Source organism: Euleptes europaea, chromosome 2 (assembly GCF_029931775.1).
Source record: "Euleptes europaea isolate rEulEur1 chromosome 2, rEulEur1.hap1, whole genome shotgun sequence".
In the NCBI taxonomy this organism is placed as follows: Eukaryota; Metazoa; Chordata; class Lepidosauria; order Squamata; family Sphaerodactylidae; genus Euleptes; species Euleptes europaea.
This window is the reverse complement of record NC_079313.1, coordinates 87,253,200-87,396,997: the sequence shown is the minus strand read 5'-3', so window position 1 is coordinate 87,396,997 and position 143,798 is coordinate 87,253,200. Positions and strand designations below refer to the sequence as shown.

At 43.9% G+C, this 143,798-nt stretch overlaps 4 protein-coding genes across 4 annotated transcripts; all 4 read left to right on the top strand.

The window, feature by feature from the left end:
• Positions 1-707: 707 nt before the first annotated feature.
• LOC130474023 (gastricsin-like) lies at positions 708-8,445 on the top strand. Its single transcript, XM_056845699.1, has 8 exons — positions 708-857; positions 1,675-1,792; positions 1,990-2,108; positions 3,593-3,792; positions 4,898-5,020; positions 5,801-5,948; positions 6,855-6,953; positions 8,098-8,445. The coding sequence occupies exons 1-8, from the start codon at positions 732-734 to the stop codon at positions 8,251-8,253; spliced, it is 1,089 nt and encodes a 362-aa protein (XP_056701677.1). The 5' UTR covers positions 708-731; the 3' UTR covers positions 8,254-8,445.
• An 8,326-nt stretch (positions 8,446-16,771) lies between these two features.
• Positions 16,772-23,400, top strand: LOC130474021 (pepsin B-like). Its single transcript, XM_056845697.1, has 9 exons — positions 16,772-16,817; positions 18,346-18,518; positions 18,637-18,754; positions 19,286-19,404; positions 20,194-20,390; positions 21,640-21,762; positions 21,866-22,010; positions 22,519-22,617; positions 23,231-23,400. Exons 1-9 carry the CDS (start codon positions 16,772-16,774, stop codon positions 23,381-23,383), a joined length of 1,173 nt encoding a protein of 390 aa, XP_056701675.1. The 3' UTR covers positions 23,384-23,400.
• Positions 23,401-30,943: 7,543 nt separating this feature from the next.
• Positions 30,944-40,219, top strand: LOC130474022 (gastricsin-like). The gene is made up of 9 exons (XM_056845698.1): positions 30,944-30,999; positions 32,638-32,788; positions 33,012-33,129; positions 33,981-34,099; positions 34,976-35,175; positions 36,807-36,929; positions 38,639-38,786; positions 39,773-39,871; positions 40,067-40,219. The coding sequence occupies exons 1-9, from the start codon at positions 30,944-30,946 to the stop codon at positions 40,217-40,219; spliced, it is 1,167 nt and encodes a 388-aa protein (XP_056701676.1).
• Positions 40,220-45,526: 5,307 nt separating this feature from the next.
• TFEB (transcription factor EB) lies at positions 45,527-125,971 on the top strand. The gene is made up of 9 exons (XM_056867723.1): positions 45,527-45,546; positions 112,647-112,889; positions 113,151-113,399; positions 114,754-114,834; positions 117,987-118,107; positions 118,241-118,297; positions 120,706-120,781; positions 123,081-123,228; positions 125,467-125,971. Exons 2-9 carry the CDS (start codon positions 112,686-112,688, stop codon positions 125,914-125,916), a joined length of 1,386 nt encoding a protein of 461 aa, XP_056723701.1. The 5' UTR covers positions 45,527-45,546; positions 112,647-112,685; the 3' UTR covers positions 125,917-125,971.
• The last annotated feature ends 17,827 nt before the right edge of the window (positions 125,972-143,798 follow it).

The window sequence follows — 143,798 nt, the reverse complement described above, 5'->3', positions numbered from 1 at the left end:
GAGTTATGCTGTGAATATGAAGATTCCATTCTCAGTTCCCTTTCTAGTGGTCAGTCATCTATCTTCCTACCATTCACACTGGGAGCCCTTTCTTTCCCTTAGAGATCAAAATATAAATAGCCAAATATACAAAGGAACTCCAGAAGACCCAAAGTCTGGATTATACCTTATATTGGATCAAAAAGAGTTATAGATGCACAGGGCATTTCTTCAAAACAAACAAGGAAAGAAGTCGACTTTCAAGCTCTGGGAAAGATGGCTGTTGACGGAGGAACTCTTGTTTCTGTCTATCCTGCCTTTCTTCTGGGGAGCTCAGTGGTGTATATGTTTCTCCTGTCCTCCATTTATGCTTACAACAAAACAGGAGGAAGGTTAGGCTGAGAAAATTCAAGGTAATTCCAACGGGTTTTGTAGCAGAGTGGGGATTTAAAACAAGATTCCCTAGTCCAACATTGTGACCTCTACACCATACTGGCTCCATAAGTGCTAACCTCTGATTTTCAGTGCTGGACACCGTCTGACAGTATGAGAATAAGACTTGTCCTACATGCTTAGAAAAGTATCAGGTTATGGTGTCCTGATGGAATCAGATATAAGTCACTATAATTGCCTGACTTAAGAGGATATTAGCCAAAAGACATTTCACGTAAAACTCAGTGTAGGAAGAGTTTCTAGCTTCTTATGTTTAACTCTCCATCTCCTACAGAGTTCCATTGAAAAAATTCAAGTCCATGCGGGAGGTCATGAAGGAGAAGGGTGTTCTTCAGGATTTCCTTAAAAAAAATCATTTTGACCCAGCCAGCAAGTACCTGAACAATTTTGCCACTGGCTATGAACCCCTTGCTAACTACATGGATGTGAGTAACAAGCTGGTGGAAGAAAACTACCAAATACCATGAGAGGATGGGAAACTAGAAAAGAAAGGCGGGCTGTGGCTCAGTGGTAGACCATCTGCTTGGTTTGCAGAGGGTCCCAGGTTCAACACGCAGCATCTACAGTTAAAGGGATCAGGTAACAGGTGATTTGAAAGACCTCTACCTAAGACCTCAGAGATCTGCTGCCAGCCTGAGTAGACAATACTGATCTTGATAGGGGGAAAGGTCCGATTCAATATAAGGCAGCTTCATGTGTTTAAATGTCTGGAATTTCAACAACTGCTTGTGGGAATCCAAAGTCAGGTCCTAAATGAAATTCAGATCTTGTCTTTATTTGGAATTATTAAAAATGGGTTTTAAAATATAATGAGTATAGAATCGTGGTCCTTGATATATATCTTAATTAAAAGAGATGGGGTAGGTTGTAAACTCATGGCAGGGGAGTGCAGTATATAAAGTGGAAATTTTATAGGCAGCATGGGTATAGTTACTAATACTGAGCTCATATACACTTTATATTGTATATGTTGATGGTGATGTGGTATTGTTGAAACCCTTACAGCTTTTTCAAACCACCAAGTACGGTTGCAGTGTTCTAAATTTCCTGGATCTTAACTATTTCTTTATTAAATGTTGGTATCTGTGGTCACTGATACATTCAAGAATATTTTTTGCCAAATGATGATGGAGAGCTTTTGCTTCCTTTTTGTTGAAAAATGCTGAGTTGAATGTGCTGGGAAATTATGGAGATGACAATGGTAGGAGGCCGCAGGTGACAACAGAGTTGTCCTTTCTCTAGATGTCCTATTATGGCCAGATCAGCATTGGAACTCCACCCCAGAGCTTCTTGGTTCTCTTTGACACTGGGTCATCCAACCTCTGGGTAGCATCCACCTATTGCCAGAGTCAAGCTTGCAGTGAGTATCCTCAGCCCATGACCCCATAAGAGGCTAAAAGGAACACGGCATGAATGAAGATGAACTCCTTTTGCCACTAAAAATCTGTATGCAGATTCAGATACAGTGGTGGGAGGAGGAGACACATACTTCATGAAAATGTTGTTGTGGTTGGTGAGCTCAAAAGTAACACTTTTCTTTCCCCTCCCCACTACTAGCAAACCATCCATTATTTAACCCCAGCCAGTCTTCCACTTATTCCACCAATGGCCAAAGCTTCTCTCTGCAATATGGAACTGGAAGTCTCACTGGGCTCTTTGGCTATGACACAGTAACAGTAAGTAATAGTGTTCCAAAAGAGGAAGGTGTTGTGGGTAAAGGTTGGGTTTCAGCAGGGACTGTTGCTATCTGAACAAATAATAGTGGTCAAGAAGGAGTTCACTCTTAACAACCCGATGCAATGCACTGAGATCACACAGGTGATCATTAAATTATCTTGGCTCTATCCAAAGCTGTAGATGTAGAAAGCTGTGAGTAGAGCACCAGCATAGAGTAGTGGTTAAGAGTGGTGGACTCTAATCTGGAGAACTGGGTTGGTTTCCCCACTTCTCCATGTGAAGCCTGTTGGGTGACCTTGGGCTAATCACAGTTCTCTCAGAACTCCCTCAGCCCCACCTAGCTCACAAGGTGTCTGTTGTGGAGAAAGGACGGGAAGGAGATTATAAACTGGTTTGATTCTCCTTAAAAAGTAGAGAAAGTCGGCATATAAAAACCAACTCTTCTCCTCCTTCTTCTTCTGAGTTGTATAAAGGGACTATGAGATTTATTACAGAAGATCTGAGTCATGGGTTTTAAATTTTATTTATTTGAAAATCTTTTCCAATAACATGTTCCGGTTGGCCTCCAAGGACAGTTTTCTATGGATGCTACTAAAGGGCAGCAGCCCCAAGAAAATTTACTGACATTTACTAAGGTCATCTGAGAACTCTCTGCTAAAGCACTGCATCTCTGAAAACCAAATTTTGTAAAGAAAATGGATTTGGGGAATACTGAGTGACATTAGGGCTAAAGGCCAGATATACAATGAGATACATGTATGCTGAACCTCAACATTCGCATAGCCATGTTAGCACTCGGATTGACAAGAAAGTGGTCATAGCAGTGTTTTGTGCAAGACAAGTCTGTTTTGAAATCTTGTACATCAGGTTAACCTGGATGAATCATCCTGAGACTTGGAAGTCATTTTATCTCCAGCATTCCCCTTTGTTTACCAGTTCCAATGACACCTAGTTTGCACAATGCCATTAGGTTGCATCTATTATCTCATTCATAGTCCTTCCATAGTCTCAGTTGCACCAGCAGATGATCGATCGTGAATGCTGGAAAACAGAGCTAGGAATCATGTTTTTTCAGTGCAGTGGTCATTATGCACCATTCAAAATATTAACTAGGTGATCAGAGGATTATTATTTTTATGACGATAATGCAGCACAGCTAATTGCTGCCTGTATTGTTCAGTAATCCTTCAAGGCCAAATGGATAGAAAATCAAGAGAGGAACTCTAGGAGGACAAACTGTCTTGTTTTCTTGACTGTGTCCAGATAGAGTTTCTGCTCTGTGATGTCTTGAATGACTCAAGAATCTTCAGATCACTGTATGTATAAAAAGAGGCTAATGATTCATCTTTCAGTTTACTGTATTTGTGAAATTTTGTTAGGCTGTCAATATGACCAACTAATACCCTGCTCCACTCTCCTTGTAAATTATGTTTTTAGCCATGTGCTTTCCCTACTTGTGATGATTCTTTCTGTCCTCTTCTAGATCCAGGGCATTTCCATCACTAACCAGGAGTTTGGCCTGAGTGAGACTGAGCCTGGCACTAATTTTGTCTATGCCCAGTTTGATGGCATCCTGGGTCTTGCTTACCCTGCCATTGCTGCTGGTGGTGCCACCACTGTAGTTCAGGGGATGCTACAGGAGAACCTTCTGGATTCCCCTGTTTTCAGCTTCTATCTGAGTGGGTAAGTATGGAGACTTCCCCCCTCCCTTTTGGCATTTGCTTTGTTCCAATCTGTCCTTATATATCATATAATTGGTTTTTCAGGTCTATTTTCACCACTGTAAAGTTCAATAACACAAGAAGCCAAAACGAATAGCATGTTTGCAGGCACTTAAAAGATTATCAGATTTTTTATTTCCGCATAGAGCCCCCTCCATCATGTGTATGTCGCAAGAAGCCAGTCTCTTATTTTGTTACTGTTGTTTGAACCTTGAGATTCTTTCATTTACACTTCACTGAAGATAATGTTACAAGGAGTTATTATCCCTGATCTTTGACACAATCTCATTCTTTTATGTATGACAGTGGCTAATCAACTTCTGTCTAAAATTGTAGAGGAGGGTTCTTTCTAGGCCAGAATTCTCAAGTGCAGCATAAATTTTCAGTACAAGAATATAATTAAGTTCCCCCCTCCTCCAGAAATACTGTGTAAGATGTCTGAAATTGTACTATTGAGAATGGATATTAATATATTTAAGTGCTCCCTTATGTAAGAAACACCTTGCATGTGAAAAGCTAGCATGTTAGGAAGATGGCTGGACCACAGCTCTTCCCCCTGACATTTTGTGTCTTGTATGGGCAGTGGGACATTCTTTCTTTCTTTCTTTCTTTCTTTCTTTCTTTCTTTCTTTCTTTCTTTCTTTCTTTCTTTCTTTCTTTCTTTCTTTCTTTCTTTCTTTCTTTCTTTCTTTCTTTCTTTCTTTCGAGAAAAATTGAGTTCTTAAAGATCATAAACACGAGCTACTGGTTAGCAAATCTGGCACTCAGCTTGTCAGAACAAAGGAGGCTAAGAACTCTGCAGATATGTGAACGTTATGCTCAATTCAGGGCTGCTTGTCCATTATATTTATCTGTTGATTTTTGCAGTCCGAATACCCCATTATTACTGGTACGTGTTTGGGTTCTGAACATCAGTAGAACTCCTGATAGAGCAGAGCCCACCATCTACTTAGGAATCTTTGCCACTGTCATGGTTTTGTGCTGTCCTGAAACTTCTAGTAACGCGGTAGTCTCTGTGAAAAGCTATAACACAAAGTGCTTTTTCTGCTGTGTCTTTGTGCTGCTAGGCAACAGAGCTCCCAGAATGGTGGGGAACTTGTCTTGGGAGGAGTTGACTCCAACCTGTACTCTGGTCAAATTGTCTGGACTCCAGTCACCCAAGAAGCTTACTGGCAAATTGGAATCCAAAGGTAAAAGTATTCTAATTGATGGAGGGCCCTGTGCTCCAAAGCCATAAAGACACTGACATATTTGGAAGATGGGGCTGTGGTTTTTGCCAGTTTCCCACTCCCATTTTAGACCCCCCTCCACTTTGTCCCCAATGCTATTACTGAGGGTCCACTGACCCCTCCCCTGGAAATTTTTTGAGGAGGTTCAGTGAGCTGCAGAAGGAGGGGGGAATTGGCAGGTATTACTGCCCCCTCTTCCACAACTTAAATGCCTTTAAGTCTTCGGAACTGTTTGTTTAGATACAGGCTAGTGTCTACTAGGAGCTAAGAGCCTGATCGGAACTCAGTGCATGTCTTGTGGTTGAGCATTATAGATTTTAGACTCTTTGGATCTATTTCTCCTGGATCAGTTCCAAGTGCACTGCACCATACGTAGCAGCTCAATTTGGATATTGTGTAAGAAGATCCAAAGGACATGCACTTTGCTTACACAACTCCTCTGAAAATGATACTTAAATTAAATATAAACATGTATCATTTATTTTTGGCTTTGGGAATTTTTGACTAAGGATATTGGGCCAAGCAACGTGACCCTTATAGCCCCATTACAAAAAATAAAGAGAATAACCCTGCTTTCTTTGGAATTAATCATTTTAAATGAAGGGGGAAACATGGCTACTCTGTTGAGTCCAAGAAAAGCCCAAATTCAAGCAAGCATGACATCTTTGGTGACACACCCTTACTGTATCATCTAACAAAAATGTGTATGTGGGCTGCTAACCCTTAAAATTTTTTTTCTAGCTTCTATATTGGTAACCAGATTACTGACTGGTGCAGCCAGGGATGCCAGGCAATTGTAGATACCGGAACGTCCCTCCTCACTGCTCCACAGCAGGTCTTTGGAGAGCTGATGCAGTACATCGGAGCTCAGCAAGACGGCAATGGACAGGTAGGGAAAGGCAGCTGTACTTAGCAAAGATAGAAACTGGTAAGAAGAGAACATTGGTAAGAAGAGAACACTACATATCAATGTCCATGAAACTTAGCATGTTTGTGTAATTTGAGTCCCCATGTGGTGTAGTAGAGAGCCAGCAATGCGCAGTGGTTAAAGAGCGGTAGACTCTAATCTGGAGAACTGGGTTTGATTCCCCACTCCTCCACATGAGTGGCGGACTCTTATCTGGTGAACGGGGTTGGTTTCCCCACTCCTACACATGGAGCCTGCTAGGTGACCATGGGCCAGTCACAGTTCTCTCAAAACTCACCTACCTCACAAGGTGTCTGTTGTGGTGCGAGGAAGGGAAGGAGATTGCAAGCTGGTTTGTTTCTCCTTTAAAAAGGTAGAGAAAATCGGCATATAAAAGCCAACTCTTCTTCTTCTTGGATGTGTATTGCAGTGCCTGAAGGCTCTTGGCAATTCATTTCTCACATGGGGAGGGGAAGTATTATCCAGCAGTCAGAGGACTCTGAAATTAACTTCCTGCCCCTAGATCTCAGCTTGGCTTTGGATAGATCACAGAACATCACCACCTACTTTAATTGTCAGGACAAGGTGCCTTTAAAGTCAGAAGGATTATAAAGCCTTTTTCAGATGTTGCATTTGCAGGTATGCACATGAAACTCGTTTTTTTTAAGGGTTTTGTGTAGCATGTACCGAACCTGAAAATACATATGGTGCCCTATTCAGACAAAATGGCAAATGCATGTATTGGGAGCATTGTGAGTAGTGCATGCTCCCGTTGGTGGGTTCTCTGTGGTTATAAAATCTGGGGGGGAAAGGCTTAAGGATGTATGGAGTTCAACAGTGATTGAAATAAATGGCATCTTTGATTTTACCTTACTCCTTCTTCCGCAGTATGTGGTCAGCTGCAGCAACATTCAGAGCATGCCCACCATCACTTTTGTCATCAGTGGGAACAGTTTCCCCCTGAGTCCTTCTGCCTACATCCTTGAGGTACGTAATTCCATAAAACAACTCTGACTCAGCTACTCAGGTCACATGCAGCCTGTCTTGGTGGCATGTTTGTTTATTGTTTTATTGCTTGGCCTTAAGAGCTAGTTGCCCGATCCCATGTACTTGCCGTCAGCAAAATAAATTTTCATGGTATACTTTATAGATAATGGCATGATGGCTTTTCCTATAGGACACGCAAGGCAAAAATGTAATGCACAGAGCAGTCCTTGTCAGTTATTTGGGAAACACAGCAGTTTTTACACTTTCCTTCTCAAGGAATACTTACTCAGAGGTGGAACAGACAGAATATCAATAGTGGACATTATGAATGCACCATTGATGTTGGGCTGTTCTTTGAAGGCTCCATCTGATAGCCACAAATCAAAGTGTTTGTACGAGGGATGTAGCACTGTTCCATGCAAAATGTGCTGGTATAGATGCACCCTAAGGTACCCCATGAATTCTTTAAAAATCAGAGTTTAAAACCCAAAACAGTATTAAAATGCCATTATCTCATAATGTTTAAATATTAGAATATTGTGTTCCTTCTATGGTTATGCAAGGCAGAATTCTGAACATACCATACCCAGAAAGGACCTGTCCTTGCTCTTTTGGGTCTATTGATTCATTAGCCCTTTTGGAATGCCACTTTTATGAGGAACTTAGATCACGTTATATCTCTCCCTTTTTAATATATAAATCTAATGCCTCTGTGTCTGACATAATGCCTTTTTTTTTTTACTAAGTGACAGGGATCCCAAGGCTACATTGTCAGTGGCAAGATTTAGTTGTCCTTATATCCCTCAAACATTCGATTTAAAATTATGCTGCTCAAGATCAATGGATCAAGGAGCTTCTAAGGGAGAAACGAAAGGAAAGAATATAGTGTTCAAAATGTGCCCATGACTCTGGAGTACCATATTCATTCCACAGATAGTTTCAGAGGGTAGCCTGTTGGTCTATGGTAGAACAGCTAGATTCGAGTCAGATATCTGAAGAAGGGAGCTTTGACTCTTGAAAGCTCATACCCCCAAAAATCTTGTTGGTCTCTAAGGTGCTGCTGGACTCGAACCTAGATATCATTCCATAGCTTTGATGAGGACTCCAAAGCCAAACTCATGTCTGTTTTCCCCCCTCTTCTCAGAACAATAATGGCTACTGCTCCGTTGGCATCATGCCCACTTACCTGCCATCCCAGAATGGGCAACCTTTGTGGATCCTTGGCGATGTCTTCCTCAGGTCCTACTACTCTGTTTATGATGTGGGCAACAACCAGGTGGGCTTCGCAGCAGCAGCATAAACACTTCCAGTCATCGTCTTCATCATTCCAGGCTACTTCTCGCTTCTTTACAATTATTCTTCATGCCGCTACAGACAAAGCCCACTGGCCTTCCTTTTTAAGGACCGGACTGCTTCTTTTCCTGCGATGCCTGAAATCTTTCTTGTTCAAACTGACTCGAGTGCTGGTCCTCATTTAAAGTAACTGCAAGCAAATAAAGTTATTACACTAACAGCAATTAGAGCTACATGGATTTTTGGGGGGCATGGGAGAAAATTGCTTAAGAGTGTTTAGGAGAGAAATGTGAAATTGCAAGCTTTTCTTAAAGGGCAAACTTTAATTATATTTAATGATTTAAATGCCCACCTCTTCCTAGGGCTCAGAAGGGGATACAACATATCCTTTATATAATTAATCCTCAAAATTACCCATAAACTATGTTCTTCTAAGAACTAGTCTAAGAGTACACTGTGAATTTCACAGCAGAATGGAGATTTCAACCTGGATTGCCCATGAAGACTCCAGGACAGAGGGATTAATACGACTGAGGCATAGATTTTTTTGAATGTTGTTGGTCCAACAAGGATCTTAGACATTTCCTTTAAAAGCCATGGGAACAAACGTTTACCATCGCAGGACTTCTTCAGCAATAAGATGCATTTATTCAATACATCTGTATTGACTGATTGACACGTTGCCGGCTAAGCTGACTAGAAACAGGCCACAGGATTGATGGATTGTGCAGGCATCTCAGAGAAATCCTCCCAAGTATCTAGTTTGGGGGTTGGATGCAGCAGAAGCTTTCTGTTAATGGATAGGAGTTTTGCCAACAACTCCCCTGCCTATGCCAGATCTTTGGCTTTTCCTTCATGGCGCTAGTGAGTTCCCCTGTCCCTCAGGAACAGAATTCATGGGGCATTTTGGGCTGCAGGAGGTGAGGGGAGTCATGCTCCACTAACAAAAATCTCTGCCACCAGTGGAGATTCTCCTTGGGATCCAAGCCTTGGTTTGGAATTGTCATAAAATCATGGTTCGATTTCTTATATTGCTTTAGGGTTAGAGTATGTCACAACGCTCTGGAAAGTACAGGCACAGCTGCTGTATCATTTGTTTAGAAGGAGCTGAGGTATAGGTGGATTAAGAGGAGCTCTGCCACTTAAATTGCCCTTCACATGATGACTTCTTCATTGCCACCCTGGTATTGTGTAGCATATGTTTTTCCACATTGTCACATTAGCACCAGCTGCGATAAAATGTATAACTCTAGGCTGCTTCCATATGGAGATTTTTCCTCAGGTGAAACACAGCATGCCTCCACCTTTTTGGGGGTGGGGGAGGGAGCTTCCACATGATATCATGCTCTTTCTGAGCACAAGACATGAAGCTGCCAGGGCTTTCCCCTTTAAGGCAACTCAGCTGTGAAGTGGTGGTGGTTGTGGGGTTGCAACTTGCCAGGCCATGGGGAGGCAGCAAGATTCTCCTCTGCAGCATTCTGTGCCAACACAACAAAGGGGCAGGGCGAGCATTAAGCAGCATAGAGGCAGGGTGTATGGGTGCCATTCCGTCTCACCTCCACCCTGTTTGCTGTTCCTTCCAGAGGAGGGATGGCTTTTCCCATCCCCTTGAGGAAACAGCCCTGGTGTGGAACCATTCCATGTGACAATCTCTGCTATCTGTTAGGGCAGTGTTGGAAGTTGAGACCATTTCAGGTGGCATCTGCATGAAAACATGACTAAGAGCAGAGGTGTACCTTCATAGTTTATCTTGATTCTCAGGATTCCCAGTACACTTAAAACAGTATTCTTAAAACACTGAATACAGTTTGGGCTCTGGAATGGGCGAAAATGTGTTTGCATGCACACATAATCCAGCACAACCCTGGCTAGGTAGATACATCTTTTAAATTATATTTTCCAATTGAACAGTGTGTGTGTGTGGGGGGGGGGGTCGTCAATAAATGACAGCACCCTTGTGGATTGGCAAACAAATGTGAAATTCCTTCCAAAAAAAACATTCAAGGTGTCATAGTTTTCAAGGTAACAAACATTTATCATAAACCCAACAACAACTGGAGGTAAAACTGAATTATTTGCAGAGACAGGATCTTGTGCCCTTCAGAAAAAGGCACTCTGAACAAAGGCAAGTCCGACAAATTATGCCCAGTAACACAGAGAAAACACCAAGTCCAAAACGTTATTTTAAACAAGCGCAGGGATACTTCTGTGTGCTGTTCAGCAATTCATGTTGCTGTTCTTGATGCTTTGGTTCTCTGTCTTGGGCCTGCAAAGAATTTAGCAGTTCCCTCAGTCAAGCTCTAGGCCTAGGGTTGCCAACCTCCAGGTACTAGCTGGAGATCTCCTGCTATTACAACTGATCTCCAGCCAATAGAGATCAGTTCACCTGGAGAAAATGGCTGCTTTGGCAATTGGAGACTATGGCATTGATGTCCCTCCCCAAACCACGCCCTCCTCAGGCTCCACCCCAAAAACCTCCCGCCGGTGGTGAAGAGGGACCTGGCAACCCTATATAGGCCTTCTTTTCCTGCTGCAAGCCAGAATAACACAGTGAAAGACTTTTAAGCAATATATTAACTAACAGCTTGACAAATTCTTCCGTTATAATATATCTTGAAAGGGAACTTCTAATATGCAGTGGTCGGGCCCATTACATACCTGCAAAGTAAGGTTGCCAACCTACAGGTAGAGGCTGGATACCTCCTGGAATTATAACAGACCTCCAGGTGACAGAGATCAGTTCAACTTAGGGTTGCTAGCTCCAGGTTGGGAAACACCTGGAGATTTTGGGGGCGAAGCCTGAAGAGGGAGGGGTTTGTAGAGGGGAAGAACTTCAATGCCATAAAGTCCAATTGCCAAAGCGGCCATTTTCTCCAGGGGAACTGAGCTCTAACAGCTGGAGATCAGTTGTAATAGTGGGCGATCTCCAGCCACCACCTGGAGGTTAGGTAACAAAAATTCACCAATACTGTAAATAGAAGTACTTGCAAAATAACAGTAACAGGCTCACACAACGTATCAAAAATGCAATATAATAGTGAAATACAAAACAAGTGCAAATGGTACCAGTGACAATGATACATAATGACAATATACAAACAAGCATACATCAACAACAGCCTCACAATAACAGCCTAGCAATAGCTGATGCTAGGATCACGTTCTGATAATACAGAAAATTCTGCAGTAACAAAAATTAGCATAGTGATAATCCTGGAGTTTGTTACTGCAGAATTTTCTGTATTATCAGCTATTGCTAGGCTGTTATTATGAGGCTGTTGTTGTTGTATGTTTGTTTGTATATTGTTATTGTGTTATCATTGTGTATCATTGTCACTAGTACCATTTGCACTTGTTTTGTATTTCACTATTATATTGCATTTTTGATGCGCTGTGTGAGCCTGTTACGGTTATTTTGCAAGTACCACCTGGAGGTTGGCATCCCTAGTTCAACTGGATAAAACATTTCAGTGCAATTCTGAGAGCAGAGGCCTTACTGTAAATACATGTACCATCCTATGTACTGCAACTTTCCCAGCTATCTTGCCCAAAGTTATAAGAACAGCCTATATGGAACAGACCGATATTTGTCTAGTCTAGCCATTTGTATCCAAAGGCTGTCCAACGGTTATGGAGGAGACGTCAAAATAAGATGATCTCATGTCTCCCGAATTCAGCCTGCTTGTCTGGCCATTATCTTTGATGTGACTTCACTCTGCTCAATAATATTTATCTAATTCAAGTATTTATATCCCACTTCATATAAATATCTGTGAGGTGGTTTATAACACTAAACATTTTTAAAAACAGAAAGCAACAAGATAAAAGGGTACAAGTAGCAACGAAAACAGAGAAAATACAATAAAACAATTGAAAACTGCCCAGGATAAAATGAGAAAAAGACATTTCAAAAGCACCATGGGATACGGTAAAAGCAGGACAATCTAATAACAGAAACAGGGGAGGATGGTCTAAAAAGCCTGAGATAATTTTTTAAAAATTACCTCACAGCTTAACACGGTTTAAAAGTGGCTAGCATTAGTTGGATCACATCTTTAGTACCCTGGAAGTGATGCAGTCTTCCTTTCCAGTATCCAGACTAGTTGTCTTCCCCAACCCTACTTTAAAATGTCAAAAAGAAACAGCACTACACCCTTCTATTGCAAACTTTTTTTTTATAATCTGAAAAGAGAAATACCAATAAACGTTCAAAGCACAGATAGAATGGGAATTGTGACTCTCGCTTACTTCTCAATACCAATCAGTCAGTAAACCTCGCGGGTGACAGGTGCCCAGGAAATTTGCCCAGAGAAGAGCAGTGTCAACACCTCCCAAGATTAATTCCCCTCCATACCAAACAGTCAGTTGGCTGGGTAAAGAAAGTCAAAACAATGGTTAGTTATTCATCTTTTAACCTACTGAAGGTCTATATGTGTAGATATGACTGCAGAGAGGAGCATCTGTCCATTCAGAAACCTGACAAATGCCCTTTTAGAACATCCTTTCTAGTCTTCCCACATGTATGCCAATAGCAGAAGAAGGACTGAAGCCCATTTTCAATAACCTGTCAGAATTCAGTTTTGTTTGTTGTATATTAAATTAACCCATCTGGATTTAAAGCATGATTTTTTAATATCCTCTAAATTTTTTAAAGTATTTCACTACGAGAAGCAGAAGTTGAAGATTGGTTCAACTTCCTTCCCTCCACATCTACTGCATGGCAGTGTAGCCTCTTACAGCCATGGCTGGTTAAGTCATCCCCAAAATCCCATCAAAACTGAAGAAGAGTTGGTTTTTATACCCTGCTTTTTTCTACCGTAAGGAGTCCACTGACTTCAATAGACTTAGAAGGGTGTAACGCAGGGGTGGGGAACCTTTTTTCCGCCAAGGGCCATTTGGATATTTATAATATCATTCGTGGGCCATACAAAATTATCAACTTAAAAATTAGCCGACCAAGCCCCATGCAGGCAGCTGCCCCAGATGACACTCCCCCCAGCATGGGCAAGCAGGTAGGCATCCAGCCGGTGGCACACTCACCCACCTGGTGGCACAGGATAGTCTGTTGCACCAGCCGGGTGTAGCCATCCAGCCGCACGCCGGAGTTGCTCCTGCTCCACATGGTCGGGGCCGGATTCTACAGCCAGCTCCTGCTACCTCCATCTGCAGGGATGAAATGAGGACACACTGGCTAAGAACTCGCCCCCACACATTCAGATATTTGAAGAAGTGAGCTGTGGCTCACGAAAGCTCATACCCTGCCAGAAAATATTTTTGTTAGTCTTTAAGGTGCTACTGGACTCTTGCTCTTTTCTACTACTGCAGACAGACTAACACGGCTACCCATTGTGAATTACCCTGGTGTAACAGTTTGGGAGTACACAGTTAATCTGGTAAAATATGTGCATTTTTCTTCACTGTATTTAAAACTCTGACAATAATGTAATTTTAAATATAAATATTACAAAACTTCACCTGCTCCAGGATACAGTGATGAAGATGGTAACTGGGGATTTCTACAGTGAACATATTTCAACTGTATTAAAAATATTCACTGGCTTCCAACTTGTTACCAAGAACAATCCAATCCGCAGGTTTTATTTACGAAGACCTAACTGGTGTAGGACTCACATTGTTAGAAAGGGATACCTATTTCCCAGATGACCATGTAAACAATCCTAAAGAGGTAATAAAAGGGGATTAGACAAATTAATGGGAGATGGCGCATAGGCCAAACCACACAATACTTTTTTAAAACAAATCAGGTTCGGATTCTTACCTTCCCTGCAGCCACACTGCAGTTGCTGGGAATATCGCTTTAAAAGTCTGTGGGGCCTTGATTCAGTCTGGAAGTGCATCAAAGAGGAGGGCTTCCACTTCCCCCTGGACCCATTTTCCCAAGTGGAGATAGTCCTGGTATGTGTGGGGGAGTTATTTGCCCCATTTTGGAGCCATACATGCATGGAATACTGCACATAGAGCTCCAAGATGGTGGAATAACTCCCCCCAGGGCCATTTTGAATCATGGTAAGGGGGGGAACATGGTAAGGGGGGAACAAGTCTCTGTGTACCATGGTGTAGAGCTGAATTGGCCCCCACAGACTTTTAAAGAGACATTTCCCCACATCTGCTGTGTGACTGCTCATTAAAAAATAATTCCTAGGTAGCTTGGCCCTTAGCTGTGATGGATAAATGGAACCTCCACGTTCAGAGGCAATATACTCCAGACTCCTGAAAACCTGTTGCTGGGAAACAACAGTGGAAGAGCCATTCCTTTCATTTCATGCCCAGCTTGAGGGCATCTGATTTGCTGCTCTGGGAAACAGCATGCTACATTAAACGGACCTTTGGTCTGATCCAGCTGTTCTTATGCCCTTATGATGAATTTTGCATTTTGAACATGAATTCTGTGTTGCAGCCCCCACCTAGTTGGATGGCCTGGGGGAGGAGGTCAAGAATGCTCCCACACTTTTATCACTCTGCACACTATGTAAAACAGCATTGTTCAGGAGGACACTTTTATAAAGGGAACATGATTATAGTTCAGTGGTGGCGAACCTATGGCACGCATGCCAGAGGTAGCACTCAGAGCCCTCTTTGTGAGCACGCACACCGTCGCCCCAGCACAGAGTTCACCTGAGTTCATTACTAGAAAGCCAGAGGGACCCGGGGCCGGGCTGCTCCCCTCCCCCTCTCCACGAGCACCTGAGAGCATTTCTCACATCACTCGCCCCTCTGCCCAGCAGCCCAATGGGAGCGCTTCCTCCCTCCCCTGTCACATGCGGCAGGGCGGCTCACATGCCGGGTGGCTCACATGTGGCATGAGGGTGCGGTGCGGACGGCAGCCTGTTGAGTCTGTGGCAAAGGGGATTCCCGTAGTGGGGTTGGAGAGGAGCTAGGTTGGAGGGGAGCATAGCTCACAGCGTGACATAGCTGGAGGGGAGCAGAGTGCTCGGGCCACAGCGCGGGCTTTGCAGCGCTTCCCACCTTTCAGTGAAATCCCCTACTAAAAGAGGAACACCCACTTACCCAGCATGTAATTAACATGTTCAAAAGCATGCCAAATGCAAACTTTACCTTTCAATAAAAAGTTGTTTGTATCATTGAAAGCTCTGTTATTGTGTTTTTCTTTTAAGACAAAATATGTGAATGTATGAGTTGTTTTTTCTAAACTAAAACCTCAGTATTCAGGTTAGATTGCCGTGTTGGCACTTTGCGATAAATAAATGGGTTTTGGGTTGCAGTTTGGGCACTCGGTTTCTAAAAGGTTCGCCATCACTGTTATAGTTTATTCCACTTATTATTGTATTATCTTTCTCTTACTGCATCATCTTCTACTTTTGTAGTTCCCTTTTCAGTACTGTCTATCATCTTTGATACTTAGGGGGGCATTGTTTTCTACTTTTGTGATCCTAGTCCTTTTGTATTGTTTAAACTCTTAATGAGAAATATGGGTTCACACCTTGGTATGCTGTGAGAAGCATTTCTATAGTATTCTATAATACTGTATTAGGATTAATGACTAAACTGAGGCTATTGTATTTTGGTCACATTATGAGAAGACAAGAGTCACTGGAAAAGTCACTAGGAAAAGTTGAGGGTAGCAGGAAAAGAGGAAGACCCAACAAGAGGATGGATTGACTCAATAAAGGAAGCCACAGCCCTCAATTTGCAAGATCTGAGCAAGGCTGTCAAAGGTAGGACATTTTGGAGGACTTTGATTCATAGGGTCGCCATGAGTCGGAAGCGGCTTGACGGCACTTAACACACACACAGACATATTAGGATTGCAGAATAAGATATTGCAGTATTCTATAAACACAAGTCTAACATTTTAAAAAACTGTTTCTGCATTGTTTGATCTGTTGTTATGGAAATTATGTTAATTGTTAATTTTTCTTGAAAAAGAGATGTGCAAATTTTAACAACAGAAGCAGCTTTCCATCAGCTTTGACACAGTGGCTGTAGTTGACTATAGTTTTGCTTCAGAACCTTGTTGAAGGTAAATGGCACAACATTTCAAGGTCATGGTCTAATATGGCCCAAAACTGTGACAAACAGAAATATGGAGATGCTCAAGATTTTATGCAGGACTTAGTGAAATAAGACCAACATAAATACTCAACACAGCAAGTTATATTTCATTTATCTTCTTATTACTTCTGAAAAGAAGTTATTTTCAAGCAAAGTATACGGGTTTGGATTATTGACATTTTACCACTAGTTTTATTTGCTATTAGCAAAGTTTTGTGGCCAAGCCAATTTGCATTCCTCCTTTAAAAAAATCAAGGGCACAGATTACATTTTAAAAAATTTTGAACAAAAGAAATTGACTTTCTATGATCTATAAGAAAACAGAAAGTGTAGATATTGAGTGTACATAATGATATGGAGAATTAAGAGCAAACAGATATGGCAGCAGATAAGAGTTGTCCTCATTATAAAAGCAAGAACACAACAGTCATAACTGTGGACTGAATTTGTGGATTCGCTTGAAGATCACATCACCGCTGACACCAACCATCATGAAGTGGCTTGTCCTAATGTTGGTTTTTCTCCATCTGTCTGAGGGTGTAGAGAGGTGAGTATTAACATTATAGTTATGAATGAGGCGGAAGTACCTCTGGTAGGTAGCTCAGGGTGCACATTTTCAGCCAATATTTCATGGTAAAATGATGTTATAGTAGTTCTTAGACTCTCTATATTATGTAGTCCTTTACTCAAAGGGGGACAATTTGTTCCCAGTTTAACTGGTTGGCCACTGTGTGAGATGGGATGCTGGACTAGATGGACCACCGGTCTGATGCAGCAAATCTCTTTAAGTTCTTATGTTTTTATGACTGAATGACCTCTTTTAAATATCTAGGCACACATTTTTGCATAAAGAAGAGTTGTGTGGCCAAAATCAGTATGTCAAGTTCATGATTGCCATCACTTCTAGAGCAATCCTCCACTTCCTTAGAAGCAGAGGAAGAAAACTCTGACACATACCACTTTACAACTCTTTCCTTACCAATATTTTGTTTTGTTTTTAAATGGAGATGGATGCTGAAAATTGTCAACAATTTAAATGGTTCAAAATAATTGTGGCCTGCTTGGATCCAGAAAATGTTGGAGGGTTTTCTGGCTAAAGGGATTTTGAGAGCTAAAGCTCTTCTAAAAATTAAATAATCTAGAATTTCATGTTTTCATGGCAAATGAAAGTTTCTGGTTTTTATTTTACATTTATACAGCAATATTATCAGATAAACTATCTTGCAAATCCTCCAGAGAGCATTAGTATAGACTGGCTTCAGAATAAGTTTGTCTGATACAGTATTCTACTAATGAAAAAATTCTAGTATTCTAGTAATGTAAAAATCTGGCCTTCCATTTCTAGCAATATGGAAGGTCATTAGTCATATATGCGTTTTTGTGCCCTCTACAGATCTTTTAGGGAGGCGTGTTTACAGTATTTCTAACAAACATGATTGATTGGCTTCCACAATATGAACTTATAAGTAATTGGTCACAGAAAAATTCATAACCAACAGCTTTATACATTACGCAGACTGCGCTGCTAGAGTTTGTTCTCTCTTTGTTTTATCAGTTAAGGGTTTATTGCTCAATCAATTAGGTTATTACAAAACATCATCACATTGTTCCTAAGTAAAACATACTAAAACTGCACCAAAACCCCAAACAAAATAGACAGGAGTGCTTACAGACACTCACAAAAGATTAAGTATAAACCAACATTTTTAAAAAATCAATAGCCATTCATTAAAAGCAATATTGATCTCAGTTTATCAGTTTGTTCATAACAGGAAGCTGAATTGCAGAGCTGATTAGAACAATATGTTGCTTTCTTTTATAAGACAGTTATTATACCATAAGTCACCATTTCTATATACAATATATTGATTGACTAACCCATATATTAAAGCTTTGTTAAGTTATTCCTGCTTGGTTAGACACTTCTTTGCCTTGAACAGAAAGTGATGTGCTGGGTTATTAGCAGTTCTCAAAAACAAACAAACAAACCTCAGGATAGGCAGAGAATAAGATAGACATACGCGACAGATGGAAAAGGCAACAATGATTCTTCTCATATCCTGAGCTCTGTTCATCTTGTGCAGAATCATTCTGAGAAAAGGGAAATCCATTCGGGAGAAGATGAAAGAGGAAGGTGTACTAGAAGAATTCCTGAAGAGTCACCATGTAGATCCGGCAGCAAAATACCACTTCAATGAATATAATGTTGCTTATGAACCAATAACGAATCACTTGAATGTGAGTATTAAAACATTAAAAATACTGAAACAGGTAAACCAATAGTCTAATTAGATTTAAAGAAATTTCATGTGTTCATGTGAAATTGTCCATCTTACCAAAGCCTTTAATTTGCCAGTCATTCTACTATGGATCGATCAGTATTGGAACCCCACCACAGAGCTTCCTCGTTCTCATGGACACTGGCTCTTCTAATCTCTGGGTACCATCAGTATATTGTAATACTCAGGCTTGTGGTGAGTACTCTTCCTTCCTGCTGAAGGGTTTTTTTATTTTAGGGATCAAATCAATTGATTTTGTTTAGAAAAAGGTAAACTTCTGCACAAACTCAGCATTCCAGAACTACTGGCAAACCACCCTGCAAACAAAGTCTGCCTTGGAAATGTCGGGATGTGATGTCACCCCATGGGTCAGGAATGACCCGGTGCTTGCACAGGGGACCTTTACCTTTACCTTCTTTAAACCATGTTAGAACTCTGAAGGTTCTCTTGTTATCCAACAGTGACTACCTCCTGATGTAAATACTGTAAAAAGGACACTTGTTTAGTTTTTGTGTGTATCTTGATGCAAGGTGTACCATCTCTGCTTTTTTCTATCCCTCTGTCACTTCAAAGGGTTCAAGGCTTTGTAAAATGTGAGAAGTCTGGACTGCAGCAAAATCAGACCTGCTGTGAACTGAACATTTCAGTAGAGGGAAATACACTGCACATTGTCTTTCATTGCCACATGGAGACCAATCTGTGGTATTTGTTTCTGTTTTACTCTAGGTAACCACAACAGGTTCAACCCTAGTCAATCCTCTACATATACCAACATTGGACAGACGTACACTTTGTCATATGGGAGTGGTAGCTTGACAGTTGTACTAGGCTATGACACAGTGCAGGTAAGTGATCAATGTACCACACAAGTCACTCATTTTTAAATGTGCTGCATTCTGGAAATCTTCAAAATTATGATCAAGTTAAGTGTATCAAGAATGTTTGTAGGATAAGAAGGCTTCTGTTTACAGTCCAATATTGTCCAATATTGTAGTTTGATCTTACTTAGAGGTGCATAACCTAGATATATTACATAGAGATTGGTGTATTCCCTACCCCCCACCCCCAATACAGGTGGAAGGAAAAGGAGAACCCATATATGAGTTGAAAAGCAGCTTGGTGAAAGTGATTTTGTTTTGCTGAACAGTAACAAAAGCGGAAATTATTAAAAAGGCTTTCTCCATCTGCCCTTCTTCAAACTTGCTCATAGCCTCCTAAAGATGATTTTGGTGTAAAAAAAGAGAAAAATAAGCAGAATTCTGTATCAAGTATAGTTTGAACCTGAGACAAGCTGCTCAGAATAAATTTTCCCAGCGCATTCCTTTAGGAATCTGTCACACTTATAAATCTCAAGTAGGGCTCTACACAAGTATTTCACTATGGGTGAGAGGACAATCCGTACAATGATTTCAGACAAACCCCATACATGCCTGATGATTGTGAAGACTGGCCTCTAACCTTTGGGGAGCTGAAGTGGCATAGCTGTTCTGTAAACTCAAACTTGTCCTATGTTTTCAGTCCATTCAGCTGAGTCACAATGTCAATGTTGTTTCTCAGGTGATGTGTTCTTGCTGATGATACATTATCAGGCTTCAGACTACAGGCGAAATCCATGTTCTTCTTCTCTTTCCCAGGTCCAGAATATCGTTGTTCAGAACCAGGAATTAGGCCTGAGTGAGAGTGAGCCCACCAGTCCATTCTACTATGCTAGTTTTGATGGAATTTTGGGGATGGCTTATCCTGCCATGTCTATGGGGGGCTACACTGTCATGCAGCAGATGCTGAGACAAGGGCAGCTTTCTGAACCAATCTTCAGCTTCTTCTTCTCCCGGTAAGACACAACAATCCATATTTTTGTCCTTGGGTATATTCAAAAGCATCTGAACTATTACTTTGTGGGAGTGGCTGTGACTCAGTGGTAGAACATCTGTTCGGTATGTAGAAGGTCCAGCTAAAAGGATCAAGTGGTAGATGATGTGAAAGACCTCTCCTGAGACCGTGGAGAGTGTTATCTGAGTTGACAATAACCAACCTTGATGGGTCAAGTCAAGTCAGTATAAGACTAATATGTTTAGTAGTGTAGTGATTAAGAGCAGTGGTTTGGAGTGGTGGACTCTGATCTGGAGAACTGGGGTTTGATTCCCCACTCTTCTACTTGAGCTGCGGAGGCTAATCTGGTGAACTGGATTTGTTTCCCTGCTCCTGCATATGAAGCCAGCTGGGTGACCTTGGGATAGTCACACTCTCTCAGCCCTACCTAATTTGGGATAGTCACACTCTCTCAGCCCCACCTACCTCACAGGGTGTCTGTTGAGGGGAGGGGAACGTGATTGTAAGCCGTTTGATTCTTCCTTAAGTGGTCGAGAAAGTCGGCATATAAAAACCAACTCCTCCTCCTCCTCCTCCTCCTCTTCTTCTTCTAACAAAGACATGAGCAGCAGGGCCAATTAAATACAACAGATACAGTGTGTGACATTTCTATGCAATGTATACAAGATAAGCTTAGTATCCATTTACAATAGCTGGTAATTGCTAATAAAACAATGTTCTCAGTATAGCTAAGGGGTAAGAAAACTTGGTCTGAATTGCCGAATAACTTGTTTAGGTCAGGGGGCTGTCTGTAAGTGTGGAAAGGCCTGCCATTCAATGACAGAGAAGTGTCATTGACCAGGATGAGCTGAAGATCCTTGATGATACCTCGGAGCAGACTGAGATAAGATCTGTAATAGACAACAAGTGGTCTTCAGTCATTTTTTATTTTGGGCCTTGTACTGTAGTACGCTACTCCTGAGTACCAATATGGACATGTCAATCTATCTCTTCAATTTATTGGTTTGGAATTGTAGTTTTAAGAATGTCTAATGTAAATCTTTCAACTGTGAATCTCTCTGTCCAAGAAACTGGAACAAGAGTGCTCAGTTTATTCCCTTGTGTAAACTACCCCCTCTTCTGCTCTCCTGTCTTTCTCTGACCAACTCTGTGTGTTCACTGATCCAGACAATGTGCTCCAGTTAATAAGACTTCCAATAAACAAGAAGTTGAATAAATAACCTTGTCTGATTTTGACATTGTCTCCCCAGCCAACCCTCTATTCAGTATGGAGGGGAACTAATCTTGGGAGGTGTTGACACTCAACTGTTCTCTGGGCAAATTTCCTGGGCACCTGTCACCCACGAGGTTTACTGGCAGATTGGCATCGAGGAGTAAGTGATATCAAAATTCCCATCTTATCTATACTGGACTGTGCTTTTTAGAGTTTGTCTCTTGTTGCTTGGTGACAGACATTCTTTGCTCTTGTTTCTATAGGTTTGCCATTGGAAACCAGGCTACTGGCTGGTGTAGCCAGGGCTGCCAGGCAATTGTGGACACCGGCACTTTTCAGCTTGCTGTCCCAAGGCAGTACATGGGGAATTTCCTGCAAGCTGTGGGAGCTCAAGAATACAATGGGGAGGTAGGTGGCAGAAAGAATCCTGGAGAATTGCCGAGGACACCTCTAAACAGCTTGGGTCCAAAGTGGCACAAGCAGAGCTCAGCCAAAGGAAGCGGACTTCCCCTCTGCTGCTGCACCTCCTCCCTACAATGCTGCTGTCAATGGATTCTCAGGATCACTGCTGGGTGTGACGTGGGGGTCTATAGTGGGAAATGAACGTTGGCACTCCCCCCTGCTGGTGGAAAATAAGGTCTGGATCCAAGCCTCTGTTTTTGCAATTCAGGTCAGGGAGAAAACATCACATGCACACTTGCCTGAGTGAAGTTATACCAAAGACAGAGGCAGGTACTAATGTTCTATATCTGTGGACAGGGAGAAACAATAAGGCTCCTGATCTCAGAACGCCACCGAAAAGAACTGAAAATGTGTTATCAATCTGTTTTCTGCTGAATATATGATCTGGTTAACTTCTCCTCTAGCCTGCTCACAGAGCTAACCTCCTTTTTATATTTCTTTTTCCCCCCAATAGTATGTCGTTAACTGCAACAATGTCCAGAACATGCCCACCATCACCTTTGTCATTAATGGATCCCAGTTCCCACTGCCTCCTTCTGCCTATGTAGCCAATGTACGTATACCATATCGGTTAATATTATTTGCCCAATGCATGTTTTATGCCAGGTTGCTGGAGGATTCAAACATAGATTATGGCAACTTTACTTACCTACCTTGTTCCATGACTGTGAATGTCTTTCTTGAATCTGAATCGTTTGCCTAGATCAGCAGGTGCAGAAGTTTTCTAGACACTTCTGCTCCAGCTTTCATCAATAGTACATCAAAACACTTCATCAAGTGTTTCAGTATTAATAACCACAAAGTCAGGAATAGTGGAGCAAAGAAGAATCCCACAATATTATCACCTCTCAAGGTGGAGATTCTGTTCAGTAGACTGGCATCCTATATGTAGTGCACCAGGTTCTGGACATGCACAGGCTGAAGATGAGTATCAAAGGGGCTTGTCGGATGCACACTAATACAGGTATAACTCCAACAAATATGTCCTTTCAGAGAAATCCTGGGCAGCTATAGTCACAGGCTATGGTGTTAGGAGAACTACAGATCAACGGCTGCATTTCTGTCAAATGATTTAATCAGAACCTGCTCCCAGACTTCTTATAAAAACCTTTGTGTTATTTCCACCAGTAGAACTGCAACTGAAGCTGTTTTCTTTTCTTCCACAGAACAATGGCTATTGCTCAGTTCAGATCGAGGCTACATATTTGCCTTCCCCAACAGGGCAGCCTCTATGGATCCTGGGTGATGTCTTCCTGAAGGAGTATTATTCTGTCTATGACATGGCCAATAATAGGGTGGGCTTTGCACCATCAGCCTAGACAAAACAAAGCCCAGTTTTTTTCACCTTCCAATGCCTCTGTTCTTTTGGACTCTGATAGAATCGTTCAAAATTCACCTTTTAAAACGAAAGCAATTTTTCAAAATTATTCCTATACTGCCTGCCTAGACTTATATGTAGGGCTGTCGATTCGGTTCCATCCAACAAGAAAAACAGCCGAATTTTCCTTGATATCAGCTTCCAGTGTGGTGTAGTGTGGTGTTAAGAGCGGTGGACTCTAATCTGGAGAACCGGGTTTGATTCCCCACTCCTCCACATGAAGCTTGCTGGGTGACCTTGGGCCAGTCACAGTTCTCTCAGAACTCTCTCAGCCCCACCTACCCCACAAGGTGCCTGTTGAACAGAGAGGAAGGAAATGTAATTGTCAGCTGCTTAGGGACTCCTTAAGGTAGAGAAAAATGGGGTATAGAAACCAACTCTTCTTCTTCTACTTCTTCTACTGCTACAGATTAATAAAGTCTAATATGCCAAAGTAGCTTGTGTGTTGACACTGGTTGCATAAAGACATTGAGATTCGTTTTAGGAAGTGACTAGGATTGACTGAGTTGTGTGGTTTTATTCTGTTTCTTCAGTGTTTTCTCTAATTGTACCATCATTAAATTTGAGCCAAAAGTATGAAAGTCTGTGACGAAATTTGAGGAGCAATGATAGCTGGGCACTGTGTCTAATATGAAAAATTCAGTGAGAGAAATTTCTCTCATGGAACTAACTGATCCTATATGCATATTGACTTTGAGACTTCTAGCCCTTAAAACAGCAGAGAGCTTAAATTATGAATAAATATATGTAGGCAATGTACATAAACCTTTGACAGTGCTCAAATTATGATTTTGCAGAAACTCATTACTTTGGCAGCCATGATTGCTGAACATTTCAAGGTTGTACACTCTGACTTTTGGTTATCATTTGAATACATAAAGCTGCCTTAGACTGAGTCTGATTTTCGGTCTATTGCACTCAGTAGTGTTTACTTGGACTGGCAGTAGCTCTCCATGGTCTCAAAAAGTTAGTCAAGAAAGAAGAAGACCACGAGGAGACATGATACCAAATTATTAATAACATGTGAACAGTGTGAAGAGTGACTAATGGCTCTCTCAAATCCCTGAACATGATAATTGACAATATGCTGGGGACAGGCAAAAAGAAGCATTTCTTCACACAACATACAATGCATGCATGGGATTCATGGAGACAAGGGATGATGCTGGCAATTATTTTAGATGGTTTAGGATTGGAGAAATGGGTGATTACTAATAACCAGTAAGAGACTATGACAGCTAGAAATTGAGCTTCCATTTTCAAAGACATCATTCCTGTGATGACTGTAGCAGATGGCCTACCCCCGCAAGCTCCCACTGGCATTTGGCAGGCTCCAGCAGCACAGTGAGAAGTAAACAAGGCAGGGCCGGATAGGGTTGCCAGGTCCCTCTTCCCCATCAGTGGGAGGTTTTGGGGGCAGAGCCTGAGGAGGCCAGGGGTTGGGGAGGGGAGGGATTTCAATGCCATAAAGTCCAATTGCCAAAGCGGCCATTTTCTCCAGGAGAACTGATCTCTATCAGCTGGAGATCAGTTGTAATAGAAGGAGATCTCCAGCTAGTACCTGGAGGCTGGCAATCCTAGACCCAGAAGAGGCAGATTAATGACAGAAGAAGGGTGGGAAGAGGGCAGAGGAGCCCAAATTTTAAAAGGGGAATGGGAGAAAGAGGAAGTGGGCTTGAAAAAGAGAGGTGAGGTAGCAGCCAGGGAGAGGGGGGAGACAAGAGGCAGCTGGAGCAGCTAAAGACACCCATGCAGGAGCAGGACAGGAGTGTCTGGAGGCTGCAGAAGCGGCTGCCGGGGGAAGGACTGAGAGAGCTGTGGCCTGTCCAAGGCAAGTGGTGACAAACAACTGTGGAAAATAGCAGATGAGGCTGGGAGGCCTGAGAGAAGACAGTGAGATACTCTGACAATAAAGCTGAGGAGAGCAAACAGTTACAGCAGCAGGGAAGAGCAAGGCCAGCTCCCAGAGGGCCATATAACCAAGGGAAGACCACAGTAAGGGAAGGGATGTGGGCAGAGAGTTCTTGAGACTGTCTAGGGTGCACTAGGGTGCTGACTGAAAATAAAGCAAAGCACTTTAGGCTCTGGCCAATGAGGAACCTGGGAGGGAGACTCCTGCTAGCTAGTTCATAGGGGTACCCCTGGTCTGAAGCGGCCAGTTGAACCATAACAATGACCAGATGCTGAGGGCAAGCAGGAGAAGGCTACATTATTATGCCCTGCCCTTGTCAGGAGCACTTGATGGGTGACAATGCTGGACCAGATGGACCTTTTGCCTGATCCCACAAAACAATTCTTATGTTCTTATTAATAACTAAGAAATGTATCAAGTAACTACCAATTGCGGTGTTTTCATGCATAGCCAGTGTTGTTTTGTATTGGGCCCTTATTTTGTCCCACAAAACAGGAAAGAAGCAAACATGTGATTTCAATTTCAATGCACAAAGGGAGGTATGTGCTAATGGGCTTTCTGGGTCACTACCTTTCTCTCAACCAGCATCCTCTGTGTGTAGATAAAGTTTCATCCCATGTATGCCTGAATAGCCCTCTCTCCTCAGAGCTTGGAGTGTAAACAGGGTCCACCACAGTTAGTGCTTGGACTCCCTTGGAGACCACCAAGGAAGACTGGGGTTGCTAGGCAAAGGAAGGCAAGGGAAAACCACCTCTGCTCATCTCTAGCATTGAAAACCCTATAGTCCTGGGTTTGCAATAAGTCAGTGATGACTTGAGGGCATACAATTATTATTATGCCTTAGTTAACTAACTGCATGCTGCCATACCTCCAAGGACACTAGATGCATTACCAAGTGTTGGAATCATCTTTCCCACTGCACAAGTCTATGAAAGCACAAGGTGGAGAAAACTCTGTAGGAGTCGGGAAGAAAGCACAGGTTGGTGCATGCTCATACCTAGGGTAACAGAGCATCCCCACATGGCTCTACACATTCTAACAACCATAGCAACAAGACATGTGAGGTCTCAGGGGTTTCACTGACTATTGTTCAGTGTTCTTCATTATCACTTTATGGTTCATTATCACATCTGATTTTCCTTTGGGTATACATAGGGATGCCCAGTTTATTTCCTATAACAATTCTGGGAGTTAGCTTAGGTCAAGAAGCAGCAACTTGCCAAGAATATTCCAGTGAGAGTTATGTCTAAGCTACAGTATGAACTAGGGTTGCCAAACTCCAGGTGGTGGTTGGAGATCTCCCACTATTACAACTGATCTCCAGGTGACAGAGATCAGTTTACCTGGAGAAAATGGCCACATTGGCAATTGGACTCTATGGCATTGAAGTCCCTCCCCTCTCCAAACCCCACCCTCCTCAGGCTCCACCCCCAAATCTCCAGGTATTTCCCAAATGGAACTGGCGACCCTAGTGTGAATCCAGGTTTTCTTTCTTTTTCTACTACACTATACTGAATATGCATAACATGAAAGAACCTAAAAACCTGCACAGTTGATTTGGGGTTGCAGAACCTTTTTCTCTAGCATGGAAATGTGATGGTTGCGGTGGAAATTTAGGAACCTTAACATTTAAAAATTAAATGCCCTCATTTATGGCTAGCTATGAAACTGTTTAGGGGTAAGACAGAACACTAATTAATTAATCATCCTAATTAATCCAATTTTTTCCATGGTGAGCACATAGCCATCCTGAAATGGTGGGTTATAGATGCTTTTTCCCTTTTGGGAGCCTGTATATACAACGGACATATTTGAAGCAATCCTAAAATAATAATGGTATGAGCAGAGGATTTGTATAAAAGGCTATGCAGGCACCCAAGTCCTGGCCGCTCTGTTATAGTAGGAACAGCAGTTAACCTGATAATTAATTTGTGCCTTACACAAGAAGCATATTCATTAAAATATTTGGAAGAGGTGGCGGATGACATGCAGCGGCTCCAATTCGAACCCAGTGCTGTGTGTTCTGCTGAAAAAGGCTGCTGTGGGGAATGACAGCAACCAAGTCGGAGCTGCGGCTTCTGATCTCACCATGGGGAAAAGTAGAAGAAAGCCCTGCCTTTGACCCAATCTCCAGTTTTAAGGACAACACAACTTATTTCACCTTAAATATATTGCTGTGGGTTTGGTGTCTGGTCAATGTGAACAGATTTGGCTTAAAAGAACCAGAGACTGACAAAAGAATGTTAATATTTTTTAACAACTGTAGATGTTTCCTCAATGGGGGATAATTGTTAGGAGATAGCTCCCCAATAGCTCTCTTCAGTAGCTGAAGGGCGGAGGCCAGTATCTGCAGGCATGCATATGTGTGAAGTAACAGCAGTTTGAGTTACAGAGAGAGAGAGAGAGAGAGAGAGAGAGAGAATGCTGACAGATGGCTGAACCACCTGGGGTGCTGGATCTTTCTGAGGATCTGATGTAGGAGAATGGATCTGCTGTCCTATAGGATTGCCTCTTTGCCTCCATCAGTGCTCCATTTGTATATCTGTAAATAAAACAAGTATTTAAAATTCCTTAAGACTCCAGTGCTCACTTTGCTAAATTTGTATATCTGTAAATATACAGTGCTCCATTTGTATATCTGTAAATAAAACAAGTATTTAAAATTCCTTAAGACTCCAGTGCTCACTTTGCTAAAGGGAACCAATCTAGATAGGGCTGTACTGGCCCTCGGGGCTGTGGAGAATGTGTAACAGCATGTATTATGGTTGTTAACCTGTAAAACAATGTTAGTTGATTGATTAATTGATTAAAGAAATATTGATTGATTAGCAGGAGCCAGTGGAGGTGAAACAACACTGGAGTGATGTGGTCCCTATGACCCACTCCTGTGAACATTTTGGTTTCAGTATCTGCATCATTTGTAGCTTCTGGACACTCTTCAAAAGCAACCTCGCGCAGAGCAAAATGCAGTAGTTTAATCTAGATATTCTCAGGGCATGTACCACAGTGGAAAGAACTTTTTTGCCCAGGAAGGCTGAAATTAGTGAAATGTGCTCCTGGCCATGCTGCCACATAGGGTTGCCAGCTCCAGGTTGGGAAATATCTGTAGATTTTGGGGGATGGCCTGTGAGGAGGGTGGGGTTTGGGGAGGGGAGGGACTTCAGTGGGTATAATGACATACAGTCCACCACTGGGCTAGTCACAACTCTAGGTATAATGACATGCAGTCCACCACTGGGCTAGTCACTTTGTTTGGCCCCTTTAGCTGTGAAGACATCTTCCAACCATTTATTAGCTGTGGTATCCAAAAACCCTTTTAAAGCGATGTTTTTTGTAACATTTTCAAACTCTTAATACATCGCTGGGAATACAAAGTGCGGTAACCCCCTTGTTGACCTAGGAACAGAAATGGGGAATGTATTATGTGTCGTTAAGCCCTCAGTTTCCCATTTGCAAGAATTTGAATCTTTGTCTTCTGTATTCAAGCAAGAGTCAATTGGTGAAGTGGGAGAATGAATTTTAATTCACTCTGAGACCCCTATGCATTTTGCACACAGTTTTGTCAAAGACTATTATATTCTGAACACTTCCCACAGCAACAGTGTTTGAGCCAGTGGTCGCTATTTTACAGATCCTCCTGATGAAGCGTATGTGAAATGCATAGGGGTCTCAGAGTGAATTAAAATTAATTCTTCTGCTATACCAACTGTCTATTTTATTTTATTTTTGGCTCCATTCTTGGTGCTGTGTTCCTTTTCTCGCTTCCATATTCAAACCTAGCACTTGCGCAATGGTGCTTTACGGGTGGAAAAATCAACAGAAGCTTTTTGCACGAGTAACAGATGACCTTGAAGGAAGCAAAACAGAACCCTTTTGGGCAGGCTTTTCTTTGAAAATCACAGGGAGGTCTTTCCTTTGTTTATCCAGCTGCTGACCGATAGTGTTCATTGCTTACTTCGATGGATATTTCCCCCCTCTCTCCTTGGTTCTGTGTGACACTGAGCTTGATAAGGAAAATTTGCCAGACTTGATACTCCATAATTATATAACAGTATAAATGGTGCCAGCTTTTCTATGAAGGACTTATCATGATGTTTTCCTGCAGCACATACTTCTTAAAAGCCTTTCTCTAATGTATGTCATGGCTAAAAGCCATTAAAAGATATAGCCTACATTAATTGGTCCAACTTTTTGGAAAGGTATCTAAAATTTGCTTGGCTATCACCACTGCAGTAGTTAATTTCATAAATTAAATATGCATTGTGTTAAATAACCTTTCCTTTTGTCTCTTCTGAACCTACTGCTGATCAGTTTAATTTGGTGACCCTTCAGTTCTAGTGTTTTGAATGAGGAGGGAAACCTATTGAATCTACAACATTCATTATTGTATGATTAATGTCAATTTTAATCTTCTTTTCTAAAATTTCAAGATACAAAACTTTTAGCTTTTTCTCATTGGAAGTTGCTCCAACTCCTTTTTCCAAGTACCACACTATTGTTTTTTGTGTTGACTACAGTTGTATTCCAAATGCTTTTGTATTATATATTTTATATTACAACACTATTACACTGACATTTTGTTCCAATCTCTGTCCTGATAATTTAAATTCCAGGTTTGCATTTTCACTAATGGTGCACACAGATGTGAACAGTGAGATGTCCATCACCACTCCAAGATCTCTTTCTTGGGTAGCCACAGTCAGTCTGAACTAACCCTATCAGTATAAATATGAAATCAGGGATGTTTATTCCAATGTGGTTCATGTTACACTTATATTGTATCTTATTTGCTATTCTGATACTCATTCTCCCAGTCTGGAATGATCCTTCTGGAGTCTGTCTGATCCATAAACATGGCTACTTTTCTCTTCATTCCTGATGCCAGATCATTTATGAATAAATAAAATATAATGGATCCCTATACAAATCCTTGAGAGATCCCACTACTTATTCCCCTCCATTATGAAATCTGTCCATTTCATTCCTACACTGTTTTCCATTTTTTAACCATAAGGGGACCTGATTTGAGAATGATTCCTGCCAAGAATCCATGACTTCACATTGAATAAATATCCCCCACACTGATTATCTGTTATTTATCTGTTATTTAGACTGGTACTAGTAGACAGCAATAGCATGAAAAATCTGCTGCAATATAGCTTGTGGATACCACCCTTTTTGTTTAATTGTTAAACAAAGCAGTGGGTTAATAGGTTTTTGTTCACTTGATTTTTTTGGGGTGGAGGGAGGAAATAACTTTGGGGCTGAGGTGAAGAACAGTGTATCTTTCTATATCCTGATAACCCCAATATAAGTACATTTATTGCTCCTTATCATATCTTAATAATCTCATATAAATAGATTTTAATAAAAGGTTAGTGGAATGATAAAACCTTTCTTAGTATACTTAAGAGCACTGATAATGGCTGAGTACCAGCCTAAAGGAAATAGCAATGTAAATTGATAAGGATTGGGCTGCTGGCTTCTCAGGTATAAAAAGCAGGAGTTCCAAAACTAAGACTTCAGCCCAGTTTCTGCTGTGGTACACAAAGCTCATTCAGGTGTTGTATGCAGGAGAAGCTAAGAACCATGCAGTGGCTGATATTGGTGTTGGCTTGCTTCCAGCTTTCAGAGGGCCTAATAACGTGAGTAGCCTTGCTCAACTTCAACAATACAATACCATTGCATTTCAAGCAGATTAGCAACATGCAGCTATTTTAGTTACTGGGAAATCAGGATACTTCCTGACCTGCTCAGGCAGGCCATTCCACTAGGTGGAAGCCACAACAGAGAATGCACATGTACGGGCAGTTGCTGGTCTTACCTGTTTGCAGGATGGCCCCCTCAGAAGTCTTTGTACTTACTTAAAGAATACTTCTTAAACTGCCAAAAGGCCACAAGCAGCATCACCCATATAATCCCCCAAATTAACCCTTTTTACATTTAATTACCACCCTAAAAATATTAACCACTAACAATGTAATACTTTTATTTGTGCTGACCATTGAATTAAGCTTTGGGAGGGAGAGATAAAATTTATAAAGTAAAAGTTGCCCTAAATATTTCCACCTCAAATCATCCCAACGACAGCAGTGCTGCAAAACATGTTCCAGGGTCTCTTTATGGGTCATCCCTACATACGCAGCTTCAGAAGGCTTTGTAAGTGACTTTTTCAGCATTAACAGAGAGAGTCTGGAATAGAGAAAGAACCCAGAGTAGGATTAAGAAGGTTCATGGGAGCCCCGGAGTCAACGGAGATGTGGGGGTGGTGTTTGCAAGGAAATGGAGACACACCCCATTTCTGTTTCTGGCTGATCCCTCTAGGATTTGCAGGGGTACAGTCACAGTCTCACATGTAGCATTAAGTGTTCAGATTACTAAATGGTAGTTTGACTGTAATGCACTTTGCGATAACATAATTCATATTAAACAGAAATTGCAGGTTTTGGTTGATTTCAACATTAATTAAGACTGACTGTAGGAGCTGTTGAGGATTCATCTGCAACTCGTGGTGTTGTTGTTTCCAGCCCAGTCATGATGCTCCAAAGCTAACATAAAACTACAGAACTTGATTTCCTAGCTTTCATGCAGCAAATGTGTGTTGCTTATGAACAATTTGTGGTTTAACATGTTCATTTAAATCTCAGTGCAGGACAGATAATGGTAGAGGTGCAGACAGATAACAAAAACAAAAGCACATGAAGTAGCCTTATCCTGAGTCAGGCCATTGATCTGTCGAGGCCAGTATCATCTAATTTGACTGGCAGCAGAGACAACATTTAGGGTTGTCTTCCTTCCAAGTCAATACAGGTATCTGAATTATCAGATATCAGCAGGATTGCCAACCTCCAGGTAATAGCTGGAGATCTCCCGCTATTACAACTGATCTCCAGCCAATAGAGATCAGTTCACCTAGAGAAAATGGCCACTTTGGCAATTGGACTCTATGGCATTGAAGCCCCTCCCCAAACCCCTCACTTCTCAGGCTTCGCCCCAAAAATCTCCCGCTGGTGGCGGAGAGGGATCTGGCAACCCTAGGTATCAGTGATATACTAGTATCAGTTTTGGAGAAAACAGCTAGTGTAGGAGCAACCTCAATTCTTCCTTTGCAAATTACAAAAAAGAAAAGAAAAAGAGTTGACCCTCAATCATGAACCGGTGAGTGCAAACATTAAAACGATTAGTTGGCATCCCATTTGTGTGGCACTTGTTATTAATCAAAAAATGTTTAAATGCTACCCTCTTTATAATTTGCACTCTGCTTCCCCCCACCCCCTCCATAGCTTGCCTCTGAAGAAGGGAAAGTCCATTCGAGAGGTGATGAAGGAGAAAGGTGTGCTGGAAGATTACCTGAAGCACCACAAGTACGACCCAGCCATGAAGTATCACTTAAATGAATACAATGTTGCTTTTGAACCAATGGCATACATGGATGTGAGGCTCTCTTCTTTTTTTTCCCTTTCCCTACAAGGTTGGGTTTTCTCTACTTTTTCTTTGCCCTGTGTGAAGTCTTAAAAGTCAGGAAATCGATGTGGTTTGGGTCTTTCTATGTCTCCTATATCCTCCTGTCCTCATTCTTTAAGTCCTTTTGGGGCCACTAGACCCAGCTTACACTAGCATCCTTCTAAAATTCAGATTGTAACATACTTTTCCCTAGGCATCCTACTATGGCGAAATCAGCATTGGAACGCCACCTCAGAATTTTTTGGTGCTGTTTGATACTGGCTCTTCCAACTTGTGGGTGCCGTCTGTCTACTGCCAGAGCCAGGCTTGCAGTGAGTAGTTCCTCTTCAAGTGTTCAAAACTAGTTTAATTGGCAACTGTGATGGAGTCTGCTGTGATTAGATGGAGACTGTGCTCCAAGAGAACCCTGCTACAAAGAAACTGCATTTCTCTGCACTTTGCTGGTTGCTGCTTTAGAACAAGACAGGAAGTGCTGGAAAACCCATATAGCGCAGGGCAGAAGTTTTGCATGATGAAAGAGCTCCATTTCCCACATGACTTGCATCTCCTGCACAATTCTTCCTGTCTCTTCACATGGACAAGCTTCTACGTTATCTAGGTCCCTTCTGGACACTGGTGAGGGCTGGTGGGTAGGGTTGCCAGATCCAGGTTGGGAAACTCTTGGAGATTTGGGGATTAGGGTTGCCAACCTCCAGGTACTAGCTGGTGATCTCCTGCTATTGCAACTGATCTCCAGCCAATAGAGATCAATTCACCGGGAGAAAATGGCAGCTTTGGCAATTGGACTCTATGGCATTGAAGTCCCTCCCCTCCCCAAACCCCGCCCTCCTCAGGCTCCGCCCCAAAAACCTCCCACTGGTAGCGAAAAGGTACCTGGCAACCCTATTGGGGATGGGGCCTGGGGAGGACAGGGACCTCAGTGGAGTACAATGGCATCATGTCCACCCTCCAAAACATCCAGTTTCTCTAGGGGAACTCATCTCTGTAGTCTGGAGATGAGCTGTTGTTCTGGGGCATCCCCAGGTCCCACCTGGAGGCTGGCACCTCTAGCATTACCTTACAACTGCACTGTGACTTGCAGGGGTCAATTGCACTAAGTGAGTGAACCTGAAATATCTGTGCAGACTTCACTTTATTTGATATTGGTTTCCACCACCCCCAGGCAACCATGCAAGATTCAACCCCAGCCAATCCTCTACCTACTCAACCAATGGGCAGACATTCAGCCTGCAATACGGAAGTGGCAGCCTCACTGGATTTTTCGGCTATGACACTATGACAGTAAGGGCTGCTATGGTTTATCTTGAGAATGTATTAATGTTCCCAACTGATCATCACCAAGATTTTATTGTCAGAAATTCATAATGAACAGCCCTTGGCTGGAACCCAACTTGCTGGCTCCTCTTGATTGTTTGGCAGGCACAAAATATGGAATCACATAAGCTGTCATCTGTCAAAAGTTGTCAAATAATAAATGCCATTAAGTATTTAACAGATACCAAACAGTGTTGATTGCCAGATATTAAATACCATTACATACCAAATGTCAAACACCACATACCATTACATGTCATAACTAAATGCTGCCTACTAAGGCTGCTTTCCTAAGCCCCCTTGCTTGGGTGTAAGTCCAACTGAAATCTGTTGGATTCACTTTGGAGTAAACACAGATAGGAATGGATTGTAAATAGCATTGCTTATCCACTATCCAGAATAGCCATACACTGAATTCTATGCCTGCCATCTATCAAAGGCAATCAGATGTTAAACGCCATTTCATGTCAGCTTTATATGCAAACTTTCCAATGGTACAACATGCCAATAATCAGATATTGTCATATATCACATATTAAAATCAAGACGTGAAACACACACACAAACACACATACATATCAAAAATTCAGCAAACATTCATGCATTTAGAGAATATCTGGCAACAACATTTGCAACTTTGAAGAGAATTTGGAGGATCAAGATTGTTTCAATGCTAGGCGGGTCCAGCGTTCTGTTTATAACAGCAGCTGCGTTTGGAAGTTCACAAGCAAGGCATGAAGCTGGTGGCAGGCTGTTGCCTGGATTCCGCATCTGTTATCATTCTGTTCTTTTGTATCCTATGTCCATTTCTATGTGACATATTTTCCTCTTGGCCTCCTTTAGCTCCAGAACATTGTTGTCACAAACCAAGAGTTTGGCCTAAGTGAAAATGAGCCTGGCACCAACTTCATTTACGCCCAGTTCGACGGCATTCTGGGAATGGCCTACCCTTCTCTGGCAGTAGGGGGTGCTACCACTGCTTTGCAGGCAATGTTGCAGGAGAGCTTGCTAACCCAGCCAGTCTTCAGCTTCTATCTGAGCAAGTAAGGGGATTTCACTATGCTTTCCTCCAGCTTTATTATTTTCCCCATTGTTTTTCTGATATTATATGGAGAAAGTGTCAGAAACATGTTAATTTTCTAATATACTGTTTTCTATTTTACTTATTCATTTAAAACATTTATTAGCTGCCTTTCTACCTTATGGAACTCCAGGTGGCTTACAATGTAAATGAGCAATAATCACAAAAAATACATTTTAAAATAATTTAAAATCACTATTTAAGAACCTAGTAGATCATTGTAAAATCAAAGATGTGACTATCCCAAACTAAGAACAAGCAAGATAATTTTGTTTACTGTCATGGGGGGAGGGGTGTAATTAATACATGTGGTTCTTTGCACCTGTGCTTACATCTACAAAATAACTATTCCATTCCCATGCAATTGAAAAGTTGCAGCATTGCTAGGACCACAGAGAGATATTACTACTAACTAGCAGTAACTGATAACAGCTGGAGATCCTGCTTCGCTATTTCCTTTCCCAGCCCCTGTAACAGCCTTGTGTAGGGGCATACACACAGTCCTGGGGTACACCACCAACAATGGCTACTGATTTGCAGAAATTGAGAAAAGGGATGAGATCCTATGCCCAAGGGCCTCCATATAAATAATTGGGGTGGGGGGCAAGATCATCCAGATCACTTTAGAACTCTTCGTGACTAGTATGTCTGTGTCATCCAAAAATCAGTATGGACCCCCATGCCTGTGCTTTATTGGGTTGTGCAGCCCAGCCCAGCACTGGACAGCTATTTCTCTTGACAAATACATTTGTTGTAATTTATTTGACTTCAGTTTTATAAAGCATTCAGTTGATGAAGCAGGAATGACCTAGATGATGTGGAAATGGCTGCACTAACCTAATTCTGACTGTGTTAAAAAAAACAGATGAACTTTTGGTTCTTGTAGGTTATCCGGGCTGTGTGACCATGGTCTTGGTATTTTCTTTCCTGACGTTTCGCCAGCAGCTGTGGCAGGCATCTTCAGAGGAGTAACACAGTGCTACTCCTCTGAAGATGCCTGCCACAGCTGCTGGCGAAACGTCAGGAAAGAAAATACCAAGACCATGGTCACACAGCCCGGATAACCTACAAGAACCAATGAACTCTGACCGTGAAAGCCTTCGACAAGATTAACTTTTATTAAATCAACTCATATGAAAGTTTTACTCTACTGCTTTTTGTGTTAGATCAGTAAGAAAACAGGCAATAAATTTCATTACTATCAAAGTAAACTGTGAATAGCAAAATACAACGGTGTATCAAACTGCATTTTAATATGTATGGGACACAAATTCAGAACAGTCAATTTTTGTGAACATATGAAATCGATCAAGACTTGACATCCTTAAAAGACTGAGATGTATTTACTTCCCAATGGGAACCCAAAGTGGTTGACAATATTCACCCCTTCTCCTCACAATACCCCTGTGAAGTAGATTAGGCTGAGATTTGTGGTGGCTTAAAGTCACCCAACAAGCTTCCATGGCAGAATGGGGATCTGAACCAGATTGTCCCAGATCCAAGTTCAACACTACTGCACACATTGGCATTGTTTTAGCAATCCCATGACAATTAGTAAATTATGAAACTGAATCCTTTCTCTTGTGTTTGCAGCCAACCAAGCTCTCAATATGGTGGTGAGGTTGTCTTTGGAGGAGTAGACAGTCGCCTTTATTCTGGACAGATCTATTGGGCTCCTGTTACCCAAGAACTTTACTGGCAGATTGGAATTCAAGAGTAAGCTGCATTTTTGATAAATGATTTTTATGGAAACTCATAAAAACTGCTGAAGAATTTCCCAATCCACTGACAAGCCCTGAATGTCTAAACAAGGGCTCTGCTTCACTTTTTTTGGGGGGGGGGGGGTTTGAGTGATTCCCTTCTAGGCAGTTTGAGCAGAATGAAGCCATTAAGTCAAGTGTCTTCTAAATTATTCCATTGGTTTCTTTGCAATTTTTCCAAAGTAAGTGATCATACTGGGACTTTGGGGTATGGAGGCCAGTTAATGTGTACTTCCACTCCGTGTGCTGAGAATTACTGAGAGTAATGGAGTGTATTAAAAGCAAAGCGAGGTGCAGCCACTAGGAACATACATCACACATATTCTGCCCTCTGTACATCTGGTGTTACTATGCTGAGGACATAAGGTCCTTCTTCTGCAAGGGCGGGAGGCTAGTCAGGTTGGTCCACTTGCCACTCTTTGCATAGTATGCCAATATAAAAAATAAACATCTTGGCTACCACCATGCTTCTTGGCTTGGTTTAAAGTCATGGCTCTTACGTTTAAAGCCCTTCATGGCCTGGGCCTCCAAGGATATCTCTGTATGAATCCAGTTGCCAGTTCTACTTGGCCTGGCCATCAGTAAGGACTGCTGCCATCCACTTGGATGCTTCTTCTGTGGTTGCCCCAGCCCTTGGAATGGAATTCCAGGGGCTGTGTGGAAGATTCCATCCCTTCCAGTCTTTTGGAAAGTATGTAAGGCTGTGTTTTCTGAGAAGCTTTCACTGAGATGCTCCAATTGGTTTGTTGAAGTGATCTAAAACTGGTGTCTTTGGATTTGTACTGTGTACTGTTTAGGATTTATGATATGAATTATGGATATGCATACATATTGTAGGCCAATATATTTAACCTTTGTATTTGTAGATTTTCCTGTGTCAAGTTATCTATTGTTGTCAGCTGTTCCAAAGATAGAAGAGTTTTAAATAAATAAATAAAATACCATCTTCAGTCTATACAGATGGGTGTCCCTCAGAAAAGCACTTCTGAGTGTAGGTATGTAAGATCAGATTGTAAAACCAAGATGACAAAGCCACAAACTCCACAGACACAGGCTATAGGGCCCCAAGCTCCTCTGTTTCCATGGCTTCTTGATCTCATGGTGGTATTGCTGTGAGAATTAATAGGGCCAAGATGATGTGTGACTCATATACAGTGCCACTGAGGATTAGATCATTTAGAAAATGATGTGTATATTTTCTTGCATTCAGCTCAGTGAGAATAAAATAGATGTTGCCATTGTGCCGATGTTCTTACAGTGTTAGTTGTATTCCCATGTTAGTTGTATTCTGGCTCCATACTCACACACATTTGAATGATGTAATCTCTATTGCACTGTACTACTAGTTAGTGACTGAATACTGATGTGCAAGAAAACTATGATATTCAAATGGCAAACTGAGAAAATCATGAGTGTAACAGGTTTGCTTGAGTCAGTACTAAGTTTAAATAGGTGTCCATTTAATCATCTCATATTTTACGAGATACAATATCTATGTATGTATCTATTTACTACTGCCTGCATCACAATGGAAGGCAGTGAGATGGAGACGTCTTCAAAGAGATGAATCCTTAAAAAGAGCATTTGAAACCACTAGGTACCATGTCTTGTTGCATAAGGGTCAGTCAAAACCTTCACAAAGGGATTTTATATTTTCCCCCTCAGGTTCTCTATTGGGGGACAAGGTACTGGATGGTGCAGCCAAGGCTGCCAGGCTATAGTGGACACTGGAACATCCCTTCTCACTGTTCCTCAGCAGTTCATGGGGAGTTTCCTGAATGCTGTGGGTGCTCAGCAAAATCAGTATGGTGAGGTAAGTGGGATTTGATGTTGTAAAAGCAGAGATACCAAATCTTGTTGAGTATGTGTGCACTTCTGGATTTAGAGAACAGGTAGTGGGCAGCACCATAAAATGGCTGCCAAGTTGTTGTGAGGGACTGATCTTTTTAAGGATCAATCCCAAAATGGCTGTCAGGAGTGCATAAGATGTTGGGAGGCCCTAAGCCAAGTGTTCTTCTGTGATGGAGGCAGCTTCTTCCAAAGGCAGACACAAAGCATCCCCTGCTTAAATGATGTAGAGGAAAGCCAGGTTTGGTACTTTGCTTTGGGAAGAGATGCTTCAGGGAAGATGAAACTGGGCACCAGGAAACACACCAGGGTGTGCCAAGATGCCCATGAGTGCCACATTGGGGATGACTGTTTAAAGGACAGCGTAGTGAGCAAGGTGAGACTGATACAGAAGTGTATGTAGCAGTGTGTATGGCTGTTCACAGAAGTGAGTGTGGCACTGTGTATGGCTGGTCACAGAACCATGAAGAACCCTGGAATTGAGGACTGCTAAATTAACTGTTGTGTCCAAATAATTCAATTAGATCTATACAGTCCCAGCTGTCTACCGCTACAAAATATAACTGCACCCTGCCTAGGGTTGCCAGCTCCAGGTTGGGAAATTCCTGGAAAATTGGGAGGGAGTAGCTTGGGGAAGGAGGGAGGGAGGGAGCTCAGCAGGCATGTCATGCCATTGAGTCCACTCTCCAAAGCTGCCATTTTCTCCAGAAGAACTGATCCCTGCAGTCTAGAGATCAGTTTGCAGTAGTCAAAAAGGGCAAGAGTCCAGTAGCACCTTAAAGACTAACAAAAATATATTTTCTGGTAGGGTATGAGCTTTTGTGAGCCACAGCTCACTTCTTCTGAAGAAGTGAGCTGTGGCTCTAGAGATCAGTTGTAATTCTGGGAGAACTCCAGAGCCCACCAGGAGGTTGGCAACCCCTAATCCTGCCTTCTTCTTTTTTTTTACAGTATGCAGTTGACTGCAGCTCTGTCCAGAATCTGCCCACCATCTCCTTCACCATCAATGGAATTTCCTTCCCTCTGCCTCCCACTGCCTACATCCTCAATGTACGTATTATGGCTTTGAATATCACTCATCTGTATTCTTTCAGCATAAGAACTGTAGAGGGGAGAGCTAGAGTTATGGGGGCTTGGGGGAGAAAGAGATAGCATCATCCACATACAAGTTTCACCCTGGTTTTTACCTCACTGTGTTTCCATCTTTCTGAGTACCACTCAACAGTCTTCTTTATTGTTTCACAGAACAATGGCTATTGCACAGTTGGGATTGAGCCCACCTATCTGCCCTCCCAAAATGGACAGCCCCTCTGGATCCTGGGAGATGTCTTCCTCAGGCAATACTACTCCGTCTATGACATGGGCAACAACAGAATTGGCTTTGCTACTGCTGCTTAAGCATCTATGTTATTACAGGAGCTGAAAGGGTTAGTTCAGTGCCTTCCCATGTCCCCATTACAGTTCCTTCCCCCTTTCTTTTAAGATTTTTGTGTACCATTGATTTTGAACTATCTGGTCTCTGGGCCATGCCTTTTCTTCTCTAATTATTGGCTAGTGTAAAAATGATTCTTGCAGTGGGTTGGATAATAAATACTTAAAACTATTTTGAAGTCTCCTCAGTTGTTTTGCTATCAAAACAGGACATTAAAGATTTGTTGTTGGAATTTGTGCTCTTTAGGTTAAACAATAGTTTCTGACTATTTGATTTTTTACAATCCTTTCTATTCTCCAGGCCAGGGAGCTCAAAGCAGTGCACATAATTTGCTGTCTACCATGTTATCCTCCCAAGAACTCTGTCAAATAAGTGGCTAGGAGAATGACTGGCCCATGTGACCCAGCAAGTTTCATGGCAGAGATTGGAATCCAGGTGTCTCAGATCCTAGGCCAGCACTAACTTCTACACAATACCAGCAGTGTCTTTCATGATGGCTCAGATCAATATTGTGTTCATATTTATTCCCCATTTTATTCTCAAAACATGTGAGGTAGGTAGGCTGAGAGAGACTAGTCCAATATAACCTAGTGTGGATTTGTACTCTGCTCTCCATTTTTTTGTAGTCCAACCCACGAAATCCAGATTACAATAATGTCACAAAGGAGAGAGCACATGCACTGCAAGACATGCAGACAGAGCAATAAGGGTCTGGACATCTCATGCAAATGACCCACATTATATGGTGCAGATGACTGCATACACACACATACACACACTGGATCACCAGACAACCTGGCCTATTGTATTCATGCTTTCCCCCCTCTGAAAATTCACCATTCAGGCATCTGGAGACTTAAAGACATGTGCACTTACTTCTGTGCAATTCATACATGTTTTAAGAACAGAAAAACATAATGCTGTTTTTCAACCAAGAACACTGTGATGTGAAGATATTTCAGATTTTTCGTTTCTTGGATCAGCTCACCAAAGTGTAAGCAGGTGTGGCCACAGTTGCCCTGGGAAGGAGAAGCATATTTTCTAGCAGTATTTTCACAGGCAATGAAAAGGTTTGAGGGTGTTAGCTCACTTCAATTTACATCCACATTCTGGATGGGCTTGCACATTTGAAGGGAAAGAAGAATGTGCACCTCATTTAAAGCAGTGCAGATTGATAGCACATGAACATTACGTTTGTGGAATCATGATCTAGCAAGGGATGCGTTCACCGGCTTGGGTGTGCAAATCTGCTGAGCGGCACTGTGAGGGGGAGGGGAGCAATTCGTAATCTGAACTCAAAGAGAAAGACAACATGATGATCTGCACCGTAATATTGCCACCTAGTGGGTCTTGGTCTATTTTCCTGCCCAGAAATGGGCATACATTCTAAAGATGGCGCTGATACAAAGTCCAACAAGTCATGTCTGGTTATCTGGAAACTGTGGCCTGATCCCAAATGCATTTGTTTCTTATCATGGCAAGCAGCCAATTCAGACTTTTGTAATGGTTGGAGTGTGTGTGTGTGTGTGTATGTGCCGTTTATGATTATGAGGTGTGGAGAAAAAGGCATTCTCCTGACACTGAGAGGCACACCCTTTACTTCTTTATTAGTACGCATATTCCACAGCTGGACTCAGGACCTGCATTGACAGCATTCAAAAGAGAATCACAAGCCTTAAGATTTATAATACCAGTCTCAAATTACCCACATTTGGCATATATAGTCCGTCCCCTACAATTTCTGCTACCATTTTGTCACCAGTTCCTACACATGGCAGGCTTCCATGAACATTCTTGTGCATTCTACCATTTGGGACTTATGGATTTAAACAATGCCCACATTTATACCTTGCCTCTCAGGTGAAGGGTCTTCTGCGGTTTCAGTAAGCGGTACTGAAGGTTTATAACACTCTTGGAATTTACAACAGGATGCTTGCCCACATCAAATAATTGTAAGTAGTGAAGGAATCCAATATGAACTGGCTGAACTGAGATCCTGGTTTATTGAGTTTCTGGGCTTTTTACTGAGACGTAGCTTGATCATATGTCAATACTCTATTTTTAAGCAATGTAACATATTTTTATATACTTTCATCAGCTACTACTTTCCTCAGGTCTGCAGAAAAATCTAAATATATATAGTGGGGAAAACCCCCCAAAATAATAGAAGCAGTGCCTGCAGTTTTAAGAAATGGATGCCCTCTGAGATGTGGCTATTCATTGCTAGGCAACCAAAATAATACTGTGAGCTTCAAGCTTTGGTTTCTGCCAGTAAAAAGCAGGGCCCTTTTCAGGGCTGTTCTGGCCCTTGGGGGGGACCCACTGAGGCCAGGCCCAGCAACAACCCCCATGTGACTTGCTACAACTAGGGCTGCCAAGACCCCCACTGGGGGTGGGGGATCCCATGCTTTGGGGGCTCTCTCCCAGTGCTATTCAGCTGGCTGGTGGGTGTCTTACTGGGTTTAAAATGAGGGCTAGGCCTCAATGTCGCTGGCATGATGACATCATTTCTACCATAGAGTTTTTGCCCAAATACCAGAATGTCTCCCTCGATGGCACCCCCCTTCCGTGCCAGTTGCCAGGGGGTACATGGCAACTCTAGCTACAACCCAACTTGCATGACTCACCCAGGCCTGGTCGCTTGCTACTGTTCAACGGCAGCCACCCCATGAAAGCCAGCATGGCTGTAGTGGTTAGAGTTTCAGACTAGGATCTGGGGGATCCTGGATCAGATCCCCATTCTGCTGTGGATAGGATTGCCAGCTCTGGGTTGGGAAATACCTGGAGATTTTGGAGGTGGAGCCTGAGGAGGGTGGGGTTTGAGGATTTTCTCCAGGTGAACTGATCTCTATCACCTGGAGATCAGATGTAATAGTGGGAGATCTCCAGCCACAACCTGGAGGCTGGCAACCCTAGCTGTGGAAGCTCACCAGGTTACCTTCAGACATTCACACATTCGTTGTTTGGATAAAATAGAGGTGATCAGAATGATGTAAGCTGCTTTGGGTCCCTGCTGGGGAGGAAGGCGGGATATAATAAATAATACAATAAAATAAATTAAGCTAAAGATGGGGGCAGATTAATGGTAGGTTGGCTGGTAGGTGGGAAGGAGAGAAGGAAGGGGGGAAAGGGAAGAAGCTATTAGGGGCTTTCAGGGAAGAGAAAGAGAAAAATGGGACCCATCAAGTCCTCATTTTCTTTTTTATTTTAAAGACAAGCAACATGCTTTGATTTGTCACTTTCTAAGGAGTTAAGAAAAGTATGGGATCATAGGGTTGCCAGCTGGAGATTTGGGGGTGGAGCCAGGGGAAGGTGAGTTTTGGGGACCTTTGCAGGTAGTGTTGCCAGGTCCCCCCTGACCACCGGTGGGGGATGGGGGCATAGGGTTGCCAGATGCAGGCTGGGAAACTCCTGGAGATCTGAGAATGTATCCTGGGGGTGGACAGGGACCTCAATGCGGTACAATGCCATTGAATCTGCCCTCCAAAGCATGCATTTTCTCCAGGGGAACTGATCTCTGTCATCTAGGGATGAACTGTCATTCCAGGGGATCCCCAGGTCCTACCTGGAGTCTGGCATCCCTGTTTGCAGGTATAATACCATAGAGTCCACCCTCCAAATCAGCCATTTTCACCGGGGAATAGGGTTGCCAGATCCCTTTTCGCCACTATCAGGAGGTTTTTGGGGTGCAGCATGAGGAGGGTGGTGTTTGGGGAGGGACTTCAGTGCCATAGAGTCCAGTTGCCAAAGCGGCCATTTTCTCCAGGTGAACTGATCTCTATTGGCTGGAGATCAGTTGTAACAGCAGGAGATCTCCAGCTACTACCTGGAAGTTGTGCAACCCTAAGGAGAAAAACTCAGTACACAGCCACTAATATCACATAAGTGTAGTTTTTTTCAAAATATTTTCTTTATCTAGCACTTAGCTTATCATAAACACGTGTACAACAACAAAGTTATAAGTTCTGAATATACTCAAGATTTACCGTGAAGCTTCACTACATAATATAACTAATCAGAACCTTTTAACAATAATGAGCACCCCCCGGGGGAGGGACTTCAATGCCATAGAATCCAATTGCCAAAGAGGCCATTTTCTCCAGGTGAACTGATCTCTATCGGCTGGAGATCAGTTGTAATAACAGGAGTTCTCCTGCTAGTACCTGAAGGTTGGAAGAGATCCAAACAGCACTCACAGAATTATATAAATGAAAACTTAATTTATAAAGGTGCAGGTAGGTGCAAGAAGTGAGCATTTATACAAATATAATAAGATACACGTACAGAATTTCACAATACAAAATTGCAGTATCAATCCAGCATAGTACAAAATTCAAATAGAAGATATAAATTGGTTGTTGTAGGTTATCCGGGCTGGGTAACCGTGGTCTTGGTATTTTCTTTCCTGACGTTTCGCCAGCAGCTGCGGCCTGCATCTTCAGAGGAGTAACACTGAAGGACAGTGTCTCCCAGTGTCAAGTGTGTAGGAAGAGTAATATATAGTCAGAAAGGGGTTGGGTTTGAGCTGAATCATTGTCCTGCAAAGATATAAATGTCCTGTAAGTCAGGTACATCAATATATACTGTCCGCGATAGACTGTCTTGTGCTTTATAAATTAATTTTTCATTTATATAATTCTGTGAGTGCTGTTTGGATCGCTTCCATTATCCGTACAGCACCGAGCCTTCATTTTTTTCCAGCACCTGAGGTTGGCACATCTCTGTTGTCTGGGCATCGGGCCCCCCTTGGAGGCCGGTAACCCTCCGTGGATGCTGCAATCTTTAAAACAGAGTGAGATAAAGGGAAAGATAAAGATCAGCGCACAAAATGTGGAAAAGGCGGAGGAACGGAGAAAAGTGCAGCGCCCGGTACAAAACCGTGCCCGGTCCCAGGATCACCAGCTTCCCACCTGCCCAGAGAAGAGCCACGCCCTAAAGGAGACCCACGAGACTCTCGGAACTACGTTTCCCAGCAGACTCCGCAGGCAAAGGCGAAGGGGGCGTGGCTTGAAATAGTGGCGTGCTGCCCTCTTTTGGGTACACCGAGGAAGTGGAGGAGGGAGCAGGTGACAGTCAATGAGGGGCAGGCAGAGCCGCTGTCGCGTGCGGGGGGGCCGGGGGGACAGGAGGACCCCGGGCGGCGGGCAGGGCGGCGAGACCCCGGCGGCCAGAGGCAGCGCGGCGGGGAAGGGCGAGGCCCAGGGAGGCCGCCGCAGTTGAGCCAAGTTGGCCAAGTGGCTTTGGTGGTTTCCCCCCCCCCCCCGCCGCTAAGTGGTCTGACCTTCACGGGAGGGTAAGTACGGAAGGATCGGGGACGCGGACCTTTCCACGCGCCCAGGGGGAACGGCGCTGCCTCGAGACCCACGCGTAGGGCTGGGGGGGTGGGGGGGGGTCTTTCCTACCGAGAGCAGCAACTCCAGTGTCGCGGGTTGTAGAAGGGCGAGAAAGGCCGGCGAGCGAAACCCCGTTTCACCTTAAAGGCGCGCAGGAGCCTCTGAACGAAACAGGTGGAGGAGGAGGAGGAGAGGAGCGAAGGCGTCGCGGGCGGGCGGGCGGCGGCCCCCCCCATTAGGCCGGGGGGCACCGCGGGGTTAGTGGACCAGGGGGAGGAAAGACGCCCGGCGGGGTGGTGGGGAGGAAGAGGAGTTTGTTTGCAGAACTTTTGTTGGCTTGCAGGCGACGCCCGTGGTTCGGGTTGATGTTGGACCGTGGGGAGGGATGGAAGGAGGGAAACGCTGGCTCGTGGTTTAAACCTCGCTGCGGTCGTCGGGGAGAGGAAGGGGCGCCGCGCCTTTTCTCCCCAACCCGCCCCGTCGCTTCGCCGCCCGGCTGCTGCCTCCGCAACGCTCCCCGCCCTCCGAGGCGCTGCCGAACCAGCCGCCGGGCGGCAAAGCAACGGGGCGGGTTGCGGAGAAAAGTGTCGCGGAGGGGCGAACGGGGGGGGGGGCTTCCTTGCCTCGCCTTGCCTCCCCTCCCTCTGCCGCCCGGCAGTGACGCTCGGCGATTAGAGGGGGGGGGAGTCCACGAGGGATCTTATGTAACTGTTGCTGCAGAGAGCGGGGAGGTCGGGCCGGGGAGCTGCCGGGTCGAGCGGGGTTGCGCCGGGGTCGGCTGGCGTTTGCGGGTTTGGTTTTGGTTTTGCACCCGGCGGGGAGGGGTGTTGAGTCTTGTTTGTAATTGGGTCGCCGTGTTGGTCTGTCTGCAGTAGTAGAAAAGGGCGAGGGTCCAGGAGCGCCTGAAAGACGAACAAGAATATTTTCTGGCAGGGTGGGAGCTTTCGTGAGCCGCAGCTCACTTCTTCTGAAGAAGAAGTTAGTCTGTCTGCAGTAGCAGAAAAGGGCCAGAGTCCAGTAGCGCCTTAAAGACTAACAAGAATATTTTCTGATAGGGTAGGAGCTTTCTCGTGAGCCACAGCTCACTTCTTCAGATACAGCTAGAATGTGAATCCATCTGTCTTTAAGAAGAGGAGAGTGAATTCAGACAAGCATTAGTATGTAAATGTTCTGTCCTTTTTTTATAGACATAAGATCCATATAGAAAATTTTGTAGTATGTAAAAAAGGTCTCCGATAAACCTTTCGGAGACTACTACTTCTCTGTTCCAAATGCAGTTCTGATGAAGCCTAGAAAAAGCAGATGTATGTAAATGGTAGGTTCTTATTTGTAGGGTTGTAGGTGCTACTTCAGGTGCTCCTGGACCCTTGCCCTTTTCCAGTCTTGTTCATGATGCCCTCCGTCCTCACGTGCAGTGCACGAGCCGGGCCACCCGCAAGGAGTGGGGCTCGCCCGCCGCAGGACGGACGTTCCTGGTGACAAGCGGGGCAAAGATCCTCATTACTTTTAATGGGCGATGAGTCGCCTTGTTGTGGACGGGAGTCTCGGGGCGCTCCCGCGTGCGCGGCGTGGGAAGAGGGCGGGAAGGGATGCCGGCCGCGTTACCCGACGGGCCCGCGGCGCTGTTTGGCAGCCGGGGGTTGCCATTCAGCCGCGAGCGCGGGCTGGGTGACGTCACGTGTCAATCTTGGAGCCGCCCCCCCCCCTCCCCGGCTGCTGGCTCGGAGGCCGGAGGTGAGGATGGGGCCGGACGCTTGCCTTGACAGAAGAAAAGTCAGGTAGTCGGCTGTTGGGTTTTTCCTGGCCCACGTTTCAGTCGACGATGCTTTGGTTCGCATGACGTTCCCCAATTATGGAAAGTACACCTGTAGGCCGATCATTTCCTGGACAATGTGGGTTTCCTTTTTTAAAGATCGGGATTGTTATGGAATTCAGTCCTGAATCTGGTAAAATGATCAATTAGACAGGGGTGGGGAACGTCAGGCCCGGGGGACGTATAAGGCCCGCGGAATCATTTGGTCTGGCCCTTGGTGAGTCCTGGCAGATCTGTAGCTCAGAAGGATCTAAGACTGGCGATCCGCCCCCTCGCGCAGACAGGAATAGCCTCCATTCAAGGCGGGTGTGAGTTTGTTTTGAAAAGGAACCTTTTCCCCCCTTGCAGAAGAGTCATTAGCTATGGAGCTGCTAGGACCGCCCTTTCCCACCGGGGCCATGAGGAAACATATTCCCTCTGTACTACAAGAGGGCTGGGGGCGGAAGTGGCGACAACGGAGGGGTGAAAGAGGGCAGGGCCAGAAAGTGCGGGGGGGGGGAGTTTTTAGCCAGTGTGTCCCCATTTCACTCCTGCAGGCGGCGGTAGCAAGAACCGGCTGTAGAATCCGGCCACGCGGAGCAGGAGCAACTCCGGCGTGTGGCTGGACGGCTACGCCCGGCTGGTGCAACAGACCATCCTGTGCCACCAGGTGGGCAAGTGCACCACCGGTTGGATGCCTGCCTGCTCACCCATACCAGGGTGGGGGGTCATCTGGGGCAGCTGCCTGCTTGGGGCTTGAACAGCTAATTTTTACGTTGATAATTTTGGCATGGCCAGCATAAATTTTGGCATGGCCAGTTATAAATATCCAAATGGCCCTTGGTGGAAAAAAAGTTCCCCACCCCTGAATTAGAGTAAAAAGCCGTGCCAAGGGGCCTGACCACCAGTCTTTGTTACATTTCAAAAGTTCTGCCGGTAGGCCATCAGGACCCGGAGCTTTTCCCAATTTAAGACTAACAATAAGATCACGTATCTCCTTTTGCGTAACTGGTGGCCATTCTGGAATCTCGAGGACAGTGATTGCCTATCAAATTCGATTGAAAGTGAATCATTAAAAAGTGTAGTGGAGAGCCCATTTCTGGGCAGAGATTGAGGAAGAAAAAGCTCCTCCTAGCTGGCAACCTATGCCAGCTACCAGGGACCAGAAATCTTTGTTAGTTTTGAGAAGCTTTGGTTATTGTAGACAAAGTGGCTGTCAAAGTGTCACTCGCAGGTTTCGTTTCTGTACATCAGGCAGACACACAAGCGTAGGGGCAGTGCCAGTGAAAAAGAATCTGAGAAGGTGCAACTTTTCTCACCTCTGCAATACTATGAAGCAACAAGTTGCATCTCTTGAGATTCTGTGTAACTATTAAATGTATGCAGGCTTACGCAACACAAATGCTTCTGCTGTCAACCAGAGTTGCTATAGTTTAGGATTCAGCAGACATGTCTTGATTTTAGGAATTCCATCTTTATATTTGGCCCTGCTATTGTTCCTTTAACAGCCTGAGAGCCAGCGTGTTGTAGAGGTTAGTGTTGGGACTAAGATCGGGGACACAGGTTTGAATCCCCAGTTTGTCAGGGAAGCGAACTGGGTGACCTTGGGCCAGTCACAATTACCCTAACCTACTTCACAGGGTGGTGGTTGCTGTGAGAATAAAGAGGAGGAAGGGAGCTGATGTAAGCTCCTTTGGGCTCCCATTAGGGAGTAAAGTGAGGTATGACTATACAAATTTTAAAATACAGGTGCCACATCACTGGTACAGGTAAAGGAGGCACTACCAGGGTTAAGACTTAAGAGTTACAAAGAAACTGAAACCCTGGATGAAGAGAAGATGTGTGTGTGTTTATGACAGAGAGAGTATATAAGTGAGATTGTACCTTATTGTTTGTTAAACTACATTAAATAAGTGTTCTTTTTATCAGTTGTCACAGTTGTTAGTGACACTGCTGTTATTGGCTGTACTTTTCTCCAAAAGAATTTTACCTCTGTTGTTGAATCATATTACCTGTCAAGTTCTTACAATGGGAGATTTTCCAGCGTGATTGAGGCTGCCTTTCTCCCCCTTCAACCTGGCTCTGTGCCGTTAACTGCAGCCCAGCAGGCAGAAGTTAAGCCAATGAAACTTTTCTTGTGATGGATATGAGAGGGAAAGCTGTACCTGTTCAATTTCTGCTTTTTAGGATGCGGTTGAAGGCACAGAAGGAAGTCTAGTACAAAGGTAGAATTCCTAACCTTAAAACGTGTTTACTGAATAAACCATACCATAATTGTTTGAAGTGATTTTGGAGGACTTTTTTTTAAAGTTGCTTTATCATTCTGAGTCCTGGTAATTTTCTGGTAGAAAATGGAACAGATGGCAGATGTGTGGACATTCCTCTTCATGCTGTTCATTTTCTGTATGATATTTGTTTGACTTCATGCATGGCTGCCTTCCATCTCCAGCAAGGGGGAAGCCTGAGTGGGGCTGTGCAGACAGGCCCCTGCCTGCTTTTTCTTGGCCTTCTCTCTGTTTACAGTTGCTAGATATACTATTACAGGTGACTAGCAAGCCGATCTTGTAAATAATGAGAGCACTCTGCCCTTTGTTCATAGCCTTTCTTCGCTAGACATGAACTCAAGCAGAGCTTTCCCCTTGAATTAGAAATTACGCTGACCTGGATCTGTTGTATAGACTAGAAGGATCTAAGTGCAAGCTTAGGGATTTTTTAGGTCTGGCTATCGAAAGTGGGGGGCTTATTTTTATTTTTTATTTACCTCATTTATACCAGGTCTTTCTACTCAATGGGACCCAAAGCAAGCTTACATTGTTTCCTGTGCTCCATTTTATGCTAACAACAACCCTGTGAGGTAGGTTAGCCTGAAAGTGTGTGACTGGCCCAATGTGACCCAGTAATCTTCTATGGCAGAGTGGGCCTACCAGATCCTACTCTGGTACTCTAACCACTATACCACACTGACTCTCATATAAAGCTTATATATCAAATATATATTATATAAATCATAAATATATGGGTTTTCTGGTGGAGAATCTGCAAAAGCTTCAAATAACACAACAATAGTCTTACTGGATAAAATAAAGACCCATGTTCTAGTTCATCCAACATATTGTTTCCCACTGTAGACAACCAGATGTTTCCAGGAAGCCTGCAAGCATGAAGGCAACAGCTCTCTCCTGTAGTTGCCCTCAAAATTGGTATTTACAGATATACTGCTTCTGAATATGGAGGTTCTGTTTAGAAATTCTAGCCTGAAGTCCTTGATAGGCCCTAGAGTTCACCTTCCCCTTTTAAAGCTCTCATAAGAACATAAGAAAGGCCCTGCTGGATCAGACCAAGGCCCATCAAGTCCAGCAGTCTGTTCACACAGTGGCCAACCAGGTGCCTCTAGGAAGCCACAAACAAGACGACTGCAGCAGCACCATCCTGCCTGTGTTCCACCGCACCCAAAATAATAGGCATGTTCCTCTGATACTAGAGAGAATAGGTATGCAGCATGACTAGTATCCATTCTAACTAATAGCCATGAATACCCCTCTCCTCCATGAATATATCCACTCCCCTCTTAATATGTCCACTCTCCTAGCTGGTAGCTATTACCCCCATCTTGTGTCAGTGAGTTTCATACACTAATGATGTGTATTGTGTGAAGAAATTCTCTCTCTTGTCTGCTCTGAATCTGTTAGCCATGAATTTCAGTTCCACAAGTTTAAGGATTGCACAGAAATGAAGTGTCATCAGGTTCGGCTTTCCGCATGATTGTGCTGCAGTGGCCAGAGAAGCTGCTTTAGATGGCCCGTCCTTTCACCTTCACAACAGCCAGGAAGAATCCCAAAATAAGGTGGCTTGCACCAAACGTACAAACTCATGTGCCTTTGAAGCAACCAGGAAGTGCAGTGCATACAGGCAGGTTGTTGTATGAAATTTTAAACTGTGACCCTTCCTTGAATGAAGATCTGCAGAAGTCTCATGAAATACTCCTGGTGTGAATGGTACTTTAGGGAGTTTTCATACATGCTTTTAAAAGAACGCTCCAGATTTCGTTCATTCTTAAAGAGAATGCAAAAGACAGTCTGTAAGATATTGTCGAAGGCTTTCACGGTCAGTGTTCATTGGTTCTTGTAGGTTATCCGGGCTGTGTGACCGTGGTCTTGGTATTTTCTTTCCTGACGTTTCGCCAGCAGCTGTGGCAGGCATCTTCAGAGGAGTAACACTGAAGGACAGTGTCTCTCCTGTAAGATGTTTGTAAGATGTTTAAAAGGGCCACACAGGCAATATTCTCGTGTGTGTGTACACAGTGCACGAGTGGTTCATAGGCGCCGTTAAAGTCATGTGACCTCATGTCCGAATGGTACAGGAGCCCCATCGGTGATGGGGCTGCCAGTGCTAGAAATCTTGATGCATCTTGTACCCGCGAAAAGCAGCTGTTGCAAACACATCTTATTGAGGTGTCGGTCCATTCTCTCTTGTTGGCAGGAGGCAAGGAAAAAAACATGTATATGAGGTGACTAATTATCAGAAAACATGTGACTGAGGCTACCATTCATTCCAAGCTACTACTGGGGGAGGGCGGGGGAGAGACTGTAGATGCTGAGTCATTCAGTTAAGCATGATTGTTAGAGCCTCAGTTGATATTGTAAAAACCCAGGATAGGGTTCTCAACTCAGGGCTGGAAATAACTGGACATTCTGGGGGTGAAGACTGGGGAGGATGCTCAGTGGAGAATAATGCCATTGAGTCCAGCCTTAAAAGCAGCCATTTTCTCCAGAGAAACTGATTGTGTTTCCAGAGAAACTGATGGAGTTCGGGGAGTGAATTGCAGCCGAGCATACCAGCACTCAAGCTGGTTTTTAGAAGTTTTGCAATAACCACTGGAACATCCCCCCCACGTCAGATCATGTATTTCAAGTGTATTAAAACAATGCCTTTTATCTCAGAAGATCCCAGTTCCATAAAAGACAGCGGGGAGTCTTTCATTTCAGAGTTTCCCAGGTTCGTGGCATCTAAAACAGGCAGTTTCACGGTATCTGCAGATTTGATAGGCAGTCCTCGTACGTGCAGATAATTAACTGCTCCACTGTATCTGGGATGCTGGCTCCTTCAGTGTGGTAATACTTTGGAATTCTGGGATATGACTGGGGACTGACAAGCAACTTGTGGGCATGGCAATCTCATTCCACCCACCTTTGATTAGTCTCCTCTCCCCCTACTTCTCTCAGTGTGTCTTTCTTACTCCCCTCCCCTTACTTTGTCTCTCTCTATTGGTCTCTTTCCCCCATGTCTACTGTCACTCCTTATCTCTTTCTTTCTGCCTCCCTCATCTGATCATTCCTTCTCTCTCCTTCTGCCTCCCCCACCTCATCACTCTCCCTTTTTTCGTTAGTGGCGGTGGTTCACCTGGCCATCCTTCCCCTTCGCTGCCGCTGTGGCTCCCCCAGCGCCCCCCCCCCCCAGCAGGTTCACTTCCTTTGTGGTGGCAGCACCCCACCTAGACCAGCAGCTTAGCCGTCTCAGCTGGTAGCTAGCATGCGCAGGCAATGGTATTGTTTGGGGGGATTTAAACCCCCCAATGTAATTTTTTAAAACTATTTCAAATATTTCAGCAAACCTGGTGGGGAAGTGCCCCAAGTTTGGTGAAACATCTCCTTTCTCTCAGTGTGAGCCTGACCCGCAGATATAGATATCTACACATCTGCCCACACTTGAGAAATATAGAGATATCATGGATGCTGTTTTAAGGAATGCATGAGAGTCCCTTGTGACTGGGGTTGCCAGATCCAGGTTGGGAAATACCTGGATATTTTGGGGGTTGAGCCTGAGGAGGGCGGGGTTTGGAGAAGGGAGGGACTTCAATGCCGTAGAGTCCAATTGCCGAAGCAGCCCTTTTCTCCAGGGGGACTGATCTCTGTCGCCCGGAGATCAGCTGTAATAGCAGGAGATCTCCAGCCGCCACCTGGAGGCTGGCAATCCTACTTGTGATAGATGGATGACGAATGGGGAATTATTGTGTGTCACACACAGACGCACATTTGATCAACTGGAAAGGTTGTTGACATACTTTTATGGGTAAATATAGTTGTTTTAAAAACTGCATACGACAGCAGAGAGATGCAGCAGTTTCACCTACCGCGTATAGAGCGCTGTCTTGCCGGTGTGATACTATTGCAGTGATTCAGACGCGAAGCCCTGCTGGAGGCTGCTGCTGTGGCCTCTGTGGTGCTGCAGTTACACAAACTGTGAACCTTAAATAACCGATGTTGTGCAGGCTTTGGTGCAGCTTTTCCTGGCCTTTGTTCATCGCTTTAATGGCATTAGCTGAGTTTTCCAGAGTTGCCTAGCAGCTACGGCTGTGTGGAGTATGTTTGGCAAGAAGCCTATTAGGTAAACTGCTGACTGAGACATGAGCGCTGTGTTTTGAAGTAAGTGACTCTAAGCCCTGTTGTAAGGTGCTGCAACAGTAGCACAAGGCACACAGGCTGTGGCAGGACCAGCTTTCTCTGAGGTGAGGCTTTTCGATTGTTTACGAATACAGTTGTCGAGGCACCGCTGGTACATGTCACTGTTGACAAAGCGGGTGTATGGTAGCAATGAACTGGAGTATCCACGCTAGGAGCTCCATCTCAGTTGAGCCTCGGACGAGCCGCTAAAATGCTTGATCATGCAATCAAGATGTGGAGGTTATCGCAGGACTTTTATCCTGAGATGACAAAACTCTGTTTACCTGTGGAAGGAATTTCAGGGTGTGTTAGGCACACCTCCCGGCTGATGATCTTATATCCTAACAGGCCACTGAGGGCCTCTTCACCTGTTTTAAGAGGCAGTGGCAAGCATCTTTGCCATTCTGCTTTCCGCTTCTGCTTGTAATTTGTAAAAAGGGAACTTTCACAGCTCCCCTGTGAGGAAATCCGTTGGCCCCAGATGCATGTGGGGCATAGTCATCTCCCCAGTGGGGAACTGTAATTTGGCTTTCCCCAATGATGAAAGAGAGATGAGCAAAATATCTTTGATGACTAAGATGCTAGATCGTAGGTGTATGTAATGGCCTCCCAACTATTAAATGAAAAGCAGCCATGAGGGACTGGTCATTTGATCACGGTGAGTGATGCTTAACCCTTCCACTGTATACCATTTTGCTGAACCTGTAAAAGGTTTTTGGGTGAGTGGTTTTGATTGGGAAATGGTCCATGGAGAAAAGGCTAAGCATTCCCCCCTGCTGCTCTCCAAAACCAAACTGTAAGTCTGAGGTATGCGCCATGTGTAAGCTTGCCAAACTCCAGGTGGGGCCTGGAGATTTTCCAGAATCACAGCTGATTTTCAGACTGTGAAGCTCAGTTCCCCTAGAGAAAATGGCTGCTTTGGAGGGTGGACATTACCCTGATGAGGACTCTCCCCTCCCCAAATTCTGCCCTCCCCAGGTTTCACCCCCAAACCTTGAGGAATTTCCCAACCTGGAGTTGACAGCCTTAGCCACATGACAATCTAGTATGGCCTTTAGCTTTCCAGTGGTTGATTTTTATTTTGTTACATTTTCAACATGTTCAGTGTTTTACAACATCCCAGTGAGGCAGGATGGTTAAAGAGACTAACTGGCCAGAGTCCACCCATTGATTTAGGCTTTTGAACATGGGCTTCTCACATTCAGTCCATTGGTATAGTTACTGTACTGGCTCCCAAAATGGAGGGCATCCATATCCCCTCTCCTGTGACAATGAGGTGCAGAACAGAGCAATAACTTGTGACCTGCTCTACAAGGAAGATTCCCAAGGAGCCCCCTTTGTAATAAAAAAAATTCTCTGCATCTCCTTTCAGACTTAGAAACAAATCCAAGGGGTGGGTGTCCCATTACAACTGACTGTGTTGACTGCCCCAACCTTGCCTGACTCCTCTCTGACTTACCCTCTGCAGAAATGGAGGGTGTTTGCAAACATTCAATGGCAGCCACTTTAATCAGCCTTACAGAGTTACTAGATCTTTGTTCTGTTCTTCCTTCAAGGAGCCCAGGGTCACAGGGTGGCAGATATAGATCATTTTTAAAATTCAGGCCTGTTGGATGAAGGCAGGGATCAGAACAATAAATTATCATTGATATACTTTTTTTTAATCTTAAGGCACTATCCAAAAGATTTACAGTACCATCATAAGCAGACTTACACCCTTCCTTGTCCACTGAAGGCTTAGAAGAGTGTAACTCTGCTTAGAATGACTCCTAGTTAAGGCATTTGCCTGAATTTCTATATAGCAGCACTGAAGTCCCTCCCCTCCCCAAACCCCGCCCTCCTCAGGCTCTACCCCAAAAACCTCCTGCCGGTGGCTAAGAGAGACCTGGCAACTCTATTGAACGAACCGGGGATTTCTAGTAAGGCTCCTTAACCCAGAAAGTGCAAGAGATCTGGTTGGCTGGCGGTGATTTCCTGAGCATGAGTCATTGAGTTTTGGTGGCTGCTTCTAGATAAGATCCCAGTGTGTTTTATTTCTGTGTTGGGAAATTCAAGGGGAACTTTACCGCTTTACAGTGCATTTTAGTGTCCTATAAGATTTTTTGTTAAAAAATGGCTCTGAAACAAAAATACACACTTGCAGGGGAGCAAGTCAGCTGAGCTCTCTGAACTGGGGTGGAGGGAAATTTAGGCAGGCAGCATTATTGTACATAGAAGAAGACTAATCTTCACCTGCTTAAAAAAACACCCTATTTCATCCCTAGTACCTGTGTCGTCAGATTATAACAATCCACATGCTTGATTGTTTTAGTAAACAATCCTGTGTCGGTCTGGAAAATGTTAGTAAAACAATCCAGACCGGCTCCAGGGGAAATGATGTGTGTACGTGCTATAGACACACAAGTTTATGAGATGGTTGGACCTGGATGAAAAATTATTCTTGAGAAAATATATATGGTGATAGGCTAGACTCTGAAGGCAGAGTTCCACAGAACAAAGACAAGGAAAAACCTTCTATTTCCGACTTCTACACTTACAAGTATCTCTGATTGGGGGTGGGGAGTGGAAACTTGGGAAGGTCAGAATAGTTTATTTCATTCTTTACTTCGTTTATGCCTCACCTTTCTCTCCAATGGGGTTCCAAAGAGGCTTACATTGTTCTCTCCTGTATTTTATCCGTACAACAAATCCTGTGCGGTGGGTTAGGCTGAGAGTCTGTGACTTGCCCAAAGCCACCCAGCAAGCTTCCATGGCGGAATGGGGATTAGAAACCTGGGTCTCTCAGAGCCTAGTCTGACATTCTAAGCACTGCGCCGTGCTGGTCCAAAATGCTGCATCCAGCTTATTGTTGGGGGCCTGGACACCAGGATTGTATCATTTCTGTGCTGAAAGATCTGCACTGGCTGCCCAAATCAGTATGAGAGTTTCAACCTTTTAAAGAACTAAAGGTTCACACCGTCTATCCCACCAGTTAAGACCCTCTTCCCAATTCCTGCACTCTTTGGCCCTGTCTGCAAAGGTGAAGTGAGTGGTGACCACAGATAGGGTCAGCGGTGGCCCTTGGCTGTTGGGATGCTTTCCTCCTTGAGACTCTCCTGATACCTGCTTTAGACTCCAGGCCAAAACCTTTATCTTATACAGGCTTTTAATTGAAGGATTCCAGCTGTTTTTGTGGCTTGCTTCTAGCTTAAATGCTATTTTGTTGATGACAATTTTAGGCTGCTTCTGTAATATTGATAAGTTTGTGGTTTTTAAAAATGATTTTACTGTATTCTCTTTGTGGGTGGCTTCAAACAGTTCTCTAGGGAAGGCTGCATGTGGGTTTTTTAAATAAAAGGATTCACACCATTTATTCTTACTTGATACACAGATAAAAGAGTTTGTTCCACTTGGAGACTTCCAAAGGGCTCAGCATTCCCATGTGTGCCATATCGGTGCAGAAACATAAATTGTCTCCTACACCCCCTGTTCCAAATCAATAGCATTTTAAGGTTGGGTTTTTTTTTTAGTGCAAGATGGCATTAGCTTGTTTCTTGGAGAAAAGCATTTCTGTCGTGTGTACAGCACTGGGTTCTGTAACCAACTCTTCAAACTCATCACATAGATGCCATTTGAGAAATGCAGTAAAGGTGGTCAATCAATCAAGTTTTATTTCGATACAATATCAGCTCTTTCTTGCTTTAAGCAGCACAAACAATAGCAAAGGTTAAAAAAATAAATAAGAGATGGTCTGACTTTCCTCCTACCTCTTTTAAGCTGTAAAGAGATTAGGCTGCTTCTCTTTCCTTGGTGATATTTGAGCCTCTGAAGATTTTACTGCAGCTAAGGAAATTGCTAGCATCTTGTGTAGTGTTTGTCACCTTGGAATATATCAAAAATGTTTTAGTGGGAATTCAACCCCCCCTCCTCCCCCCACCCCAGTTTTGGCCCCTGTCTGACTCTTGCAATGTTATTGTGTTGTAGCCACATTTGCTGTTCAAAATCAGGTTTGCTTGGAGACTCTCCTGTGCTCTGCCTGGGCCTTGCTCGTTCTGTGTATACTGGAATAACAGTGCCTACTTTACTGTAAACATGACTGAACAGATGAAGGGATGCAACATCACATGGTAGTCAGGGGGATGTCAGTCTACTTGTGCCTATGTGATTTAGAGGGGATTTCCCCTTTCCGTGCAGTGGTTTCCCCTTCAGACCTTACAGTTGAATATTGAAGTATGGTAGGAGCAGATGCACAATACAGCTTTGTGCTGTATGTGGTGTAAAGGAGTTGTAACACTGTGCAATGGGAAATGATATCCATAATGGGAAAGGTCATTCTGCACATGGGCTGCGGCACTTATAAGCCTGAAGCCTTTTCCTGAAACCATTCTAGTGGGTTAATTTAAAGTTCGCCCAGCAACATGGGAAGGAAGGTCAACAGACACACTGTTCAGTGTAAAGGTTTCTTCCCTCTATAGAAGGTTTCATGATTAACAGTACAAACCTATGCAGGTTTTTTCCAGTCCAAGCCCACTGTGGGCCGAGACTGGAGTATTTCTGCATAGGATTGCACTGTGAGTATACTGGTCCATGTTACATTTTTTATTGTACATCTTTATACTGTAGGGGTCCTTCAAATAAGTGTGAAGTGATTAACAGGTGTTTCCATGTATTGTACAGGTTGGCTATTGGTCAGGTCCAGAGAAGCCCAGGCCATTTCCAGCTGTTGAAGCCCACTGGCTATCATAAACATTTAAAACATCTTTATTATTGTTATTGTTATTATTAATATTTTGACTGTTTAAAATCTATATCAGTTAATTAAGCAATTATGCCTTTTTCTAAATCCTGTCTCCAATTTGCAGTTGTAAAAGCGGAGTGTGTGACATTGTGTTCTGATAGAGATGCACATAAAAACAAGTTGTGAAACTTATCAAATCCAAAAACAACAACAACAAAACCTGCACAAATTTTTAAGTTTGAGGCCCCTTTTGAGATTGAAGCCCAGGACAAATGGCCTCCTGTCCCCTCCCTCTGGTTGGTCCTGGCTGTACGTTCTTGTTTACATTTGGTAGCAAGCTGGGGTTGCCAACTTCCAGGTAGTAGCTGGAGATCTCCTGCTATTACAACTGATCTCCAGCTGATAGAGTTCACCTGGAGACAATGGCCACTTTGGCAATTAGACTCTATGGCATTGAAGTCCCTCCCAAAACCCTCCCCTCCTCAGGCTTTGCCAGTGACGAAGAGGAACCTGGCAACCCTCTAGCAAGCTCGGATTTGTACTGTGTGGAAGAATCTCTAGGACTTCTCAAAAGCTAGGATACAATGACTACTATTCTTAATGAATGAAACATATAAATGACCTTGGGGGCAGGGTTCAGTTTTGATTATAGGAGCCTGTGGGATTAACCATACCTGGTTAAGAATTTACAAATATCCTTTATGTGCTTTACAGAAGCCCCTGACTGTTCATGTAAACTCTTAAGAGAGATTACTGAAAAGCATAGATTACTGAAAGGCATAGATTAGTGTAAACAGTGTTTTAAATATCATGCAGCATTTAAATAGGTTAATTCTCTGTTTCTTGGAATTTGAGATCACTGGCCTGAATTCCCAGGAGTGGACCACAGACCTCATTGTGAAAGATTTACGGAAAGCTACTTCATAATGCAATCCTTTGCTGTCTCCCACAGATGTTAGTGGGAGTTGTTCTAATGCAACAAGGGTGGGGTTTTGTCACCAGAACAGAAGTTCCATATAGGAATTTGCGATATGATCTTTGAAAGGAGAAAAAAAAACCTGGTTATAAAACTAGTTCTCATTCCTTTACGTTAGAAAATGAGATTGACGCTCAGAACTGTAACTTGCAGTCTGAATTTCCTGTAGCGATTAGGCATGTTCAGCCAGTCCAAGAACGCTGATTAATTTTTTAGTTCCTAATATTATGGTGCAAGAGGAGACCCACAAGAATTCTCTGGGGAAGGGAAATCCATTTTCCTTGCTACCTCGGCTCTGCCTTTCCCACCTTTCCTCCCCTTCCTTCAGGTGCCGCCTGCCACAATTTTTTGCATGCTGCTTTGGATTAATATGCCTACCCAACATGTTGACAAAGGGTTGCTATTAAAATAAAATTTAAAATGACTTTACCCCCTGCAAATATGGTTTGCAGAACCTCAAATTGCTGTTGTGACTGGCCTTTTTGTGTGTGTGGATTTATTTATTTCGTCATTCTTATAGCCCGCCCTCCCCAGCAGAAGCTGGGCTGAAAACATTATTTGCATGAGTCCCATCCCATCCCAAATCATCTCTTTGTGGTAATGCTTTAATGTTTTGAGGCATGTTGAGGTTCAGATCCCCGTTCTGCCATGGAAACTCACTGGGCGACCTTGGGCTAGTTACATACTCTCAGCCTAACCTATCTCACAGGGGTGTTGCAAGGATAAAACAGAGGAGAGGAGAATTATGTAGGCTGCTTTGGGTTCCCATTGGACAGGAAGGCAGAGTATAAATGGAATAAATAAATATCCACATCTGAGCAATTGTTTGTCTCTGTACTTGCCAGATTTTTTTATTGACCGGATTATTATCACTGTTCGGTTAGCCAAGTTACTGCATAGCCAAACATTAGGCCATGGTAGAGATTAGAAAACATATAGAGTAAATCTTCAAACTAAATCCACAGCACATTACTTCAGAATTGTAAACTTAATATCAGGTTATGGATGCCACTCCATAGGTTTAAAAAGGGTTGATGTGGATTGCTGTAGAGCCCCCAGCTCCATCTTGCCAAAGAAGTCTACCTTCTCTCTTTCCTTGCCTCCAGGATCTGGCTCCCCTGTTGACAGCCGGCACTATGAATAGTGTTGAGAAGGCATGCAGCTAAAATCATAACAATAATAGCCATATCTCACACAAGATAGGAGAAGAAGGAAAGGAGATCCTGTAAGCAAATCTAGGCTACAGATTTTAACAGACCAGATAACATTGCTGAGAATTAACACGCTTGAGGCCCCATGTTAGGGTGGGGGGACCTTCAGACATGTCATTCTCCTGTCCAGAGGTTCTGTGGAACTAAAGCTTGCCTTTTATTATCACTCAAAACAATGTAGTCAATGCTAACTCCCAGTCTACAATGGTTTGTTTGGTTTTTCTGGGCCAGCTTCTCCTGAGCACTGGAAAAGAAGCTAGGTCAAGTTTGCTATATTCGGAGAGAGAATTCTCCAGCTTCCTAAATAAACAAAAATCATATAAGCGCTACTCTTTCCTCCCATGACACAGGTACTTTGTTTAACTGTTTGGTTCAGGAAGACATTTGACACAGGATGGGTGAAACTGTTTTTTTGACACTGCGGGTGGTAAAAGGAAGCCCTTCCCTGTTCTTCCCTGCAGTTGATTTTGGTTTTCCAGTGAAAATGGGAATGCCAATTTAAATGTTAGTATTTAAATTACTATAAACAATAGTATTGTGAAAAAATTGCTGTTTCATTGATAAATAAGTGTAAACTGGAAGCAGGTTTGTTTTGAGGATGTGATAAAGTAATTTGTGAGGATTTGAAATGTCTGGGGCAGCTTCATTCTGAGATTTTTCTCTTTGCCTCTAGGAATTATTCTGGTCCTTAAGGAATTTGGTGATCGTGTTGATTCTCTTTTAACAGTTGGCTGTTGGGCCTCTTGGACGGGGTGGACTGGATATTAAACATACTGGGAAAGTTTGTTGTGGGCCACGGCCCAGGGCTGCTGGTGGCCAGGCATAAGCACACATAAGCCCCATCAGTTCTGCCTGTGCTTCAGGGGCTGCCTCCCTCTGACCTTTTATCAGCAACGATGATGGTTGTTGGTTTGCTCATTGGCTGCGCCTGCACTGCCAACTTTTGGTGGGTGACAGCGATGCGTGAGCTGATGCCAGCCTCCAGGTGGGACCTGGGGATCCCTGGAATTACACCTCATCTCCAGGCTACAGAGGACAGTTCCCCTGGAGAAAATGGACTCTTTGGAGGGTGGACTAAATGGCACTTTACCCCACTGAGGTCTGTATTCTCCCCAGGCTCCATCCTCAGATCTCTAGAAGTTTCTCAACCTGGATCTGGCAACCCTACCCCTCCATCCCCTGCTGGTGGTAGGGGTGCCAGGTCTCTCTTTGCCACCAGTGGGAGGTTTTTGGGGAGGGGTTTGGGGAGGGGAGGGACTTCAATGCCATAGAGACCAATGGCCAAAGAGGCCATTTTCTTCAGGTGAGCTGATCTGTGTTGGCAGGAGGTCAGTCGTAATAGTGGGAGATCTCCAGCTAGTACTTGGAGGTTGGCAATCCTAGTCAGTGGCCAGGGGGGGACCTGTCAACCCTAGCTGATGGCTCACACCACTGCAGGGTCTGCACGGCTTGGCTTTCTCCTGGAACATTTAAGCATCCCAGTCCATCCTTGCTCTTGGTTTTTTTTCCCTTCTGTTTGTGAACCAACACTAGTACAGTTGCTTTGATGATAATGTTCTTGCTTTAATCTTGCCTTTCTAGATTAAGCAAAGTTCCGTGTAGCCCAACATTCTGTTTTGAAGTCATTCCAATCAGATTCCCCGGGAAATTTACCTCATTTGTAAAGCCATGTTAACTAAGCGGCCATGGTCACATCTTACAACGGTGGATTACTATGTTTTGTGCAAAGGAGTCGTTTCTTCGGTCTGACCTGAGCTTCCTGTAAATGCACTTCATTGTGTGACCTTGAGCTCTGATATTAGGACTCGAAGAGGGCTCTTTTTCTGTTAGTTTGCTTATTTCTCCTTTGGTGGGTATTTGAGGAAAATGAAGGTGTGGAAGATGGCAACTTGATCCTTGATGATGAAATTTGTGGATTGCAGCACGACTAAAAGTTGCCACCAGCCAGCTGCGATTACATTGCCTGAAAGGGAGGATTAGAATCTAGGTCTCTAGCATCAGGAATACAAATGGTTACCGACCAGCTGCGGTGCTAACATTCCTGGGCTGCAACGGTCACTTCACACGATATTTGATGTGACAGCCAGCTTGATGTGATTTAGACTTGGCAATATGTTTCAAACGAATACACCCTTTTCCTCTCCCCAAACAAGGCCTTGGGTGTAAATATTTGTGCTGAAACCTGATCTGTGCATTGCCGCTGGGAGGGAGTGAGGGACACGTGCCGGGTTAACTTTGTTTTCAAGGATGACGTTGACAAGCGCCAGTAAGTTGGGTTGCTCCAGAAGGGTTAACTGTGCCCAAGATGTCCTGCAGAGTTATCACTGTATTGTTTGTGTGAACTGACATGTTGTTAATTTTATAGCACTGAGGAGAGGGCCTAGGGATAAGACAAATGTGGTTGTGATGAGAGCAACAGTCGAGGTCTTCTTGAGAAGTCAAGTCACAGCCTGTCCTTTTCACTTGTTTATTATTGGGCCAGAAGGACAGCTGCAGCCCCTGTACACAAGAGAGGGTAATACAACCTCGGTATAATTACGAATTGGTAGTCCTCCCAGCTACGAACTGCACATTTATAAATATTCTCCTGCCTAGGACTGTGTTATGTACCTTCCAAATAATGGGGGGTGGGGGGAAGCAAAGCAGGTTACAATTTCAGGGGGGCAGATTTTACCTGAGTGAGGGTTTTTTGAATGAATGAGATTCATATACATGATTTTGTATTTCGTACTAAAGGCCATTGTGGGTGTTCTTTGAAGAGGCGTGGTTTGTTTTCAGCTTTTGTAAGCAAACAAAGATTCAGCTGCACTACATAATGCTTAAGAGGTCACACAATGATAAAACGTGTAATTAATCATTTTGGTGAGCCTAGATTACTTGTCTGATATGAAATTGTTATCATCACACAAGTTTGAAAATAAAACACAGGAGTTTGAAGCCTGCAGTCATTACATGTACAGTTCTCCATGTCATTTCAACACTGACCATAACTACTTTAGGGGGGTGGGGGTAGAGAATAGCATGAAACCCATGAAAGATTGTCATGGATAGGGCATTCTTGCACATTCCTTTTGTGCCATGAGCACATTCTGGAAAACTGTTCGGCGGCAACCTGATGATTAATGAGTTGCATGCTATTTCCTGTACAGAAGTTCTTCCTGTAGGAATTTGTATTACGTTGGAAGTAGTCCTGTGGTCAGAATCTTGTAGTTTAGGATAAGGAATGCCCATCTGCTTTCCGTATTAAAATTATTTTGAATGTGGGCATACAAACATCAGTCCTAACCACTTGGCCTTTGAGTTTCCTTTGTTCCTTCCCCTCTCCCCTTCTATAGTGGCAGAATTGAGGTATTCAATTTATGGTGGGTGGAGTTCATTACTGTTAGGCCGCCTAGGAGGAGTTCAGGAAAATTTTATTGCTGTTTTGTAATGAGAAACGAGGTACCGTATATTTCCATTACTCTGAGCTTTAGGTGCAGAAACGGGATTCTGCTGCTGAACAGAAGAGCAAGTGGTGCTAGTGCTTCCTAGTGGAGTTTCATGTTATCTTTCCATCATGTTCGTATCCAGAATCCATTCCAGAAACTTCTCCACTGGAGGGCTCTGGGAGGAGATAATACTGCACATGTTGTTTTCTGACCAGCTAAAAGTGAGTGTTTGTGTTGTGTGCCTGTGCACCATAAAAACACTAAAGGCAATAGTACTTAATAAACAATTCCTGCTAACTAATGATAAACATCTCATGTAGGGTTGCCAACCGCCAGGTACTAGCTGGAGATCTCCTGCTATTACAACTGATCTCCAGCCGATAAAGATCAGTTCACCTGGAGAAAATGGCTGCTTTGGCAGTTGGACTCTATGAGGTGGGACTCTAAGTCTCACCCCTCCCCAGACCCCGCCCTCCTCAGGCTCCGCCCCCAAAACCTGATGGTGGCGAAGAAGGACCTGGCAACCCTAATCTCATGACAATGAAATGCAATATGTGTTAATAATGTTGCCTAATGAAGCATGACTGAAATGTCTAGGGATCTTTCTGTCAAGTACTATTACATCTTAAGTGTTTGTCTTCAGTTTTTATTTTGAATGTTTTCTGGCATTGTGACGGTTCAGGAAGCTGAGACAGGATGTGGGTGGAATAAAAGTATCGATTTTCCCACTCCCGTTGCATGGTGCAGTCTCCTTCAGTAGGTGATAAGGACTGACTTTGATGCCTAGTTGATCATTGAACTTTCTGCCCTGAGTTTTCCTCCCCCTGCATCCCTGCCTTCAGTGTGTTTGATGGATTTGGAAAGCTGGGATCCAGGAGCAAGAGCCACAGCAGTTCTAATTAGATGGAAGGCAGTGTTAATGCTGAACTTGCCCTGTGGGTGGAGGCAGTAGCAATCTCCTCTTGCTCAGATCTGCTGTGGAACCATAAACCTTTGAGTGGCTACTGTGCAGTGAAAGGTGTTTTTTTAAAACTGTCAATTTGCAAAGGTAGTCGGAAGTCCCGAGATCGCAACTAATACAGTGGCTTTCATCCTACTTCTGTTTTTCGGTAGGTGATTTCCACCAATCCTCTCCTCCCACTGCAGGCATCTACTTTAACTAGGGTTTCCAGGTCCCTCTTCGCCAAGGGTGGGAGGTTTTTGGGGCAGAGACTGGGGAGGGCGGGGTTTGGGGAGGAGAGGGACTTCCATGCCATAGAGTCCAATTGCCAAAGTGGCCATTTTCTCCAGGTGAACTGATCTGTAGCAGCTGGAGATCAGTTGTAATAGCAGGAGATCCCCAGCAAGTACCTGGAAGTTGGCAACCCTAGCTTTAACTCCTTGTGCTGTTTGTGATGGTCCTCTGGCCCCTAGGAGAAGCGTTTTGGAGGGCTCATTGGACTGCAGAGGAAAGGGAGGGGGGAAGTCCCATTCTGCAAACTTTGTGGTTTTGTAGTTTGTTAGATATAAGCCAATATATTTATTGTAGAGTGAGAAGATCTTTTGTGATATATCAGTGAAACTCAATCATATGTTTATGGCCACATGGGTGGTTAATAAAAGCTGAGATTTCACTATGGGACTGGGTTGGTCCATGAGGACTATAGAGAAAGTGCTTCATCTTGGTCTTTGTCAATTTTCCACAAAGATAGAAAAATCATTGAGGCTATGGCGAGAGAGACTGGGCTCGGGGCGCAGGCCACCTTGTTTGAAAGTGTGGCCTCAGTCCTAAAAAGAGACATTTTTTTCACTTCCAAGGCTACAATATTTTGCCAGCTTTAACTTTATTCATGTGGCTGCTTTAGCTGTCATGGCGTGAATGACGGCCGATGCCACCTATGCCAATTTCTGCCAGATATGGGCCTATTAATATGGCTGTCATGGATTGCAGCTGGCACTGTTGGGAACTGGGCCATCCTTTTGTTGAGGAAGCTGCTGAATAATTTGCTGAGGCTGCTGTTGTCCAAGAAACATCTGCACCCACACTACTAGAGCTTGTCTGTCAATTTGTACCAATAAAGTAATCTAGTCTCAAGAATACATTGTAATGATTTCCTAAATGTCTTTCAGATAACCTTTGTGTTGTGTTCCCAGTGTTTCACTTGTTGTCTACACCAGAGTGTGACTTGATTTATATTTCATATAGGAGCTACGTGTTTTAAAGGAGTAGTCAAAGATGTTTGATGGTTTTGGTGATATTTTCTAGAGTTAGAAATGCAAACCCAAGAGATTTGATGTTGTCTAGCAATTATATTTACCACGTTGCTTGAAATTGTTTATAGTTTTAGCTCTTGAGAAAATTAAGCTTGCCAGAGTTAAATATACACCTATGCTAATTAAATATAATCCTTTTTTACAAAGTCATTAAAATGTGGCTTTAGTTTATTTAAGCTAAAAATAGCATTCTGATTAACTTTAAAAAATACTTCGCTGATATACTGCATCTTGACCTAAATAGCCCAGGCTAGCCCAGTCTCGTCAGATCTCAGAAGCTAAGCAGGGTCAGCTGTGGTCAGTATTTGGAAGGGACAGCACCAAGGAATTCCAGGATTGTACATGGAGGCAGGCAATGGCAACCCACCTCTGAACGTCTCTTGCCTTGAAACCCGCATGGACTGACCATAAGTCAGCTGTGACGTGACAGCACACACACACACACACACACACACACAAAAGAGTACTGCGTAGTGATAAGGAGTTAAGTAACTACAAGTGTTAATGTTCATGTTTGTAGTATTTTTGGGAATTTTAAATAACCCTATAATTATCCTGAATTTACTACTTGATAATCTGGATGGCCCAGGCTAGCCTGATCTCGTCAGATCTCAGAAGCTAAGCAGGGTCAGCCCTGGTTAGTATTTCGATGGGAGACCACCAAGGAATACCAGGGTTGCTGTGCAGAGGAAGGCACTGGCAAACCACCTCTGTAAGTCTCTTGCCATGAAAACCCCAAAAAGGGGTCGCCATAAGTCGGCTGTGACTTGATGGCACTTTACACACACCCACAATCTGGAGGGGTAGCTGTGGTACCCTGTGGTACCAGAATTAAACAGGAGTTGAGAGGCACCACAAGGACTAACATTATTCCAACCTAAACTTTCATGGTCTAGAGCCCACTTCAGATTGCGTTACATTCCACAAAGCTTAGATGTTGTCGTCGTAATTGGTGCTTAAATCAGTGCTGCATTTTCTTTTCCATAGATGACCGCTGTCGCTTTCAGCATCAAGCTGTACTCTTTTGGGTTCCTTGAAGTCTTTTATACAGAGGGTTAGGATGAAGGCCAGTGATGGCAAACAAGCTTCTTAGATGGCGAAACCCACTACCAAGCTTCCCTTCCCAATACGGAACTTCAGAAGAGAATTGGGTGTGCTTTGGGTTGCCGCTTAGTTAACATGGGGATACTGGGTGGGCCAAGAGCTAATACTCCACACAAACCCAGGGAGGGTTGTCAACTCCTGCTTTAAAAAGGCTGCTTCTCTGCCCCACCCTCCAGGCCATGATCTATAAATGTCATCAGTAAAATACTCTGGTGCTTGGGTATGGCAAGGAGTGGGTTGGGCCACACAGGGAACATTGGTGAAAGCAATCCCTCCACTACAATGACACACTGTTGCTTGGTCACTGCCCGCCTTTCTTCCCTTGGATACATAGGTCTTGTAAAGGTGCCTGTGCAGACTCCTGACATGTACAGCAATGTGTAATAGAGTCCTCCAACATTTTGCAGATGAAAATAGAGTCCATCTTGTTCAGAAGAGCTGAATCTGAATCCCAGGAGAGCTGAATCTGAATCCCGGGGAGGGATGTGGCTGGACAATGGGTGGCAGAGTCAGAGGGAAGGGCCTGGTGAGTCAAGGCTAACACAATCCAGGCTATAAATATGCTCTGTGTATCTGGCTTACTAGAAGTGCCTGTAGAGCAGATAGAGGAAGAAAGCTATAACGAAGGCTGCGGGAGGAAAGTCACGCTCACACATCAGATGCAATCCTAAGAACACTTTCTTGGAAATAAGTCCCAATGAATAAAATGGGACTTGCTTCTGAGCATACCTGTTTGTTTATTTAGGAAATGTTTTATGCCATAATAAAAACGCTGGAAGTTATTAATTAAAATCCAGAATTAAAAACCAAGCCATAAAAAATAGATAATTGAGCAGTTTAAAATAAGTTTTCAGACTAAAAGCAAATTAGAAAATTGTGTTCGAAGATCAACCCCTGTAGCTTAAAGGCTGGGCGTTTTGGCCTGGTGTCTAAAAGACAGCAACGTAGGCGCCAGGAGAGACTCAAGGGGAAAGGCATGCTTCATTCCTTAACACGCTGTGGAAGCAGGTCTTTCCCCTTTGTCATGCGGGAGGGAGGGTGCAGGTTTAGAGAAGGCTCTTGGAAGAAATCCCTGGCTCGCAGGGCCAAGCACCTCCACCTGCAGAAAGAGTTCCTTGCTCTTGCCCAGCTGTTCCGAATCCTCCTGGCTGGTGGTGGCACGCACGATTCCCACTTGGGGATCAAACCTTTTGCCCCTTAGTGTGCGTGCACTTTGGTTGCAGTTGAAAAAGAAGTCAGGGTGAAGGTGGTGAAGGGAGCTGAACCCCTTCATTTGGATTTTGGTCGGGCAGTGAATATATATGCAATTTTATTTTTTAAAGTGTGTATAAAGATCGGGATTTTCCAATGATGTGATGAACCCATGACAGCATTCAGGAAATCATGGGTGTCCCTGGCATATTGGGGAGCATGAGCTAATGTGTATATGCTGGCTACACAGTTTTAATCATGCCTATTAAGAGAAAATAGTGCTGCTGGCTTTTATTCAATGTGGAGGCAACTAGGACAAATGCCTGAGTTTTACACAGAAAAGTTGGGCAGCTGGCCCAGTGGTAACTTATTACCACCACCCCCTACACACACACACACACACACACACATATACAAACGCTGGGTCAGGTTTCTTTTCTTCATCAATCCTAACACATACTTTACAATTCTTTATAGCATGCTTAGATTTTGGGGCAGATTTATTTATGTATTATTTCTTTGTTTTAAAACATTTATTAGCCAGCTTTCTACCTTATAGGAATTTAGGGCAGCTTACAGTGTAAATAATGAAATACACAAAAACCACTAGTTAAAATCAATAATTTAAAACTTCTGGTAGGCAGAAGAACTAATCAAATGCCATCATGAATAAAACTGTCTTCAGCTGCCTCCTAAAGATCAATAGTGAGGGGGCCAGTGTTTCATAACCACAGGGCTGCCACTGATAAGGCCCTGTCTTGTGTAACCACCAGATAAGCTTTTTTGGTCAGTGGGACAGTCAAGAGGGCCTCTCCCAGTGATCTTAGTTCCCAGACAAGAATTTATGGAAGAAGATGGTCCTTCAATACCCCAGACCCAAGTCATGTAGGGCTTTAAAGGTTAAAACCAGCACCTTGAATTGGGATTGGCTCAGAAGCCAGTGTAATTGCTGTAGGATTGGGGTCACATGCTCCTGATATCTGGTCCCAACCAGCAGCCTAACCACAGCATTCTTCACTAGTGGTAACCTTGGAACTCTTTGAGGGTGGCCCCAAGTATAGCTCATTGCAGTAGTCCACTCTAGATGTAACTAAGACATGGATCATTATGGGTAGATCAGAATGTTTCAGGAACACCCAGGTACACCAGCTGAAACAAAGTGAAAGGACTCCAAGCGACAGCAACCACCTGATTTTCTAAGGTGACTGCTGTGTCGATCAGCACTCCCAAGCTGCAAACCTGGCTTTTCAAGGGGAACATAACCCCATCCAAAAGAGGGGAGATCTCCAGTCCCTAGCCAGCCTTTCTACTAACCCAGAGAACCTCTGTCTTGTGCGGACTAAGTTCAATTTGTTTGCTCTCATCCAGCCCATTATTGACTCCAAGCACTGGTTTAGAACACCAACAGCTTCCTTGCAATTAGTTGGAAAAGAAAAGTAGAGCTGGGTATCATCCGCATATGGATAGCACTGCAGCACCAACCTCCTGATGACCTCCCCCAGTGGCTTCATGCAGGTATTCAATAGCTTGGGGGGATAAGATTGAACCCTGCTGAACCTCAATGGCCGATGGCATGGGGCACAGCAGGAACCCCCCAGCACCACCTTCTGTGACCAGCCTCCCAGGTAGGACATGAACCACCATGATTCACATGAACACCATAGTAAGGTATCCCTTAGTCCCAGTGCTAAGAGGTGACCTTGTAGGATACCATGGTTGATGGTATCAAACGCTGCTGAGAGATCCAGCAGAACTAGCAGTGTGACAGATAAGTAAATTTCTCATCAGATGGAGCAATATTGGGAAGGTTCTCTGAAGATAGGATGTTTGAAAACTACTGGGGTAGAAATATACCTTGCATCTTAAAATGGCTTTCTTTTGCTTTCTATTCTACATTTATAGCGTTTATATGTGATGTATGATAGAGTACCCCCCATAACATTCTAAAATCTCTAGAATAAATTGAACCCGATATACCTTGCAAACCATTTAAAGGGATCCTGAAATCTTAAAGGGCATTGTGTAGAAAATGATGCTGGCCTTTCCTTGGTGAATAAGTCCTTCTGCTTTGTTTGGGGGCCTTTGTCTTTCAGGATCTACCACCCACCTAGAGTGGTAATGTTTTCACTGTACTAAATATCTGGGCTGCCTCTGACTGTGGTATTTCAAGCATGGAAGAGGCCTCTGACCCAAGCGCTTGTAACAACACAACAGCCTATGTTGCAGAAAAGCCGGGGCTAAAACAGTCCTGGTGATTCAGTTGCTCAGTGGCCTCCTCGGGCAGCGCCTGCCCTTATTTGAAACGTTCCTCCAATCTGCAGAGGCCGTGGAATTAGTGCTGTGACTATTAATGGGCTGCTTCTCCTTTTTAAGGCTGTGTGTCCTCAGTGGCCTGGGATGCTCCCCATACTGCTGTGGGTGGTCGTCTTCTATCCATTGGCATGGCTGAAATAGCAAAGGCAGAATTTCACAGCTTGCCATTGGGCTTACGGTATAAAGCCAGGGGCTAAAGATGTTTGAAAACAAGTTGTCTGCCTCAGTCATCCCTGGATTTCCCCCAGTAATGTTCAGAATGTGTTCTGGGAAACCTTAGGGAGAGAACCCTAGCAGATTTTTTACAGTGGAAAGGCCTTTAAGGCCTCTTATACTGTCCAACCCACCAGTTAAGCTCCTCTTCTGAACCCTGCTCTATGTATTCCTTGTTGTAGAGGTTGTTGATGAGCAGACAGGGCTTTTTGAGTGGTGGCACATTTCCTGTAGAAGGCTCTCCCCTTTGTGGCTCACCTAGAGTTGCCAGTGCTGCCCCAGCAAATTCTGGGAGATTTGGACGGGGGGTGATACTTGGGGTGGGTGGAGTATGGGAAGAATGTGATTGTCACTTCTGGGCAACACTGTAGGATTTCGTTCATCTTCTGTTGTCTTTACCAGAGATGTGAGGATGACTTTAAGTGTGTGTGTGTGTGAAGTGCCGTCAAGTCGCTTACTACTCATGACGACCCTATGAATCAATGTCCTCCAAAACGTCCTATCATTAAGTGGGTGGGGCTTAATGTGATATAGATCCTAGAGGGTTAGAGCAGATGAGCAGAGTCATGGCTGAAGCAGCAAGTCAGTCTGCTCCTTCTAATATTAATTTTTTAAATTATGTAAATAGTTAATGAAGTTCGTATTGCATCATGGATCCTGAAAGGTATTCATAAAGAATGTGAAAAAGAAATTGAAGGAATCACTGGATGTCATCTAGAAGTTATATCTCATCCATCCCAAGATCCATTCTCCGCAGGCACCACTTCCCAGAACTTCTGGATGATGCTGTAGGAACTTCCCCCACCTCTTTGGTATTTATAATAAAGACTGAGGAAATGCATAGACCATCACTCAGAAGTGATAATTTTTGGGCTTTTCCCTCTCCTGCTCAATTTCTCAAGGACAGAAGGTTCAGGCTGAGGGTGGGGGTTTGCCTGTCACAGTAAATAGAAGGCTAGGCTCATCTGAAGCATACCTTATTTTCTTTTCTGTGCCAGGCCAAAATGTTTCCTTTTAACTATGGTTTTTAACTGAGGTGTTTCATGTTTTTTATTGGCTTGAGGCCTATTTTAAAGGTAAAGGTTGTTACTGACCCATGGGGTGATGTCACATCACAACGTTTACTAGTCAGATCATGTTTATGGGGTGGTTTGCCATTGCCCTCCCTAGTTGTCTACACTTTACCCACAGCAACTGGGTACTCATTTTACTGATGGAAGGCTGAGTCAACCTTGATCCAGCTACCTGTAACCGACTTCCATGGGGATCAAACTGAGGTCAGTGGCAGAGCTTTGACTTTAGTACTGCAGCTTACCAGTCTGTGCCACTCTGTGCCATGTTAAGGCTGTTTATGCTATTTTTATGCCCTCGCTTGATTTTAATGGCTTGCTTATTATTGATCATTTTAATGCTGTTGTTTCTATTATTGTGTTGTATTGTATTGTTGGACTTAATGAGCTGTCTCAAGCAAGATTCTGGAGAGGCAGCATGTATATTTTCTAAATAAATAAATGAATGGCAGAGAAATTGTCTCTGAAAGATTGCCTGCTACTACTATACATTCTATGCAGTATGAAGCCACAGGAGAATGTTGTGGTCCAGGGCTCTCTTTTAGGTATTTTGGAGCAAAAATGAGGCTCAACAGGCTTGTCCAGTATCCCTTGTGAACTGAAGTGTCTGAACTAGAATGCTGCCCCATATCCTCCATGGACAAGTAGATTTTCTTTAGCAGATGTCCAGGAGATGTTCCCTGAAGAATAGCAAATGAGGGCAGAAAGGCAGGATATGAATTTTGTAAAATAAGTTTGAGAACCAGAGTTGTTGTTCTGTTTCACTGTTGTGCATTGAGAATGACTGTAGCATTTCGGAATGCTGGCGTATCATGTGGTGTATCAGAGCTATGTCCTACCTCATCAAACAAGCATCTGGGAGGCCTAATCCAGTCTTTTTTCTGGTGTATAATAGCTTTCCACATGGAGGGAATGTCTGGGGTGGAGGAGCATTCAGAAGTGTACACGAAAAATCCCTACCTGCTTTCTAAAGCACCTGAAGGTCTGCTATATGAACCTACCTGACCACTTCATTTGTCTTCAGAGGCCTTGCTTTGGGTGCCCCCACCATCTAAGAATAGACAAGAGACAACCCAAGCAAGGACCTTCTTGGTTGCGGTGCCACAAAGTTGGGAATTGTCTCGTCAGAGAGATTTGTCTGTCTCCTTCTGTTTTTGTTTTCTGCCACTGGGCGCAGACTTCTTTGTTTTGTTTGGTGTTCCTTTATTAATTCTTATTGGCCCCTCCTCCTTTGTGTGTTTGTGCGTATTTATATTGCTAACCTTTTTATTTAATTATTTTGAATATGTTATATATTTGTATTTTAAATGCTTTTTAATGTTTTAATGTTCGCCACCTTGGGGACCCTGAATTATGTGGAAGGGCAGCATAGAAATGTTTCAGATAAACAATAAAGCAGTGAAGTCGCGTAAAGAAAATGCTGTCTGAGCTCTTGCTGTGTTGGCAGAAAGATAGTTTTATAAATGTTTTAAATAAATGAATGAAATTTGGTAGCACCAATACGAGGGGGCCTTAACTACCTAGGCTCCTGTCTGTCAGAGAAGATAACAGATTCCATTTGCTTTGTTCTTTCAGTTGCTCTAACCTTCTGGCTGCAATGGGCCTAAAGAACAGAACTGGTAATCTGACCTCTTAACTGTCCCTTAAGGGAAACAGTACTCAGGCAGCCGGGTCTATGCATAGGATGCAGTCCTAAATGCATTATGCGGATGCAAGGAATATTGTTCCTAGTGGTACATCTGTAGGATGTAGTGTTTGTTAAAAAGGAAGTAATAGGCAGAATGCATTGGGTTGCAATTCAGATTTTTAAAAAATCCTTTTGGGCAAAAAAATTTTGGGGGTTAAAATAAATTGTAGCGCAAGTGGAATAATGATGCATTTCTGAGTGTGACAGCGTAGACCCTTTCTGTACTTTAAAAGAGAGTGACAAAACATGATAGACTAAAGCGGTTCGGCAAGCCTGCAAATGTCTGCAGTGGGATATGGTGTCATTTTTGGAACAGGAGTATAGCCTTAGAATCATAGAAGCATAGAGTTGGAAGGGACCTCCAGGGTCATCTAGTCAAACCCCCTGCACAATGCAGGAAGTTTACAACTACCTCCACCCCCCCATACTCCCAGTGAGCCCTTCTTCATGCCCAGAAGATAGTTAAAAAAAACCCTCTGGATCCCTGGCCAATCTGGCCTGGAGGAAAATTGTTTCCTGACCCCAAACTGGCGATCAGCATGTCTCTGGGCATGTAAGAAAGGGCCACAAGAGCCAAGCACTGACACAGCCCTTCCTGCCCTCCCTGTAATGAACTGCATAAGTTCACAGAATCAGCATTGCTGTCTGATGGCCATCTAGCCTCTGCTTAAAAACCTCCAAAGCAGGAGAGACCACCACCTTTCAAGGAAGCCTGTTCCACTGAGGAACACCTCTAACTGTCAGGAAGTTCTTCCTAATGTTTAGCCGCCAACTCTTTTGATTTAATTTCAACCTGTTAGTTCTGGTCCAACCTTCTGGGGCAACAGAAAACAACTCTGCACCATCCTCTAAATGTCAGCCCTTCAGGTACTTGAAGATGGTTGTCCTATCACCTCTCAGTCATCTCCTCTCCAGGCTAAATTTACTGAGCTCCACCAATCTTTCCTTATACGACTTGGTCTCCAGACCCCTCACCATCTTTGTTGCCCTCCTCTGGACACATTCCAGCTTGCCTGCATTCTTCTTAAATTGTGCCAAAACTGAACACAGTACTCTAGTTGAGGTCTAACCAAAGCAAAGTGTTACCATCACTTTCACGTGATCTGGATACTGTACTTCTTTTGATACAGCTCAAAATTGCATTTGCCTTTTTGGCTACTGTATCGAACTGCTGATTCATGTTCAGTGACTAGTCTACTAAGACCCCTAGATCCTTTTTGCAGATACTGCTGCCAAGGCAAGTCTCCTCCATCCTGTAATTGTACATTTAATTATACATTTCCTACCTGAATGCAGAACTTTACATTTATATCTGTTGAAATTCATTTTATTATTGGTTCTTGTAGGTTATCCGGGCTGTGTAACCGTGGTCTTGGAATTTTCTTTCCTGACGTTTCGCCAGCAACTGTGGCAGGCATCTTCAGAGTAGTAACACTGAAGGACAGTGTCTCTCCTTCAGTGTTACTACTCTGAAGATGCCTGCCACAGTTGCTGGCGAAACGTCAGGAAAGAAAATTCCAAGACCACGGTTACACAGCCCGGATAACCTACAAGAACCAATGAACTCTGACCGTGAAAGCCTTCGACAATATTTTCATTTTATTAGTTTTAGTCTAGTTTTTCCAGCTTGTCAATATCATCCTGTGTCCTGTCTCTGTCTTCTACTGTATTCGCTACCCCTCCCAATTTAGTGTCATCTGCAAATTTCTTATTTTCCCCTTCTTAGGTTCAGTCACATTTCTCTGTTAAAGGGAGAGTCTAAGAAGCAACTTTCTGTACAGGTTGGCAGATGCTCTTTGAAACATTGTGAATTATGTCCATAGAAGATCTGAATCTTCTCTTTGTACTTCTCTCAATTGGGCCTGAGCACAAGGACCATTCACAGGCTTCTACATATTATAGAGTATAAGATGGAAGCCCTTATTGCCATGATGTCAAAGAATTTCACAGTCTTGCACTTATTGTTCCTTGGAATGCTCAGTATTGCAGGCCATTCCCAGGAGTTTGTCTGCCGCCTGGTTTGAGCTTGCTCACAAACCTGCCTATGACTTGGGGCTGCTTTGTATCTTATATGAAACAGTGAATGGCAGACGTGGAGTGTCTCCTCTGTAAGAAGATGCCTCTGTTCCTGAAGCACGTGGCACCCCTGCATCTTCCCCCTCCACGGGGTTCCCTGTTCACAAGTATGAGAAGCAGTGGCAAGCATAGCCATGCACACATTTTCACATGTGTTTTTCAGCATTTCTTTTTATAGGATTTATAACATGCTTTAGGTTAGGTTATCCATCCTGGTTTTGGAATATGTTTTGTTGGAATGGGCTGCTTTCAGTAGAAGAGGCAGTTTCAGGCTTCCTGCTTCTATGGACGTTTTGTCCGCAGCCCAATTCCCATGCTCACTTTTGATGTGGCAGTCTCTTATGAGGTTACTTTGTCTTGCATCTTGCTTACAACTGCAACTTTACTTGGTTGCTGATTTTACAATGCCAGGTAGCATAATGATAACTTTATTTACCTTATCTGTGTGTGTATGCACGCACTGGTATGGTAGTACGAAAGTGATGGGATGCGGTAGTTTTGCAATGACTTTTTAACTACTGTCAAAAAGTAATATGTCTCTTGGTTCATTTATGTGGTTTGCTTAGCTTCATGAAGCCCCCTTCTTCCTGATGCCCTCTGCAATAATTTCCATGCTCATATAGACCAAAGGAAGCCTGTTTTACAAAAATATGCATCTGACCCAGACACTCACTGGGGCAGAGGGAATAGGCTGTTCAGAACTCTTCTCTTGCCCAGCCCTGCTTATTGAGCCAGGCTGCATGTAGGAGAACTCCCTCCTGAGCAGAGGAATTCTTTTCTTGTGATGCAGGCTTTCGAAATGCTGCCAAGAGCTGAGAATAGCCCAAGTGTCACCAGAAATCTACCTGGCGCCTTTTCCTCAGCAAGGGTTCCTGGGATATTGTTTTGTTTTTCTTCACTTAAGGAGGACCATACCAATATCAGGTCCCTATAGGGCACAGGCAACCTTGGTAGGTGGGAAGAAGCTGGCTGCCTGGCCTTTTGCTGGAGCTGTACAATATTAATTCCCTGCTTATGCTGAGTTCTTACAGAATGACCATAATCCAATGAATCCTCAGTTGAACAGGGTATCTTGGAAGGTTACTTGTTAAGTCTGTGATTTAGTAGATTCCTCACCAGTTGTGCTGACTTTTCTAGCATAAGATGATTCCTTCACTGAAAAGAGCAGGTAAAGCCACCCTGCAGGTTGTCCATGTGTGGTCTGGCAGTGGTTGGGGTGTGAAGGGAGCTGAAGTAGACATCCATGAAAGTTGGAGGTGTCCAGAAAGCTTTCCTGCATACATTGGAGGTTTGTGTTTGGTAACAAACGCCTTCTGTGTTTTGCAGGGCTATTTAAAGCCTCCGATAAGTGAAGAGCTAAAGATAGGCCCCTCAGCAGGCCCGGGGAACATGTTGCAGTGGGAGGCCTGCTGCGGGTACTCTCTGAATCCCAAATACAAAGGAGAAAATGTGGCTGATAGCCGACAAGGGAGGGCATGTATTGCATTTCCCCCTGGCATTGATGCCAGCTGGGCAGATGGTCTTAAACAGGAGCCTTGTCGGTTCCTTATCTTGGCTGGTGTTTGAAGCCAGGCTTCCGAGTATTTCTGGTGGGGAGAGTGAGGCTCCTGGCACTGGGCAGCTCTTAGTGCCAGGAGGCCCCTGTCTCTTGCCTCCCCAGAATGTCCCTCCTGTACCCATCCTTCTCGTTTCAAGAGCCTGAATGTGAGGCAGGCTGCTGCTATCTGTAGTTCAGTATATTTACGAGTAAAGTACCAGACACTGGTGATTTTGCTAATGTGATAGCCTGTGACTGCCTATATACACATTAAAAAAAAATCTCTCCTCTCTTTCTTAAGAATTGAGATGACGGTGACCCCAATTAGCAATAAAGCTCAAATAGTACGAAACAAAGTAAACAGATTATCACGGTTTTAGAACATGCGTCTTTGTAGCCTCTTTATAAGTAATTTGCGACTGTTCATATTTTTTTTAAAAAAGAACTGGATCTTTACCAAGTGTGTTGGGATTCTTTTCCAGGGCAGTCAGAGAAAACCTCCAATGCATTAATGCAGGCCCTGTTCTCAGAAGCAAGCAGCCGTGTGATGGCTACTTTAAATGTAGACAGCCCAGACTGGATTGTCATTCAGTGGTCAGCTGTGTGTGTAGCATTTCCACTGCAGAGCTGATGTTTGCCACATGCGAATTTCACTATTCCTATGAAAGTGTCAGTATGGTTTGTCATTGTGTGATGAGATTGGATCTCTATAGTCAACTTATCACACTCAAATGGCTTACTTCTATGCAAAATGGACTTCAGTCTCCTGTATGGCTGTATAAATAGGGTTTTAATGACTTTCCACTCCAGGCTAAAAATTTATCCTCCCCCTCATAACCTCACATGTTCCTGGTGTCCTCTGGGGTGGAATTGTAGATGCTGGAAGAGCCATGATGGCATCTCTAGAACAGCTTTTTTTCATATTCCCAGCCCATTTACTAGCATTTGGGCAAACTTTGTCTCTTTGCCCTGACTTTGTTTATGCAAGTCTCCCATCAGCTGGAATGCCTTTCTTTTCATGACAGTTATGAACAGCATTTTGTACCTTTTGGCTTTTTCTACTCTGAATGCAGTCTTTTAATAAAACCTCTGCTGGGGTTCTTTATACACCTCAGACTCATCTGCTGTCCTAGTTGCTTTGTCCCTGCAAAAGGACAACTCAGTAAGGGAAACAAATTACCAGAAGCGCCAGCTAAGATGGTTTACGAAACCCCACTGATCCAAGGGTGAAATGGAGGGGGGGGGAAAGGAGGCAGAGGGGTTGAGGAAGAGCCAGGGCAGTCTGACACCTGACAGGGCTCCTTGACTGGTCCCGCTCACTCCCAGCACCCCACCTCCTTCAACTTATTTGGGCCATTCAGCTGTAGAGTTTTCCAGGATTCTCTCGCCATTCCCTTTGGATCCTCCTGGCAGCAGGTGTTTCTCTGCAGAGTAGCTGCTGCAATTAGTTTGTAGCATTCTTGAGTTGAAAGCTATCCAGTATGACCTGTACTTAAAACCTCCCTAACACATACCATCCAGGTTTGAAAGCTTTAGGGGGATGGGGGATTTGATTCAGAGCTGGGTGACGTTTGATTGTACACAAACACACTTCAGTCAGAATGTGCATTTCACAGCCACCACATCCCTGAGAAGACTCTTAACTACTTCTTCAAGGAAAAGGGGTGTGGGTGGGATTTGTGGCAAATAAGCAAGAGAGCCAGCGTGGTGTAGTGGTTAAGGTGTCAGACTAGAATATAAGGAACAGGCAGTTAAATACACATGCATGTTTGTCTCAGAGCAAGCAACCTGACGCCTACACATATGAATTCTAAACAGGTGACAATAAATGTGAGCAATGGGTACCAAAGCAATTTAGTTATACCTCTGTTTAAATTGTGTTTGCATTCACTAATAAAACTGATGTACAACACACACACTTTGAAATTTGTCCTTGAAGTTCAAAAACATTTTCTTTGAAATTGATGGGGTCCTGCATCCTTTCAGGACCCCTCTCTCCTGCTATGCCCTGTGGAGATGTTGCTTTCCCTCCTTGCTGTCTATAAAATTAAGCTTACCTTATTTACATGAAACTGTTGCATGTACTCCATGTATATTGAATTGTTACCTCTTTTGCTAATCATAGCAGGCTGGCGTTATTAAATGCAGCGTCATTGGCTCTCTGGAAGCATAATGGTTTGAGACCACTTCAGGAGGCCTGACATCCAGTTATAAGTGTATCTTTTTGCTTGAGAATGAGTTGATCCAGAACTCAATAAGTGCACCTTTTAAAACTGCTTTTATGTTTCTCGACAACATCAGGAAAAGGACTTCAGTGGCCCATTGCTGAAGTCGGAAGCACTGGAATGTGAGGCTTTTGGATTGGGGTGGGGCTGTGGCTCAGTTTGTAGAGCATCTGCTTGGCATGCAAAAGACCCCAGGTTCAGTCCCTGACATCTTCAGTTAAAGGGACTAAACAAGTAGGTGATGTGAAAGACTTCTGTCTGAGACCCTGGAGAGTGCTGCTGGTCTGAGTAGACAATACTGACCTAGATGGACCAAGGGTCTGAAACAGTATAAGGCATCTTCATGTGTTCATGTGATGTTGCTGGATTGTGCTCTTAGGGGAGTCCTGGATAGACTGAGGAGAGGGAAGAAACTCAATATAATTGTGAAAATCCTGCTTTGCAAAATGTTCCTTGCATTTATAGTGGCAGACTTGAAAATGAGATTTTAGTATGTACCCTGAATGTTTCTTAATTAATTTTAAAGGTCCTGAAAAAGTCTGTGAGGGTTTGTGGGGAAGCTTGAATTCAGGTTGGAAATCATGATTCCATGTTTCCAAGACTCCATTGCTGGTGCTTTGATCTACTGAAGTGGAGCAGATGTAAACAGGGAGACCATCTTTAAAAAATCAGAATGGAGAACTAGAATTGGGGCGTCAGGGATGCTTCTGTACAGGCAGCGTTTGGGACCGACAACCAAGTTTTAGTCCTTTCTTAACCGCTCCTGGTGACACATCATCTTAAGTTGTAGGCACAAGTATGGGGAGGAAGAACTGAGGCTGAGTGTTCAGGCGCCCTGTGGGAGGAGGAATGGAGACTTGCTGGTGGCTCCTGACTCGTGGTGCTAAGGTTGTTTGTGTAGCCGTCTCTGTTAAGGCCTTGGTCAAATTAAGAGAATGAGCTAAGCAGCCCTGCAGTTTTGCAACTTCCTCTCCCCGGTGCTGCTGAGCACTAAATTAAAAGTGAGGCCCTGAAAAATGAGGAAATGCAGGGTGTGAGAACGCGAGAGCTTGTTTGGTGAAGAGGAGGTAGGTACTGCCAGTCACCCCCGTTCTTTGGCAGTTGTGCAATTCTTCCTGGCTGTCTGAGCACCAAGGTAACAAGCAGTGTGACTAGTGAGTGTATTGTGCACCCACAGTTTGGGTTAGGGAGCAACCTGGGGGGTGGCACCATTCAGTGGGTATTTTCAACGGTTGAAGGGCCTGATGGTGCATTAGATATTTGTGTGGATGCTCTGTATGTGAGCATGTAGTTCTAGTGTTTCTTGCAAAAGAAGTTGAGAGATCGATTTTAAGAAGTGCTTGGAAGTATTAGACTTCTTTTTTAAGTGGTGGGCAGGAGCAAACTAAGAATTTGTGCAAATTAGATATGCCCTAATATGTCTTTGTCTGATCATCAAGGGGAAAGTGGTCTAGAAAAAATAGTTGTATTTTTCTTAACAAAGATGAGATTAGCCTATGTTACTGGTCTCTTCTGCTTGCTAGAAACAGTGTGAAAATGAGTCAGTTACGTGTGGTGCATTGATTACTTGCGTTGTTACTATGCTCACTAAAATGTGAGGTATGCCTTACCTAAACTGAAAGCACATTTATATCCTCTGATAATTCCCCCCCCAAAAAACACACTTTAAATTCAAATTTGCAAGCTTTAATAGTTTTGTCTGATGGTCTGTGTGACTCAGCCAGACCAACCAAGATACCTAAATGAAGGATACCTGCCTTTCGTAAAGCCCCACTGAATAAATGCACAAAACGGAGAACTTCATTTTGCAACTCTAATGAGATTTGAGTTGGCAAATCCAGTTATTTGGGTCTGTATTCTAGCCAAGTAAGATATTCTGGGCCAGAACATTGCTCCTGGGGTGTTGTTTGCCACCTTGCAAAGATCCTGGGTCTCTTACCACAGTTCAAAACAAAAATATAAACAAGCATTGCTAAAACAATCCCTGTTTATCAGGTGCATGACTTGGAATAAGAATAAGCTAATTAGAATATGATGAGAACAGACCATTAGCCAGATGTTCATAATGCTGCTATAAGTGTTCTTCACTCTGGAGTCTTCCTCAGTCATTACCTATGAAGTGTGAAAAACAGCAAGACTCCAACAATTAGGAGATTGGGATGGCTTTGCTTTCTTGTCAGGAAATTCAGCTGAGGGGCCCCCTTTTTTTACTGCTACAAAAGTTCTCTTCTTGGTTCTGGTCAAGGGTGGCATCCTGCCTTAAAAGATATTTGGGCAACTGGGGCCCACTGGCTATGTTGTGGCCCCTGAGAGCCCAACACAGTGTAAGTCAAAGCATGGTAAAAAGTTGGCCCATATTCTTAAGGAAAAGAAAATTGTTCTGCATTTAATCAATATATCTGCCTTTTGGATTATGTATGCTGTTTGTAAACTTGTGTGTTTATATGAAATGCTGTGATGGACTGGATATCCTCTAGCACAAATTGGAGCCAATCCAAAGTTTAAGGGAGTTGACCAGTTCTAGACGGGGGCTGAACTCTCCTTAATTCAGCTTGAGGATGCTTCTAGTTTGTAACTACAGGTGGGTGCTCATGTCCCAGGTGTGGTGATTAACACCTCTTGCCAAATACAATCTTTCCATGGAAACCAGAATCTAACCACAGTTGTCTATGGTTTGGTCAATCAGATCAGTTTGGATCAGTGAAAATGCATTCCATGTGGCTTTGCCTCTGTAGGCATATAAATTTCAGTTGGTGCAAAATGCAGTTGCACAGACCATAGGGATTATCAACTTCCCAATACTTAAAGAATCACACTGGCTGACCATTAGTTTCTGACATGATTCACAGTGCTGGTTCTTGCCCTAAACATTCTGGTTCCATGGTACCCAAAGCACTACCTGTTCCCATACGAACCTGCCCATTAGTTATGTTCTTCTTTAGACACTCTGCTTCCACTGCCTGAGGTGAGGTAAATAGGTGAGAGAAGGCCTCACCTTTGAAACTCCTTCTCTACTGCCATTTGTTGATGTTGAGCTTGTTAAGCTTTCAATGGATAAGCAAAGACTTCCTATTTTCCCCCCAGAGATTTGTAGACAGTTGCTTTGGGGGGAGGGTAGGATGGAACCTGCTCTGCTGTTGCTTTTTATGCTTGCTGTTTTTGGTCTCTGCTTTTCAATGATAATTTTATTGTTCTATGAGATTCTGTAGAGCATATTTCCTTTTCTCAGAAACATTTCTGGTGCTGCCAGTAGTTTTACTGACATTTTTAACTTTTGTAAGCCACTTTAGGAGAGTGGGGGATAGACACATCTTAAATTTATAAATGACCTCTTTCTAGTAGGTGGTGCCATGTGAATTCTCGCTCTAAGTAAGAAGGGTGTCTTCATTCTGGGTTATTTTCCTTTATTTGCTAGGGAAGGCAGGAATCCAAAATTTTGTAGGCCTTCCGGTCCCTCGGGGGAAATGACCCCCTCCCATTGGAATGCCTGAGTTTTGTTTCCTGCCTTTGTCAGGGAAGCAGGTTTGCGGCGGTACTCCGCCGTTTTTCTCTATCTTTAATTCTGCTATCTGGGGCGGGAGATTTTTTAAAATTTCCCCCTTTCCCCCCCTTTGTTCTTCTTCCCTTTTACCGTCTTGTTTCCTCGGCTCGTCTTGTTGTTTCGGGCCCCGGGGGTTTAGGATAGTATTTTCCTGCCTGAATAAAATTGCGGCTCCCAACTAGGACGAATACATTTCGTCCATAGATTTGGACCCGGGTCTCCTTGTCTTCCAAGTTCAACAGCACGGCAAACTGGACTCCAAACGAAGCTTCTCAAAATAAGAGACAGATGGCATGCAATAACATTGTTCCCACGAGGCACTTAACGGTCAGTCTTGCTTATATTGCCTTCGTGACTCTCCAGGTATTTCAGCTCAACTGTTGGCTTCAGGCTCTGATTCCTCCTGCGCCAACTTATGTCTTTTGTCCAAAAGCCGGGCTGACTTTCTCCTTTGCTGCAATGCCATTCTACCTTTTACTCTTCTTCTCTCCACTGGTGGAGGAGACCCTGAAGGTGAAAGGCTTTCTCTTCCCTGTTCCTGTTCTCTTGTTTCAGCCGGCTGGTCTTCTGGCTCAGAGGCCCCGTCTTGCTGTTCCAGTGTTATCTCTTCAGAGGGAGTGAGGGCTTGTTCTGCCGCCTCCTCTTCTTCTGAAGAGTAACTCTCAGGCTGACTCACGACACCGAGCTTTCCTTACCTCGGTGGACCTCACTGAGGCCTATCTCCATGTCCCCATCCACCCAAGTCACAGGAAGTTCCTTCGCTTCACTTGCCAGGGCGAGCATTATCAGTTTTGGGCCCTACCATTCGGCTTAACATCTGCGCCAAGGGTCTTCACCAAGATCTTGGTGACCCTCATGGTAGAGGCCCGCAAGCAGAGCGTCCAGGTACACCTGTACCTGGACGACATTCTCATATGCTCGCCTACACAGGAGCTCAGTCGGATCCACACCAGCATCGTGCTCAAGATTTTACAGGAACATGGATTCCTGATCAATAGGGACAAAAGTCAGCTGATCCCATCGCAGAGGCTGACTCACCTCGGAGTAGTCATCGACACCACGACCAGCTTTCTCATACTCACTGCGGAGAAGGTGGCATCCATTTCCTCACTCGCCAAGCAGGTGGCATCTGCTTCCCCCACTGAACAAAAATAAGCCGGGTTAAAAGAGAGGCAATCCAAACCACTTTTGAGATGATCTTTCCTGTGGATGCGTGTTTTGTTGTTCGGATGACCATGAAAAAATGTTTGCTTCGCTCCCTGGGACGTCTCCTTTCTCCTCCCCCAAGAACGGTGATTGGTTGAGGGAGTTTCGCGCTCGGACAAGAATACCGCCCCTTTTGCTGCCTGCCTGCCTGCCTGCCTAGAATCCTGGCACTTCTCTCCCTCCGTCCCTGCACGCCTTCCCCGCCCCTTGCCCGGGATGGGCCTTGGAGATGGGCCCACACCTCCAAGCCCAGGGGGACGTCAGACGGATGGCTCCAGGGGGAGACCGGCGGGGCCACGCCATGTGCTCCTCACACGCTGGGGGTGGTGGTGGTGGCAGCTCAGTCTAGGGCAGCTGGACCCGTAGGGGGGGATGTTCAAGGGAAGGGGATGTTGGCCCCTCTGCTCCAGCAGGGAGGGGGGATTTTTGAGAATTCGGATGGGAAAACTGTGCATCCTGAGAGCGGAAAACCCAAGGCAAAACTCCCTCCCATCACTCTTCTGAAGAGAGGTGGCCAGCCTGCTCTTATCTCCCTCCTTTCTCTCGATGCACTGTGGCCAGATCATGGCTGGTGCGCAGTTTAGGGGCCTTCTTTCCTCTCCCCCCCCCCCGCCATGCACACTGGCTGGATCGGGGCTGGCGCTCAAGCTAGGAGCCCTCCTGTCTCTCACGATGCAATGTGGCCGGATCATGGCCGGCGCACAATCCAGGGGCCTTCTTTCCTCTCCCCCCCCCCGCCATTCCCACTTTCAGCTAAACACTTCTCTGGGCACATGGATTCCCTGCCCCCCCCCCAATCCTATCTATCATTAAAGGGCAATGGGTTCCACACCTATAGAAAATAGAGGGAAGCTTTGAGGAAAGCGCTGCCTTGCCCCCCCCCCAATTTGGAATCTGACTGTTCCAAAAGCAGAACAGAGTGAGGGTGGAAGAAAAATGGAGGAGACCAGAGGGACTGGTGCTTGTTTTTTGCGCTGGGGCTGGTGAACCGCACGAGGTAATCTGCTGGGCGGAGTTGGGGCGGAGCTGGGGGCAGGCATAAACAATGAGCCTGTTGGAAGGGGAGGCCTCCTGCAAAAGGGACAGACCAAACCGTTGTCAAATACAGCATGCTTTGTTCCCATGAAAAACCAAAACTGCATCGAGATTGACAGGGATAAATCGTGGCCATGAAAAAACATTTAAATCGTGTGTTTTTTTTAGTCCGTGGCAAAACAGAAGCAAAATCTACCGTGAAAAATGCCCCATTGTGTAGGGGGAAAAACCTGGAGGATAAAGCGGCCCCTGAGATCTGAAAATACAGAAGTTGGCAGTTCCTTCCTTCAACATCAAAGCCAGGTCCAGGAGTCCCTTCTTTGTTTACCCCATGCTCATGCTCTGCCCGGGCAAAATTCTTGCTTTGGAAAAATTATACTAATCAGATTTAGCATGTGTGTCAAGCTTGGCTGCACCATGCACAGACTGCCTTTCAGTGTACTCCAGTCTGTGTGTTGGTCTTGGCATAAGCCTGGGAATGCTGCCCTCCAGGATGCTTTCTCCCTGCTTGCTGCTTAGTGTCATTTTAAAAAGAAAACCCAAGAAGAAATGGAGGGGAAATCACATGCAGTTGTTTATATTTCTTTGTTCTGTATTTCCTTTTCTGATGACTTTTTGCACGTCAAAGAAGCATCACAAGGCAAAGGGCAAAGGATCAGATTCCTCTCTTCCCCCCACCCTCTGGGGTATTCTGTAATTATTGGTCCCTACGGAGACCTTTGAGATGGCAAAGAATTCTGACATAGGTTTGATGCTGAAATTTATTTTTCCATTCATAAAACAGCACTGTCAATTGTAAAGCAAACACTGCAGAAGAGCAGAGGAGAGGAGGGGCATGGCTCTGAGATGGAGCAACATTGTGCAGAATCTCTCTTTCATTGTGGGCATGGATATAATACCAGCAGGGGAGAAGGGGGATCATGAGGTTTATTCTGCAAAAAACAGAAGTCTGTGGACAGAGAACTTCTCCAATCCTATGGACCCTATCATTTTTACCTGCATTCTTATGCTGAGTGACAAATATAATATGTTATGATTCCTAGGAGAGAGGATATTACTTAAATCCTTTGAAATCCAAATACTTAACTATTTATAAAACCTAGCAAAAAAACCTAGTTGGAAACTCGGTTCAATGTAGTTAAAATACTTACGCCCACTCTTCTCTTGGTCAGTGGGACTCAAAGTGGTCACCTCTCAGGGAAGAATGAATTTTTTCAGACTGGCAGTGCCATCTTCTTGAGTAGGGCAAGAGATATGTAACCTAACCCACCCCTGAATGTTTTGCATGTGATATAAATAGCGGCTGTTCTCTTAGAAGTTTATTTTTATACCAGTCTGCAAAGAGATTTCTGCAGCTATTTGCTCCCCCGTGTCAAAGATCTGGGTAGTAGAAAATTCAGAATAACTTGTGATGAATTCAGAACTGTATGCTATGAAGGAAAGAGCTACAAGTGCATTTATTATAAGCAGCCATAGAGTATCTATGCTTATTATTAACCTTTAAGTAACTGCAGCAGGGCCTAGTGGTAACCTAGCCTCAAAAAACCTTTTAAGTTGCTCAGCTGTAACTTCAGCACACAACTTGCCATTGCTGTGGAACTGAGCTAATGTAACAGGAGGTGCTGCCCATTGCTAGGTTTATAAACTGTAAATGAAACTGACCCCTAATACCTAAGGTGCTGTGCTTGAATTTTCTCTGCTTTGCAATTGGCGGTGTCATTTGCCCCTGTGTGACATGTTACCCTGTTGGAATTCTCCACTTACACCTACGGTGATGGTCACCCAACTGCTGTGCGTTCTCTTTGAACAGGTGTGAACTGTTCCTCAATGTGTAAAGCCACTCGGAACTGACACTTTGGTGCTTAAATTTCCCTGTGGGAGGCACTGGTGAAATAATCCTGCTTCTGTTTAGGGATTATTTCAGTCCTGATCCCCCCCAATTTCTGTAAATAAATCATCCCCCCTTCAAATAACGCCCTCCTTCTCTCCATAAGTTAGATGCACAAGAAAATACAGATGAATAAACAATGGATATTTCATCAAAGATTAGCCATCTGAAATAGGCCCTGCTTGTGGGAAATAACCTTTCAAGTCGGATGCCACTTAGTCATGTGTTCTTGAACCACAGTAAATAGTGATTCTGGTTCTGATTTTGCTGCTTCCCTCCTGATTACCAGGTTTCTGCTCCCTTTCCATCTCTGCTTCTGCCTGCTGCCTGTGCAGCAAGTTGATGCTCACCCAGTGTCACAAAGCCTGATACTCTTTCGGCACCAGCAACTTTTCCTTGCATTGTAAGCACACTGCAGTGTACCTTTTAAATGCTTGCCACCAAAGATGCCAGGAAAATACTGCTGATGTTCAAGGACTGCCATGCTTTGCAATAATGGACAATGAATGATTGTGTCAATGTGAATTCTGATGCAGTACTGGCTCTGGACAAGTATCCTCCCTTCTGCACTAACCCATTGCTTGTCTGGGGTGTGGTGGGTTTTGTATGGGCTTTTCCAAAGGTATTGGTCTCCCCCCCCCTCCCAATATGACTTAGGGATGTGCATTTGGATATAGCTGAGCTGAATACACACACACCTTATCGGTGTTTTTTGGATATATTTGGATCTCCAGATGGTATCCAGGATGTTCAGGCATACCAGTAAATAGGTGCTGAAAAATCCCAGAAATATTCAGGATTAACCAGAAGTATTGGGAGCCAGTGTTTGAAGGCTCCCAGGACTGATTTTTCTTTTTCTTTCCCCTAGTGTCTGTGTCTTCCTGGGCTTGGTATTGGCTAGCCAGGTTGACTGGTATTAGATTATGCCCTTTTGACTTGTTTTTGTTGACTCTGCAAAGGTAGGTTCTTTGCTCAAGTTGCTTCGCATCAGGTTTGCCTCTTGCAGTGGATTCTTGGGTTTGACATGGCTTTAGATTCTTGGGTTGTACATTGGCTGAATTCTCTGATTTTACATTTGCTAGGCAGTCAACAGCATTCCTATTAGGTTTGACTTGGGTGGTTCTCAGGTTGTACGTTGGTTTTTATTCTAGGGTTTTACATTTTTTAAAACTTTTTCTCTCTCATAGGAACCAGTGGAGGATGGCTGGGGGCACCTCATTCAGGGGCCTATAGAACTGGGCCTCTAGGTCCAACTCACTTGAGATTTGGGGCTATATAAATGATAGGTACCAGCAGCTGCACTGCAATTTTGGTGCCTCAGCTTTATAAACAGCCCCCCAGCCCCATAGAAAGTTTCCTAATAGTGAATAATAGCATCAAAAAATATCGGAACCCCCCCCCTAAAAAAAACAACCCTGCTCCAAATACCAAACCAGTATTTGGAAACCAGGAATACCAATGTTTTCCAGCAATCTGATAATTTGATCAGAAAAATACCATTTTTTTAAGCTGCACATACCTAATGTGAATGCTAGCTAGAAGGAAGCCATACTGAAAGGGTATGTGTGGGGATGCTTCCCAAGATAGCTGAAGTCATTGACAGAGGGTCTCTTGTAGGTATCTGTACCATCTGATGTTTGGTGAATGAGTACCAGATCCAAGGCTTTCTGTGTTGTTCAGCTCCCTTATGCTAATTTTCTAGTTTTTTGCTTTTAGCAAAAGCTCTTTCTTAGAAACATTTGTTTGTCTAGACAAGACCTGATTCTAGATGCTGGATCAAGTTTCATTGGAGTAGGTTATCCCACTTCATTGCCTTTTTGTCTTTGATCTTATTGTTTTTAATTGACAGTTATAGTGTGTTTCTGTATTTGACTTCAGTGTTGTAGGCTGCTTTGGGAGCCAGTTTGGATGAAAAGATGGGCAATGTAAGAAATAAATACCAACACCCCAGAAGATGAAGAAAATGGAAGATGGTTTCCTTTCAGGGCTCTAACGGGTATTTATAGTTATAAATTTGTCTTGGCTGACTGAATTAATTAGTCCCTACTGTGGGACTGTTCCCTGTCTAATTTCCTAGTGAGGAAACATTTGTAGAGACCCTAGCATGACTAGACAGCCACAATGATTAAGTGTACCAGTCTTGATTTGCAGAATATTTTATCTTCTTTCTGGTCCTTGCTGGTTCCTATAACCAACAGGAATCAGTGCAGTTCATACAACTGGTTTCCTAAACTAAGACTGGGGAAAAGATGACTGAGCTGTCTCCAGGAGACTTGCCATGCTCCTGGTTGTACAATAGCTACTGTGTGAAAAGTTCTAACTATTATACATTTTCCAGCACTGCTTACAGCCATGGTGGCCAGATTCAGAATGGAGGTCATGCTCTTTTATTTTCTGATGGTAAGGGAAATAACTTTGGCAGGTACAACTTTTCCCACCTTAGTGAAACACAGAAGGGATGTGCATTGCCATAATTTGGCACTAGATAAGTTGCTCACTGGTTGTCAAAGTCATAAATTTATCTCTAAAAGCAGACCAGAGGTTTATGGATGAGGGCCAATAAACTGAAACTTGGTCCAGACAAGACTGTGGTCCTGTTGGTCAATGGAGAGGCTTGTCTGGGACTAGGGAGCCAGCCTGCCCTGGAGGGGGCTGCACCCTCCATGAAGGAACAAGTTCATAGCTTGAGGGTGCTACTGGACCCTGGCCTATCTTTAAAGGCTCAGGTCTCCTTTGTGGTACGTAGCACCTTGTATCAGCTTTGGCTGATTCGCTAGCTACAACGGTTCCTTAAAAACTGCGATAACAGTGACCCATGCTCTGATAATATCCACATTAGATGACTATAATGCACTCTATGTGGAGCTGCCTTTGGAAATGGTCTAGAAACTTAAATTGGTCCAAAATGCAGTGGCCAGGCTATAGGCAAGTGCTGGTGACGTTGTTTTAATTGTAAGCTGCCTTGAGCAGGATTGGCAGCATAGAGATCCTAAAAAAGTAAATATTTGAATATACCTTATGAGACCACAAAGCAAGCCAGACCCATGATCCCTTCCATTGCCATCTCCATGGCCCACAGGGCACTAGAAGTGTAGTAGATATCTATCTAGCATATTTTTATCTTGTTCTTTGTCCAAGGAACTCAGGGTGGCAGACATGGCGCTTGCTTCACAACTGCCCTGTGAGGTACGAGAGACTGCAAGGGAGCAGCTGGCCCATGATATGCAAAGAGCTTCATGGCACAGAGTGGTGGTTTGGACCTGGATCTCCTATAGACCAGACTGGTCACTCTAACCACACCAACTCTCCCAGACTGCAGGTGTTCAGGTTTGCAGGGCATTTTAGGACTGGATTCCATCTAATTTTGAAAGTCAGAGAGATTTGTGTAGAAGAAAATGCACGGAAAACTTTCTAAAGGCCAATTTGGGTGCTCAAAATAAATGAGTGCGATGGAAACACATGGGACTTGCATTCCACCACCACCCCAGTTTCTGATATAACAGATGTTAATCCCAACCATTCAAAATAAAATGCTGTCTGGGCCAGAACAGTGGATTATTTTAAGATTGTCTTCAGAGGCCTTTGTCCAAGTGTCCTCATATTCAGTGCTGAGGTGGGTGGTGACCATGGGAAGAACCTGTGGGGGGACACTTCATTTATGAAAAAACTTCCTTAGACATAATTGCCTCATAGCATCATTGTTAGCTTTTTAGGCTACCAGTTCAGACCAGGTAGTTAAGCTATAATTTGGCTTTGTCTTCTTTACTTTGGCTGGTTCTGTTTTCAATTTAACATCATTGCTTTCTGATTTTGCTGCTTGTTTGTGCTTTTTATCTGTGATTTAATATGTTGTGTTTTTATTATTGCTTTGCTGTTAAGATTCCTCAGGAGCAAATTGTGAAAGGGGGTATGTATGCATTCAAATAAATCAGTTCAGCAGTGCATCTAAAACATGGTTGAAGACCCTTGGAATCTTGTCACAAGCTGTTCTGAATGGGGATAAGAGAATGCAGGTTGGCTCATTTCCCATTCCAGCATCACTAGAAGAGCCTTTGACCTGAGGAGGACCATTGCTTTTTCCTGTTGAAATTCCTGGCCTTACTTTGCAACACGGCCTCTGTAGGCCAAGGCAGCACACACAGGATCTTTGTTCATGCGAAGCATCGGCTACTGTGGTTGAGATGTTTAGCCCTACATTGATGGCAAAGCTGTGCTTGTTTTCTTCCCTCAAAGGGTGCCAGTGTTACCCACTTGCTAGCTGCAGTATGTGTTTTCTCATTATGGGGCAGCATGCAGAAAGACAAATAAGAAATTTTCTACAAGGGATGCTTTTGGTACAGACAAGCTATTCTGCTTTGACATGAAATTAGTGTACTTACTTTTGCCTGACAGATGTTGGGAGAGAGGCTTTCATCATGAGGCACTGATTCTAACCACAGCCTTACTTGCTGTGAGGCAAGTTGAGGCCCAGCATCTCTTTTGACCCAAGCAGGTATGCTCCTCAGCCACAGAAGTAAGCCTTTACAACTGGGTGGATGTGTTTGATATGTTCAGGAAGAAAAGGCGAGCTAGTGAGTAGGCTTCTGGGATAGCATTTGGAAGAGTTAGGCTTCAGCCCCTAAACCCCTAAGGGGGAACACTGGTTTGCTTCACAGGGGGCGATTGTGCGAGAAAACCTATGCTGGATAGATTCTTCTCATCATTTACTAAGTGGTGATTTATTGTAAATGATTTGAAGCGCATAGGACATTAGGCATCGGTAGTGTTTACCAGCTTTGTGAGAAGTTCGTTTTTTGCTATCAAGTCAAATCTGACTTATGGCAACTCCTGGTGGGGTTTTCAAGGCAAGTAACGTTCAAAGGTGGTTTGCGGTTGCCTGCCTCCGCGTCACTACCCTGATATTCCTTGGAGGTCTCCCTTCCAAATACTTGCCAGGGTTGACCCTGCCTAGCTTCTGAGATCTGACGAGATCAGGCTAGCCTGGGCTATCCAGGTCAGGGCATCCTTACCCAATAAGAAATCTAGGGAAGCTGGGAAGGGGTAAAATTCTCATGCTGCAGATGAACAGCCTGCAACATGGTTTCATGGCTACCACTTAATTAGCAAATGGTGACAGACATTTTTCTGTGTGAAATGATACACTGTTATTTTCCCAGCTGAATGTTAGGGACACAAGGAATGTATCCATTAATTTGTTAGTTCCCTATATCTGCATCCTGCTCAAAATATTGTTTGTGGTGTCCAATGTGCCATTAAAATGTGGATTAAGGGACAATACTAAGCAGGTCTACTTGGAAGTAAGTCCGATATTATTCAGTGGGACTTGCTCCCCAGAAAGTACCTTTAGATTTGCAGCATTAGAAGGGTAGAATGGCACCTGATCATACCAAAGAGGAGCACTGGAAGAAATGGGTTATCAGCTGGGAACTCCAAAAGCTTGTTTTTCCTGCTTTGTACTATGTGTTTAATGTTGCCTTGAGAAAAAATGTCCACTATTTCTTTGCTTTGTGATTTGTCCATGGACCATATATTATCCATCTCTGGCAGTGGTATTTTAACTTTGGTAAACATGCTATGAGAACGGTGGATCGGATAATAACGATGACTGTAATGATGGCCAAAGGGGGCAAGACCAGCAGGGCCAGTTTTTAGTACCCCAAGGTCTCCAATGCACCCCCAGCACTATGGCTCAGTAGTCCAGCTATTTGCTGTTGGAGGGATATCACTTTTGCTTGGTCTCACAGGCTGTCTGATTCATGTGCTACAGGATGAAAGTGAAGTTTTTCCACAGTGCTATTTGACCCACATTGCCAGGCTTGCTGTAGAATGTAGCATTGCAATTTATACTTGTGATGAATGATTTGGCGGCGTGTTAACAAGCTTTGCTAGATTCAGGCCGTGAATTGCAAGGGCCTTGGCCTTGAGCTGCATGGCTATGATGCTGCCCATACAATTGGATTTTGTAGTGGCTATTGTGAGGGCTGGGGAGTTAATCACTCATATGATGTGTCTAGCATACAGAGTTCATTATCTTTCTACATCTGGTACGAGCTCTCTTGTGTTCTAGAAGCTAACTTCATTTATGATCAGAGATAGATATCTGCAGGGATGTAGTAGATTTATAGAAGACCATTGTGTGCGCGTTTTGGTTATCTGTCACCCCATCCCTTGCCATTTGGGTACAGGTTCATGACTCTCCCAGTCACCCATAGCCCATTCAGTTATTTCATAGTGGGGAAGAAAAACTCAGATCAAATGACCTAGCAGTTTCTGGTGCCAATCACTTGCCCTAGAAGAATTGCTATTGTGAAGTCTCTTGTCAGTGGTGCCAGAAAAGATTGGTATCCACATTATATTATTTTTGAAGGCGATTGACTAAGTTCAAAAGGGTACGTGGAGGACTTTTTGTCCCTGCCGCAGGCCCTAAATTCCCTCCTTATCTTCATATACCTTTTTTTCTAGTGCCCATGTCAGGATATCTGGATCACTTGCAGAACATCATGCGTGTTTGGAAACAACATACATGTTGCAAACAAATTGTATTCCATACACAACGGGCTTGGTGGAATATTGTTACTGAAGACCCCAGCTAGAGGTGTTAAATAGAATTCAAACATAAATCCAGTGGGAACTGATGATATACATAAATTATTGTCCTTTTCTGTAACTAGTGGAACCAAAATAAGCCAATACAGGTGTACTTAGGTTTAATGTCCTTGATTGATACTGGTTACAAATTTTTCATGGTGCAGAACTGGGTTATATCACACAGTTTCTTTGTTCACATATGTCAAATCTGGTCTCTAATGACTTTGCCTTAGGCTGCTCTACTTTGGTCACATCATTAGAAGACCAGAGTTCACTGGAAAAGGCAATAATGCTAGGAAAAGTTGAAGGCATTAGGAAAAGAGGAAGACCCAACATGAGATGGATTTACTTAATCAAGGAAGGCACGGCCTTCAGTTTGCAAGGCCTCAGCAAGGCTGTTAATGATAGGATGTTTTGGAAGTCATTAAGTCATAGGGCCGCCATTAAATTGGAAGCAACTTTTTAGCACACAACACACAATGACCATCACTGCACCTTTACCCTTTTGAGACTTCATTGGTGTGTGAGCCAATTGATCGTTAGCATACTTGGGCTGTGTTTTCACCATATGTAAGCACTTCACTGTTTGTGCCCCGCTATGGCAATTATAACTGGAAGGTGATACTGCTGAGATTGTATATAAACTCTCACTTAAGGCATGAAGAGATTACTTTCTTTTCTATGAATCATGGGACTCAAAAAGAAACCCAGACTAGATCTACGCACTATTGTATATTGCACTATTGTTGGATTATCACAGCCATCCACCTCTTGATTGCCCTGTCCACACAGGAGAATCCCAGAGGTGAATGATTAGAATACATTTACTTATTTATATACCATTTTTCTCCCCAGTTGGGACTCAGTGCAGCTTACAACATTGTTCTCCTCTCCTCCATTCTTTCACTACAACAACCCTGCAAAGGAGGCCATAATGAGAGTTTGTGACAGGCCCAAAGTCACCCACTGAGCTTCCATGGTAGAAGTGGTAATTTACAGGTCTCCCAGGGTCCTAGTCTACCACTCTGTCCACTATGCTGCACTGGCCCTCCATGGAGAGAATGGCACCATAGATTGGCACAGTGTCCAGCAGTGTGTGACTCCTGCCATTAACATGTGAGGCTGGAACCTAACAAAACCTTCATTTTTTTTGTAAGGTATTCTGTAAGCCTTTGTTCTGCATTATAGACTTTTAATGCTTTTGTCTAGAACATAAATAACAACACGCAGCTATATACAGAGTACCAGCTGGACTTTGTTCATGGAGATCTGGGTTCAAATGTCTCCTTGGCGTAACTCTGAATAGGTGACCTTGATCAGCTTGGTATCTGACATAACATGAGATAAACCCTATATATAGTTCTGAGCTACTTGAAAGAAGAGTAGCGTACAAATACGATTTATATGATAATTTATTACTACATCTATGGTGTTATAGCTGTTCGTGCTTCTGCCTTTGAAGTAGTCTTTCTGGGGTCATCCACAGAAGCTAAGACTGTGTTTCCTAAATTTTTGGTTCCTTGAGCATAATTTTTCCTGCTTTAAAATTAGAGGCCCATTTCATTCTTAATGCTCAAAGATGCATATATATATATATGCTCAAAGATGCATCATTGCTCCATTACTCGGCTAATGCCACTGCCCGTGTTTTGGCCCAGAAGAGGGGATCAGTGCTCATCCCTGGGTTTAGTAGGTGGAGCACACTTTTCACATTTTTTTAAATTTTTTGTTTTATGAAACCAAAATGCAAACTCTTATCACATATTTAATGAAACTTTTAAAAAATGTAATCCTCTCTATCATTGTCCAAAGCTCAAAGTATTGTATAGTGAAAAGGTGGAAAACCAAAGGTATTCATCACGAAAATGTTGTACCCTGTGAGAAAGTTACTACAGAATTCCAAGAACCAATTCACAGAAACCATTTTATGTTAACTTTTGAGATTAATTTTTGAAATTTTGTAAGTGCCACCTCAAGGTAAAACTAGCCATTTGGTTATTTGTTAGAACTTGGAGTGTTGTGGAAAGCAAGTACCTTGGAACCAGCTTTTGGAATCTTTTAAAAGGCATGATTATTTATGCTCTAGGAATAAGTTTGGTGGGAGAACTGCCATTGAACCCCAGTGTGGTATAATGGTTAGGGTGCTGGAGTAGGGGGAGATCCAGGTACAAATCCTTTCTCAACCATGCAGCTTGCTGGGTGACCTTGGGCCAGTCACTGTCTCAGCCTGTCCTACCATACAGAGTTGTTGTGAGGATAAAATGGAGGGGGAAAGAACTGTGTGTTGCTCTGAGTTCCTTGGAGGAAAGGGGGGATACATAAATACCATAGATCTAAGCCTGCTACTTGCCTGGATGGCAGTGATTGCATGTGTTGGCACAAACACCTTCAGTTCTCAGGAGGAAGGACTAGCCTGTGGTCTTGCCTTAGATAATTTGTGTGGATAAACTAAAATCAAGGAATACAGGTCAAAAAGAAAATGAGAGGGTGATGCTCAGGGCTTGTTCTAATGCTTTCATCACGTTCCCACGGTCGATGCTAAAGATTGCTACCTTTTACAGTGCAATTTTATAGAGTTACTCCAATCTAAGACCTTTGAGTAGATTACATTGTGGGTGTCCCATATGTCTACTGGTTTTCATTCCCTTCCCCCTGCCTTCCTCGCCTCTTTCCCCACCCATCCTGTAAGTGAGTCAAAGTGAAAGCAGAAGTTGATGAACGTTGCTTAGGGTGAAGCCAAGCAGAGCCAGCAGGGCTATTTTAAAACTGTCTTGGTTTCCAGTTCTCCCTGTCCTTTGTGCAGGGCCTAAACTTGCTCTGTCCTGCTTGGTCTGGGTTAAGGTTCATTCTGATTTGGTGAATGCAGAAATTTCCTAACGGGAAAACCTGTGGGAATACTCATGCACGTGACGTTGTTTGTTTCTCCCAAAGTTGAGGGAGGGAGAGAACCACCGTAGAGAAGGCAAAGAAATGGCTGAGATTAGTGAAGGATTACAAGATGCTAACAATATGTGTAAATGTAGAAGATGGGCCTGTTGACAGGGCTGCTGCTGATGTCTGGATTTAGGGACTAATACAAGGCAGTAGTTATAGTGCCTTTCGTTCTACATATACCTGAGATTCTACCAGGAGAGATGAGTGGCTCAGTGGTAGAGCATCTGCTTGGCATGCAGAAGGTCCCAGGTTCAGTCCCTGGCATCTCCAGGTAGTAAGTAGGTGACGTGAAAGAGTGAAAGACCTCAACCTGAGAGCCATTGTCTGAGTAGACAATACTGACCTTGATAGACTGATTCAGAATAAGGCAGCTTCATGTGGCCCTACACTTACCTGAGAAACTGTAGACCATGACCACTTGTAGGCCATAGAATGCTTTCAGATAATCCATGAGAGTGCAACAAAGGTAAATTCCAGAGGGGTCGCCATGTTAGTCTGTTGCAGCAACTGCTATCAAGAGTCCTGTTGTACTTAAAGACTGATGGATTTATCGTGGCAGAAAATTTGTACTAGAACTCCATTTATCAGATGCATGAACTATAATCCACTGTTGGCAGATAAACATGGAGCACAGAGGAAAAAATAGTAAGCAGGGAAACCAAAGACCATGAAATGAAAGGGAACAGTATGCAACTTGTTTATTCATACCTCAAATTTATACAAGATGAGAATTGGACTCTGTTTACCTTTTCTTTCCCTCTGTGACTGTGTGTGTATAATATGCACACATACAACACCCTCCAGTTGAATATTTGGAATATTTTGTGAGACTGAAACACCCTTCCATAAACATAATTTTATTATTGAATGTAGGTTTCAGCAAAATGTGGAATATTTTGTAGCAACTCATGGCAGGGTTGGAACATCTGAGGGCAGGGTGGTGAGCGGTGAGAGCTCACTGGGAGGCAGAATAGGGAACAGTCTGCTCTGCAAAGAGTCGTGCAACGTGATGGCAATGTATAATAAATGAATACAAAACATCAAAATACTGGCAGCCCTGCCCAAAGCCTCACAGGTGTGCAGTTCAAGGCTTCATTTGCAACTCATTATTATTACAGCACCCAGGATGTTTTGCAAAGCTGAAAAAGAAAACGACTAGGCCCTGCTTGTAAGAAGCTTACAGTCTAAAATCAAAGATGGGGAATTCAGTGTGGGGTGGGGGAGAGAGAAAAGGTAGCAAGGGGTTGTTCCTGCAAGGGGCAGGCAGTTTCCACTTAAGTTGGAGGAATTAGAAGGGGAGAGAGTGTGAGAGGGAGTAACTGGGATTGATAACCTGATATACCAGGATAATCCTGGGTGAAAACTCTTAAATGAGCAGGCGGTATGTATAATTGAAATGGGTTTTATTAAAGAAGAAAAATAATAAAAACAAGAAATGTATTTCAAGCAACAAACATACACACGCAAAGCATACAAGGGCTAACTAAGGGGAAAGGGAGGAGGTTTGAATAGTGTTTCAGGGAAGGGTGATAGTTACCAGTCTTGAAGGGACGTCCACGAGAGCAGCGCTGAGGAGGAAAATGACCAGCGTTTCCAAAAGCAAAGGAGAAAGCCCACATGCGAGTGGTAGAGAGTGCACAGATCCAGGACACACATACACACTATGATGGTCAAGGACCTTGTATTAATACATCAAAATGAGTCCTGAGGTGGTATGAGGTATTCTTGCAGGAAAGCCAGAGGACAAAGAATTGATTGCTTTTCTGGGGTTCCGACAAAAGGGTAGGAAAGGCTTGATGGGTTGTTAGGTCCCAAGAGAATGCCTGGGCTATTCACTTGAATACTGATTGATTGGAGGGATGGGTGCAGATAGGGTGAGTAATGGTCTGCTGGGAGCACTTACAATGGAGTTTAGCTAGCCCCATTGTTAAGCCAGGCACACCTTAGGGCCAGGGGAAAGGTCAGCTGCCAACCTTCTTCCTGCCGAGACTTCAACACAACCAAAATGGATCCCCAAAACTCTGAGGAGCATTCATTTTGTGGAAGCAGTGCCCTCCTCTGGTGTCAGTCTCTGAGACCCCCTGGCCTCCATGAAGCCCTTTAACGGGAGGAGGGGTCCAACTGCTCACAGGGTGTCAATGAGCAAATGTAGTGATTTTAATGATGCTTGGTGTTAGGTACGAATGAAGGTTACAGAACGAAGCCAAAGGCATTGTGGAGCAATTGGGTGTCGAGAAAGTATTTCAAGAAGTAGAACCATCAAGGAAGGAGTTCTGTGCAGAGGGTGCAATAAAGAAGAATGGCAGAATCATGTTAAAATGGTAGCGACATCGCAGAAACTGGGGTGCTGAAGCTGGAGATACAAAGGTCACAGGTAGGAACATAGCAGCAAACCATGGCAGAAAGTCAAGGACAAGAAAATTATGATGGATATGGAAGAGGAGGGCCATCCCATTGATAATGGTAGACACGAATGAGCGATGGTAGAAACCTTTTTAAAAAAAATGAAAACTGAGATTACAATGCCAATTCTGGTTTGTAGTTTTTAGGAGTTTTGCTATGTATGGCACATGTGCATCACTGTATGTTTTCTGGATGTTGCGTCTGGCAAAATGAGCTCCAGCGTACAAACATGTATGCTGCAATAAATGTGTTAGTCTTTCTAATATCGCTGAATTATTTTGTCTACAGCAGATCAACATGACTTTGCCTTTGGAATTTGTTATCCTGCTGTTTTTTTAATGTGTTTGGTAGGTTGACCTGATAGAAGTGGAATTGGTTGAATGTGTTTGTAAGCTGTTCAGCTGAGCAGTTTGAGGCAAAGAACTGGAAATGAGGACAGTCAAGGAACCAGGAACCGCATGCCTTTACTTTTTAGTTTACTGTGGTCATTTATGCATGGTCGCTTTACCCTCCTTTATTCCCCGTTTCAGCCAGGATCAAATTTTTCAGTATGCATGATACCTCATTCCTTGGAACGCAAAATGAACCCGGCTTTTCCCATTCCTCTTCTGACCCAAATTAAACCGTTCATCCTGGCTCATTCTGGAGTCACAGAGCATGCATGCTCTGTTCTTGGGTTGAGCTTCACCCCACCCTTTTCCAAACCCCTCTTCAAGGAAGCATGTAGATAGCCAAACAGGGGAAGCACAAAAGATTGGCTTCTCTCACAGCCAATCATGAAGCATTGTGTAAAGGCAGGGATTCAAGTGTTTCCTGCTTCCTTGGAGCTCTTTCTGAGCAAAAGAAAGGCTTTTTTAAAACAAGGCTTGGATTTCTCCCCGCCCCCTTCTTTCAGATCGCTCCGTTTTTTGTTTTTCATTCTTAAAATGCTTTTCAATGCTGCAGTTGGGTCTGGGGAAAGGAAATCTCTCAGGGTGAGTACTGTGAAGTCAGCCAATTACAGAGCAGCATTTAAAGGGGTGGGACTTGATTTGAACTTGGGAGACTGCTTTTCTGTATTAATGCCTCCATTAGCACACAGTTTCGGCCCTGATTATTCCAGCCAATGCATACAGTTTCCCCCAACCCGGGTTACTTTGATCCTGGCTGAAATGGGAAATAAAGGAAGTTAAAGTGGCCATGCATAAATGACCAACGTGAACTTGTAGTTCGTTATATCCTTCCACCTGGGATTCTTACATTCCAGATAACTTTTGTTGGTTACTCCTGCCTTTTGGATCTTATGGATGGTCCTGGCTCTGCCCCAGTTTTAAGGTTTTTCTGGAGGACCTCTTTCTTCTCTTTGTTCCCTGGCAGTTGGGGTGGCATTTGCTCTTGGCCCCTCCACTGATTTGTGACTGTCCCTGAGACATTTATGGTTCCCTTTCCTAGACATCAGCTCTTCTAAAACTGGGGACAGTTAGATTTTCTATGCTGCCTCTTCAGAGTCCTGCTCAAAGTGGCTTACAATTGTAAAGGACACAAGCCATTAGAGGAGACCTGAGCCTCAAATGGTTGGCCAGGATCTAGTAGCACCCCCAAGCTACAAACCAGCTCCTTCAGGGGGAGTGCAACCTCCTCCAGGGCAGGCTGGCTTCACAGTTCCCAAGCAGCTTCTGCCATTCATCAACAGTACCTCATTCTTGCCTGGATTGAGCTTCAGTTCATTGGTCTTCATCCATCCCATTATCTTCTCCAGGACTTTAACCTGGCTTAGCTGTTACAGAGAAATAATGCTGGGTGTCATTGGTGGCACCCCACTCCAAATCCCTGGATGATGTGTCCCAACAGTTTCACGTAGATGTTAAACAGCAGGAAAGTTAAGATGGGACCCTGCAGGATCCCATAGCATAAATATGACAGAGCCAAGCAGCAGTCTCCCAGCACCACCTTTTGGAATCAGTTGGTCAAGTAAGAGTAGAACAATGGAAGCACTGTGTCCCCCTTGTGCAAGCATTTTTATCTAAAATGCATTGCCGAGGAATCACAGTGGGCTTATTTTTCCTGGGTCAACATCCTCTGGAGCTTGAGATAAAAGTTTCTTCACAACCTGGAGAAGTTCTGCTGGAGGGCATTATGCAGACACAAAGGTGACATAAAAGAAAGCTTTGCTGTGCCATTGTTGCCACAGACTAGGCATGATAATGAGCTCTCTCCTGTGTCTGGTCGCATTCACTTAGGGGCATTTTTCACGGTAGATTTTGCTTCTGTTTTGCCACGGACTAAAAAACCACACAATTTAAATGTTTTTTTCATGGCCGCAATTTATCCCCGTCAATTATCTGTAGTTTTGGTTTTTCATGGGAACAAAGCACGCTGTATTTGACAACGGTTTGGTCTGTCCCTTTTGCAGGAGGCCTCCCCTTCCAACATGCTCATTGTTTATGCCTGCCCCCAGCTCCGCCCCAACTCCGCCCAGCAGATTACCTCGTGCGGTTCACCAGCCCCAGCGCAAAAAACAAGCACCAGTCCCTCTGGTCTCCTCCATTTTTCTTCCACCCTCGCTCTGTTCTGCTTTTGGAGCAGTCAGATTCCAAATTGGGGGGGGGGGGCAAGGCAGCGCTTTCCTCAAAGCTTCCTTCTATTTTCTATAGGTGTGGAACCCATTGCCCTTTAATGATAGACAGGATTCGGGGGGGGGGGCAGGGAATCCATGTGCCCAGAGAAGTGTTTAGCTGAAAGTGGGAATGGCGGGGGGGGGGGGGGGGGAGAGGAAAGAAGGCCCCTGGATTGTGCGCTGGCCATGATCCGGCCACATTGCATCGTGAGAGACAGGAGGGCTCCTAGCTTGCGCACCAGCCCCGATCCAGCCAGTGTGCATGGCGGGGGGGGGGGGGGAGAGGAAAGAAGGCCCCTGGATTGCGCGCTGGCCATGATCCAGCCACATTGCATCGAGAGAGACAGGAGGGCTCCTAGCTTGCGCACCAGCCCCGATCCAGCCAGTGTGCATGGCGGGGGGGGGGGAGAGGAAAGAAGGCCCCTGGATTGCGCGCTGGCCATGATCCGGCCACATTGCATCGTGAGAGACAGGAGGGCTCCTAGCTTGCGCACCAGCCCCGATCCAGCCAGTGTGCATGGGGGGGGGGGAGAGAGGAAAGAAGGCCCCTGGATTGCGCGCTGGCCATGATCCGGCCACATTGCATCGTGAGAGACAGGAGGGCTCCTAGCTTGCGCACCAGCCCCGATCCAGCCAGTGTGCATGGCGGGGGGGGGGGGGGAGAGGAAAGAAGGCCCCTGGATTGTGCGCTGGCCATGATCCAGCCACATTGCATCGAGAGAGACAGGAGGGCTCCTAGCTTGCGTGCCAGCCCCGATCCAGCCAGTGTGCATGGCGGGGGGGGGGGGAGAGGAAAGAAGGCCCCTGGATTGCGCGCTGGCCATGATCCGGCCACATTGCATCGTGAGAGACAGGAGGGCTCCTAGCTTGCGCACCAGCCCCGATCCAGCCAGTGTGCATGGGGGGGGGAGAGAGGAAAGAAGGCCCCTGGATTGCGCGCTGGCCATGATCCGGCCACAGTGCATCGTGAGAGACAGGAGGGTTCCTAGCTTGAGCGCCAGCCCCGATCCAGCCAGTGTGCATGGCGGGGGGGGGGGGGAGAGGAAAGAAGGCCCCATGAACTGCGCACCAGCCATGATCTGGCCACAGTGCATCGAGAGAGAGGAGGGAGATAAGAGCAGGCTGGCCACCTCTCTTCAGAAGAGTGATGGGAGGGAGTTTTGCCTTGGGTTTTCAGTTCTCAGGATGCACATTTTCCCCATCCGATTTCTCAAAAATCCCCCCTCCCCTCTGGGGCAGAGGGGCCAACATCCCCTTCCCTTGAACATCCCCCCCACGGGTCCAGCTGCCCTAGACTGAACTGCCACCACCACCACCCCCAGCGCGCGAGGAGCACATGGCGTGGCCCCGCCGGTCTCCCCCTGGAGCCGTCCGTCCAACGTCCCCCTGGGCTTGGAGGTGTGGGCCCAGCTCCAAGGCCCATCCCGGGCGAGGGGCGGGGAAGGCATGCGGGGACGGAGGGAGAGAAGTGCCAGGATTCTAGGCAGGCAGGCAGGCAGCCAAAGGGGCGGTATTCTTGTCCGAGCGCAAAACTCCCCCAGCCAATCACCGTTCTTGGGGGAGGAGAAAGGCAACGTCCCGGGGAGCGAAGCAAATATTTTTTCATGGGCATCCATGCAACAAAACACCCGTCCACAGGAAAGATCATCTCAAAAGTGGTTTGGATTGCCTCTCTTTTAACCCGGCTTATTTTGCTCAGTGGGGGGAAACACGGATCTGCAGTGAATAACCAAAATTTGACTCTGACGCAAATCAGCGTCGAAACAGCAGCAAATCTCCGTGAAGAATACCCCTTAGAGTTTTTCTCCCCTTGCGCTCTAACCATCTGCCCAACCATTTCACCATCCAAAGCTCCTCAGAAAAATTAAGGGGCATTCTGGACTCTGTGGAAGAAGAAACGGTGTTCAGGGGCGACCATGGCCACAGCCTAAATCATCTCTGTATTCCACAGGTCAACCAGGGTTGCAACAGGAGCGCCTTGCTGACCGGAATATCCCCAAGAGATGTCAGGGATCCCTCTGGATCCATCAGCCTCCTAGGGCTGACCATCTTAATTGTACCCCCAACCATGAACGTCTTTTCTCCCCATACCTAATATAATAATGAAGTACACTTCTGTGCAGATTTGAGGATAATTTAGCTGCTTAAAATATTTTGTATGAAAAATCTGTGAACTGGTAATGACTGATATTAAGCATAAACGAGTATCCAATTAGTATGATTAGTAATTACAATTAGTATGATTTCCGAACAAGACAAGAAGCTAGGGGATCTGAGAATAGGATTGCCAGCTCCGGCTTGGGAAATACCTGGAGATTTTTGGGGCAGGGCCTGAGGATGGTGGAGTTTGGGGAGGGGAGGAACTTCAATGCCATAGAGTCCGATTACCAAAGCTGCCATTTTCTCCAGGTGAACTGATCTCTATCAGCTGGAGATCCATTGTAATAGGAGGAGATCTCCAGCTAGTTAGTACCTGGAGGTTGGCAACCCTATCGGAGAATGAGCTCCCAATAGGGTTTCCCTTTAGATAGCTAGCACATGGGACCTCGATTTCAAGCAGAACTGTGGTATGAGAGAGGGAGGGTCAAGCCTTCACCCCTGACATATGCACTATTTTTCTCACCTGAAGGCCCCATGGAGCTGCTGTTTGCCTCATTGGGGCAAATGTGCACCCCCTTTATCAGGCACTGTGTGTTCACCTCCGTGGGGAAAGTAGCAGCTGCTCAGGGCATTTCAAATTTGCAAGGCAGAATCCCCCTTTTCCACATCCCATGGACCCAAACCCCTTTTTCCACATCGCATGGCCCCATCTGGATGGGTGTGCTCACATATTGTCTATTTAAAAGAACAAAGGTACCACTTGGGGGATCCATACACAAAACTTCGGTGACACATGTTTGAGCCTGAAATTCACCAGGATGGTCGAATGATGTCTCCTTCCTCTGGCTTTTACTGTAGGAGGGGAATCTAGTGTTCTAAAATGTGCATAAAAGTGTAAATTTTTTGACACAAGTGTTATTTAGATTACCCTAAGTGATTGTTTTGTGGAACCATATTAGAGCTCATACTTAGATTTTGTAATTTTGCCTCAACTTGCTTTGGTCATATATCTTGAATTGTTTGTAAATTCAAAGAATTACACATTGGTTTGAAGCTTAATGTATGTGCTTTCATACGGTGTTTGATTCATTCTTCAAGGAAGAAAAGTTGGTTTTTATACCCCACTTTTCTCTACCGTAAGGAGTCTTAAAGCAGCATACAATCACCTTCCCTTCCCTCCCCCACAACAGACACCTTGTAAGGTAGGTGGGGCAGAGAGAGTTCTGAAAGAACTGTGACTAGCCCAAGGTCACCCAGCAGGCTTCAGGTAGAGGAGTGGGGAATTGAATCTGGTTCTCAAGATTAGAGTCTGCCGCTCTTAACCACTACATTATGCACATGTTCCTGATGTAAGAGATGCTATTTGTTGCAATGTGTTTAAGGTTAAACTAGTGTTTATGTCTTGTGTTGACCTGAGTTGGTTAGAGCCAGCCTGGTGTAGTGGTTAAGAGCGGTGGTTTGGAACGGTGGAGTCTGATCTGGAGACTGGGTTCGATTACCCACTCGTCCACATGAGCTAATCTGGTGAACTGGATTTGTTTCCCCACTCCTACACACGAAGCCAGCTGGGTGACCTTGGGCAAGTCACAGCTGTTAGAGCTCTCTCAGCTCCACCTACCTCACAGGGTGTCTTGTGGGGAGAGGAAGGGAAGGTGATTGTAAGCCGGTTTGAGTCTTCTTTAAGTGGTAGAGAAAGTCGGCATATAAAAACCAACTCTTCTTCTTCGCCTATGAATAAATTCTTCCTTTGTGCACTGTGGGCTGTGTTATGGCAGCAAGAAGGAATATGGTAGCATAATCTGTTCTGGTAGGGGCTGTAAGGCTTATGTAGGCAGCTAGGAAGAATCTAGGCACTTTAAGGACAAAGGCTTAAACAGCTGGATGTTAGCCTCTGCAGGATTATACATATCAAAATCCAGCTGCTTATTGATTCTTTTCTCAGATGTGCTGAGCACTTCTTGCAAAATCACTGTGTATATTCATGACAACAGCTGTAATATTGCAAATTGTTGCCTTTAAATCTAAATTAATTATTGGAAAATCCCATCAGAAGTGCCATACACACCTGAAAATCCAGCTGCTTCTTCATGGGGCTTAGAAGTAAGCATAGGCATTTGCCATAATTAATCCCAAATCTTAACCCCTCCCCCTCCAACAACTGAAACAACTGATATGCCATTGTGTGGTATTGAAAAGCATGAGATCTACTTCCACGGTGTGTGTTGTATGCTCTCATTTACTGAGATGAGGAGAGCAGCCACAATGAACTGGGATTTCTCTGGAGTAGTAACTCGTTTCTAAAACTCTCTTCTTGCTGCTGTTCTGGAACATTCCTTCTTAAGCTTTAGACATCAGGGAAAGATTTTGTTTACCTGAGCATTTTGAGTTTCGTTCAATACGTTGTTATTGTTGAGTTGGTTAGCTTTTTTCTCTAGTGAATGGTTTTCTTTACTGCTGAAGTGTATGTTTTACATTTCTACCTGCCCTTGCTGCTTTGTCCTTTTAAAAACATTTATTGTTGCTGTTTTTATATTTTACTGCTATACTTCTACTGATTTTTGTTGACTGATTTTAATTGGTCATGTTTTTTATCCTGATGCACCTTCTCAAGAATCTTTATGCCTGTGGAATAATACAGAAATAGATAAATGAGCCTAAAAGTTGCCAGCTCAAATGTCATTTCATTTATGAACTCATTGAGTGTACCGGAGGCCAGCCACTTTCTCCTCGCCCTCTGCATCCTATACGTAGCATGGGCAGGCCAGTAGATATTCTGTGTTATGGTTCATACAGGGTTGTCGTAAAGAATTATTGAGGTATTATATGTGAAGTGCTTTGAGTACCTTGAAAAAATACTGTATAAATAAAACTTTTTGGCAGTGATGGTTGTTGCTTTATATTCATTATAAATACCTGTGATAGGGATTCTCTGTTCAACTCTGCAGTGTCCTTTTTGAGATACAAATGTATCTCAACATGTATCAAAGTACAGAAGGCAACCAAGATGATCATGGGGTTGGAGTACCTTTCCTATGAGGAAAAGCTGAAGAGTGAGATGGTTTAATTAAGGGCGGGAAAGACAGCTAGGGGAAGGGCATGATATAGGTTTATAAAATTACATGGATTGAAGAAACTGGATAGAGGGAGCTTTATCTCCCTCTCCCATAATATTAGAACTCAGGGGCACCCAATGAGGTTGATATGCCACGCTGTGTGTTGTGTGCTCCCATTTACTGATATGAGGAGAGCAGCCACAATGAACAGGGCCTTCTCTAGAATAGTACCGTATATACCCGTGTATAAGCCGACCCGCGTATAAGCCGAGGTGCCTAATTTCTCCCCAAAAATGGGGAAAAATTAGGCACCCGCGTATAGGCCGAGGGTCGGCTTATAATCCCTCCCCCCCGCACAGGCTTACCTGGGCTCCCGGCAGCAAGCAGCGTGGGCCTGGCGGCGCCGTCACGACCGGGCGAGGGCCGGGGCAGCCTCCCTGCAGCTGCAGAAGGCCGCCCCAGGCCTCCCTCGGCCGCGAGAAGCGCGGCGCGGCTGGGCGAGGGCCGGGGCAGCCGGGCGAGGGCTGGGGCAGCCGCCCCAGGCCGCCCTCGGCCGCGAGGAGCGGCAGCGCGGCCGGGCGAGGGCCGGGGCGGCCGGGCGAGGGCCGGGGCAGCCGCCCCAGGCCGCCCCAGGCCGCCCTCGGCCGCAAGAAGCGGCGGCGCAGCCGGGCGAGGGCCGGGGCAGCCGGGCCAGGCCGCCCTCAGCCGCGAGGAGAGGCGGCGCGGCCGGGCGAGGCCCGAGGCAGCCGCCCCAGGCCGCTCTCAGCCGTGAGGAGCGGCGGCGCGGCTGGGCGAGGGCCGGGGCGGCTGGGCGAGGGCCGGGGCAGCCGCCCCAGGCCGCCCCAGGCCGCTCTCGGCCGTGAGGAGCGGCGGCCCGGCCGGGCGAGGGCTGGGGCAGCCTCCCTGCAGCTGCAGGAGGCCGCCCCAGGCCGCTCTTGGCAGAAGGAAGCAGCGTGGGCCCGGCGGCGGCAGTAAGTTCCCTCCTCCCTCCTCCCTCCCCCCCTCCCCTCCCCTACCGTATTGACCCACGTATAAGCCGAGTTTGGCTTTTTCAGCCCTTTTTTGGGGCTGAAAAACTCGGCTTATACGCGAGTATATACGGTAACTGACGTTGATGGGCGAAATAGGTATTATTTATTTGGTTTCTACCGTGCCCTTCCCCTACCAAGTCAGGCTTGGGCAGCTTACAATTCCAGTCATAGACAAATACAATTAAAAACTCCCAATAACTATTAAAATTCTGTTCCATCGATGTCCTTAAAACAACACAGTAGCATGGAAACTAAGAGAGGGGAGGAGTAAAGGAATGGAAGGGGAACAATTAATCTAATTGAGGAAGCACGGATTTAAATAAACAGTGTATAATATAACTAAAACGGGGAGGGGGGGAGGCCAGCTAGGATGGTACTGTCACTGTCCTTAACCGTAGCCCTGGTGGAACATCTCGGTCGTACAAGCCCTGTGAAACCGCATTAACTCCCTCAGGACCCAGGTCTCATTAGAGAATGGGTTCCACCAAGCCAGGGCCAGAGCTGAAAAGGCTCTGGCTCTGGTTGAGGACAGCCGGGATACTCTTTGGGTCGGGGACCACCAGCAGGTTATTCCCAGTTGAACGTAACATCCTTGGGGGGTATATTGGGAGAAGACAAGTAACTAAATTGGAATCTCTGCCAGGGAAGGTAGTGATTTCCTCTAGTATAGATGGCTTTCTTAGAGTATACATCCATCAATGGCTTCTAGCTATGGCGAGTAAAGGGAACCTCCATATTCAGAAGTAGTAGAACTCTGAAACCCATTGCTAGGAGGCAACATCAGTGAAAGGCCTTGGCCTCTATGTCCTGTTTGGAGCTTACTAGGGCAAGTGGTTGGCCACTGTATGAAACAGGATCCTGGACTAGATAGACTACTGGTCTTGTGTTCTTACATTCTTTTGTCATATAACCCCTCTTTAAGTCAAGAATTTTGGGAACAAGCCTCCTTAACTAGAGCAAAAGCCAAGGTGGTCAGAATGTATATGCTGACTTGTTTGCCAAAATTGATTATTTGTTTAACTTCTATCCCACTTTTCATTGTCTCCGAAAGTAGCTTTTTGTTTTTCACCCGGGTCAAACAATTCCGCATGAGAAAGTAGGCATGACATGGCACAGGAGATCCCTCACTAACATCATAACTCCGGCTTTCTAACAAGAGAGCCTGTACTGTGGCCCCAACATGGTTTACCGTGTGTTTGTGGAAATCAGCCCATCCAGTCTCCACAGAATTTTTTTGTGGGCATGCCTCTTTGGGGTGCAGTTTTCTTTGGCTTTGATAATCTTTTCACAATTTTGGTTGTGACTATTAGTTCTTATATAGGAGGCCTTGGCACTGAACTTGGTTCTTTGATCTTCTACTTTCTGAACAACCTTTTATCCTCATGAAATGTAAATAAGGCCCTTATCTTTTTTAAAAACATCTTCAAACCACTTGCAGTACATGCTGGGACATGGAATTACCTCTGCCTCCATTCAGCAAAGTTGAATGTACACCTCTTGTCACCCTATTAGAAAATGAGAGCAGTAGGTTCTCATTCCCTGGGTTACTACAGGGCAAAGATTAATGTCGAGGGAAAGGAGATTATTTACTTACTTTGACTTTAAATTCTTTATATTTTCAAAGTCAGCCTGAATAAACAATGTGGAGCACACCAGGGATACTACCATCATTTTGTTAGCAATTTATTTTTTTAAAGGACTGAGGAGAAAGATTAACATGTATGGGAAAAAATTAAAGCATTTCAGAACATTAGCTCTAGTTTCAAGAATTGCATTCCATTCTCAGCAGGGTTACTGAATTGTACTCTAACTTAATCGAAAATTTGCTCCTTCAGGGTATTTTGAATGCATTTGTATGTTAATTTTTTGTTTTGTTTTTGTTCTATTTGTTGTGAAAAAGAAATCCTAAATCAACAAGTTTTTTTTAAAGTTAGAGTATGTATAACTTGCCGTCAAAGAGGTAGAAACCCACTTGTGGAAGGCCCCTGTTGGGAAATCCATTCCTGATTTTGGCATGGCCGTAGACTTGCTGGCATCTTGGACAAGTGGCTGCGTTGCTATTTAATAAGCTTGGCAACCTTGGGAGCATCCCTGCTTTGTGTGTCATTTTGCTCATTTATAATAAGGAACACACATACTTTTCTGAAGTATTTTGGGGGTTTTGTCCCAAAATTTCAGTTCTGCCAAAATAGATTGCAGCAATTTCTTGGAAATACCTGGGCTGAGATTGTTTTCTTCAAGGCAGGGCTTGTTACCACCTCCGCTCTCTCTTACCTTCAGCTTCTGGAACCTTAAAAAGAAGATGCTGGCAGGCAGGGAGGATGTTTCTACACATGTTATTTGCCTTGGGTTTAATGCTGTTGGGAAGCAGGGTTTTTTCCTGCTTCTCCAGAGCATCATGGTTCTTCTAACAAGGGCGGAGCTGTTACTATCTGCTTTGTCCTACCTTGCTGATTTTGGAGAGTGAGCTGTGGATTAGTCTACCAATGATGGGTATATTTATGGGAAGGGTAAAGGGGTTTTAAACATTTGTGGAATGTGATGGGTTTTTTGTTTTACATTGTAAGCTCAGCTGCTTTAAGTTTACACTGAGCAGAAAAAACCTGGATAAAAAGCTTATATTATATTATATTATATTTTATATTATATTCACACGCACACTGTTACAACTTCATTTTGCTTGGTATAGCAAATGCATTGTACAAAGTCTTATGTCTAATTCACACTGTAACTTCTGCTGTTTGTTTTGAGCTCAGGGTGATTTTCTTCTTTTGAACAGAGACCGAAAGGGAAACTAGTGAAGATCTTCGCTAACCAAGGAATCCTGAAGGGGTGGGGGGGCGGAGCTGCTGAGGAGGCGGCATGACCCCATGCACATAGATTGCAATTTCCTGGACCACCCCAAATATTAATCAAAAAGAGGTTGAAATCAAAGCTCCCTGTTCTCTAGATAGAACCACCTCTGAGGTCATGTTGAGAGAGTAAAACTGAATTGTGTTTGCCGTCAAGTCGCAGCCAACTTATGGCGACCCCTTATGGAGTTTTCAAGGCAAGAGACTAACAGAGGTGGTTTGCCAGTGCCTTCCTCTGCACAGCAACCCTGGACTTCCTTGGTGGTCTCCCATCTAAATACTAACCAGGGATGACCCTGCTTAGCTTCTGAGATCTGACGAGATCAGGCTAGCCTGGGCCATCCAGGTCAGGGCAAAATTGAATTAGAAAAGGTATTTGATGTTGGCGGTGGCTCAAATGTACCTGCAAAGAAAAATCAGTACACTTTAAGATTAACCAGAACACTGAAAACTTTTTTGATTTGCTCTATTTTACATTTTCTAATGGTCAGTAATTGCAGTTAGCATTAGTAGTCAGAATGCCTTACAATGAACAATTCACAGGTGATTTGACCTCTTGTAAGGATCTCTAATCTAATGTAGTGAATGCAGCTTTTGCAACAGTTGTAACTCCAGTTGTATTTTATTTGTTTGGGCAGTTGGAAATTGTCTTCTGTATATGCTTCTGTATTTGTTTGGCTGTTAGCTCTAGTTTTAATAAATGGACCTTAACTCCAGCTGAGTTTCAGTTTAAAAATTTCTGGGGAAATGATATCTGTTTTGTAGCTTATGTGACACAGACCAGAACAAAAATAAAAGTATGGAGGACAGAAAATGAGCACTCACACGACAGCCAGTAAGAGTTGAGAGGTTTGTGGCTATTATTCTGGTTATAATAACTTGTAACAAATAGCTCTCAGAGTCTGTGAAGGGCCAGTGGGATCGGTGGGTAAGCACAGTTTGCAGTTGATGACAAGACTTAGGCTATAAAATGTGACCTTTTTGGTATAATCCTGCACAGAGTTACTCCAGTCGAAACTCATGGGGCGCTTTCATACATGCTGAATACATGCACTTCCAATCCACTTTGAATGTGCTTTGCAGCTGCATTTGACTGTGTGAAACAGCAAAATCCACTTGCAAAACTTAAAGTGCATTGGAAGTGGATTGAAAGTGCATTATTCAGGATGTGTGAAAGTACCCATGGATTTCAGTGTGCTTAAACTAGGCAGGCCACTAGTTATTGTGGGAGACCTCTCACCGCTTACCTGTGTTCTCCACTGGTGCTTCCAAGGCTGGTGGGAGGAAAATGGGGCATGCCAGCACACGGTTTTTACCTCAGGTTATGTCATTACATGGGGGTGGGGTTGATGCTTTAGGATTCACCCAAAGCAGCAAATCCTAGAGTGTTGCTCTGATGTAATGATGTCACTTCTGGTTTTCACTGGAGGCTGGCGTGATGCCGGTACACCTGTCCCCACACCCTAGTTCCTCTGGGGGATTGCTGGCTGCAGCTAACAACCCTAATTTAGCCTGGAGTAACTCACAGGTTTGCACTGTTGGTCTAATCTTATCTTCATGGTGTATCCTTGAGGCTAAACCTTTTAACCTTGTTTTCTAGGATTTCAAGTGTCCCTTGGGCAGAATCAAAGCGTGCGCCATGGCGTCACGCATTGGCCTGCGGATGCAGCTCATGCGAGAGCAAGTACAACAAGAGGAACAACGGGAGCGCGTGCAGCAGCAGGCGATGATGCATTACATGCAGCAGCAGCAGCAGCAGCAAATGCCTATGGCTCCGACCCCTGCCATCAATACGCCAGTTAATTTCCAGTCCCCACCCTCTGTGCCCGGAGAAGTCTTAAAGGTACAGTTCCAGCCCTTCCTTGTTTTGTAATGGCTTGTTTGGTCTTATAATATTTTAGCATGAGCTGCCTTGAGCAGGTCTTTGTTAGAGTCTGCATATTAATTTTTTGAAATAAATACATAATAATGAAAAATTGATGAAATACATATTGATGAAAAGTTACCTTTTTCCTGAGTGCCTGAAAATTGTTTTCACCTTTTTATATGATGACTCTTTTTCTCTTCTCTCCCCTCCCCACACCTTTGAATAACTTGCTTTCAGGTTCAGTCCTTCCTGGAGAACCCTACGACGTACCACCTACAAAAGTCACGAGACAAGAAGGTCCAAGAATACCTGTCTGAAACATATGGGAACAAGTTTGCTCCTCTGCTCAGTGCTCCATCTCCCAAGCCTCCCCCTTCGGCCTCACCTGGCGTCCGGCCAAGCCATGTCATGTCCTCTTCTGCAGGAAACAGCACCCCGAACAGTCCAATGGCCATGCTTAACATTGGCTCTAACCCAGAGAGGGAGGTGTGTATGTGACTTCCCCGCATGGGGGCAGAGGGGTTTGTTGGATGGCTGTTGCAGAATTACAAAACCAAGTGTGGATGCAGCCCTGCTATTCCCAGTATCTTTCCGTAGCATTTCATGAAGGAAGCAGTAAAGGCTAGCCCATTTCTACTCCAGGATCTGCCTCTCCTCACAAATTATCTCTTAGGCTTCTTTTTGAGTTCTGAGAATTCCGATGGGGAAAATATGCATCTAGAGAGCAGCAAATCCAAGGCAAAACCTCCCATGAATAAATGGCCTTAGAGTTACACTTCATGAACAGAAGAAGAAGGTTGTTTTTATACCCTGCTTTTCTTTACCTTTAGAGAGTCTCAAACCAGCTTACAATTGCCTTCCCTTCCTCTCCCAACAACAGACACCTCGTGAGGTCGGTGGGGGCTGAGACAGTTTGAACAGAACTGTGACTAGCTCAAGGTCATCCAGTAGGCTTCATGTGTAGGTGTGGGGAAACCACCCCATTCACCAGATTAGAGTCTGCCACTCATGTGGAGGAGTGGGGAATCAAACCCAGCTCTCCAGATCAGAGTCCACCACTATTAACCACCAGCACACTCACATAATGGAACTCTTGTTGGACTGTACCACTTCACACTGAAGGCACAGCATGAGTATTGGAATGCTGTCCTGTATCAAATATTCCATCTAATGGGAAAAAACCTTCCAATGAGGGATTAAGGAACCTAGGATGTCTGAGACGGTTAGGCTAAAAGGATAGGTTAAGACATGCAGTCTCCCTCCATTTGTGGTAAATTCCAGCTTACAATGCACTGCTTGTCATCCAGCTTGGCTATTAGAAATATAGTAGGAAGTAAGAGAATAAAGTACCATGTCAAGGGAGATGTGTGATTAGGATCTCCTACAGGGTTTTTAAAGGCAAAAAGCAACTGCAAGGGGAGGGTAATTTGGATCAAGAGGAAGATTTACTCCTCCCCAATCCACATGTTGGGGAAAGGGGTATATCCCATGCCATATCCCTGGTCCAAATTGGCCCCTCCATCCCTTCCCTGCAGCAGTTTCTTTTCTTCTTTCCTTCCTTCCTTCTTCACCTAAAACACACAATATCCTGACCACTTGTGTCATGTATAGATTGGCTCTAAGGTAAGAGAAATGCTGGCTGTGGAGGGAACACTTGTCTTTTCCAGGCAGAAAACTGTAAGGATGTATAAAGCTAAACATTCCTTAGATGAGGTTCTTAAACCTAAGAGTGTGTGTCCGCCATATGTGCATACACTTGAAGAGTTTTTTTAAAATTCTGTATTGATTGGGTAGAGGAAATCCCCTGGCATGTTTGAAAGGGTGTCCCTTTTCCTTTCAGATAGATGACGTCATTGAAGACATCATGCAGCTGACAACCACCGTGGGATGTATTAATCCAGAAATTCATATGCCCAATACTGTGAGTCTCCCCCTTTTTGCCTCTTGCAGTCACTCTGGGAGGGATTAATGGCAGAAGGAGAACCAGAAGACCACTGGCTGGGCAGAAGGGTAGTGAAGCTTTAGTGGAGCTACATTCAAATGTTTCTAGAGGTAAAATAAGCCGCCGTCTGCCCTTTTTGGGATGTCACTTCTTCCTTGTCGTATATGTTGTGAGTTTGGGAGTGCTTTTTTGGGATTACTTGCCTCTCACCTCCCATTGTAGTAAACAGACAGGAAACAATCTGAAGAAGGAGATCCCATGGTGAGCTGAACGCAGCTCACCTTGCCTTACTAGCAGTTAGGGTAGACCCCGCATTCCCCAACCTTTGTATTTCCTGTTTGGACATGAGTTTCTATGTGCATTGAGGAGAAGAATGGGAAAGATGCATTTTTTATTTCACTGCTGAGAGGTGGAAGAGTCAGGGAAGGTGGAATACATGAGTTCACTCTAGGCAGTGGATTGTTCTGCACCCTCTTAATGCTGTAGCCCTCCCTTGAGGACTTCCAGCTGCATTTTCCAAAGTGATGGGGATCAATAAAATGTCATCTACTCTCTCTCTCTGGGCCATTTTGGCAAAAACCAATATTGCTATAGGTCCTTCCTAGTGCTTCCCCGTGTACTTACCTGTCAAAATGGTTCTTTGCTTTGTTCAAATGGCACCCTTTCTTCTCTGTTTGGCATTCTTTGCTGCTAAATTGGAAGCGTGGGAAGGAGATACACTTAAGATGCTTTGTGATTATTCAAAAATCATGCAAGGTCTCGCCGTTGCCCAGAGCATGTGCTGTTTCAGGGTTGCTGTCATGGTGCATTGCAATTTAACAGCTGCTGTAAATACTAATATTCAGATAGGTGGCAAAAGATATGCATACACCTCTCTGAATATATCCTGGATATAGGATATGAGCTGTCATAGTAAGTCCAGCTGTATGCCCATTATCTATACCAGAACTTTCCCATCTGACTGGAAGTGGCTTTTTGGGTATGGGTTGGCATTGCTGCCTTAGATAATTTTAATTGCACATGTCAAGAATTGAACTTGGGACCTTCTACCTGCGAAGCTCTACTGGGTTATAGCTTTTGCCTAGAGAAAAACAGGACCTGATGGCTACCTGTGAATCCCATTTCATGGGCCTACTGTAGATCAGGCAGGAATTATTCCAAGGTCAGACTGGCTGGTCTCCTTGGATTTTTCCCAATTAAAAGAACAATCCTGAGGGAGACAAAGAGTCATCAGCTTAAGCAGTTTCACAAATATTGAGCACAAGGGGATGACGGCAATAAAATAGCACCAAAGTGGGTGGGAGGTTTGAGTGTGCATCTTCCAGTCCACCTGGCTGTGGTCCCACTTTGACATGATCTTTCAGGAAAGATTGTAGTAAACCAGGTTGCAGAAATAACAGAGCAAAGCAGAGGAAAACCCAGAAAGTGGACAAAATAAGGACGATGCCATGTGAATACTAAAAAACCAGATCGTGAGCTCCTTGTGGAAGCAATCTTCAACTACCCTACCTTGTGCAGTCTCACTGTCTTGCTGAAACAACCGCCAGTCTCACTGAAACAACAATGGCAACGGAGTCCTTCATGGAGGCAGCCTTGTTAAGCTTATACCCTGCATATTGGGAAAATCGGGGTACCAATATACAGGGTATAAGCTTAACAAGGCAAAAAACCAAAATTTTAACTTTCAATCTTACTGAAGAAGAAAGAACAAAAGTCTCGGATAGACATTGTGTGTGTGTGTGTGTGTGTGTGTGTAAAGTGCCGACAAGTCGCAGTCGACTTATGGTGACCCATTTTGGGGGTTTTCATGGCATGAGACTAGCAGAGGTGGTTTGCCAGTGCCTTCCTCTGCACAGCAACCCTGGTATTCCTTGGTGGTCTCCAATCCAAATACTAACCAGGGCTGACCCTGCTTAGCTTCTGAGATCTGACGAGATCAGGCTAGCCTGGGCCATCCAGGTCAGGGCCTGATGGACATTACCAAATGCCAAATCACAAAAGACCCGGTAAAATAGTTGGGTATATGTATAACATCTCAAAATAATACCCTCCTCTAAGCCAACTATGGGGGTTACCGCATTATGTATTCCCAGCGATGTATTAAGAGTTTGAAAATGTTATTAAAAACATCGCTTTAAAAGGGTTTTGGATGCCACGGCTAAAAAATGGTTGGAAGACGTCTTCACAGCTAAAGGGGCCGAACAAAGTGCAAACAGTATTTTTTATAACATTTTCAAACCGTTAATACATCGCTGGGAATACATAATGCGGTAACACCCTATCTTAGGGTCTGGTAAGAAACAGAGAAAGACCTGGACAGATGGTCCAAATTCAATATTTCATGGCTAGGTAGAATATCGACAATAAAAATGAATGTACTCCCCAGACTTAACTTCTTATTTCAGTTACTACCAGTGGCCCTCAAGGATAGTGTTGGCAACAAAAAATAAACAAATTTGTTTGGAATAGAAAAAAACCAAGGGTGAGATTTAAAACACTTCAAGACAACAAGAAGAGAGGAGGGCTTGGACTGCCAAATTTGAAATTATACTATCATACCCCATGTGTCGTCTGGATAATGGATTGGATTAAGTGTCAGATGGATAGGAAGCTGGTTCTAGAAAGAGCAGATCCACTGGTTGGATTTCATAATTTGCTATGGACCTCTAATGTGACAAAAGCTCTAGTTGCACTGAAACAAATTTCTCTGGATTGTGATGTAAAGCCTGCTCTTTTAAAAGTATGGAACAACTATAGAAAAGGATAAGCCCCTCTCCACCAATAATGTCCCCTTTTGAAGCTTACTATGAAGAATTCACACTGAGGAGCAGCAAATACCTAACCTATCAAGATTTGATCAATGAGTCTGGTGAAATTAAACAAATATCGGCTTTGAAAAAAGCATAATGACTTGAACTGGCTAACTTATCTTCAGATGGAGGCAGCCTCTTCTTTTTCTTCAAAAAATCCTCTTTCTTGGTTAGACACCACCACCACTCACTGAGGGGAGGGAAATCTGGTTGTCTGGATCCAGAGCTTTTGCATCTGGTTGCTGTTTTGCCCCTTATTCAATCATGGGGTTTCTTATGCCACGATCGGATAATTTTTGCTTTCCTTCCTTTATTTTTCAGCTACCACTCTCCAGCAGCCATATGAATGTGTACAGCAGTGACCCTCAGATGACATCCTCTCTGGTTGGCATCACCAGCAGCTCCTGCCCTGCTGATCTTACCCAGAAGAGAGAGCTCACAGGTAATACTGGTCGGGCGTGACCAGTTGGTTCATGTCTGAGTTGTTCAGTGGGGAGTTTATGGGTGCACGAGCCCATTAAATACGGCTCTTGTTTCTGCTGGCTCACTGATTCAGTTGTATTTTTGTTTTCTAGATGCTGAGAATCGTGCTCTGGCAAAGGAACGTCAGAAAAAGGACAATCATAATCTGAGTGAGTAGTGCCTGTCTGGAATTCCTTCTCAAACTCCTCTCCAGTGGTCTTAGTATATAGCATGCTGGCATGTTTCTGATACAGCACCAGTTTCAGGACTGAAACCACCCTACAGGGATGTTGTTCCTGGTTCCAACACTATGGAACCCTGAGCAGCCTCCCCAAAACTTGGCAAAGCCACCAAACCACTTTAACGTGAGTTCCAAGGAGATTCCTGCTCATACATTAACCAAACCAGGTATAATATAAAGGCATTTTATGTTTTAAAGTTAAAGCAAAATAGTTAAAATTCCAGCGTATTCCCTGTTAGGTCCAAGAGCAACAAAAAGAACAATGCTATCTCACTATACAGCTCACAGCATACCTGCAGTACAGATGATAAATCTTCTGTTAGTCCTCTGATAATAGCAAGCAATCAAGCAACCCTGCCAGAAATTTTGTTAGTCTTTAAGGTGCCTCTGGACTCTTGCTCTTTTCCAGTGCTAGTGACAGACTAACATGGCTACCCATTGCAAGCAGAAGAGTAATCCAAACTGTGGCACAACAAAGAACACCACCTTAAGCATCAGGCACAGACGTCAGGAAGATAGGCAAAGGGAAAACAAACCAGAGCAGTGAAAGATAGCACCCTAAACCCCCATATCCAATTATAGGTTTGGCCTACAGCATCAGATGGTACGCTTCAACCAGTGAGATCCTATCCCCTTAGGAGTCTCCCAGAAAACACTTGCACCTACTCCTCCCCCCCCCACCCTGCTTCTTTTACCACAGCCAGGCCTGGTTTTCAAAAATGACTGCTATTTAACTTGTTGCACTGCTGGACCTTGGGAGAGAAAAGGAACTATGATTCCTAAGCCAGGCGTACCTGCTTAGACCGACTGGGCCTTCTTAATACTCAAGTTAACCCTTAGGTGGAATGAGGCTGCAATTGTACCACAACCAGCATCAAACTTGAACTACTTGGTTAATACAGATATGTAGCTTGCCCTGATGTAGGGAAGGAACCCAGAACTGCAAATGGAGATGATTCTTGAAAGTACATAGAGCTGGCCTATGGATCTCTTTTCTTTCCTCCTGCTGCTTTTGTCCATTCCACCTGGATATCATGCAAGTATTCTTATCACCTGGTTGGCGTCTGGCACCCTTGCAGTGTTCATTCATGTCACTATGCTGCCTCTGTCTGGAGGAAATCTGCAATTGCACAGTTTGCTGTTAGATTTCATTAACAAAAAAAGAAAAAGAAATAAATACCTGCTTTTAATACAATTCCTAGTAAGGATGTGTTATAAGCAATTCTCCCTCCCTCCCCCCCGCCCCGCGCTGCTGCCTTTGGGACAGGCCAAGAAAGTGATACTGATAGTCCTTTTTGGGCCTGACTTAAACCTATGCTGTGACTGTTTAGAGAAGAAGGTAGTATCTTCACATTTTTAAATGTCATCTCTGAAATGCAGAGGACTCCTTTAAAAAAATTCTGAACGTCTCAGAAATCTGAACAGTGACTTGCAGCAAGTAATCTGTTGCACTAATTCTTTTTTTAAAATCACAGTTTGCTTTTGATCTCAGTGACACCCTTCATTTAAGCCACATGCCAGCTATTCCTTTCCTATCCGTACACATTAAGTTACAAACATTTCCATTTTGTCTGCCTCTCTCTTGAAGGTGTAATGAATTCACATTCTTCCCCTGTTTATCTCTATTTGTTGTCTCCCTTATGTCAAATATTAGATTATAAACTTTTTGGAGCAGGGTATCTGTCTTTTTGTACTCTCTAATACACAGAGATAAATAATCTTTTTTTTTCATACTTGAAACTTGTATTTTATTTATCTGAGAGCCACTGAATGTCTCTTATTTCAACTTCCCTGCTAAATTGTGATTGTAGACATGGGGTCATCTATTGTCGAAGGCTTTCACGGTCAGAGTTCATTGGTTCTTGTAGGTTATCCGGGCTGTGTAACCGTGGTCTTGGAATTTTCTTTCCTGACGTTTCGCCAGCAACTGTGGCAGGCATCTTCAGAGTAGTAACACTGAAGGACAGTGTCTCTCAGGAAAGAAAATTCCAAGACCACGGTTACACAGCCCGGATAACCTACAAGAACCAATGGGGTCATCTGTTTGAAAAAGATGCTGGAGGGGGGCTGAATCCAAGCCTCAGTGTTCTTCCCTGTGATGATTCCTCCTCCTCCAGTTACAGATGAATGGTACTGGCAGCTGGCTGGCTGTTCCGTAGCCATCCACCATTTGGCATCATCTCTATGGGCAACTCCAGTTAATGGATGCAGAGATCAGGTGCTGAGAACCTCAATTGGATATATTAGGTGGCAATCACCATGTATCACTGTGATCACTGATGAAATATCCCTGTATCAAGTTCCTGATATTTTTCTTCCCCCCCCCCCCTGCTTTAGTTGAAAGAAGACGAAGATTCAACATCAATGATCGTATTAAGGAACTGGGAATGCTGATCCCTAAAGCTGGAGACCTGTAGGTTCTGGTAAAAATTAAAGGGGGAATCCTGCTACTTCCTAGGCAGGACACCAAGCAGAGAAACACATAATGGGAACAGAGCTAGCTGTGAAAGTATCATCTTCCCATATCTCCAGAAAACAATATTTTAATTTCTGATGCAAAAAACAAAAAAAACAAAAAATCCTTCACAATATATGTTTTGTCTTCAGTACCAGGATTTTAAAGGCCAAATAAAATATTACATGGGAGAAATGAAGCTGGGCTTTAGATCTCTCCTCCCATTTTATAGGGATTTAGCATGATCTGTGTTACGTTGTAACACCTCATGTCTACTTTTAGCCTTGATGTTTTCCTTTTTCCTTTATGGCAATTTGTGCTACTATAGTTGCGCTTTTTGGAAACTGCAAAGTTTAATGAACTTTGGCATTATGAAAAGGGCTCCAAGTCCCTTATTTGGGAGGGGGAGTAGAGCTGTTTTATTCACAAGCTTTTATGGGCTTAGGTCTTGTGGGTTAACCAATTTTATGCTAACTGGAGCCAATTTGATATGCCAGATTTTTTTAAAAAAATCTAAACTGTCCCAAGGAGCAGATTGGGCAAAGAAGAACACTTCTTTGGTTGCCAAGGTCAACCAACATATTCTAGTCCCTTTAGAATAGTCTTATATGGCTGCTTAAAGAGCACCGTTTATGCTTCAAAGCCTGAACATCTGGTTGAACTAGAGGCATAAATCAGCAAATCCTATCCGTATCACGATCTTTGTCAAATGATGCATCAGCTAAGACCAAGGTTATATTGATGTGTGAAGTTTGTAAAGATACTAATATAGTTCTAGATAATGAGAATAAATTGCTTTTTGTGAACATATAAAAATATTTTAATGGATTTAGAGCTGTGGTCCCTATAGCTCAGTCCTGTCCTGATTGGCCAAGATCTCAGGGAGAGACTGGCCTTTCCCAATATTTGCAACCTGGAGCCTTTAACTGGAAATACAGCAACTGAACCTGAGGCCTTTCTGCATACAGAGCATTGGCTCCCTCACTGAGCCAAAGCCTATCAACCCTCTCCCTGTAATAATGATTCCTAGATATATATGTTTGAAAGGATCTATACATTTGAAAAGCTGGGCATGGAGTAGGGGTCACTGGAGGTGTGTGTGTGGGGGAGGTAGCTGTGAATGTCCTACACTGTGCAAGGGGTTGGACTAGATGGACCTGGTGGTCCCTTCCAACTCTATGATTCTATCATTTGTATTTGCAAGTGCCAACTACTTAAGCTTGATGCTCCATTTTTTTTAATTTAAAAAAATCTGATAACTGAATGAAATAAGACTCCTATTCAGAATAGCACAAAATCTTTAAATATTGTTGCTCACATTGTAAATACAACATTGCCTTGAACATCTGGCCAAGATGAAAAGTTGGGTTTAAAGATATTCTAAAATAAATAGATAAAAATATGGCGAGTAAATTAATGTTATAAGGCCTTTTCCCTCCAGAACAGAGAGGACTTCTTCTCTGTGGTATCTGATGAAGGGAGCTTTGACTCTTTAAAATCCTGTTGGTCTCTCAGGTGCTACTGGACTTGAGTCTAGCTATGCTACTGCAGACCAACATTGCTGCCTTCTGAAATTATTCTCTCTGCTTTCTCTGAATCAGATAGGAAGAGTCAATTTAATCATGTGTTTTACTGTTTGTCAGATTCCCCTGATTCAATCAGCATTTAGACTGTTGCTCCAGCTTATGACATTAACTGTCCACTAGAAAAGAGGTGTTGTGTATCAGGGAGTGTTCCAGCGGTGACTGTCGTGGTCCAACTCCGGCCATCATTCCCATCATTAATTATTCCTAGATATCATCCAGGTATACCATAGGGTTGACTGGCAGGTCAGCTCACAAAGTGCACATCACTTCTAATTAAGTTAGTGTTACGGAGACACTGCTTCTTCACCAATTCTTACATGATAATCCTCCATTGTTGTTGATAGTGCAGTACAACCTTTTCTAGTTCCAACCTTGTGTTTTCTCAGCTGGCATGCCAGCTTAAAAGGCAAACAAGTTTTAGTTTGCTCATTTATTTATTTATTTATTTTTCTGGCAATTAGTTCAGTGTGCCATGATTTCCTAATGGATTTTTTTGCCCCTCTCCCCCGGGAAATGTAAACCATGTATTAAATTACCATGATCACTTTATAGCCCCTTCCTTCATTTGCTTGGAATGTTTGGACATCAAACATTCTCTACGTATGACTGTCCCAAGCACTTCTCTGAGTCTCAGGTAATCTCTAATGCCTTGCTCCCTTGTTTTGCTTCAGGGACGTACGCTGGAACAAAGGGACAATCCTGAAGGCCTCTGTGGATTACATCAGAAGGATGCAGAAGGATCTGCAGAGGTCACGAGATCTTGAGAATCATTCTCGGCGCTTGGAAATGGCAAACAAGCAGCTCTGGCTCCGCATACAAGTGGGTCTTCAAAAAATTTTATGCTCGCTCGCGCATTCTCATTCTTTTTTGCCTGCTCGTAGAAGCCCTATTCTCTTTACCTCCTCATGGAAGACATGCTAAGCTTCCAACCATGCTAAGCTTCCTTTAACTCACCCCCTCTACTTGGTAGCACTGTCTCATAGCCTGACTTTCTGGTAAGACGTGAAGTAGATGGACATCCTTCGCTACAAAGCCAATTTGTATGATGGCCTTCACCACTTCACCAATGGTGACAGCTGTATACGTATGACTTTGCTGCTCACATGACTCAGTATAATCAACTGGAGCTGGCTATCTCTAATGTTTGCCAGAGAGATCTCACTGTCTCATCTAGTTTGGCCCTATGGTAATATAAAGACAGAGGATCCTACAAACCATAAGTGGAAGGTGATTGCTGATGTGGAAAGCCTAGGGAGACTCTGAGACAAAATGTCAGAAGAGCTGCCATGAGGAGGTGGAATTGAGTGAAATCATCGTACCTACCACTTTCGATACCTCACTGTTGGTAGATGAAGGCAGTTTTGTCTAGTCCACACACACACCCCATGCCCATGTTTTTTATTCAGGAAGCCCCCCTCCCCCATCTTTCCCAAATCTGCTTTTTGGAGCTCTCAGAACCACTGCAAAAAGGGGTTAATGGAAAAATCCAGGAGTATCTTTGTGCTCATGGTCTGTAAGACGCAATCCAGAACTCTGGTACATGGATGTCTTGCAGTAGCTGAGGAAGGCCTTTGAAGTTTTCAGCAGCAATAACTGTGTTAGTCTTTAAGTGTCACAAGACTAATCTTTTTTGCTACAAGAGTCTTAATGTGAAATTTTAGATCAGACTGACCTCTGTAAAATATAAATGTCTGTGTTGTGCTTTACATGAGATATCTGGGCAAAAAAAGGCTGGAAATTTTCAGATTGGTTGGCGAGTGCTATTGGTAAAGCAGGATAGTCTAATAACGCTATTTATTAATATACTATAAATTTCAGTTTAAAACTCTTCGCTATACAATGATTAAAAGCAACAGAACTGCAAACAATAATTGTACACATGAAACTCTTATAATCAGAGTCAGACCATTGATCTGTCGAGGTCAGTCTTGTCTACTCTGACTAGTAGTCGCTCTCCGTGGTCTCAGGTCAAAGTTTTTACATCACCTACTATCTGACTCTTTTAGAGACCAGGAATTGAGTCTGGGACCTTGCAAAGCCTGGGGTATGCAAAGCAGATGCTGTACCATTGAACTATGGCCTCTTCCTGATAATGGTAGATGAATCGCTTTAGCAACTCAATTTTCAGCTACTGGCAGGCCAATCACAACCATGCCACGCTCTGAAATACCTGCCAGAGTAAGAATTTTATAGTTCCCTTAGAAGAGAAAGTAAAGCTGAGAACGTCTGTGTGGAGAGAAGTTCCTTAATGAAGGAACCATTGCTAAGGATGCCCTGCCTTTCTTCTTGAGCAGTCTCAGATGAAGGAAGGAATCAGAGCAAGTCTTCTTCAGCTGCATATGTATGCATATGCAGGCTTATATGGCAGGAATTCTGGACTGGAGGGTGTTTAGGCCTTTGAAAGTTAACAAGTCCTTGAATTACACTAGTAAACAAGCCAGGAGTTAATGTAGTTCTTCAGCACTGCTGTAATTTACTCCTGTTAGCTCACATTTGCTAATGAGAGGGTAGCAATATTCTGAACCAATGGAAATATCTCAAAGATCTTCAAAGGCAGCCACACTTAGAGCCTATTATAGTCCAGCTGGGAAGTTCCCAAGCATGTGTCACAAAGGCCAGGTAACGATGTATCTGCTGCAATATCATCTGTTTTTATTGGACCTCTGGCAAGGTCATTGTAAAGCTGCTGGAGTGGATGAGATTAGTGTCATTTCTGAGACTTTGGCTTTTATTTATTTATTTATTTATTTATTTTATTTACAACATTCATATCCCACCTTTGTAAGGGCCACCAAGGTAGCTAACAAATTAAAACATACACAATAAAACCACATATTAAAACCAGCCCCCCCCAAAACACAGATCATTAAAACAATTAAAAACACAGCTATAATACAGACAAAACACAATACATACAAACAACAGTTTAGTCAGGAAGGAGGGATCACTCAGGGAACGCCAAAGAAAGCAAATGAACAAAAAAGGCTTCATCTGCTGGCAGCAGATGGCTTTGCGTAAGAACTCTTTTTAAAAATCTGTATGTGTCTTGTCCTACAGGAGCTAGAGATGCAGGCTAGAGTCCACGGGCTGCCAGCCACTTCACCCTCTGGCATGAATGTGGCCGAATTAGCTCACCAGGTTGTAAAGCAAGAGGTCTCCGGGGAGGAAGGGACAACTGCAGAGATCCAGCAGCAGCCACCACTACATCCTGATCAAGAGACTCGGCACCAACCTTCCTACGCTCCTCCACAGTCCCCGTATCATCAGCTGGACTTCACTCACAGCCTGAGTTTTGATGACAACTCCAGAGGATTCCATGACCCGCTGGACCCCAGCCAAAACGTCTCCTTCCCCGCCTTGTCCAAGAAGGAGCTGGACTTGATGTTAATGGAAGACACCATGCTGCCTGTGGCGTCAGATCCCCTGTTCTCGGCGGTGTCTCCTGAGGCTTCAAAGGCGAGCAGTCGTAGAAGCAGCTTCAGCATGGAGGACACAGACATGCTGTGATTGGAACTGTGCAAAGGAGGAAAGACTAGGCGTCAAATATTGTTGTGAAGATTCGTCTCTCTCTGCCTTATCCCTGCAGACCCCGTCAAGGGTTTGGGGGACTAAAAAGAAATGCATCCTGAACAGGAGGCTGTTCGTGCCGGGTGGGGGAGGGGGGTGTCGGCACAAGGATCAACACCAGCTCTGGGAATGTTAACCCTCCCAAGTTTCCCCGTCTGTCCCAGCTTGCCAAAAACTGAGCGGCCCTGCCTCACTTGCCACGGCCACAGGACAATCATGGCCTTGCAATCCTCTTTCAGCCCCTGTGATTCCTGCAGGTGCATCTCAGGTGCCTTCATGCTACGTGTCCTGCAAAGCCTCCTTGAGTGTTCTGGCAATGGAGTGATCTTGGTGGTTGATGGTGGCCAGGCAACAGTTTGTCCTGTTTGAAAAGCGGCTTTAACTGAGGCTTGACGCTAATGTATTCTCGCAGACCAATTCGCCCCCCCCCCAAGGATCTCTGTGCTCTCTCCTCTCCCCCCACCTCTTCAGCTGCTGTCACCAGGCAGTTGAGAGCAATGGCTTGCTTGAGATATGTTCCTGCATCGGGGCTCCTTTCCTCAAATAGGGCAGAGATGTCCAGTACACTCTGCAAGAAGGAGAGTGTGGTGCTATCGGCGAACAGTATGTGACCGGTTGCTTTGTGTCAATCCTGTGGTGTGATGGGGCGATAGTATTAGAACTCTCACAGAATCTTTCCGAAGTTAGATGCCCAAGTGGGATGTAGTGATCTTAGTTAAATTATTTGCAGGTTTTCAAAATGCACACTCCATTCAAGCACATTTCAGACTCCTGGTCAGAACTCAGGCTTCTGAGGTCTAATTTTGGATTTGGCTTCTCTTTTGCTTAGTCTTTTAGCCAGAAATCCAAGGTACCCACATGTGTACCTGAGGGAGAAGTGGGTGTACACCTGAAGGCATTTTGAAAGTTTAAAAACAGCACAACAATTTACCCAGCAAGAATGGTGACTTGGCTTTTTTAAAACATTTAAAATGAAGGTTGGTGGCTGTAAGTACCTCTGTCTTTGTGTGTGTTTCTCCTTCATCTAGGATTGTGGTTTTTGTCCACATCAGGTTTCCGTATAAAGTTCTGGGGCCATATGCCTAACTTGGAATCTTCCTCTGGTGGCCCCTGGCCCATTGCATTGCCCCCTTTGATCTGGATGTTAGAGAGATGCTGCCTATTTTTAGAGATTTGCAAAATTCCATCCTTACCCCCAAACATCCCTTGTTCCTGAAAGAAACTCCTTGAATCCTCTTACATTTTATTCCCTTCCTTTCTCTAAGTAGCTCAGGTCAGCGTAGGCTGGTTCTCCCTCCCTATTTTACCAACCCTGTGATGTAGCTTAGGCTGAGAGACTGTGACTTACCCCAAGCAAATGAAGGAAGGAGCTATTAATTGATTAAGTAATAATTAATTACTTTGTGGTAGTATGGGGATTTTTAGCTGGGTTTCCAAGATCCCTGTTTTGCACCAGTTTGTTCAAATTTGTTCAGTAAATTGTTGCAAATGTAGTAGTTGCCCATTATGAATTAGCTCAACTCTGAGGGCAGATTCATTTATCCACTTCTGTTAAACACCTGTGTTTGGGGAGATGTGTGGTGTTCTTTCACTCCGCATTCATGTGCATCTATTTCTAATCAAAACACAAAGGAAAAGCTGCCACTTTTCTATACTTTTTTAGTGGTTATCATAAACTGGTGATTTGCACATGGACTTATATTTGGTGGGGAGGGGGACACCAAGTACACGCAACTCTTCTGCCCCTGTATATCCTACTTGGGACTCTTGCACAATCAGAATGAAGATAGACCATGTAGCAGGTCCCCCCTTTTATTCACCACTGTTTGAAATAAATAACTTGTATCTGTTCAGAAAGCATGTAGGTTAGCTTATTTTCATAACTTTATTTGAGTGTTCTGGCACCTGGAGTTTGCTAAGTAATAGATCGCTAGGTGGCAGACACACAGGCAAAAAGAATCAGGCAGTCTTGGGTGGTTTGACAGTGGCTGGATTTTATGCCAGCTATCAGTCCCTCATTTTCTCAGGGCATTTTGATCAGGACTCAGGTATGCTTCCAGGCAATCTTAGGAATGGTGTAGTAAAAAAAAAAAAAACCCTCTGGTGGACCTGTCTTCTGTACAATTCTGTAGTCTGTTTGGTAGCTCAGGAAATTCAGAAGATGCCAAGATGCCTCCTCCCAGTCTTGCATCTTGTGTATTTTGCGCCAGCGTGCCTGTGGTATCAGAGGGAATCCTCAGACATGCTCTCAGTTGCTTCACGCATCCATTGCCAGGGGCTTAGCGTCATGTTTTTTGACAAGAGCAATATATTGTCTCAGTGCCTGAACGTGAGCAAACAAGGAACAGTTCTTGGAGAAGGTGTTTCTGATTAATTTTCAGTGACATTTGGGGTAGACCCTAGTCTTTCTGTTATTTCACTTTGTGTCATTAGGCCTGCAAGATGTTGGTTCCAACTAAAAAGTCCCCCTGGCAAATTTCCATTGGAGTATCTTGAAACTAAATTTTCTAGTTAATCGCTCTGTGATATATGATGTGTCTTTAAGATGCAAAAATAAGTGTAGAGATCTGGTTGGATTGGGATGCAGGGTAGTGTTTTTGTGTTTGGGAAAGTGTCACGTGGTTGTTGTTTTTAAACTTGTTAGCCTATTTTTAGTCCTTTTGAACTAACTTGTGGTGTGTATGCCTTAAGGCCTTTTTAATGCTACCTACAATCCATCTTTGAACCTGGATCTATGGAGAAAGGGAGAGGAATTTATCCTTTGATCCTAATCCAGCTCAGGATGCTTATCCAAGGATTTAAACAACAGCAGAAATCCACAGGGGAGCTGATTCTAACATCTCAGGTGAGAGCTTCCCCCCTCTCTTAACCAGTTCTTGTTTGTAGAGGTTTTGATTCCAGAACCAGAGTCGTTTACCAAAGAGCTATGAAGTAGCTTATTCCTTTGAGACACAGCAGTGCCTTCAGTCTCCCTTGAGACTATGACATGTAGCTTCATTGGTTCTTTGTGACAGTCAATCACAGCTTCATTGATATCTTTCACATGAGATTCTAGGAAAACCTTTCTTCCGTGGCAGTGGTGCAATCCCTCTCCTTCGCATATAGTAGAAACAAGGAAAGGATAGCCTTGTTAAAGGAGAGGAAGCTGGAGAGGACATGGCTTCAAAGACCTCTTCAAAACACAACAAAAAGTTCACAAAATGTTATTTGTGTTTTGTTGTTTCAAGTGTAACAGTATGAGCACTCCAGCGTTGTGGCTACAGCAAGGCAATGTACAGCTCCCAGAGAGTTAACCAAAATAATCATTGTAAAAGCTTGTGGGTTGGCTTTTGCAGGGATAGAGGGAGTGTTGTGTCACTTGCTGGTAATTGCACCTTAAGACATGCAACTGCATTCTTCGTAGCAGTCACACAAATAGTGGGTGTGCTATACAAGAGGAGGTTTTGTCCAAGGTTGTTAGGGGATTTCATCAATGGTAGAATTCAGGCGAGAGTATATAGTTCTAAAAAGGGGTATATCTCAGCATTTTGGGATAGCCATGTACAGGGCTTTAGTCAAATCTGCAGCAAATTAATCCACACGGGCTGTTTTAATATTTTCAGTGCTGCTGCACTTTTGGATTACTGAAATACCTGTATTCTGAATAGTTTCAGAGGACAGCTGTGTTGGCCTGCCGTGGAACAGCTAGATTTGAGTCCAGTAGCACCACAGAGAAGATTTTAAGCATATAAGTTGACAAAGAGAGTCAAAGCTCCCTTTGTCAGATACCTTAATCTATATTTTGAATGTACTTCCAACTCTTTTATGCCAAGACACCTTCTGTAATCTCATCCAGTATCACAAATTTCTGGCACAACAATGCATTTGATTCCCTCTATTCAATTCTATGTGATTTAAAATCAGAAGGCTTAATACTATGAAACCAACGATGCTGTATCATCTTATGTGAAAATTTTCATTCATGGGAAAATCTGGAGCCTTAACCAACTGAGAAGCAATAAGTGGTTTAAAGCATACCTGGAACTGGGCACTTTTAAAAATCTGTTCAACCGATCTTTGGCCCTCAGCAGTCATAAATATCACACTAACAAGTGGGTCATGATTGCTCTAGTATTGTGGGTGCCAGATGAATGGTGCCTGTGACATCACTGCAGCCGCACAATCCTATCCACGCTGTTCTCCAAAATGTAAATGCTTTGCTAGTCTGTTTACTTTCTTCCTCCTCTTTTGTTATTACTTTTCCTTCGGAGGCTGTACATACCCTTTCTGTAGCAATGGAGCATGCATGTGGACACTGCTACATTAACAGTTATTCCCCACTGAAAGGCTGCCAGCTTTCAGTAGGAGGGATAAGAGTAGGATTGCTAACCTCCAGGGGGGCCGGGAGATCTCCCAGAATTACAACTGACCTCCAGACTACAGAGATCAGTTCTCCAGGAGAAAATGGCTGCATTGGAGGGTGGGCTCTGTGGCTAAGCTCCCTCCCCTCCTCAGGCTTCTCCACCATATTTTCAGGAATTTCCCAGCCCAGAGTTGCCAGCCCTAGGGATAGAGTGTCACCCTAGTGGCGCTGGACTGGAGCTAGGACTTCTTCAGCACTTATATTAACAAGTACCATTTTATCCATCCAGGGAAGGACACAGGATAGATGTGCAGCCACCAGACAGAATCCTGCCTGATTGATTTCATACCATAGTGCCTGTTGCAAAATTGGCATATTATAAGGGCTGGCGGGGGGAATGGTCCCTGTAGACTTACTCAGGAAGACTTTGTGAGAGGGAATCATGGAATGTATTGACTGAGTAGCGGCAGCGCAGGCTTCCCAAGTCTGGTCCGCCACATGCCAGAGTTCTGTGCCAGAGTTCTTAGTATTACTGACAAAGCGTTTTTGCAAGTGACTAGAGGACTTCCTCCACATCAGATACAGACATTTTTTTTACCTTCTGTTTTTGAGGTACTGTGTATATACCCTTGAGCCAGAGAGGACTGTTAACTTCTGCCTGTGGCTATGCGGGCTACATTATCTGCAGCTAAATGCATAGTGCATGGTTAGTGCTGCTTGAGTGTTGTGCATCTGTGGGGCCTCATGCACTTAGCCCCCATGATGATGTCAAAATGCAGACAATTTAAGAGACCCTGGTGGACAGAAAGGAAGGCGTTAGAAAGGTGAGTGTAGCTCATGCTTTTCAGTGATTTTATAAAACAGCTCGTAAGAGGAGAATGTATATGTAGAGAGACTTTTGGTTGGTAGGTGGAATACACTGGAAAAAGGATCAGTTCTACTTAGAAGTTAAGATATCTCCCAAGGTTTTTTGTGAGGGTGGGAGGGGACTGCTTATTTATTGCAAGGCTGTTTCTCAGTCCACTGCAAGTATTACACATTAGAACGACATGTTCATGAAGGGCTTCTGTGATGATCACATGCATTATAGGTGTTTAACAGATTCAAGCTATGGTATAGGATGTGAATATTGTATTTGCTCAAAAAGCCACTTGGGTTTCAGCCTCTCTTCTCAAGGTTTAAAACTGTGACACATTTTTATATTCTCTGCTTGTCTGAACAGAAAATGGCGGCATCTGCAAAAAGTAACTGGGCTTTGGAGTATTAATGTCCAATCTGCGTGTCTCCACATGGTTCCCCTCAACCCATCGTGCTTCAGAGCCAGCAGATGTTGAAAGGCATATGAATTTGGAATTATTAGGAAATAAAAGCCATTTTTTTTCTTTTTGAAAGAACCTAGCAAAATGTTTGGTGCCTCTGTTCTACTTTTGAGCAACTTAAAGGCACCCAATTTTCATACAGGCCTGCACTCAAGGCTCTTGTCTTCTCAATAGCGGGACTGTACAGAATACTTTAAACTAGTGGTTGTACTTTTTGGAAGTTTTGAGGCAAAGATCGTATGCTCTTATATCCTTCTCTTATACCCATGCTATCTTATGCTATAGCACAGCATGTTTTGTTGACTATATGGTGTTGTGTATATTGTATACACAGCGAGATTTAAGTCTTGACTGATGCAGTGTATATTATATCTAACTCCCAACTGGAATGGATAGAAGGTACCACTCTACCGACGTCTCTTCCAGTGTGAGAAATGAGGGGCTGACCCTGTTGTGAGAATTAGTCACAAATTTTTAAATGAATGTTTTTTAAAAAAATAAAAAATAAAAATGCACCATGCTCTGATTCTGAAATGTTACTACTGTTTTATAAAGAAATGTATAAAATAATGGACTGGAACAGAGAAAAAATCATTAAAATTTATTTATTTACAATCTATTGATATTTTTTGTTTATTTGGGAGATAGGCAACCTAATAGATTTCAACAGCAACAAATACTATTCCCTGCATTTTAGAGAATGGGAAGTGACATCTTCTTCTGAACTATAAAGTGTAGCCTTGCTCCAAGACCACCAGCATATAAGGTCTTCTGTTATAGGGAAATTTGAAGGAATAGTGAGCATTATAAATGATTTATGGAAACATTCTCCCCCCATCTTGGGTTTTTTTTGGGGGGGTTCCACTGCCTGGCCAGGTTTCTCCAGTGCCTGTGATTAGTGAAATGAATGCCATCTTGCTCCATTGTGCTTTTGTACCGGTTGGACTATATAATTTTAAAGTATGTTTTAACTAATGGTTTCTGAATTTTAATGTTGTGACCCACTCTGAGCCCCGCTTGCTGGGAATGAGGGCGGCCTATAAACAAAATAAATAAATAATAAATAAACTTGGAGAGAAATGGAAAAACTTCCAACCACTTTACCAGATGTAGCATTTGCGGGGGCGGGGGGAGTCCAAATGGCAAACCTTTTGAAGTTGTGTGTGGGGAGTGGGTTTGCAATATATCGCAATCTGGAAGGTGCTGTTATCCTTATAGTAAATTAGCATATCTACATACTGATTTATTATCGATATTTCTTATCATAGCAGATGTTGGAAGTATTTATATTATTGCAAGCTTGGTTCTTGTTTAGTTATTTATTTACGCTAGTTATCATCTGCTTTTCTCACAGAGACTCAAGGCTGATTAAACATAGTGAGCCAGTACAATAACTAAAAATGGACATTCAATAACCAATGCATTAGTATTTTAGAAGTTTGGAACCACCAGAAAGAACTGGATTCACATGAAACATTAAATTGCATTAAAGTACAGAAATTTGCATAAATAGGATCCTACTTACAATAAGAGGAGGGAAGGCAGCAAGGTACAGCCCGATCTCGGAAGCTAAGCAGGGTCTTCCCTGGTTAGTATTTGGATGGGAGACCACCAAGGAATGCCAGGGTTGCTGTGCAGAGGAAGGCACTGGCAAACCACCTCTGTTCGTCTCTTGCCATGAAAACCCCAAAAGGGGTCACCATAAGTCGGCTGCAACTTGACGGCACTTTACACACACACACGCGCGTGCACACACACACACACACACGCTAAACATAGCAAATATTAATTATTACTGAGGAAAAGCAAAAAAAGTTCATAGAGAAAGAAACTAAGGAACTACTGAGAGGGAAGTCATGTGTCCTCCTCCTGGACATAAGTGGTAAACACGGGCTTGGAATGCGGGGGGGAGATTTCATACCAAAAGGTTTGCCTCCAGAAAGGTCTGGATTTAGGATCTGCACAAGCATGGGTCCCTTTTGTGTGATGCACAGAGGACATGAAGAAGGATGTATCTTAATTACTGTATGTTTTACCTCAGTAGGTCTTAATGGTTAGGAGATGGGTCCAAGCACCCATCAATGCTTACAGGCGATGATCGCCTCCTAGCAGAAGGGTAGGGACAAGTGTTTCTGTGAAGAAACAGCGGTTTAGATGCTGGAAGCTAAAGAAGAAAGCAGATACACACTGATGTGTTGGCTGAAATACTTGAGGGGGCAGGGGCAGGATCTCTCTGTGGAGGTCTGATGTGGCGTAGCGACTGACACTTTGCCTTCACCCGTGCTCTACTTTTACACTTGTAAATAAAGCAAATACTATAAAAAAAATATCCAGGGCTCTCTCCTCCAAACGGAACCAGCACGGCCCCTGGAACTTCTCACCACTCTGGGAAGTGAGGAGAGCGTAACAAGATAATGATTTATGCATTTTAAACCAATTGTGTTTGAGAATGAAGAGCACAAGGTGGTGCTGTTGGCACGGCAGTCCTGCTGCTCTATAGCTCCCATCCAGTCCAGAGCGGTGGCTTACTTTTTATTCCCAAATGAGTCTACTAGATGTTTCTCAGCTGGAATATAAATTCTAGAATATTTCTGCCTTCTTTATAGTTTGTGAAACGATTGCAGCTATTACTAGCAGTTCTACAGACTTTCAAAACAGTGGGTTAAAATGATGTACGTTTGTTGGGTATACATTGATTCAGGGTGGTTATTAATAATTCACATGTACACGTCAAAATCCTACTGAGTGCATGTAGTTTTGGCATCAGTGTAGGGGCTCAACAGACTGAAACTTTCAGTGTCTGATATGGCAGTGTACATCGGCTTGTTGATGGTTTCTGCAGTTGAGGTTCTGTTGTAGCGTACATCAATTTAGGGATCAGTTTTTTTAAAAAAAGTCGTCCTAGATGGCATTTCTTGCACACGTCAAGACTGCAAAGTTATGCAGTTAGTTAGGCTTGAACTATTTATTTATTTATTTATTTATTTTATGATTTCCATTTTGATTTCTTCCCGGCCAAAGCCAGGCTCAGAGTGGCTTACAGAATATAAAAGTCATATTAATCAATAAAAGCATTAAAACTTTTTAAAATAGCCCTATAAAATCATAATCATTATACTAATTTACCTAGGTGCCTCTAACATACGAGTCACAATACAACAACCCAGCTAGGCGAGCAGAAGGAAGGCACCAGATGGAATAAAAGATGTTAACCGCAATGGGGAGGTTAGGGAGGCCAGTCTTTATATATAGGAACTGTAGCTGGCCTCAACCGTAAGCCTGGAGGAATAGCTCTGTTTTAAAGGCCCTGTGGAGGTCCCACAGGGCCCTGGTCTCGCTAGAGAGGCTATTCCACCAGGCAGGGGCCAGGGCTAGTTCCATTCATGACCTGCTTGCCAGTTGGGAGCAGGGAGGCAGTCATCTGTTGAAAATTAGATACATTGATGATAGAGGGCAAGAGAATGATGTAAGCCACTTTAGACATTACTGGGGAATAAGGTGGAGTACAAAAGAATAAATTAAAAAAGTGAACTCTGACAGGTTTAGTAAATATCTGCTCCTGGGAAGAATACCAGCACTGTTTCTTACTTGATAGTATAGAACCTTAAATCATCCGATTTAATGTGGATTCCAAACACCCTCTGTTTTAACATTATGCTCTTTAGGCTGCAGCTCCTGTGAAGCCCCTCATAAGCTTCCTTCTGCATATGTGACATTCCCTACTGTCTTTAATGTGACATAGTCTGCCTCATCACCAAGCTTGTCAGAACAGAAGCTAATCACATCATTTCACAGGCCTCAGAGCTGGCAGCTCAAGTGGCTGTTGAGTAAAGAGTTGAGTGAGAACCCTTCTCCAAGCAGGGCTGAGCTGCCTAAGGACTCCTTCATTATACTTGTTGTAATTGACTTGGCAGTGGAGGATGGGTTCCTGACAGCAGTTTTAAGTTTTAAACCTTATTGATTGTTCCTGCAACCTATGGCAAACCTCCATACTGTGGGTGGCACACCCCACATGTGCCGGCTCTAAGGTTGCCAACCTCCAGGTACTAGCTGGAGATCTGCTATTGCAACTAAACTCCAGCTGATAGAGATCAGTTCGCCTGGAGAAAATGGCCGCTTTGCCAATTGGACTCTATGGCATTGAAGTCCCTCCCCAAACCCCGCCCTCCTCAGGCTACACCCCAAGAACCTCCCACCTGTGGTGAAGAGGGACCTGGCAACCCTAGCTGGCTCTCAGATTGCCCTCTCCTTTGTTTGCAGCATAGGCAAGCAGAGGACTACATCACTTAGACATCAAACTGTATGATTTGTGGAGATCAGGTGCACTGTTAGGGTATTTGATCCCTAAAGAAGACCCAGACAGAGGTGTTTGAAATTAAGCTATGGTGCAATAAGTATTAATGCATGTCATTTGCATAATTAGCAAACAGTTTGCATAATGGTTGTCTAGATGTGGTGATCCATGATACGGCAATCCTAGGTTTAAATTTGAGGTCCTATAATAACTTGTGGGGAAAAGCGGTTGCTTTTTGGGGGTAATTTTTTTTTTGGGGGGGGGTAGGATGGGCAGGTCCAGGTTCAGAGAGCTGGAAGTCCTTGCTGAGGTCCCAGTGGCCCAAGAGAGAGCACCGTCAGTCCCCACTAGTCACTACTGAGGATGAGGTGCAGCAACTGCTGTTGCTTGCTCGCCTGCATGACAGTAAGGATTGGTCACCACTGATGCATCTCTTCCTTGCCATCGTGCCACCACTACCACAAGTGGTGGCAGCACCTCAGTTTTTCCACTGCTGCTGCTACTCTTCCTTGCAGCCAATTTAGCAGGTAAGAAAATGGCCAAGAGCAGCAGCTGGGGCAAAGGAGAGGGGAGGCGAGTGAGAAAGCAGCAGTGGCTTCTGCTCCTTGAACTCATCGTGGATCCCTAAGCTCAGCTGGTAACAATCAGCAGCAGCCACCACCTCCTGCCTGCTCCCTCAGTAGAGTGGTGGTGCCTGATGGGTTGCAACTGGAGGCCATCTTGCAGAAGACCCCACAAAGCCAAGTGCAGGCCCTGAGCATGGTAAGTCAGCGGTTTTTCTCATGGTTAGCAGCTGATGCACTAATGGTTTGCTTTGAGAGGAAGTCTCCATGTGGACACAGTGAACTGAAATGTCATGTGACTCCCTTGCCATGTGAATTGGGTCAGGGTAAAGACCAGGTTTTAAGAGTAGCTGAGCATATATAGTTCTGAAAGATTTCACTGGCTTTCTTAGGTCAACATAAATAAGACCAGCCCCCTAACCTAACATGAAACCTGGGGTAGCAAAGATTGAACCATGAAGCTGCCTTATACTGAATCAGACCCTTGGTCCATCAAAGTCAGTATTGTCTACTGAGACCAGCAGCGGCTCTCCAGGGTCTCAGGCTGAGGTCTTTCACATCACCTACTTGCCTAGTCCCTTTAACTGGAGATGCCGGGGATTGAACCTGGGACCTTTTGCATGCCAAACAGATGCTCTACCACAGAGCCACGGCCCCTCCCCACTAGATCACACTAAAGAAGGAGTACACCCTTTAACTCAAACTTTCCTGGTCTTCATTTACCTGTTTCCATTTGGGTCCTTTCCACATTATGCTCTGTGACACAGGGTTTATGTGCCTAGGCCCTGTAACCATGGTGACACCTTTTCAGCTGCAGCCCTCTGATTCACTGCCCAGCTCACTAATTAAACCCTCGGGGAAGGTGAATCTGACACAAACAATTTAGAGACAAAATTACTCGAGGAACCATGTATGTGTCTTGCACCATTCACAATCTGTGCATTTTTATTGAAAAAGAGAGAAGATCCTTTTGGTGCAATTGTGTGACAACAATGTTCTTACTCCCATTGTAGAAAGGAATGCAATGACCACATTTTCATTTACAGGTACCATTGTACAGGTGCAATTTTTTTGCATTCCTCTTTTGCAAAGGAAACTTTCCAACCAATGGGGCCCAATTCCCAATCTTTCCACCTTCTCTATGATAAACTGATTCACAGCTGATTATGGAACTATAGTAAATTTGCAATATTTGCATGCTCTTAACAGAATAGTTTGAAATGTTGTCAGCTATCAAGCTCCTATGATCTTGATCAGGCAAAGCTGTTCAGAGCAAAGACATAATAATAAATACTGATATATGTTCAGACTGATGTAAATTGGGCCAGTTCTGTACTTCAGATCAAAGGTTTAAAGATTACTTTTTTTAAAAAGAGGCAATTATCCTGGTTTCAGACTTTCCAAATACTCAAAGTTGGAACTTTGTAGTTTTCTTCTGCAATTATGACAACTAGATTTTTTTTAATGAAAGCTAAATTTTGTTGGTTTTATATAGATTGTCACAATTTTAGTCTCTAAACTTTTTTTTCCTTTTCTCCACTTTGTTCCTCAAAGCTCAGAAATCTAAAGGGAAGCTAAATGTGTCATTTAAAAAGAACCGAAGACTTTCCGAAAATGTCATCAAATTCCCAAACTATGAGAAGCCCAGCTCATTATTTAACAACGTTTAAAATTGCCTATACTAGAGCCCAATGAAGTAAGCAAGAGGCATCCATGGGTTCCTGTGGGTGTTGGACCCTGGGGAAATTATTACATAAATATAATAATTTTGCCACCTTTTAGGTGATGAGTAATCCTGACAGGGCAATTAGTTTGAAACATCTTTTTGAGAGGAAGGCTGCTTATTGGCCATGGAGCTTGCCATGGTACTCAGAGACAGCTCTGCTGAATTCCCACTCTGCAAAAGACTCCCTTGGCAAACTTCATATATAGGTAATGTATTATGCTAAGTTAATAGGGGCCAGATTAAATACCAGCAATGGATGAACATTTTCATCTTTCTGTTTTAATGCGAGTGTGTAGAGGATCTACTGGGATTCATGGGGCAGTTAAAATCTCCTTATTATTGTTGCACTTTACTTTGATTCTGAAAACCTACGGTCCTGTCAGTGAAGCATTTGCTGATATGTGTGCTTCACCAACGTCGCCACAGTTCCAAAGGTTAAAGTGATGGCAAGTGGTTTCAATAGGGTTGCCAAGCTCCAGGTACTAGCTGGAGATCTCCTGCTATTACAACTGATCTCTAGCCGACAGAGATCAGTTCACCTGATGAAAATGGCCGCTTTGGCCATTGGACTCTATGGCATTGAAGTCCCTCCCCAAACTCTGCCTCAAAAACCTCCGTCGGTGGTGAAGAGGGACCTGGCAACCCTAAGTTTCAAGATGGAAGCTCTTTGGAGCGCTGATCCATCTCAGGCTGCACATGCAGAGCAGATGAACTGTTGTAGATTTATTCAGAAAAGCTACAAAAACCTCTCAGATTGGTCAATGGCAACAATAGCCTGAAAAGCAGATTCATTGGGATGTGGGTAAAAAAAAAAATTACCAGGCAGGGCTAATCTTGGAAACTTTATTAAAAGAAAAGGAGGATGGAAGAGAAAAAAAGCAAAAGAGGGAGTTCAAACACTTAAAAAAAACACTCATCCTGATTTGATTTATCTGGGGAGTGTGAACACTAAATAGAGAACAACGCCTGAAGTGTGAATTATTTCCTATATTAACACAGAGGAAAAACTGATAGCCTTTTCATGTCAGGAGAATAGCAAGGAGGGGAGGAGGGAAAGAATGACATTGTTCAATCTCAGGGTTTGCTCACTCTTTATCAGGCGGAGATCAAAATTTATTCCCAGGATGAGGCCTGCGGCCTGGCTGAGGCCCTAGAGATTTTTAAGGGCCTAATTAAGAAAACAGGATGAAAATGGTGAAATAAGAGGCCAATTTACTTCTTGCAGAATAGGGAGATCAAATCAACTTATGAGCAATTAATGTGCACAAGGAGAGAATAAAAGAATGCTGGGAGATGGTAGAGGGCCTCATTTTAATGACATGCTCTGGTGTTGGTATAGAGGATTACTCTGAAGGTCAGATGTAGATTGAAACGACCTTGCAAATTCTTAACCCTCCTTCCAATTAATAGAACCAACTCAGAAATGCAAAAGACCAGTCTAACAGTGCAGGCTTCCCTTTAGGATCAGAAGGGGGGAAACGGGGACGAAAGGAGGTTTCCTTCAGTTAAACAACAGCCATAAAAGAGGGGGCTTGGAAGGGGTTGTTGATTACAGAATACAAGCCACCCAGAGGGGGGAAATTTGTGTCTAGGCTCTAAGTGGGATATCAAAAGCCAAGCAAGGGTTGCTTGGGGTTGCAATTCTTATTAACTTCCCTGCAGAGTTTGCTGTACATACATGATGCCCTAAGATCCTCTGGCACCCTGGCCTCTTCCCTAGAGATACAAAAAATGGGAACAATGAAGTTAAGATTTACCTTTGTATTTCTTACATATATTGATAAAAGATCCTGGAACTTCAGGTAATGTCCATGGCCAAACCCAATAATAATAATAATAAAGTTGGTCACTAATGACCAAAGTATTTTATATGGATGTGTAGGGTTGCCAGCTCTCGTTGGGGAAATACCTAGAGGGACCTCAGCGAGCCACAATACTATAGAATCCACCCTCCAAAGCAGCCATTTTCTCCGGGGGAACTGATCTCTGTCATCTGGAGATCAACTGTAATAGCGGGAGATCTCCAGATACCATAGGGTTTCCAGATCCTTCTTCGCCACTGGCAGTAGGTTTGGGGGGCAGAGCCTAAGGAGGGTGGGGTTTGGGGAGGGACTTCAATGCCTAGGGTTGCCAACCTCCAGGAATTAGGAGAAAAAGACACCACTGTACTACTATCAGGAGATTAGGAAATCAGTACAGGGGTGACAAAAATGTACAATAACAATTACTGTTAAGTGCAACCAATGTTTATCCTATGATGTCTAAATACAACTATACATATAAACATACAGTGTTATGTACAAGCATACAAAAATAACAAGCACAACCAAACAAGTCCACATGGATGGTGACACAGACACTAACAAAATTCACAAAAATGCAAGGTCTTTGGCAAGGTGCTGCATTCTTCTATAAGTCCCATGCAGGTAAGTGTGCAATTCTAGCAGAAATACCAATTTTAGAGGAGTAACTTGATGGAGGATACGGCCGTTTCAAATTCTTATGGGTAGAATTCTTCATCAGTCCTTCATATAGATTCCTCTAATATTGCACATCTTAAAGATTAAATTTCAAAATGCTGGATGCATGTTAGTTCCCACGAAGGGTAGTTATCATTAAGGCAGCCATGTGGCTGCCTTAATGATAACTACCCTTCGTGGGAACTAACATGCATCCAGCATTTTGAAATTTAATCTTTAAGATGTGCAATATTAGAGGAATCTATATGAAGGACTGATGAAGAATTCTACCCATAAGAAGTTGAAACGGCCGTATCCTCCATCAAGTTACTCCTCTAAAATTGGTATTTCTGCTAGAATTGCACACTTACCTGCATGGGACTTATAGAAGAATGCAGCACCTTGCCAAAGACCTTGCATTTTTGTGAATTTTGTTAGTGTCTGTGTCACCATCCATGTGGACTTGTTTGGTTGTGCTTGTTATTTTTGTATGCTTGTACATAACACTGTATGTTTATATGTATAGTTGTATTTAGACATCATAGGATAAACATTGGTTGCACTTAACAGTAATTGTTATTGTACATTTTTGTCGCCCCTGTACTGATTTCCTAACCTCCAGGAATTAGCAGGAGATCTCCTGCTATTACAAGTGATCTCCAGCCGATAGAGATCAGTTCACCTGGAGAAAATGGCTGCTTTGGCCATTGGACTCTATGGCATTGAAGTCCCTCCCCTCCCCAAACCCCACCCTCCTCAGGCTCCACTTTCAAAACCTCCCACCCGTGGCAAAGAGGGACCTGGCAACCCTATCAATGCCACAGAGTCCTAATTGCCAAAGCAGCCATTTTCTCCAGGTGAATTGATCTCTATTGGCTGAAGATCAGTAGTAATAGCAGATCTCCTGCTACCACTTGGAGGTTGGCAACCCTAAGCCACCACCTGGAGGTTGGTAACCCTAAGGATGTGAGACATTCCACTCTTTGTTGTGAATGGCCTTATTTGCATTGGTACATCTCATTTAACTATACATGACACTTGTTTTTAAAGTAGAAATGAGCAAGAGTCCAGTAGCACCTTAAAGACTAACAAAATTTCTGGCCAGGTTTGAGCTTTTGTGAGTCACAGCTCACTTCTTCAGATTCTTCAGGTGAGCTGTGACTCACGAAAACTCAAACCCTGCCAGAAATTGTGTTAGTCCTTAAGATGCTACTGGACTCTTGCTCATTTCTACTACTACAGACAGATTGACGCGGCTATCCATCGTGGCTTGTTTTTAAAGCTTTGCTTCAAATGCAAAATAATTATGAGAAAGTTATTTCTTTTTAACCTTGTTTATACATAACCTATTTTTGGAGATTGTTTCAAGTAAAGCTGAAATTAGTTTGCTCCTAAAAATACCTTCTTTGCAAACACTGATGTAAAATATTGTCCTGATATTCTAAGTACTCAAATATTTGCTAAATGATCCATGAATATTTGATATCCATATCTGACAATAATATATGATTTCAACATTTGGTTATCTGACTGATAGTTTGCACTAGTTGTGGCTGACATCCAATAGAATTTAGCAGTAGGCACAGCCAATAAGCAGACATTCAAAATTTTGGCTAGCCTTGGCAGCCAGCTGAAAGGTGGCTGACTCTGCCCTCCCCCCAGAAGAAGTTAGTCTTTTTCTCTGACATCATGTTGCGCTTTACTGGCCCTCCAAGCACTTCTCATTGGAATGCAAGGTGGGATATAAATAAATAAATGCAGCATGAGGTCACTCTACTATCTCTAGCTCTACTATCCCTAGCTTTGTCCAAGCTCAGGAGGAGAATGGCCCTGCACTGCTCGGGCATTAAGGTTGGCCAGGTCCCTCTTCACCACCGGTGGGAGGTTTTTGAGGCGGGGCCTGAGGAGAGGGGAGGGACTTCAATGCCATAGAGTCCAATTGCCAAAGCAGCCATTTTCTCCAGGTGAACTCTAGTGGCTGGAGATCAGTTGCAATAGCAGATCTCCAGCTGGTACCTGGAGGCTGGCAACCCTATCGGGCGCTCAGACCATCTCCAAAAGGCAGCATGACATGGACAAGGATCAGCATTCCTCCTCCCAAGCCTTTAGGTAGGGACAGAGAGGGCTCCTGAGGAAACTGCAGAGTTTTGAAAGTATAGCTTGACTGTGGAGGGGGAGGGGCATTCCTTCCCTTGAGGTCTGAGGCTTACAGAGAGGGAGGAGGCACTAATTAATGCTTTGGAGGACCACCTGTGGATGGTGAGAGTGGCAAACAAATTTGTAACACCTGCTGATACCCAATGTTATATCATACTTCCAGGAACATTTTCTCCATCCACGCTTGCTCCATAGGGTTGCCAGGTCCCTCTTGGCCACCGGCAGGAGGTTTTAGGGGCAGAGCTTGAGGAGGGTGGGGTTTGGGGAGAGGAGGGACTTCAATGCCATCAAGTCTTAATTGCCAAAGGGGCCATTTTCTCCAGGTGAACTGATCTCTCGGCTGGAGATCAGTTGTAATAGCAGATCTCCAGCTAGTACCTGGAGGTTGGCAAGCCTATTGCTACAGAAACTATTCATGTCCATTCCAGAATATCAGCACATAACAGAAGGTTCTAGAGCAGGGGTGTCAAACTCATTTGCTACGAGGGCCGGATATGACATAAATGTCACTTGATCAGGCTGGGCCAAGTCTCGCCAGCCCAGATTGGGAGGGGGGAGGTGCTTCCTCAGCTGGCTAGCCTGCAGCGGGCTCGCCAACCCGGATTGGGACTGGGGGAGGCGGCTGCTTCGGCTGGCTCACTGGCCGGATAAGAGCTCTCAAGGATCCGGATCCTTCCCTCGGGCCTTATGTTTGACACCCCTGTTGTAGAGCATGCTGTAGGGTGTACATTAAGTTCTCATGGGCAGTGCTTGATATCCTCACTGTCCACTGTCAACTGAAAGTTTGATTTAAATATGTTCAACGTTGTGCTGTGGCTGCAGAGGGCAATCAGTAGTGGTTAGCAATTATGTCTTTCAGAGAAGCTTTTCCATGATTACTAATATTCTCACTGAGGGAGCCCCAAAGGGAGCCCCAGACTCACTGCAGTATCATATTTGACAGTATTTCATGACTGGTGTGC

Bases quoted from the DNA above. Each gene is read 5' to 3' on its own strand.
- TFEB (XM_056867723.1), top strand. From the start codon at position 112,686: ATGGCGTCACGCATTGGCCTGCGGATGCAGCTCATGCGAGAGCAAGTA. The intron at 112,890-113,150 runs GTACAGTTCCAG...ACTTGCTTTCAG, and splicing joins TGCCCGGAGAAGTCTTAAAG to GTTCAGTCCTTCCTGGAGAA. The intron at 120,782-123,080 runs GTAGGTTCTGGT...GTTTTGCTTCAG, and splicing joins ATCCCTAAAGCTGGAGACCT to GGACGTACGCTGGAACAAAG.
- LOC130474023 (XM_056845699.1), top strand. From the start codon at position 732: ATGCGGGAGGTCATGAAGGAGAAGGGTGTTCTTCAGGATTTCCTTAAA. The intron at 858-1,674 runs GTGAGTAACAAG...TCCTTTCTCTAG, and splicing joins CCCTTGCTAACTACATGGAT to ATGTCCTATTATGGCCAGAT. The intron at 3,793-4,897 runs GTAAGTATGGAG...TTGTGCTGCTAG, and splicing joins TTCAGCTTCTATCTGAGTGG to GCAACAGAGCTCCCAGAATG.
- LOC130474022 (XM_056845698.1), top strand. From the start codon at position 30,944: ATGCAGTGGCTGATATTGGTGTTGGCTTGCTTCCAGCTTTCAGAGGGC. The intron at 34,100-34,975 runs GTAAGGGCTGCT...GGCCTCCTTTAG, and splicing joins TCGGCTATGACACTATGACA to CTCCAGAACATTGTTGTCAC. The intron at 38,787-39,772 runs GTAAGTGGGATT...TTTTTTTTACAG, and splicing joins AGCAAAATCAGTATGGTGAG to TATGCAGTTGACTGCAGCTC.
- LOC130474021 (XM_056845697.1), top strand. From the start codon at position 16,772: ATGAAGTGGCTTGTCCTAATGTTGGTTTTTCTCCATCTGTCTGAGG. The intron at 18,755-19,285 runs GTGAGTACTCTT...GTTTTACTCTAG, and splicing joins TTGTAATACTCAGGCTTGTG to GTAACCACAACAGGTTCAAC. The intron at 22,011-22,518 runs GTAGGTGGCAGA...TCCCCCCAATAG, and splicing joins CTCAAGAATACAATGGGGAG to TATGTCGTTAACTGCAACAA.